The sequence below is a fragment of the Schistocerca piceifrons genome, chromosome 6, assembly GCF_021461385.2.
Source record: "Schistocerca piceifrons isolate TAMUIC-IGC-003096 chromosome 6, iqSchPice1.1, whole genome shotgun sequence".
NCBI lineage: Eukaryota > Metazoa > Arthropoda > Insecta > Orthoptera > Acrididae > Schistocerca > Schistocerca piceifrons.
In genome coordinates this window covers 209837221-209981399 of record NC_060143.1, presented here as the reverse complement: position 1 = coordinate 209981399, position 144179 = coordinate 209837221, and positions in this window count along the sequence as shown.

Below are 144179 nucleotides of genomic sequence, written 5' to 3'. Positions count from 1 at the left end.
TAGTGCATGTACACAGAAGATAAAACAGCTTCCCCTTCTCAAAGAGGTAACTATGAACTGAACTGAGTCACTGAAAAAGAATTGGAAATAGAATCTCGAGTGAAATACCACTGTTCAGTGAAAACCACACACACACACACACACACACACACACACACACACACACACAAGCACTCACTCACGGGATCTTTAATGATACAGTGGATTCGAGACAACTGTATAACATAATTTTCTTTATTATCTTTGTCATTATCTTAAATAATTCACTTTGAAGTTTTTTAATATATAAGTTAGTGTTCTGTAAGCATAAAAAGTAGTGCCAGTGACATGAAGAGCTACTTGTATGAATGCATTTATGTTGTCTGTGCAATGTTATAGTTTTATTTTGTTATTGATATGATACGCAGAAAGATTTAAGTGTTCCTTTTTTCCGCTCGCTGTTCGAGAGTGCTGAGAAATAGCTTGAACGTGGTTCGATGAACTCTCTGCGGGGCACTTACTTGTGAATTGCAGAGTATCATGTAGATGTAGGTCTAGATACGTTTTCTTAAGGCCTACGTAATATACGAACAACAGAATGTGTAATAAAAAGAAATATATCTAAAGCTTTTTGTTAACATTTGAAAAAGAGCCACACTAGTTTTGAGGCCGGCCGAAGTGGCCGAGCGGATCTAGGCGCTACAGTCTGGAACCGCGCGACCGCTACGGTCGCAGGTTCGAATCCTGCTTCGCGCATGGATGTGTGTGATGTCCTGGTTAGCTAGGTTTAAGTAGTTCTAAGTTCTAGGGGACTGATGACCACAGCAGTTAAGTCCCATAGTGCTCAGAGCCATTTTGAACTAGTTTTGAGAGAGACGAGCAGTGGCAGACTATTGATGGCTGTAAGTAAACTTCCTTTGAGTACAGCTGCACGCTCTTGCGATGTAGGGAGGAAAACAAGCGGCTTAGTATGTGTCTGGTGACTGGTATACGTGTGGCGGCAATATACTGAAATGGAAGAAGATTAGAGTTTAATGTTCCGTCGACAGCGCGGAGCACAAGCTCGGGTTGCAAGGGGATGGGGAAAGGAATTCGAAAATGTCAATGTTCCTTTGTCAAAGGAATCGTACCGGAATTTTCCTGGAGTGATTTAGAAAAGTCTCGGAATATCGAAACCTGGATCGACGAACATGGATTTGAATTGTCATCCTCCCGGGTGCGACTCCAGGACGCTAACCAGTGTGCCATCTCCTCGGTGTAATGGCGGATGGAAGATAACTGTCGCCGTCACAACGAAGACACACACACACACACACACACAAAGAGAGAGAGAGAGAGAGAAAGAGAGAGAGAGAGACAAGACAGAGAAAGAGGGACAGAGAAACAGAAAGAGAGAGAGGAGATAAGAGAGAGCGACCAGTGCTCCTCTGATGTCACAAACACACTTCAGATAAATAAACCGATAAAATGGAGAGATAAATTCACTTCAGCAAAGCTATTTTGCCTTAAGGATTATTTCATTCTGCTTCACGAATTCTTCCTGCCAATGATCAATATTTAGAATCTTTTACAGGCTGGTCACAGAACACGTGACACGGATTTTCTTGCGTCATCTGTCTTCTGACTGGTTTGATGCAGTCCGCCACGGATTCCTCAACTGCGCCAACTTCTTCATTTCAGAGTAGCACTTGCAACCTACGCTCTCAATTGTTTGCTGGATGTATTCGAATTTCTGGCTTCCTCTACAGTACTTATCCTCCACGACTCCTTCTAGTACCATGGAAGTTATCCACTAACGTCTCAACAGATGTCCTATCATGCTGTGCCTTCCGCTCTTTAATCAGAGCACCTCGTTCTTAGTCTTGAAGTCCTATTGTTCCCTCTTGGTTCTCCTACAGCGAGGGGCAAATAAAAGTGGACTGGACGTGCAGAGACAATTGGACGTGAACGTATGCATATAACTACACCCGTTGTCTAGAGGTACCAACAGCTGTACCATTTACCCTGAAGTTGGTTGGAACACGATGTGGCGAGCAATACACACGCATTTTCTACCTACGACAGTGCCGTCCTTTTTGTATGTGGTTGTGAAGTTCGCTACTCGTCAGAGGCTACATTCCATTCATCTGACGGACGACCCCTTGTGTCCGACGTGTTCACTCGTTGATTCGGATGCACACCGCCTGACTTGTGCCGCGACCAGCGACTGGTGGCTACTCACGCAGCTGGCATTACTCTTGCGACCATTGCTGGAATCTATCTCCCCTGATGATATATTGCACCTCGACGGCGTATACTTTCCACCAACCAAGACAAACGCCGTTAACTAGCTAAAGGCACGGCCATTTACTCATTTTTCTTGATGTGCACAAAGGCTTCTGGTCCCTACTGATGACAACACATGCAGCTTTCAGCCGCCAGCCGAAATACAGATCACAATGTAATAGTGGTGAAAAGTAGGCCGAAGCTTAAGAAATTAGTCAGGAAGAATCAATACGCAAAGAAGTGGGGTACGGAAGCATTAAGGAATGACGAGATACGCTTGAAGTCCTCTAAGTCTACAGACACAGCAATAAGGAATAGCGCAGCAGACAGTACAGTTGAAGAGAAATGGACACCTTTAGAAAGGACAATCACAGAAACTGGAAAGAAAAACATAGGTATGAACAAGGTAACTGCGAAGGAACCATGGGTAACAGGTGAAATACTTCAGATGATCGATGAAAGAAGGACGTACAAAAATGTTCAGGCAAGTTCAGGAATATAAGTCACTGAAGAATTAAATAATTAGGAACTTCAGGGAATCTAAGGCGGAATGGCTGCATGAAAAATCTGAAGAAATCGGAAAAGAAATTATTGTCGAAAGGACTGACTGACTGTACATGAAGGTCAAACCACCCTTCGATGAAATTAAGGGAAGGGGTGGGAACATTAAGAGTGCAATGGAAATTCCGCTGTTGAATGGAGAGGAGAGATCGGATAGGTAGAAAGAGTACATTGAAGGCCTCAATGAGGGGGAATATTTGTCTGATGTGATACAAGAAGAAACAGGAGTCGATTTAGAAGAGATAGGTGATTCAATATTAGAGTCAGAATTTCAGACAGATTTGAAGAATTTCTAAAATCATTGAAGAAGGAACAACGAAACGACTATTCACGTTAGTGCGTAGAATGTACGAGTCTGGCGACATACCATCTGACTTCCGGAAAAAATCAGTTACACAATTCCGAAGACTGCAAGAACTGACAAGTGCGAGAATTATTGTACAATCACCTTAGCAGCTCATGCATACAAGTTGCTGACAAGAGTAAAACGCAGAAGAATGAAAAAGAAAATTGAGGATGTATTAGATGCCAATCAGTTTGGCTTTAGGAAAGGTAAAGGCACCAGGGAGACAATTCTGAGGCTACGGTTGATAATGGAAGCAAGACTAAAGAAAAGAAAAAACGTTCGACAATGTAAAATGGTGTAAGATGTTCAAAATTCTGAGAAAATTAGGGTTAAGCTATAGGGAGAGACGAGTAATGGGTTCAAATGACTCTTAGCACTATGGGACTTAACTGCTGAGGTCATCAGTTCCCTAGAACTTAGAACTACTTAAACCTAACTAACCTAAAGACATCACACACATCCATGCCCGAGGCAGGATTCGAACCTGCGACCGTAGCGGTCGCGCGGTTCCAGACTGTAGCGCCTAGAGACGAGTAACGTACAATATTTACAAGAGCTAAGAGAGAATAATAAGAGTGAACAACCAAGAACGAAGTTTCGGATTAAAAAGGATGTAATACACGGATGCAGTCTTTAGCCCCTTCTGTTCAGCAAGCCCATCGAAGAAGCAATGATGGAAACAAAAGAAAGGTTCAGGAGTGGGATTAAAATTCACGGTAAAGGAAATCAATGATAGGATTCGCTGATGGCATTCCTATCCTTCACGAAAGTGAAGAAGAATAACAGATCTGTTGAATGGGATGATCTAATGAGTACAGAATTGGATTGAGAATATGTCGAAGAAAGACGAAAGTTATGAGAAGTAGCAGAAATGAGAATAGCGACAAACGTAACAGCAGTATTGAGGGTTACAAAGTAGGTGAACTTAGGGAATTCTGCTACCTAGGCAGGATCATAACCAGTGTCGGACGGAGCAGGTAGGACATCAAAAGCAGGCTACCAATGGCAAAAAGGGCATTCCTGGACTCAATTGGAGAAAGAAATTTCTGAACAAAAAAAAAAAAAAAAAAAAAAGAAACTACGGGAAGCATTCAACGATGAAATTGAAGGGGTGTCATGTGACATCTGCGCGGACCAACAGACGAGAACAATAACGAACAAAATGAGGAGGAGGAAAAAAAAGTAAGCAGGAGTCAAAGGTTCAAATCCCGGTCCGACACACGTTTTCACTCGGCGCCGCTGACTCCGCATAAAGTCCCGATGCAGCAGACGTCATGAGTTCCTTCCCTATCCTTTCGTTTTTCCCCCTCTACCTTCAATTTACATTTGCTATATTACTTACTTTGAAAGAGGGGAACGAAGTAATTGACAGCACAACACAACAATAAATAAATAATGCCTACAATATTGTCGTATCATTATTATTAGCGGCAGTGCTTCGAAACAAAGCGTTAGTGCCTGAAGTCATTTAATTTCTGCCAGTTCAGATGTAAGGAGTCCAACACACAACTGACTTACGAACAGAAAATCTAATGCACGCATTTCAACTTGCTAAATTTTTAATGGAAGTGCAGGGTGCGAGTGAAGCAACAGTCGATGGGGACAGGAGTAGTGCGTAGGAAGAATTTTTTGTAACAAGTGTCTACTGTCACAGTGGCTAGTTAGCTTTTTCTAAGGAGAAGTAATGTGTATTATTGATAATGTAACAGGAATGCTTCATGATTTACTCCAACACACACACACTACTCGATCACAGCAAATGGGAAACAAATGTGGCATTCAAGATTTATGGATGCATACGTTGATTTTTGTCTGCGATGGCAGTGACAAGAAAAACAAGTATCTGAATCGACTTGGAGGATGATTTATGATGCGCAGTCACTCAGGGCAAAGCAAATATTTTGAAAGAGTAAGCTGCATCATTGGCCCCTAACCTATTTATCGTGAAACTCTCGCCCAGCGCAAAGCACCAAGCGACTGGAAAAAAGCGCAGGTGACTCCTATATACAAGACGACCAAAAAAACTTATCGACAAATTGTTGTTGTTGTTGTCGTGGTCTTCAGTCCTGAGACTGGTTTGAAGCAGCTCTCCATGCTACTCTATCCTGTGCAAGCTTCTTCATCTCCCACTACCTACTGCAGCCTACATCCTGCTGAATCTGCTTAGTGTATTCATCTCTTGGTCTCGCTCTACGATTTTTACCCTCCACGCTGCCCTGCATTACCAAATTGGTGATCCCTTGATGCCTCAGAACATGTCCTACCAACCGATCCCTTCTTCTAGTCAAGTTGTGCCACAAACTCCTCTTCTCCCCAATTCTATTCAATACCTCCTCATTAGTTATGTGATATACCGACCTAATCTTCAGCATTCTACTATAGCACCACATTCCGAAAGCTTCTATTCTCTTCTTGTCCAAACTATTTATCGTCCATGTTTCACTGCCATATATGGCTACACTCCATAGAAATACTTTCAGAAACGACTTCCTGACACTTAAATCTATACTCGATGTTAACAAATTTCTCTTCTTCAGAAACGCTTTCCTTGCCATTGCCAGTCTACATTTTAAACCCTCTCTACTACGACCATCATCAGTTATTTTGCTCCCCAAATAGCAAAACTCCTTTACTACTTTAAGTGTCTCATTTCCTAATCTAATTCCCTCAGCATCACCCGACTTAATTCGACTACATTCCATTATCCTCGTTTTGCTTTTGTTGATGTTCATCTTATACCCTCCTTTCAAGACACTGTCCATTCCGTTCAACTGCTCTTCCAAGTCCTTTGCTGTCTCTGACAGAATTACAATGTCATCGGCAAACCTCAAAGTTTTTATTTCTTCTCCATGGATTTTAATACCTACTCCGATCTTTTCCTTTGTTTCCTTTACTGCTTGCTAAATATCCAGATTGAATAACATCTGGGAGAGGCTACAACCCTGTCTCACTCCCTTCTCAATCACTGCTTCCCTTTCATGTCCCTTGATTCTTACAACTGACATCTGGTTTCTGTACAAATTGTAAATAGAATTTCGCTCCCTGTATTTTACCCCTGTCACCTTCAGAATTTGAAAGAGATTATTCCAGTCAACATTGTCAAAAGCTTTCTCCAAGTCTACAAATGCTAGAAACGTAGGTTTGCCTTTCCTTAATCTTTCTTCTAAGATAAGTCGTAGGGTCAGTATTGCCTCACGTGTTCCAGTATTTCTACGGAATCCAAATTGATCTTCCCCGAGGTCGGCTTCTACCAGTTTTTCCATCCGTCTGTAAAGAATTCGCGTTAGTATTTTACAGCTGTGGCTTATTAAACTGATAGTTCGGTAATTTTCACATCTGTCAACACCTGCTTTCTTTGGGATTGGAATTACTATATTCTTCTTGAAGTCTGAGGGAATTTCGCCTGTCCCATACATCTTGCTCACCAGATGGTAGAGTTTTGTTAGGCCTGGCTCTTCCAAGGCTGTCAGTAGTTCAAATGGAATGTTGTCTACTCCCGGGGCCTTGTTTCGATTTAGGTCATTCAATGCTCTGTCAAACTCGTCACGCAGTATCATATCTCCCATTTCATCTTCATCTACCTCCTCTTCCATTTCCATAATATTGTCCTCAAGTACATCGCCCTTGTAAAGACCCTCTATATACTCTTTCCACCTTTCTGCTTTCCCTTCTTTGCTTAGAACTGGGTTTCCATCTGAGCTCTTGATATTCATGCAAGTGGTTCCCCTTTCTCCAAAGGTCTCTTTAAATTTCCTGTAGGCAGTATCTATCTTACCCCTCGTGAGATAAGCATCTACATCCTTACATTTGTCCTCTAGCCATCCCTGCTTAGCCATTTTGGACTTCCTGACGTTTCATTTTTGAGACGTTTGTATTCATTTTTCCCTGCTTCACTTACAGCATTTTTGTATTTTCTCCTTTCATCAATTAAATTCAGTATCTCTTCTGTTACCCAAGGATTTCTACTACCCCTCGTCTTTTTACCTACTTGATCCTCTGCTAATTTCACTATTTCATTCCTCAAAGCTACCCATTCTTCTTCTACTGTATTTATTTCCCCCATTCCTGTCAATTGTTCCCTTATGCTCTCCCTGAAACTCTGTACAACCTCTGGTTCTTTCAGTTTATGCAGGTCCCATCTCCTTACATTCCTACCTTTTTGCAGTTTCTTCAGTTCATAACCAACAGATTGTGGTCAGAGTCCACATCTGCCCCTGGAAATGTCTTACAATTTAAAATCTGGTTCCTTAATCTCTGTCTTACCATTATATAATCTATCTGAAACCTGTCAGTATCTCTAGGCTTCTTCCATGTATACAGCCTTCTTTTATGATTCTTGAACCAAGTGTTAGCTAAGATTAAGTTATGTTGTGTGCAAAATTTTACCAGGCGGCATCCTCTTTCATTACTTAGCCCCAATCCATATTCACCTACCACATTTCCTTCTCTTCCTTTTCCTACTGTCGAATTCCAGTCACCCATGACTGTTAAATTTTCGTCTCCCTTCACTACCTGAATAATTTCTTTTATCTCATCATACATTTCATCAATTTCTTCATCATCTGCAGAGCTAGCTGGCATATAAAATTGTACTACTGTAGTAGGCGTGGGCTTCGTACCTATCTTGGCCACAATAATGCGTTCACTATGCTGTTTGTAGTAGCTTACCCGCACTCCTTTTTTTTATTCATTATTAAACCTACTCCTGCATTACCCCTATTTGATTTTGTATTTATAACCCTGTATTCACCTGACAAAAAGTCTTTTTCCTCCTGCCACCGAACTTCACTAATTCCCACTATATCTAACTTTAACATATCCATTCCCGATTTTAAATTTTCTAACCTACCTGCCCGATTAAGGGATCTGACATTCCACACTCCGATCCGGTAATGTCAGTTTTCTTTATCCTGATAACGATGTCCTCTTGAGTAGTCCCCGCCCGGAGATCCGAATGGCGGACTATTTTACCTCCGGAATGTTTTACCCAAGAGAACGCCATCATCATTTAACCATACAGTAAAGCTGCATGCCCTTGGGAAAAATCACGGCTGTAGTTTCCCCTTGCTTTCAGCCATCCGCAGTACCAAAACAGCAAGGCCGTTTTGGTTAGTGTTACAGGGCCGGATCAGTCAATCATCCAGACTGTTGCCCCTGCAACTACTGAAAAGGCTGCTGCCGCTCTTCAGGCACCACACGTTTGTCTGGCCTCTCAACAGATACCCCACCGTTGCGGTTGCACCTACGGTACGGCTATCTGTATCGTTGAGGCACGCAAGCCTCCCCACCAACGGCAATGTCCATGGTTCATGGGGGGAAGACAAATTACAGGCCAATGTCAATAACATCAGTTCTCTGCAGAATCCTTAAACATATTCTGTGTTCGAATTTAATAAATTTTCTTGACACCGAGAATCTTATGTCCTCGAGTCAACACGGTTTTAGAAAGCATCATTCGTGCGAAACTCAGTTTGTCCTTTCCTCTCATGACATGCTGCGAACTATGGATGAAGGGCAACAGACAGATACATTATTTCTCGATATACGGAAAGCGTTTGACACAGAGCCCTATTGCAAGCTGTTAATGAAGGTACCAGCATGGAATAAGTTCACAGACATGTGTCTGCCTTGAGGTATTATCAGGTTATAGAACCCACTATGTTGTCCACGACAGGGAGTGTTAAACAGAGAGGATCGTATCGCCAGTAGTGCCCCAGGGAAGTGTAATAGGACGACTATTATTCCTTATGTATGTAAATGATTTGGCGGACCGCGTGGACAGCAATTGCCAGTTCTTTGCTGATGATGCTGTGGTGTATGGTAGGGTGTCAAAGTTGAGTGACTGGAAGAGGACACAAGATGACTTAGACAAAATTTGTAGTTGGTGCGCTGAATGGCAGTTAGCTCCAAATGTAGAAAAATGTTATTGATGAGTAGGAAAAACAAACCCGTAATTTTCGGATATACACTACTGGCCATTAAAATTGCTACACCGTGAAGATGACGTGCGACAGACGCGACATTTAACCGACAGGAAGAAGATGCTGTGGTATGGAAATGATTAGTTTTTCAGAGCATTCACACAAGGGTGGCGCCGGTGGCGACACCTACATCATGCTGACATGAGTAAAGTTTCCAACCGATTTCTCATATACAGACAGCAGCTGACCGGCGTTGCCTGGTGAAACGTTGTTGCGATGCCTCGTGTAAGGAGGATAAATGCGTACCATTACGTTTCTGACTTTGATAAAGGTCGGATTGTAGCCAATAGCGATGCGGTTTATCGTATCGCGACATTGCTGCTCACGTTGGTCGAGATCCAATGACCGTTAGCAGAATATGGAATCCGTGGGTTCAGGAGGGTAATACGGAACGCCATGCTGGATCCCAACGGCCTCGTATCACTAGCAGTCGAGATGACAGGCATCTTATCCGCATGGCTGTAACGGATCTTGCAGCCACGCCTCGATCCCTGAGTCAACAGCTGGGGACATTTGCAAGACAACAACCATCTGCACGAACAGTTCAACAACGTTTGCAGCAGCATGGACCATCAGCTCGGAGACCATGGCTGCGGTTACCCTAGACGCTGCATCATAGACAGGAGCGCCTGCGACGGTGTACCCAACGACGAACCTGGGTGCACGAATGGAGAAACGTCATTTTTTCGGATGAATCGTGGTTCTGTTTACAGCATCATGATGGTCGCATCCGTGTTTGGCGACATCGCGGTGAACGCACATTGGAAGCGTGTATTCGTCATCGCCATACTGGCGTACCACCCGGCGTGATGGGGTGTCATTGGTTACACGTCTCGGTCACCTCTTGTTCGCATTGACGGCACTTTGAACAGCGGACGCTAAATTTCAGATGTGTTACGACCCGTGGCTCTACCCTTCATTCGATCCCTGAGGGTAATGCACGACGGCATGTTGCAGGTCCTGCACGGGCGTTTCTGGACATAGAAAATGTTCGACTGCTGCCCTGGCCAGCACATTCTCCAGATCTCTCACAAATTGAAAACGTCTGGTAAATGGTGGCCGAGCAACTGGCTCGTCGCAATACGCCAGTCACTACTCTTGATGAACTGTGGTATCGTGTTGAAGCTGCATGGGCAGCTGCACCTGTACTCGCCATCCAAGCTCTGTTCGACTCAATGCCCAGGCGTATCGAGGTCGTTATTAAGGCCAGAAATGGTTGTTCTGGGTACTGATTTCTCAGGATCTATGCACCCAAATTGCGTGAAAATGTTATCACATGTCAGTCCTAGTATAATATATTTGTCGAATGAATACGCGTTTATCATCTGCATTTCTTCTTGGTGTAGCAATTTTAATGGCTCGTAGTGTAGTATTGCTGGCGTCCGGATTGACACAGTTATGCCTTTAAATATCTGGGCGTAACGCTACAAAGCGATGTGATATGAAACGAGCATGTGAGTACTGTGGTAGAGAAGGCGAACGGTAGACTCAGATTTATTGTGACACTTCTAGGAAAGTGTGGTTCATCTGTAAAGAGGACCGCATTAAGACGCTAGTGCGACCTAATGTTGAGTATTGCTCAAGTGTTTCAGATCCGTTTCAGGATCGATACCAGGTCAGATTGAAGGAAGACGTTGAAGCAATTCAGAGGTAGGCTGCTAGATTTGTTACTGATAGGCTGGAAGAGCATACAAGAGTTACGGGTATGCTTCAGATACTCAAATGGGAATTCCTGGAGGGAAGGCGATGTTCTTTTCGAGGAGCACTATTGAGAAAATTAAGAGAACCGGCATTTGAAGATGACTGCAGAACGATTGTACTACATATTGCACGTATAGACCACGAAGATAAGATACGAGAAATTAGGGCTGATATAGAGACATATAGATAGTCGTTTCTTCCTCGCTCTCCCTGCGAGTGGAACGAAACGTAAATTAGTAGTGATACGGGGTACTCCCCGCCACGGACCGTATGGTGAATTGCGGAGTATCTGTGTAGGCGTAGAAATATAAGAAAGGTTGTTAAAAATGAGCGTGTTCAACTGTAGCACTGACTCGTTAGTTTTTTTATTTAATTAAACACCTACAAAAAGTAAATGACTTTTATATTTTGACATTCTAAAAATAAAAGTTTTCGAAGAATATTCCTTATAATGTATAGTTTAGTTAAGCACTAACGTTGGTGTTACTGCAGGTACGGAGTGTGTGGGGGGCAGAGGGAGGGGAGGAGGGTTTACATAATATCTGATTGTACTCAAGGGTAATGGTCTGACATTCGTTGGGCACCACTGCCCTACTCTACCCTGTCAACGCAGAAGTACTATCGTTACAAGTTTTAGTTAAACGTTTCACTATCAGAAACACCAGGAAAAGTTTATCTCGATCTTAGCGCAAGTACAAGAACAACATTAACATGACTCGCATTTACGTGGTGACAATTATTGAACTATATGAAATAAAATCGTCATAGCTTCTGAAAAGTTTGCTTTAGGACTTTCAAACTGCACTGTTGGCCGCGGGGCGTGAAAGGAATTAGTATTCGCTTGCATGGTTTGGTTTAGGGACGAAACCAACTTTCATCTGAATGGGTTCGTCAATAAGCAAAATTTGGGCATTTGGGGGACAGAAAATCCGCATTTCGCGATCGAGAAGTCTCTTCACCCTCAACGGATGGCGGTGTGGTGTGCAGTGTCCAGTCACGGAATAATCGGTGGGATATTCCTTGATGGAAGACGGAGCTCGACCCCATCGTTGCAGGAGAGTGTTTGATGTCCTGGAGGAGCACTTTGGGGACCGCATTCTGGCTCTGGGGTACCCAGCAGGGCCTCGATTAGCCACCATATTCTCCGGATCTGAAAACATGCGATTCCTTTTTGTGCGGCTGTAAGGTGTACAGCAATAACCTCAAAACCACTGCTCAGCTGAAAACGACCATTCAGGAGGACATCTACAGCCTCGAAGTTCCTGCACTTCTGTGAGTCATGCAGAATTTCGCTATTCTGTGCGCCACATCATCTCCAATGATGGCAGGCATATCGAACATGTCATAACTAAATCCGAATATCTGTAGTGACGTTTACATTTTGAATAAAGTGTGTGCACGCCGTAGTTTGTAACTAATTTACTTTTTTTGAATCTTGTTCAACAATTTTCACCCTGTAGAAGTAAACTCATGTTAATACTGATAAACAAATAAGCTTACGCGTTCTGTCTCAACCTTGTCTGAAGTTATTATCAGCTTCTTAACGCCCACCGAGCGTCCATTAGAAATGTCTGACTAGTATATTCTAACTGTGCCATCTCAAGTCTTATTGGTGTCTCCATTCACTGACACTATGATGGCGGTACTACAGAAAAGCACTTGACAGTTGTAATGACCTTTGGGGGGAAAATTGTACATTAGTTAGTGAACCCCCATATGACCACCGCGCGTCATGTCATACAAAAATGCGCACATCATGGCGAATGTAGATATTACCGGCTGTGTTTCTCGTAAATGAATATTTTTCTTCTTTGTTTAATGGTAAAAGAAAATTGACCTTTTTGTTAATGTGTTTTGTTAACTCCAACTTGAGCAAGTTGATGTCTCATATTTTTTTGCCTTTAATGCACAGTAGGAACACACGTGAACTGATGGTATGTTGGAAGCAGTGCCTCTTCTTGCTTTGTAACAGGCAATAAAGTTCAGCACAAAGAAAAAGCGAGGGGTCCCTATAATTATGCCAGCGGCTGTACATATTCTTTAAAAGAAATTTACTACAGCGAGTGCATGCACCATACCGCCGGAATGGGAGGGTGACACTTAAGAAGAAGCCTTCTGCCGCCGCACCTACGGGCAGTAAAGGCACCACCTGTTTTATGGCCAAAGTTCGCTGGAGCTAGCACAAGCAGCGCGTCTCCTTCCACCCCTGCAGCGTTAATTAAGTCACGCACGACATAAAACAACTTTTTCTCCAGCATCACGATCCTCGGGTCTAGGACGGTAAAAATGTTGAGGAGCCTGTAAGAAGGTAAGACAAATGAGAAAAAGAAAGTGAAAGTAAATATTCCGGATTTCTCACCTGCCAGTACTAGTGCGTTTGACTGTTACTGACAAACTAAATAGTGCGTGTTGAATTCATATCTGCGTACATAAATTTCCATCTGTCCAACCAGGTGCCAATAACAAACAACTGGTGTTATATGCTGACTAAGCAGGAACAGCACTCTTCCAGAAGAGTGAGTTTTGCGTGGTCCACGTCACCTTTAAATAAGGACTCTGGGACATGAGCCATTCTTAGTTTATCTTAAAAAAATTAATCAACGGAGCATATCACCTGTACTGATTCAGTTCAGAGATAAATAATTCAAAAACGAGAAAAGTGTGACGTACTAAATACGGGGCATCTCGAGCACATGTTTGTGATGCTTTGGCCGGAGCGGCCTCCAAGCGGTGACTTTCATGTTGCCCCACAGTTTTCTCTTGAAACAAAGCTTAGCATCACGAAACGCGAAGCGGCGGGCTCCAAATACCACATTACTCTTCCTAAATCAGTCGCCTGCTGTCTATACTCACCTTTGTCATGCTATCAGTGTTAAGCGTTAATTGTAATTTTAGCGACAGTTTAGTTTAGAATCTGCAGTTATGCTGCTATATGAACTGACTGAGATGGAATCTTTATTTCTATTATTTCAGTTGCTATCGTTTACTAGTGGTTACATTAACCAACAAAACTGCCAGCTATGTCAGAGTATGAGGGTGGTTTGGAACGTTCTCGGAATCACAACGAGAGGCCAGCGCTAGCGCAACGAGTTGTTCACATGATATTCATCGGACTGTTGCCTGTAAACACAAGCCACGTCAGTGGCCTTGGAAGAGAACTGTGGCGTGATGTGGCCCTCTTGTTGTTCCCCAGTAGTGATTTGCAAAGATGGAAAAAATCGAGATTCGAACAGTGATTAAGAACTTCGAAAAGAAAGGTGTGAAAGCAAAGGACGTTCATGACAATTTTCAGAATACACTGGGGGACACTGCTGCTTCATATTCAACTGTTGCCAAGTGGACAAATGAATTTAAATGTGGTCGGGAGAGCTTAGATGATGATCCATGCAGTGGTCGGCCAAGGTGTGTCACTACTCGAGAAATCATTGCAAAAGTGCACAAAATGGTCATGGAGGATCGCCGATTGAATGTGCGTGAGATTGCTCATGCTTGCCAGATGTCGTCTGAAAGGGTATATCACATTTTAACTGAAGAATTAGAAATGAAAATATTATCTGCGAGATGGGTGCCCCGAGTCTTGACGCTGGATCAAAAACATGTGCCGTCGCCATGGAAAAACTACACGAGCTAAGGTACGAATTTTTGCCGCACCCGCCTTATTCACCTGATATGGCTCCGTCAGACCCATCTCTTCGAAACACTGAAAATTCACTTCAAACGTAGAATTGACAAGTGGAGTTGACAACAATTTTGCAGACCTGGAGGAAACTCATTTTCGATATAGAATCAATGCACTGGAACATCGCTGGACCAAGTGCATTAATCTACAACGAGACTACATAGAAAAATAAAAAAAGTTTCAATGATGTAATTACTTTTTTCTATTCCGTTCCGAGAACTTTTCAAACCACCCTCCTACGACCTAACGTGTACGAAGTTAAATAGACTGTCTTGATGTAAAGGTTCCATACAGGTAAAACAGTGAGATCATAGAGAGATAATAGTCGTTTCAGTGAATACTTCGCAGTTGAAAATTCTGATCAATTCCGATGGTTGTCCGTGGAACATACAGAAATGCTAAGGTAGGATGCCCCATTTCCCCTCTTCCGATTTCATCATGGCTGCCGCGTGGAGGTCTGCTGTGAATGTCTTCGGCGTAATTTTAGCTGTTACTGTAGAAAAATAGATGGAGGCAGGAGGAGTAAACCCGGCACTGGAAAGTAGTCTCTTACATAGCGCAAGTGGGACTGCCGAACTTAGCATCACTATAAATTGTTCTCTCTTTTTTTTCTTTAACTATGTCACACGTCCACACTTTGGGGAACATTTGAATTTAGCCCTAGACATTTACTGACAATGCGATGGTCATGCCCTTGGCCCATGGCGAAAAATCCTGACGTCTGTTTGCTCTGAACCTAACTCTCGAAGAAACTACCTACAGGTCAAACATCACCACCCTGCTGTCTGCCAATGTTGTGAAAGTCCAGACACAGAGCGTGGAGGAAATGAATCAGGCTCTTTTGTTGCTTGGGTGATTCACCATCGGAGAAAGATGCGCTTCGTCAAGGTCACGCTAGTACTTCTTCGTTTGTGCTCAGACAGCCACTGTCTCTGATTATAGTGTCTATGTCATTAAGGAAGCCACTTGTTTTGGAAGCACTCAGGTTCACGGAACAACAACTCAGATATAAAAACTGAAATTTAAAAAGTTACAAGTAAAAAGCGTTGTTAGAACCAGCAAAGGAAGATCACTGGAAACTTTAACCTGTTACTGAGTTAGGATCTGTATTCAGGTGACTCTTATGATTGGGCGTTGGTCGCTCTGCATGGTAAATGGCTCTCGATTCAGGTTACATATTTTTTTAAAATCCAGAATATGGCCCAATGTTCCCCTTGATGTCACTAAATAGTGGGTTTTCAGAACATTTGCACAAAAGATTTACACTGAAAAGCCAAAGAGCCAAAGAAATTGTTACATCTGCCTAATATCGACTAGTGGCGCAACACGTCGTGGTATGGACTCGACTAATGTCTGAAATAGCGCTGGATGGAATTTACAACATGAATCCTGAAGGGCTGTCGATAAATCCGTATGAGTACGAAGGGGTGGAGATCTCTTCAGAATGGCGGGTTGCAAGGCATCGCAGGTATGCTCAATAATGTTCATGTCTGTGGAATTTGGTGGCCAGTGGAAGTGACGGGCAATGGACATGAATGGATTCAGGTGATCAGACAGGATGCTTACGTACTTGTCACCTGTAAGAGTCGTATCTAGAATTCTCAGGGGTGCCACTCCAACTGCACACGCCCCACACCATTACGAACCTCCAAAAGTTGAAGAGTCCCTTAAGACATGCAGGATTCATGGATTTATGAGGTTGTCGCCATACCCGTACATGTCCATCCACTCGATACAATCTGGAACGCGACTCGTCCGACCAGGCAACATTTTTCCAGTCATCAACAGTCCAATGTCGGTGTTGACGGGCCCAGGTAAGGCGAATAGCTTTGTGTCGTGCAGTCATCAAGGGTACACTAGTGGTTTCGGCTCCAAAACCTCCTATCGATTATGGTTTGTTGAATGGTTCGCACGCTGATACTTCTTCATGGCCAAGCATTGAAGTCTGCAGCAGTTTGCGGAAGGGTTGCACTTCTGTCACGTTGAACGATTCTCTTCAGTTGTCGTTGGTCCCATTCTTGCAGGATCTTTTTCCGGCCTTAGCGACGTCGGAGATTTGATGTTTTACCTGATTACTGTATTCATGGTACATTCGTGAAATTGTCGTACTGGGCCGGCCGGTGTGACCAAGCGGTTAAAGGCGCTTCAGTCTGGAACCGCGCGACCGCTACAGCCGCAGGTTCGAATCCTGCCTTGGGCATGGATGTGTGTGATGTCCTTAGGTTAGTTAGGTTTAAGTCGTTCTAAGTTCTAGGGGACTGATGACCTCAGATGTTAAGTCCCATAGTGCTCAGAGCCCTCTTGTCGTACTGGAAAATCCCAACTTCTTTCCTATCTCGGAGATGTTGTGTCCCATCGCTAGTGCGTCGACTATAACACCACGTCCAATCTCACTTAAGTCTTGATAACCTACCATTGTAGCAGCAGTAACCGATCTGACACCCGCGCCAGACACTTGTTGTCTTACAAAGGCGCTGCCTACCGCAACACCGTACCCTTATTGCTTACGTATCTCTGTATTTGAATATGCATGCCTACACCAATTTCTTTGGCGCTTCACTGTAGAAAACTCCTACGAATGTGAGGGATTTACTTTAGATGAATGGAAAATAGTACGTTTCTCAGAAGAAAGCATATCTAAAATCCATGGCCTCTGAGTAAAAACTATTTTTCCCACGCAATGGTGTTTCCTCACACTGAACGTGCACCGAAACACTATTGTATAGCAAGTGGGTTGGGGCGAATTTCAGCTGCGTCTCGCTATTCCAGCTAGCAAAATGCTGAGGAATGGCCATCAGTTAACATGAAAAGCAAAAACGATTGTGGTATTTAATGAATTATATAAAAAAACTGACTAAATGTTTTTGAGAACTGACACCATGTCAAAACTGAAAGCTGTGTCGAGTACGTAATGATGTGTTTGATTTCAGTTCCGGCGAGTTAGCGCGACGGCTTACTCACCTGAAGAAGGCGTCCAGGTGGACGTCAAAAAATTGTTCAAATGGCTCTGAGCACTATGCGACTTAACTTCTGTCATCAGTCGCCTAGAACTTAGAACTAATTAAACCAAACTAACCTAAGGACATCAGACACATCCATGCCCGAGGCAGGATTCGAACCTGCGACCGTAGCGGTCGCTCGGCTACAGACTGTAGCGCCTAGAACCGCACGGCCCACTCCGGACGGCGGACCTCCAAAATATTGTATCAAGATGACGATATGTTCCGGCTGGAGACCCGACGTGAATATCATCAATTTCTAAGTCGGGAAAGTTTAAGGAGCCGCACCAAGCCAGGGAGATTTTTGAACTTGTAATGAAGTTTCATAAATTTCGTAAGAAGAAGGGAAAGTTGCCCAGCGCACTCGCTTTTCCGCTGAGATAGCGGAATGAAGGTATAATAACTAAATTTGCGGAACTATTCATTACATTGGTGCAGAAGTGGCCAACAACATTGATAAGCGTGCTCGTTTTGTCTTAGTTACTGAGCGCATTCGTTTTACACGTAGACGACTGGATTTCATATACAAGGATTTATTTTATTTGCTTCTCCTTAGTTGAAAGAGCCGCAATTTGGTCCATCAGAGAAGACCAGGATTTAGTAATGCCACCAGCGGAAAAGGGCAATGCAAAGGTTCTTCATTCGCGGGACGATTACGTGGGTAAATTGGATCTTTTGCTTGCAGACTCGGCATACCGAAATTACAGAACGATCCAACGGAACGTTTAAAACGCAAGACGCTTTCACTTTTGAAGAAGAGTTCATTATCTGACGATGTTCTTAAAAGTCTTCAACCTGAAGCTGCAGTCCTGCCGAGATTATACGGTATACCTAAGATACACAAGCAAGGAGTTCCTCTTCGGCGTAGTGTTAAGCAATTTGGGCACTCCTACTTACAACTTAGCCAAGTATTTAGCATCCATTCTCAGTCCCCATGTCGGTAAATGCGAACATCGTATTTCCAATTCTCTGGTTTTTATTCAGCGATCGAAGTCTTTGTGTCTGAGTTCCACGGATTTGCTCGTTAGTTTGATACTGTCTCTCTTTTTACTAGGGTTGAAGATTCTTTGCAATTAATTGGTGAAAAATTAGTCGAAGAAACAACTAAGCCTTGTCGCCGTGTGTTGATGTAGACGTGTATTTTATTTAATGACAAATACTTTGAACAAACTGCCGGAGTGGCTAGGGGGAGTCCTTTATCTCCCATAGTCGCCATTTTGTTTATGGAAGATTTTGAGGACATGGCAATGAAGACAGCGTTGTTGTTTGAGATAGGTGACGATACGTTTATGGCGTGGCCACATGGGAGGGATGCTCTGGAAAGTTTCCTGGGTCATTTTAACTGCCTGCATCCCAATGTTAAGTTGACGATGGAAGTTGAAAAGGATGGAAAACTTTCGTTTATAAATGTTTTGGTCTACAGGAGGGATGACGGGACTTTAGAAAATAGTGTTTATCGTAATCCCAAGCATCGTGAGCCCATAGATCAATATTTTTCTGCATCTCGAAGTGTCCATGTTTCACTTCGTACACTAGCACACTCCAAACAAACGTCTTCATGAGGTTTCTTCAGAGCTGTTTGTTTATGCTGCTGGATGTGAAAAAGTTTCTTCTCTTGTTAAAAAAGCTTTTACCTGGTAGATTCGGCTTACAATATCCTTCCTTGACCTTCCGTGTGATGTAATTTTACTCTTCAGGTAGGCAAAGGATTCGAGGGTCTCCAGTCGCTCGTTGTTAAGTGAGGAGTGAGCAGCGGTGTTCTGTCTGCTCACCACTAACATTTTTGTTTTACCTTTATTAATTTCCAAATTATAGGATGAGCTGATGGTGGTTTCCATCTGGGCCAGCTTATTAAAGTCAGACTTAATTTGCATCCAAGAATCGAACTATTGTCCTGCAACTGATCCTGATTAGGCGGCCATCTAAAACCAAGTAAAACCCCTGCACTCCCTAATTTGTTTCTCTCATTGTGACGATGTTCCACTGAATAGCAGGTATCGATCTTTTGTATTTAAATACTAAATACGAGAGTACTTCGACCTGCAGTTGTGACTGATCATTTACGCGTAGCGCACTGAGCTTGTCAAATACGTGTTGAAGGCAGGTTGTAGAGGGAAGTAGCTGAGATAGGCAGATCAAGTTCTGTTCAATGGTCAAAATTAGTGAAATTTTGTACTAGTGAGGAGTATTTCTTCTTATTTGTTAATTATCATTCTTGTTAATTATCACAGTAAAACTGAATAGAAAACATATAATAGACTTACGAAAACATTTAGGATCAACTATGTTTACTGACAATATTTGACAGCTCTGGCGGCACAGAAACATAAGGTTAACATATTAGCATATGTTCAGTCGGTGGTGATCTACGGAATAATACACTGGGGTAGTTACACTCATAAGGAAGACATATGAACTGTTCATGAATTATTTAACAGAAAGTAATTAGAATTACGTGCAGGGTTCACGTACATCTTGCAGAGATCCCTATAGGCGATTGCCAACGTTAACCACAGCCTCACAGTGCATTTATTCACTGACGAAATTTGTTGAGAATAATCCATTGCTGACGAAGACAGACATTCAAAAATAAAATACCACGGAAAAAGATGTGCGCTTTCCTCGAGTGAATCAAACTGTGGAAAAGCAGGAAGTAAACCTGATAATCTGTCTATGAAAATAAAACCTATGGAAGATGGAACGACTAAGTTACTAACTAATTGTCGTCCTTAGTTCGTTAAGACATGTGCCTGCAGTGCCCAAAAATAAAACTTCTGGTTATATTTAATAAATAAAGTATTAGTAGTCATTTTTTTAGTTACTGATTGCCTCTACATTTAAATCAGCTAAAGTAAATCAACTAAAGTAAAACAGTGACTATAATTTGTGTTTGTCATAGAATTTTGTAAATCTCACAGTATGCCACTCAGCGTTCGTTTGCCGGCATTGTAGGTATGTTATTATTCACAAGTCTACGTATTAATATAAGGTGACAGTTTTGGAATTGTATCCAAGCGTTTCAAAGCACTCTCACCGTGACGCACGGACGAGAAGAAACAATCGGATAAGAAGACCGTCTGGTAAATGTGATATTGTAGACAATTTACGGCATGTCTCATTTCGTGTTGGCAGTAAATAAGAGCAAAAGCGTGCACTGCCAATTCCAGGAACCGACCTTCTTCATTCCCCAAACTCGGACAAAGGACACATACTGCGTTCCTGGCGTGCCTCTCACGCAAAAGCGTGCCTCCTCCCAGGGGCGGACGCAGGTATGTCGAGTATCACACTAAGTCCAGACAGCGGTCCTTGATACTTCCAGAGATGGTGCACTGCAGAGAAAAAGCTTGGAATTCTACCGTAAAATGTAATCTACAGTAATAGAGATGTCATTGACCTAGGTCCAAATACTGGATGGTATTTACTACTGGCATGCTTTGCGGCTGTTTCCCAGTCCTGTAAACACACCGCTGCCGTAGTGGCACATGCGAGCAGTCCAGTATCAACAGCATCTTCATTCACTTTGTGTTCAGCACTGCAGTAACATGCCACGTAAGGGCATACAACACTGATAGAGTCAGGATACTGACTTAATTTTCAGCAGGTCATACATGGCAAGATGTTGCCAGTCGGTGACATGTTACTCAAAGTGGTGTATCTAAGGCGTGGAGAAAGCACAGAGAGACGGGAAATCTGAACGATAGACCTCGCAGTGGTCGTCCTGATATGACAGCACCAAAGCACGATCGTTTCCTCCAGCTGTCGGCTTGCAGAGGCCCAACGTCAACTGCCAGAAATGTTGGAAATGACTTCCTCCGGGCAACAGGAATTCTATTCTCAGGCCAAATAGTGCGCAGAGGACTGCGTCCGGTTTGTCTTCATACCAGAAGACCGATGAGAAGTTTTGCAGTGAACCAATGGCACCAAATCATTCTAAAGATGTGTTCTCTTGCGCTTCAACATTGGACCGTTGCAAAACGGAGTAAATTCATGTTTGCTGACGGAGGCCAGGATTGGTTTGCAGCGGGACACTAGACGTATTAGGGATTGGAGAAGCGCTAAATGACACCAGCAGCGCCGTTATGTTCAGGATATCCATCAGTTTCCAGGTAGAAGTATAATGTTCTGGGCGGAATAATGATGGACGGCGGACCCCTCTAATTCCGAACTACAGCTATTTGACTGGTCTCCGATACCTCCAAGAAGCCCTACATACGATAGTAAGGCCCTACACACGTGAAATTAATGACAGCTTCATCCTACTAGATGACAATGCAAGACCAAACCGTACTCTAGTAGTGACTCGTTATCTTCCAGGATGCAACATCAAACGAATGCGTTGGCCAGCGAAGTCCCCAGTCTCTAATGCAACAGAGCATGCACCGTACCTGTCGGAGGTAGCCATTCGACAGCGTGCGAGTCCATCTGACGGTCTTCAGAACATCACTGAAGCTGCCATTGAGAAGTAGAACCTCATACCACAAGATAAAGTTGATGGTCTTATCCAGAGCATGCCTCGCAGAGTGGAAAAACTCATCGGTGTAGGAGGAGCATGTACTCACTACTAAAGACTGATAATCATCATGAGATAAAACTTTTCACTGTTTTTGTTTTCAAGATTAACACTTAGGAAAGAGCCTCCTATGTTTCGCAGTGATTTTTGGTAACTAACCAAAATCATTCTTGAATGAAACTGTGAGCGTGGGATTGATCTGAGATGTACCATTTACCCTGTGGCTCCTGCAAGATGCAATTTCCACCCCCACACTACTACAAAAGTCAGACAGACGCTCCTAACGTTCTAAAGAGAAATGCCTGACAAACTTTCAGCAATAAATATCTTCTGGAGTCGTCCACTGTAAGGAAATGACACAAAAATTCACAAAATTTCTTACGTAAGTAGTGGGATACTTGGGTACTAGAGTAGTGCTAGTTAGTGTAAGAAAAACATGAAACTATGAAATTATTATTTATTTTTTTGAAAAAATTCTGAGGCATCACAATGGCACTTTTGGTTATAAACTTAACACGTTATTTCCAGGTTCTTTTCGGAATGTGAAGTAACCTCTCAAGGCTACGATTCGCTAATGAAATTTCTATACAAAGTTTAAGATTGTTATTGACTTGGCAGAATGGCTGAGAGCCACGCCTACTCAACTCGAATAATTATCTGTTAGAATTGTCTAGGTACGGTCAAGGCTGTCGCATGTGAAATGCAGTGAAGGGTACTGTTGTGGAGGAAATATGGGGCTTGCAATAGCTGTAGCGCACAATACCGTAAGCTGTGATGACTGCTGTCTGCGCCGCTCGTTGCTGACAAATAAGATAACTCTCGTTCTATCTGGATTGACCTTCGACAATCAAACTCTCCCTACGCCTTGATGAAATCAAGGACTCCTACGCGCCACTAGTCTAACTTTTGGCGTGGTTCACCAGTCAGATAACCAGTCCACCGCGGTGCCACTCAAAATTCGCTTGCAGGCGTTTAACTATAACTCTGTCCATTCACACCGCACAATAAGTGTGGCAGCTAACACAGTGAACAATGCTTAATCGCAAGGACTCAATATAGAGTCGCACTTCGATTCGCTCTCGACAGAGGTGCTCTCCCAGTGAAGTACTGAGGAGAGACTTGTTCCTCTCTCCTTGAGTACATGTATGAGCGCGTATGCTCTCGTTACGTGATCTCGCTCCAACAGCGACAATGGAACGGCCCCTCTCCACGCCAGACGTGAAGGGGTATGTCTTTCGGTCTCTTCCATTACTCCTTCAGCTCAAGGCGTCAGAAATATCGTCTGCCAATCAGCATTGCTGTTATAAAACGGGAGAATGACGTTTCGTTTAAGGCGACCAATCCCGAAATCTGTAGTATCGGCGTTTGGCGTTTGCTGTCTCCCTGTGAAAATCTCTGAAACTGCGTGCAATGTTTAAAGAATGCGTAGGCTGGCCGCTCCCACACAATGTAGCGGAATTTGCTTTTAAGCCGAACACGGGGTCGTCCTTTCACTCGGGCAAATGCTGTCTGCTCTATGGGCGGTCACCAGCCGACGTAGATGGGTTGGGACCAGCCTCCTGGCGTGTGGTTGCCTCTCTCGAACTAAAAGCTCTTGTGACCGTCATGTCTGGAATGTATGTGTGTACGCCAGCCTCGAGTATTTCAACCACGGTGCGCACTTGCGATTTATTAGTTATTTGCATATCGTTTACATGAATTCATACAACATTGACTTTATCTTATCGAGTTTGGGTTCGAATGAAGCATCTTGATGTGCGGAATATGTAAAAGCAATGAAGGTCAGGAGACCACGACGTCTTACAAAACTTTGACTCTACAGCGGAGTGTACGCTGATATGAAACTTCCTGGCAGATTAAAACTGTGTGCCGGACCAAGACTCGAACTCGGTACCTTTGCCTTTTGCGGGCAGATGCTCTACCAACTGAGCTACCTAAGCACGACTCACGCCCCGTGCTCACAGCTTTAATTCCGCCAGTACCTCGTCTCCTACCTTCCAAACTTCACAGAAGCTCTCCTGCGAACGCTGCAGAACTAGCACTCCTGGAAGAAAGGATATTGAGGAAACATGGCTTAGCCACAGCCTGGTTCGCTCTACAGCGCAGTGTGCGCTCATATGAAACTTCCTGGCACATTAAAACTGTGTGCCGCACCGATACTCGAACTCGGTACATTTGCCTTTCGCCAGCAAGTGCTCTACCATTGAGCTACCCAAGCACGACTCACGCCCCATCCTCACAGCTTTAATTCCGCCAGTACCACTTCTCCCACCTTCCTCTCCTGCTAACCTTCCAGAACTACCACTTGCCCGCGAAAGGCAAGGGTACTGAGTTCGATTCTCTGTCCAGCACACAGTTTTAATCTGTCAGGAAGTTTCAAAATGATTCTTGTTTTCAAAAGGAATTATGTTTATTTTGTTGAGACGATATTGTACAAACTTCAGTGGGTATAATATAAAAAGTCATTGTAGTAAACTCTATGATATTCCAAACTTTTGTTGAGATATCTAGATTTGCTCCTTAAATTGCCAAGGTATGAACGTTCAGAAAGTAAACGAACATCAGATAACTGTGAAATTTCCTTTCGCATATGCTGAAAGTTTTATTATAAAAAAATGTAATTATTTTTAGCCTGGTGAAAAGTTTATGTCAAAAAGTTTTATTATAGCAACAGACGTACAAAAAATATGTGGAGCTGTATCTCTGAGAACATTATCGTTATCTATACTTTTGTTCTTAAAATTGCTGGGCTATTTAGCGAAAGTTTATTATCGTTCCCACAAAATCAGACATGAAGACGTATTATGAAAAGCATCATTCCGACACGTCAGTATTCCGACTGAGGACAAAAATCAGAAATTTATTACTCTTCCTGTAAATCATAATACAGAGACAATAGTTGATCTATACAAAGAAACGTAAATTTGTTACAAACTACTGCGAGAACACACATTATTCAACATGTAAACGACACTATAGATATTCACGTGTAGGTTCTGACATGTTCGACATGTCTGTCACCATTGGCGATGATGTGGCGCAGACGAACCACGAGATTCTGCAGGACCCGCTGAAGTGTCGGAACATAGATGCCGACGATGATCTCCTGAATAGCTGTTTTCAGCTCAGCAATGGTTTCGCGGTTATTGCTGTACGCACTGTCTATAATATAGCCCCACATAAAGGCATTGCATGTGTTCATATCCAGAGAATATGGGGGCCAATCGAGGACCACACCAGTGTTCTCTGGGTGCCCCAGAGCCAGAATGCTCCTGTAGGACGTCGAACACTCTCCTGCTTCGATGGGCTAGAGCTCTGTCTCGAATGGACCACATCTTGTCGAAATCAGGGTCGCTTTGGATAATGACGATGAGATAATCTTCCAAAACCTTCACGTACCGTTCGGTAGTCACCGTGACATCAAGGAATATCACACTGATCATTCCGTGGCTGGACATTGCACATAACAGTTACCCGTTGAGGGTCAAGAGACTTCTCGATTGCGAAATGCGGATTCTCAGTCAACCAAATGCGCCAATTTTCCTTATTGATGAACCCATCAGAATAAAAGTGGGCTTCGTCGCTAAACCAAACCATATTCACATAAAATTTCCCATCATACTCCGCGCCCAACCGCGCAGTTTGAACTTCCTAACGCCAACCGTTCAGAAGTTATGACGATTTTACTATAGTTCATATAGTTCAATAATTGCCACCCTGTAAATCAGTTCTCCTGCATCCAGAAACTTGCTAAAATAATTAAAAGGAGATAGTGCGATCCACGCAGATTGCAATGCATGATCGCAATTACAGGTGCAACTACTGCCCTATCCTTTCTTTAACAAGCCTTAACAGATGTAAAAAATGAAAGGAACCACTAAAAACTTTTAATTTACTATATCCTGAAAATTGACGATTCACATACTGACTTTAATCAGATCTTTCTTTTCCTTCGAGAGTACGATTAATAAAAACTTTAATTATTCCGCAACTTGTTTAATCAATAATCACGTATTTGGTCACAACGAATATACGAACGGTACTTTCAATGTACGCATACACAAATCTTAGAAAATCGCTCCAGTGCGCAAGCAAGCAACAACTCCGCGCCGCAAAAAGACAAAGTACCAAAAATCCTCGATTAATACGAAAACCTCTTCTGACGCTATTAGCGCAGTCAGAGCAGGTTGCGACTTCTCCACGCCAGGCTGCGTCCGATTACTCTCAACAACTGTTAGCTCGCTACCACTCGCGATAATAATATCTCAGACTCATAGTTTGTACATACACGCAACAGCAGAATCAATAGGCAACTTTCCACGTAATGCTGTGAAGCGGATGCCACAGTTACGCTTTCATCATATTATTACAGGTCCACTGCGATAAGCTAGGACAGGACATGAATACATTGCCGAAAAACTTAGAAAAGATTCATCTAAAATTGGCTTTTTATTTACTGGAAGTATTGCAATCAAAAATTTTCTTCACAACACTACATAATATATTAAAGTGGAGTGAATAATAAAATAGGTAACGCATCAGAAAGTGGGAAGATATGAAATGTAATCTGCTAAAGTAATCCCGTGAACTAGAAAAAAATTTCGGAGACCCAAGAGAAAGTTTTCACTGTGACGACGCAGAATGATTTTCGCAATGTCCCTAGCGATGAAAAGGTTTGTTGTGTTAAATGCAATCAGATTAAAACTAGAAAACGTGGAAAGTACAAGGCCCATTCAATGTGTTCTTTAACACTGCCAGGATATTATACAAACCAAATTCACGTTTCAAATTAATACAGATTTATCAAAGATTTTGAGTGTTTTCCTCCTATCTGTTGAGTAATTATTATATTAAGCAATTAAGCCTTGTAGTTTGAGTATGATCTGCTTTTTGTGTGCATTTCCTATATAGCACCACATTTATCAAGATAACAATACCTGCATCTCTGGTTTTCCCTAGGGCGCATGTTTCATTCCTACACAATGCTGTAATCTGTGTGCAGAGTTTCAGAAAATCTTCGACAGTACCAATACATGTATTTCGGTGAGATTTTTTGAATGTGCAGTTGAATGAACTACGCTGAGAGACACGCCGGCTTTCTATATTATCTTCAGGATTGAGCAGATTCCATATTAGATTACTCTCTTCTAATGTGTCGTGTTTCTTGATTTTGGTGTTACGAAATAAATATTATCGAATTATATTGCAGATCTAAGGAAGACTGATTTTAGCCAAACGTCAAGAAGTGATGCCCCGGTCGTCAAAAGTCTTGTCATGCTTTCACGTTTAGAGTTCTGGATGATAATATAAGCTCACCCAGATGCTTGACGACCATTGGAGGTGTGGCTCACCACTGATAATTTAAAAACGAAAGATTGCTTGTTCACTTTTGATGAAAAAGATGTCATATTAAGGAAACGTTAGACTAAATGCGTAACTCTCATTTTAGGCTATTAAGTAGGTTCATTGGAATTATACTTGTATACTTTTTTCGAGATGATCTTTACTCACTTTTGCTGACCGCCAGTAAACCCAACACAGATATTTCATTGCTGTCCATTTCCCGGAATTTAAATCCTGCGTGACAAAATGTGCAGTCGGGGTACAGATGTTGGAGATCACTGAGGCTGCAAATTTTGACCCGTGACCTATAGGGTCGTTTTTTTATCACTCACCAAACATGTCGCAAATGCGGCAGATGACTGCATGTTGAAATGCCACCTCGGATGAGAAAATGGCTTTCCAGCAGACTAGAAGCAAGTGAATAATAAATAGTCTGTTCAGTTTTCAAGGTCGTTTTAGGGAAATGGGACTATTCTATCTGATGTTCAGTGTTTACGGATCGCCCGCCGCTGTGCCCGAGCTGTTCTAGGCGCTTCAGTCCGGAACCGCGCTGCTGCTACGGTAGCAGGTTCGAATCCTGCTTCAGGCATGTATGTGTGTGATGTCCTTAGGTTATTTAGGTTTAAGTTGTCCTAAGTCTAGGGGACCTCAGATGTTAAGTCCCATAGTGCTTAGAGCCATTTGAACCATTTGCTTACGGATCTACTGTTCAAATGGCTCTGAGCACTATGGGACTTAACTTCTGAGGTCATCAGTACCCTAGAACTAAGAAATACTTAAACCTAACTAACCTAAGGACAATACACACATCCATGCCCGAGGCAGGATTCGAACCTGCGACCGTAGCAGCAGCGCGGTTCCAGACTGTCTCGCCTAGAACCTCTCGGCCACTCCGGCCGGCGGATCTACTGTCTGCGCCTGTGTATCCACATACTCACCACTGTGTGTGTGTGTGTGTGTGTGTGTGTGTGTGTGTGTGTGTGTGTAGCACATAAAGCGTAAATTAATCGTGCTCACATATATCGTCATGAGGGCTCCTAAAACAAATTATTTCTCATTTGAATGCGAACAGGCCTTTAGGGTCTAAAATGTAATTTTTAATCTAAGACGACGCTATGACAAATTAATCGTTTAGGATATCAGTCAAACGCTAGCATTCTCTACGTTTAATTGCAGCTGTGATAAGCTACTTGAAGCACTTGATTCACTGAACGGCTGTGCTCATCAATCTAATAGCTTCAAACACTTAAAATAAAAGTACTCTCATAAATAGATCGAGCCTCTGGGAAAAGTATCACGATAAACTCCAGAAAATTAAAAGGCAATCTACTTCAATGGCGGCAATAAAGTCAGAAGCTTGGTTGTGATATTAATGGGCTGTCTCAGCTCCAGGCAAACTTAAAGGGGACACTCCAGATACAAGTCACTGGGGAAGACAAACAACGTGATCGGAGTAAAACCATAGAAGTCTCACAACTAAACCATTCACTTGTTACATTGCACCCGAAAAGTACTAAATTTATTTGTTAAACAACAGTTTTATGAAATATATATATAGTAGTGTTTGTACAGGTAAAAAGGCGAAATGAATGTGTATAGGATCTGATTACCGTTCGATACTAAACCCGAATAGCAAGCATGTGAATATAAAAACATAACAGATGCAAAATAATACTTCTGCAAATTTCAAATATTTCCCAGTAGTTTGTCAATATGTTCACTTATACGAGGTGCCCCAGTAAGAATACGTAGGGTTCTGGGAAGAGTTTGACTGCTCAACGGTCATATTAACGATTGAGCGGTCAATTAATAACTAATGTAAGGCTGTATCCTATGTACAGATAATAACTTTTGTTAATATAGGTGACTGATGAGTATGAACAACAGTTATTTCCATTAAACTGATTGACGACGTTAGCCATGTAGTTAGCAGAAACTGTTAATTGTATTCTGCTTAATTTTCGCATGTTGAACGATCTTACATAGCTTTGTGCATCTCCCTTATCTCAGAGTGTGTGAGTATGGTTCAAATGGCTCTGAGCACTATGGGACTTAACATCTGAGGTCATCAGTCCCCTAGAACATATAACTACTTAAACCTAACTAACCTAAGGACATCACACACGTCCCTGCCCGAGGCAGGATTCGAAACTGCGACCATAGCAGGCGCGCGGTTCCGGACTGAAGCGCCTAGAACCGCTCGGCCACAGTGGACGGCTGTGTGAGTATGCATTATTTTGTTGTTACATTGAATTGCGATAAATTATGCTTGACTTGCGATTCACTCAATGTCCCGCAAAGGACAGGAAACAGTCTGATCTTCGACAGTAGGACATTTCACATACTGTGTTGTGAGGAACTGCCATGGTTTCACAAAGTTTCCTACTTTTGATACATCTGAACAAGAAGGTTTAAAGGATGCAATTATGATAGCCCTTAATTCTCCTTCTACATCCACATCTGCGTGATTACTGTGCTATTCATAATTAAGTCCCTGGCAGAGGGTTCAATGAAACACATTGAAGCTGTCTCTTTACCGTTCCACTCTCGAACGGCGCACGGGAAAAACGAGCACTTAAATTTTTTTGTGCGAGCCCTGATTTCTCTTATTTTATCCTGATGATCATTCCTCCCTATGTAGGTGGGTGCCAACAGAAAGTTTTCGCAATCGGAGGAGAAAACTGGTATTGAAATTTCATGACATGTTGTATGAGATTCTCGCCGTACCTTATAATTCGCATTCTGACTATTCAATCCAACGTAAAACTTTTGGGTTTCTCATTGTTCTGCAAAGCTGATTAAGGTGGTGGCTTTCGTAATACATAGCCGATTACCTTCCATATTCATGTCACATACGAAACTGGGCTGTACGCCCAATAACCTCGGTGTCATAAAGATATGATAATCACTGATTTCCCTTCACACCGTATCCGGCTTTCGCTTATGTCAGCGTCGGAGTTATGAAAGTTTTTCCTGTTTCTAACGTTGCCTCAATTACTTCAACCCAACGTAGTATTTTTTGACCATCAAGACCCTCTCAACGTTCCATCTTTTCTTAAGTCCTTTCCGTTCATGTTTTGAGGTGATCCATTGATTGAATTAAATATTTCGATCTAACAATTTTCTTCATATGAAACCTGTTGATTGTCCAGTGCTTTGTTCCATAAAACTGGCCGCTAATGCATAAAGTTATCTGTTGTCTTATGACAAAAACTCTGAAAAAGTATTCAAATGCAAAGAAAAATGGGACGAATGAACTGAATTGCAGGTTGTGGATATGTGTCTGGAATTCGTGCCGTACGTGAAAGATGTCGCGGTCCCAACGCTCACTTAGCCCCACTACGCAACACAGCTCGTTCGAACGGCGCGGTAGCTGTCCATTGCTGTGGGACCACCCGGCAATAAATGAGGAAATACGCAAATAAATGAAATACGATGCGACGTTTCCTTTTCACGGAACCAGAAGGTTGTCGGATTGATGCGAAAATTGCCACAAAGCTTTCCACTCAACGGCCGTGTACGTGAAGCCGTGGCGAACTGAGATATTTATTTTCATGGAAAATACCTCAATTCGCCACGGCTTTACGTACACAATCTATTGGTTATGAACTGTAGATTAAAACTGAAGAAACTGCAAACAGGTGGGAATTTAAGGAGATGGGACCTGGATAAACTGACTAAACCACAGGTTGTACACAGTTTCAGGGAGAGCATAAGGGAACAATCGTCAGGAATGGGGGAAAGAAATACAGTAGAAGAAGAATGGGTAGCTGTGAGGGTTGAAGTAGTGAAGGCAGCAGAGGATCAAGTAGGTAAAAAGACGAGGGCTAGTAGAAATCCTTGGGTAACAGAAGAAATATTGAATTTAATTGATGAAAGGAGAAAATATAAAAATGCAGTAAATGAAGCAGGCAAAATGGAATACAAACATCTCAAAAATGAGATCGACAGGAAACGCAAAATGGCTAAGCAGGGATGGTTAGAGGACAAATGTAAGGATGTAGAGGCTTGTCTCACCAGGGGTAAGATAGATACTGCCTACAGGAAAATTGAAGAGACCTTTGGAGAAAGGAGAACCACTTCTATGAATATCAAGAGCTCAGATGGAAACACAATTCTAAGCAAAGAAGGGAAAGCAGAAATGTGGAAGGAGTATATAGAGGGTCTATACAAGGGCGACGTACTTGAGGACAATATTATGGAAATGGAAAAGGATTTAGATGAAGATGAAATGGGAGATACGATACTGCGTGAAGAGATTGACAGAGCACTGAAATACCAGGGTAGAAAGAAGGCCCCCGGAGTAGACAACATTCCATTAGAACTACTGACGGCCTTGTGAGAGCCAGTCCTAACAAAACTCTACCATCTGGTGAGCAAGATGTATGAGACAGGCGAAATACACCCAGACTTCAAGAATAATATAATAATTCCAATCCCAAAGAAAGCATGTGTTGACAGATGTGAAAATTACCGAACTATCAGTTTAATAAGTCACAGCTGCAAAATACTAACCCGAATTCGTTACAGACGAATGGAAAAACTGGTAGAAGCCAACCTCGGGGAAGATCAGTTTGGATTCTGTAGAAATACTGGAACACGTGATGCAATACTGACCCTATGACTTATCTTAGAAAATAGATTAAGCAAGGCAAACCTATGTTTCTATCATTTGTAGACTTAGAGAAAGCTTTTGACAACGTTGACTGGAATACTCTCTTTCAGATTCTAAAGGTGGCATGGGTAAGACACAGGGAGCGAAAGGCAATTTATAATTTGTACAGAAACTAGATGGCAGTTATAACAGTCGGGGGGAATGAAAGGGAAGCAGTGGTTGGGAAGGGAGTGAGATAAGGTTGTAGCCACTCCCCGATGTTATTCAATCTGTATATTGAGCAAGCAGTAAAGGAAACGAAAGAAAAATTCGGAGTAGGTATTAAAATCCATGGAGAAGAAATAAAAACTTTAAGGTTCGCCGATGACATTGTAATTCTGTCAGAGACAGTAAAGGACCTGGAAGAGTAGCTAAATGGAATGGACAGTGTCTTGAAAGGAAGATATAAGATGAACATCAACAAAAGCAAAACGAGGATAATGGAATGTAATCGAATTAAGTCGAATGATGCTGAGGGAATTAGATTAGGAAATGAGACACTTAAAGTAGTAAAGGAGTTTTGCTATTTGGGGAGCAAAATAACTGATGATGGTCGAAGTAGAGGAGATATAAAACGTAGACTGGCAATGGCAAGGTAAGCGTTTCTGAAGCAGAGAAATTTGTTAACATCGAGAATAGATTTGTCAGGAAGTCGTTTCTGAACGTATTTGTGTGGAGTGTAGCCATGTATGGAAGTGAAACATGGACGATAAATAGTTTGGACAGTAAGAGAATAGAAGCTTTCGAAATGTGGTGCTACTGAAGAATGCTGAAGATTAGTGGGTAGATCACATAACTAATGAGGCCGTATTGAGAAGGATTAGGGAGAAGAGAAGTTTGTGGCACGACTAGAAGAAGGGATCGGTTGGTAGGACATGTTCTGAGGCATCAAGAGATCACCAATTTAGTATTGGAGGGTACCGTGGAGGCAAAAGTCTTAGAGGGAGACCAATAGATGAATACACTAAGCAGATTCAGAAGGATGTAGGTTGTAGTAGGTACTGGGAGATGAAGAAGCTTGCACAGGATAGAGTAGCATGGAGAGTTGCATCAAACCAGTCTCTGGACTGAAGACCACAACTACAACAACATGCGCACTTACGCTGTATTGTTAACAGGCCGATGTGGTGTAAGCAGCCCATGGAGGCTAGCAATACACTGGAAGTAGGAAGATCTCGGTGCCACGGAGGAAAACAAAGTAATCACACGAAAAGCAGAAGGAGGAAATCAAATTTAGGAAGACAACGGATGGCTGAGAAACGCATTACATAGCTCTAAAAATCCATAGTTTATTGTGTAGGTATAAAATGTAAACTGAAAGATAATCTGCTTTACATCAGTACCTCATGGTTACAAAATTACAAAAGGAGTAGTATTTGAGAATTATGCAGCTGCTAAATTAACGTGAAGTTCGTCCTAGAAGCTATCGGCGACAATTCAGATAATCGAAATGCGATGTCTGAATTCAATATGATTATTTAAAGTTGAGCTTGGGCTCGATTTAACGTATTCGCGATGTGTATCTCTTCTAACACATTTCCCCTTCTTTCTTTAAATGTAATACTGTAATTCTTTTCAGTGTTGAAAATAGAGTGACCCGTTTCCTTTACATGAGGTGAAATAGTGGTTTGGGCCTGGTGAGTAAGTATAACCATGGTGGGTTCTTCTTATTGGTTTCTGTTTAGAGCCAAGATTATGGTTCTGTATATCTACCATTTCAAAAATTTCGCACAGTCATTGCTATTCTTGAAACCTAAAGTGCTTGTATACCGCCGTGAAAACGGCAGTGGCGAGTAAAGCATCTTCCTACAGCTGTGCGGCTTTTGAGAACACATCATTCTCGATTTCCTATTGTTATCATTTTTGTCATAAATTGAAATGTGAGTGTTGAGTGTTGTTATTGTTATTCACAACACCTACTCGTGCTTCAACTTCACATCCCCTTCCAATAGTTATACTGAAAGCCTACCTAATGCTCGTTTGCATGAAGTAAGTCTCAGTTAATGTAAGAACTGATTAAAAGTTAAATCAACTACGCTTGCACTAAATTACTGAGATGTTGCCCCTCTGTCTAGTGTAACCTTCAAAGCAACAGTCTCGTATGAACTTCAAATGAAGTGTTTAACATTTATTTCACGAATCAAATAATAGGAAGATCAGATTAGGAACAATACAGAACACTATAGGCCTGCTTGATACCGTATGCGTGTCGATGCAATAACTATTGTATCACTGTTTCTGAACAGCTGGGAAAGCCCTCGGTTTGGTGCAAGGATGGATTCATCTCGTCTACATGCACAGGAACATTCATCCCCCAACACACTTTAAAGGCACATTTGCAGGATGAGCGTCTATAGATTGCAAAAACGTAGATATAAGTTCAGAATATAAATAAAGAATTACTTAAGGCATTAATTAGTATAAGCGGTTGTATCGATTGTGGCGTGCCACCGCTGAAACATTAGAATAATTACGCAGTTCAGTTGTCTTGCCGAGAAGCGCCCAGGAAGGACGCATATCTGCCATCGCTGCAGATAATTATTTGGCCCACCGCCATTATTCTATTTTATTGAGACGCAATCTCACTAGGCGTACTCATAGTTACACGCAGCAACAGAATTAATGTAGTGTCTATGTAATTTAATTTAGTATAATATTTTGTGAATACAATGTTATTGTTTAATCATGTGTTTCATTTATGTTGCAAGCTATTGTTCCACTTAAAAGGCGTCTTGGTAATACTGATGTTTCCGTGTTACAAACGGGAATTATTCAATCCTCGAAGTCCGATAAAGAAATATTTTCAGAAAAATCACTCAAGGTCAAACTTACAATGAACGAAACTTACGCAAAAATCCATTGTCAAGCGCCCAAAGTTTGTATAAACTGATCACATACTATTAGTATTATCTATTATTATTTCTCTCTTGGCTGATATTCACAAACCAGACCGGAAAATCCAAGATATATCAAAACACGCACAGAAAGAAAAGAACATAAATTTGTACACCAGGTGGGAGCACGACGGGCCAGAGAAACACTAGCTTAACTGATCAGTCACGTGTCCGTAGCCTGCGTAGGAACTCTACACATCGGATATACAAAACATACAGAAATATACAGGATGAAACCAAATTCTCATTCGATCCGAAATTCAGTTTAAACACCACATTTGAATCAACAGTAACGTTGAGTGGAAGGCTCTCCACGTGGCGGAAAGGCACGTGGTCAAGTTTAGTTTACCAACACAAAGAAATGTCTAACACATGAACTGAATTTGAAATTAAAACACCAGAAAGAAATTCTAACGTGTGTAACGTTCCCTGGCCGCACACACACTATTAATAAACTAAAATTTAATTGTACTATATACGCCGCTATGAAGCAATTTGTATATACTGTAATTATTTAACAAAAAATATTACACTCCTGGAAATGGATCAAAGAACACATTGACACAGGTGTGTCAGACCCACCATACTTGCTCCGGACACTGCGAGAGGGCTCTACAAGCAATGATCACACGCACGGCACAGCGGACACACCAGGAACCGCGGTGTTGGCCGTCGAATGGCGCTAGCTGCGCAGCATTTGTGCACCGCCGCCGTCAGTGTCAGCCAGTTTGCCGTGGCATACGGAGCTCCATCGCAGTCTTTAACACTGGTAGCATGCCGCGACAGCGTGGACGTGAACCGTATGTGCAGTTGACGGACTTTGAGCGAGGGCGTATAGTGGGCATGCGGGAGGCCGGGTGGACGTACCGCCGAATTGCTCAACACGTGGGGCGTGAGGTCTCCACAGTACATCGATGTTGTCGCCAGTGGTCGGCGGAAGGTGCACGTGCCCGTCGACCTGGGACCGGACCGCAGCGACGCACGGATACACGCTAAGACCGTAGGATCCTACGTAGTGCCGTAGGGGACCGCACCGCCACTTCCCAGCAAATTAGGGACACTATTGCTCCTGGGGTATCGGCGAGGACCATTCGCAACCGTCTCCATGAAGCTGGGCTACGGTCCCGCACACCGTTAGGCCGTCTTCCGCTCACGCCCCAACATCGTGCAGCCCGCCTCCAGTGGCGTCGCGACAGGCGTGAATGGAGGGACGAATGGAGACGTGTCGTCTTCAGCGATGAGAGTCGCTTCTGCCATGGTGCCAATGATGGTCGTATGCGTGTTTGGCGCCGTGCAGGTGAGCGCCACAATCAGGACTGCATACGACCGAGGCACACAGGGCCAACACCCGGCATCATGGTGTGGGGAGCGATCTCCAACACTAGCAGCACACCACTGGTGATCGTCGAGGGGACACTGAATAGTGCACGGTACATCCAAACCGTCATCGAACCCATCGTTCTACCATTCCTAGACCGGCAAGGGAACTTGCTGTTCCAACAGGACAATGCACGTCCGCATGTATCCCGTGCCACCCAACGTGCTCTAGAAGGTGTAAGTCAACTACCCTGGCCAGCAAGATCTCCGGATCTGTCCCCCATTGAGCATGTTTGGGACTGGATGAAGCGTCGTCTCACGCGGTCTGCACGTCCAGCACGAACGCTGGTCCAACTGAGGCGCCAGGTGGAAATGGCATGACAAGCCGTTCCACAGGACTACATCCAGCATCTCTACGATCGTCTCCATGGGAGAATAGCAGCTTGCATTGCTGCGAAAGGTGGATATACACTGTACTAGTGCCGACATTGTGCATGCTCTGTTGCCTGTGTCTATGTGCCTGTGGTTCTGTCAGTGTGATCATGTGATGTATCTGACCCCAGGAATGTGTCAATAAAGTTTCCCCTTCCTGGGACAATGAATTCACGGTGTTCTTATTTCAATTTCCAGGAGTGTATTTAATTTTGTGTAAAGGACATTCGTTATTATTGTAATATTTTCTGTAGTAATATTCTGGATGTATTTATGATTGTAATATTTCTATACTCATAATGTAATTACGAAATGTGTCAATATCTGCGATAAGAAAAATGTAAAATACAGCCGCAGATTGCAAAGAGACATTAACGATTGATAGTCGTATAAATAGGAATACACAGTGTGCATTCTTTGTCTTCTTCCTCGAGAGCTGAGAGAGAGAGGAACCTGTGACGTAGCATTTTATGAATGGGTAGACTTCATTTGTCTGTATCTAGAGTTAGCCGCCATTAGAGGAGAAATTACAAACTAACGTAAGTTGAATTATTGTTGTGGTCTAAATACATTATAATTTATCAAAAGTGTGTATTACTAATGTAAATTAGCTTGCCCATGTCATCTATAATATTGCTTTAAAGAATTTTTAGCATTTTTAGCAGTCATCGTTGGTGTTGCTGGGCTGTGCCGCGACCGAACGATTTGCAGCGGCGACACATTTAAAAAATTGTTCCGCTAAGAAAAATTAACCAAACCCGTAAATCGGGAGCAGATAAAAATTAGCAGTGAATTAAGAAAATGTTTTTCTTTTACAGCGATCCAGAGACTGACGGAATTTATTACTAGTTTCACATTTGTGCATTCATAGGCGGGTAGTTAACGTTGAAATTTAAGAATTTGTTGGTTCTTTCAAATAACTTAAATGTATAGTGAAGTGTGTTTTATCAATGATAATTAAACGTCGGCTTGGCAATATTTAACCATTTTCTGCTAATAGAGACAGTCTTGTGTTCCATAGCTAACGCCGGGAAAGAATTCAGTAAATATTAAAAAAAAACCACTGCATTTAGAAAATGTGTGCCAAGGCCGAATTATGTAAAAGATATAATTCTCAACTAAATATTCTTAATCAGTTAATATGAATTTATCAGCATGAGAGGGTTGACTAAGTTCACGTAATTTTAAATGTACTTAATTCTGTCTAAATGAATTTTTACTACCACACGTAAATAAGAGGTTCTACAACAATGTTCGTACTGACTGAAAGAAAAATAACCAATAACAACAAAAAAAACAATAAAAAAAGGTAAATATTTTTTTTAATGTCATTAAATTGGCGCCCAACGTGGGGCTCGAATATGCAGTGGCCACAAAATACCCATGAGATAACTAGGGAATTATTGTAGTCGAACTTTGTTGGAGAACAATTAATAATTTTTTCATGTATTGTATGTATTGCTTAACCAATATTGTGTGGTAATACCTGTATATGATTTTTTGCATGAGAACACTATATACCCAGAGACAAGCTGAAGAAGAGAGCTCATTATATCAAAAAATTAATTACCTACCACAATACCAGGGGGCAGCTGCACCCAAGATAGATCACCAAAAGGTAAAGCTACAGTGTAGTTGTGCTGTGGGTAGTAAAGTAGCCTCAGTGCAGTGTTCTCGGATCATTAGTGGTGTGCTTGTTGTTAGTGTTCTTTTTTTTTAAATAACAGGACATTTGAGTAGTTAGTCATCGTAGTATACAATAAGTGTGTTTCAACAAATGACCATTTCTTGTGTGATTATGTCAGTGAAACCTGAGTGTTAAGATATTTAGTTCAGATTTTGTTTCTTTTGTTGACTATGGTTAGATTGCGTAGTCAGAAAGATATAAACATGGATAATGAACAACAGTTAGCAAGCAGTGATACCGAGTTAGAAAGTGAGGCACAAAGTAATGTTAGTGGCGTAGTTCAGGAAGTACAATGTGAGAATCTGGGGGCAGAACGACAAGAAATGTTGCCACTGCCAGCCAGTGATTCAGTTGATAGTAGAAATACTGTACCACCCACAAGCACTAGACACGGACCAGAGAGTGGTGCGGTGTCAGAAGTGCAATCATTAAGAGCTATGTTCGAGCGCATGCTCAATTTCCAAGCTGAATTTGCATGTATGCAAGCAGAACGCGATAGAGAACGTGATGCTAAACAAGCAGAGCGTGATCGACGCCAGCATGAGAGAGACTTGCAGTTAATGCAATCTTTGGAAGCTATGCAAATTGAGATTGTTAGTTTGAGACAAAACTATGAAACCGTATCAAAAGCAGTGCAAGAACTGAGTGAAAGAGTGGATAATATCCAAGTGGCTGACACCAGTATCGTGGGTGAAATCAGTGTACTGGCCAACAGGATGGAACAATTAGAAATTGACACAAGTCAAGTAATTGGGCAGAGGGTGTCCGAGCAGGTGCACAAGATTGAAGACCAATTTGTAAAAAAAATGGACGAGAGGGTGCACGCCGCGATTGAGGCCAGGGACGTGGGCTCCAATGCGGGGGTGCAGGACCTGAGAGGTGCGGTGCACACTGACATTCCGCAGCATGAGAGAGACTTGCAGTTAATGCAATCTTTGGAAGCTATGCAAATTGAGATTGTTAGTTTGAGACAAAACTATGAAACCGTATCAAAAGCGGTGCAAGAACTGAGCGAAAGAGTGGATAATATCCAAGTGGCTGACACCAGTATCGTGGGTGAAATCAGTGTACTGGCCAACAGGTGGAACAATTAGAAATTGACACAAGTCAAGTAATTGGGCAGAGGGTGTCCGAGCAGGTGCACAAGATTGAAGACCAATTTGTAAAAAAAATGGACGAGAGGGTGCACGCCGCGATTGTGGCCAGGGACGTGGGCTCCAATGCGGGGGTGCAGGACCTGAGAGGTGCGGTGCACACTGACATTCCGCTGTGGCAGCGGGGTGCCAGACGTCGTCTTGCGGAGCTGTAGGGCAATTTGCTGCGCGGCGACGCACAGGCGTGTGTCACGCCAGCCAGGTCCAACAATGATAGGCATATAAGTACAGCAGTGAAAAATTGCGACTGCGAGACAGAACAGGCAACCAATGGCTGCCATCCTTTATTGTGAATGTTACCGAAACAAACAAATGTCACTCCAAAATAGTGATTGAAGAAAGCCTGATTAAAAACTGACAGTTTCAGATCTTTACAACGGAGAAGAAATCTGTTCACCCTGTAGTATTTATCAAGGGCTTTAGAAATATTTTGCCTAGCGTCTGGAGTCATACACAGAAAATACAGTTCGTTATGTCTTACATACAAGGAGATGCTGCATTATGGGCAACAGAAGCAGCTGACAGTTGCGACACATATGAGCAATTTGAAAAGGCATTCTTCGCCAAATATTGGTCAACATGTATTCAGGAGAGATTACGGAAAGAGGTATATAATCCAGAGCCGTATTCTCCACGATTAGGCAATTTGCGAAAATATTTTGAGAAATACATTAATAAGGCCCGTTACTGGGATGAGCAGATTTCATCCCGGGATTTGATCAGACTTTTGAAATCACACTTGCCGATACACGTAAAGGAAAAACTTATACACGTACCGCAGAAAGACATGCAACATTTCTTGTCTGTTCTGGACTCAATTGACCTGATTCAGGAGGATGTTAAGGCAGCCTCTGAACAGGCTAGAAGTAACGGAAACGGTTACAGAAATGGTCGAAATAACACGCCTCCACCAAATATTGGAAACGGCGAAGGTAACAATAGGAGACAAGATTATGTACAAAACGGGAATAGAGGTAGAGACCGGAACGGCAATAGTCCGCCGGTGAATAATGACCGGAAAAGGACGTCAGAGGACCGATATGAAAAAGGCCCACCAAGCAATAGTAGATGGAAAAATGCGAGGGGGCCGTGGAACACTAATACCTATAATGATGCAAACCGAACTTGGCCACAGAACCAGAGGCCCAGTCCGGACCGGCAAAACAGTGAAGGATATGACAATAACCGACTGCCACCACAAAATGCGCCAATTGCGCAATCGTGGCGGCCGACGCAACACAACTAACACATAGTGGAGGTCAGCGACACAGAGTAGCCACACCCATCCACCTGTAATAATCCAACAAACTAGATTCAGCCGAGATATGCTCTCCATCGTCGACTGAGGTTTGGAGTGAGAGCAGCCCGACACAGAACAAAACATCGAGAATCTGTATCCTCAGGTATAATGACGGGGTACAGATGGGACATGAATTAATAACTGAACCACCCACGTGCATAAAGGAGCACAAAGTACAAGCGATAATAGAGATCAAAATTAACAATATTGATGTGCAAGCAATCGTAGATACAGGTGCTACGGTCAGTGTCATGAGTATGGACTTATTCAGAGTACTGGGGAAAGAAAAGCGTATGCTGACTTTTCCTGTGAACAATTGCAAAGTCACTGTAGCCATCAGTGCACAGCGACAAATAATTAAACTCCAAGTGCGGGTAGAGATGTATATAGGGGGAGAAGCCATAGCGTGCTCATTCCTGGTAGTAAAGGGTTTAAAGGTAGCCTGCATTTTGGGGGTAGATTTTTTGAGAGAAAGGGACGCAGTAATCGACCTTTCTTGGGGAAAATTAAGTTTGATGAACGCGGGTAGGAGGATAGAATTGTTCATGCTCAGATCTGAAGAGGTACCTGTGCCTAATTGTAACGCTATTAACATAAACAGTGGATACTACATTTAGACAATCATTCTCTAGGACAAAATCTCTATTATCCAGACGTACAAAGTGATCAATTAAAAGCAAATGTGGACGCACTTGTGAACAGAGTATCACAGTCCGAAAATCTGAACTCAATGCAACAGCAGGATTTGGTACAGTTATTATCTAACTATGCAGATGTATTTTCAGAACGACCAGGAATTGTTAAGGGATATCAATACAATATCGAGGTGAAGCCTCACAAAACCTACGGGGACTGTATCCGCGTAAGGATGTGAAAATATTCCTACAGTAAATGACTAATAGTCCTATGTGTTATGTGTAAAAAGGTACGCCATTCCTTTGAAAATGAATGAAAATAAATGATGTGTGATCTGTAGGGATAATGTACTAGTATAGAAGTATTTAGTTATAAGAATACGATTGACTTTCTCTTTTGTTTATGAATATTTGTGTTATGTCTTTTTTTAATTATTGTTAGCTTAAACATGCTCTAAATGTCTGGACAGATAACCTGATTAGTGCAATTATTTATAGTGTTAAATTGTGACAGAGATCAGTCAGGAGGAACATTTTAGTAGTGATTAGTTTGTGTACTGCATAATATTCTATATGTGTGTCAAACTTGAAATATTTCTTGGTACAATCTTTTCTATTATATGTATATATGTGTAGCTGTCACATTGACAGATTCGAACCCAGAATAATATCAATAATATGAGACCCTGAGAAATTTATTTTCAAACCAGTGTTATCAAAGAGAACAATGCACCCAGTAGTGACCTGAGGGCACCATGGGAGGCAAACTTATTGCAAATTTAAGTAACGCAAAGTTACGCACAAAGAAGCTTCAATTGAAGCATGTGCAGATCCAATCAGTTAAAAGTGCTAGCCTGATACAGTCCAAGTCAATTTTAGCCTACAGAGACTACACTGTAGTTACGTAGGACCTTGCAAGTAAAGTGAGACATAATTTCAAAGGAGTTATTGAACAATATGCCTGAATCCGGCTGGAATGCACAAATAAAATCTACTCTAACATAAATATAGATGATTTTTGGGCAAACTAATACGAAATTTTAATATTTATTACCATGTACGCAATTATCACACACCTTGGTAAAGAGCGAACAAAGAAGTTACGAATGTGCTGTTACAAAAAATTGCACAACGGACATTGTAACTGAAAAAACTTAAACAAAAGTGTAGTATTGTGTGGCAGAGACAGACAGTGACTGTTAAACCTGCAGCAATACGTCAGGAGGTTGTTATGAACAAGCAAAAAGAAACTATATCATCGCCGTGTGTGCAAGTGGACAAGGAACTAGAACGACACGAACAGCGAGCCCATAACAGACGGTGGACCAAGTTCGTGTCAAACTATAACTCTTTGTGTGTCAAGGGACGTCAGAAAAGCGCATTGACTACAGAGATACATTTTGTCCTAAGGTGAAAACTTGCGTGTGACTAATGACAAGTCATGACATGGTGAAAAAATATTGTGTGCCCATAAAACGTGTTACTGTGACAACGAAACATTGTGCAAACCAGACTAGTGAAGGCCTACTGAATAATAACTGCCTATAACTGTGTGCGTTCTTTCCCACAGCAGGAAAAATGCCCTTAAGGATAGTACACTGTTTGTGAACTTGTTGCATGTTTGCTGGAGCACTGCAAGAAGATGTCACACGGGCGAGCTGATATACAACGCGCATCCGGCTACTTCAACCATGCAGCGGCCGCAGCAGCCCGTAGCAGACAGGACAGCCACACGCCTCTCCGCGCCGTAGCTGTCAACACCGGGGGCGGTGACCTACACGGAGCCGACGCGCCGCGCCGAGCGCCGCTCAACAATCACTCCGCACCGCTCACCAACTACAGCATTATTGACATATTCCAAAATATTTACACAAACTCATAACATGTCAATGAACTCGACTTTTGATAAACAGTGAACATTTATTATGTATACCCGCAAATTGACAAGAGAAAATGAACACCAACAAGATTTGTAACACGTAGGTAGTGGGAACATTACGAAAAGTAACGTTGTGCTATATGATTTCAAAAAACTAAGTGATATATCCTAGGACAAGTGACCTTGCAGTATATCGCAAAAATAATAATTACGAGTTGTAAATTACACACAACAAACTTTCGTTGAACTGTATGTGACTGTGATATTATGTAACCGTTGGTGACAAACTGCTAAATCAACTCAAAAGAATGACTGTTAAAGAGACAAGATTAATCATGAACCAACTGGGATGGCTGGGCTCCGGCACAGTTTTGCCCAGGTTTCCTGTCTGCCTTCGCCCAAATGGGGGAGCCATGAACGTATGTAACCCTGGGACTAATTAAAAGAGCCATTCCATAAAAAAATACAGAATTGTAATGAACGTTACTGGCACCATTGTGTCAAAGTATAGAAACTCTTTGCCAAATGCTGCCAGGGGGCAATGTAACGTTCCCTGGCCGCACACACACTATTAATAAACTAAAATTTAATTGTACTGTATATGCCGCTATGAAGCAATTTGTATATACTGTAATTATTTAACAAAAAATATTATTTAATTTTGTGTAAAGGACATTCGTTATTATTGTAATATTTTCTGTAGTAATATTCTCGGTGTATTTATGATTGTAATATTTCTATACTCATAATGTAATTACGAAATATGCCAATATCTGCGATAAGAAAAATGTAAAATACAGCCGCAGATTGCAAAGAGACATTAACGATTGATAGTCGTATAAATAGGAATACATAGTGTGCATTCTTTGTCTTCTTCCTCGAGAGCTGAGAGAGAGAGGAACCTGTGACGTAGCATTTTAAGAATGGGTAGACTTCATTTGTCTGTATCTAGAGTTAGCCGCCATTAGAGGAGAAATTACAAACTAATGTAAGTTGAATTATTGTTGTGGTCTAAATACTTTATAATTTATCAAAAGTGTGTATTACTAATGTAAATTAGCTTGCCCATGTCATCTATAATATTTCTTTAAAGAATTTTCAGCATTTTTAGCAGTCATCGCTGGTGTTGCTGTGCTGTGCCGCGACCGAACGATTTGCAGCGGCGACACATTTAAAAAATTGTTCCGCTAAGAAAAATTAACCAAACCCCACTGCATTTAGAAAATGTGTGCCAAGGCCGAATTATGTAAAAGATATAATTCTCAACTAAATATTCTTAATCAGTTAATATGAATTTATCAGCATGAGAGGGTTGACTAAGTTCACGTAATTTTAAATGTACTTAATTCTGTCTAAATGGATTTTTATTACCACACGTAAATAAGAGGTTCTACAACAAAGGTCGTACTGACTGAAAAAAAAATAACTAATAACAAAAAAAAACAATAAAAAAAGAGGTAACGCAATTATACTTCTTGAGATTCACACGAACTGAAACAAGGCATAGGTTGTACAAAGCGGTATTCCATCAATAAGCGATCGTTGGATAAAGAATCGAGTTAGTTAAATATTAATAAGCATCGTCGCACTCGCTAACTGAAATAAATGCTCCCGTATAATTTACTGTGAGGCAGGAGCGGAAATGGACAGAGACAATACATTCCAGCTACCTGTACCAACTTATACAATAGCTGTAAACATATCTCTCCTAATCTCTCTTTGGCCCATCAGAAGCTACTTTGTCTCTACATATTAGTTGGCTTAACTGCCACTACCACTCAAACAATCCCTGCCGAAGATCCGTTTCAAGATGTCTATAAGCTGCACATGTATTTGCTCTGAGAATGCTGTGTCGTGATCCCCACCTCAGAAGTTCTAGTAACATTGTACACAGCCAGCAGCCATCATCTACTCACACGAATCACCTGTTGCAATCGTCCGTTATATAATGAAAGTAAACTTGGATAATAATGAGAATTTAGTAAATACACCCCACAGACATGGAACTACTGGGGCATGAGTTCGGTAGCGTTCAGTTAAGGTGTTTATGGTGGAACACTTCCAATTTTCGTCAGTATGTACAAGATAAAATAGCGAGATATATCACATAATTAATGTGATCCAAAATTTAAATATACATTGTTGTTGTTGTTGTGGTCTTCAGTCCTGAGACTGGTTTGATGCAGCTCTCCATGCTACTCTATCCTGTGCAAGCTTTTTCATCTCCCAGTACCTACTGCAACCTACATCCTTCTGAATCTGCTTAGTGTATTCATCTCTTGGTCTCCCTCTACGATTTTTACCCTCCACGCTGCCCTCCAATACTAAATTGGTGATCCCTTGATGCCTCAGAACATGTTCTACCAACCGATCCCTTCTTCTGGTCAAGTTGTGCCACAAACTTCTCTTCTCCCCAATCCTATTCAATACTTCCTCATTAGTTATGTGATCTACCCATCTAATCTTCAGCATTCTTCTGTAGCACCACATTTCGAAAGCTTCTATTCTCTTCTTGTCCGAACTATTTATCGTCCATGTTTCACTTCCATACATGGCTACACTCCATACGAATACTTTCAGAAATGACTTCCTGACACTTAAATCAATACTGGATGTTAACAAATTTCTCTTCTTCAGAAATGCTTTCCTTGCCATTGCCAGCCTACATTTTATATCCTCTCTACTTCGACCATCATCAATTATTTTGCTCCCCAAATAGCAAAACTCCTTTACTACTTTAAGTGCCTCATTTCCTAATCTAATTCCCTCAGCATCACCCGACTTAATTAGACTACATTCCATTATCCTTGTTTTGCTTTTGTTGATGTTCATCTTATATCCTCCTTTCAAGACACTGTCCATTACATTCAACTGCTCTTCCAAGTCCTTTGCTGTCTCTGACAGAATTACAATGTCATCGGCGAACCTCAAAGTTTTTATTTCTTCTCCATGAATTTTAATACCTACTCCGAATTTTTCTTTTGTTTCCTTTACTGCTTGCTCAATATACAGATTGAACAACATCGGGGAGAGGCTACAACCGTGTCTTACTCCCTTCCCAACAACTGCTTCCCTTTCATGTCCCTCGACTCTTATAACTGCCATCTGGTTTCTGTACAAATTGTAAATAGCCTTTCGCTCCCTGTATTTTACCCCTGCCACCTTTAGAATTTGAAAGAGAGTATTCCAGTCAACATTGTCAAAAGCTTTCTCTAAGTCTACAAATGCTAGAAACGTAGGTTTGCCTTTCCTTAATCTTTCTTCTAAGATAAGTCGTAAGGTCAGTATTGCCTCACGTGTTCCAGTGTTTCTACGGAATCCAAACTGATCTTCCCCGAGGTTGGCTTCTACTAGTTTTTCCATTCGTCTGTAAAGAATTCGTGTTAGTATTTTGCAGCTGTGACTTGTTAAGCTGATAGTTCGGTAATTTTCACATCTGTCAACACCTGCTTTCTTTGGGATTGGAATTATTATATTCTTCTTGAAGTCTGAGGGTATTTCGCCTGTTTCATACATCTTGCTCACCAGATGGTAGAGTTTTGTCAGGACTGGCTCTCCCACGGCCGTCAGTAGTTCCAATGGAATATTGTCTACTCCGGGGGCCTTGTTTCGACTCAGGTCTTTCAGTGCTCTGTCAAACTCTTCACGCAGTATCGTATCTCCCATTTCATCTTCATCTACATCCTCTTCCATTTCCATAATATTGTCCTCAAGTACATCGCCCTTGTATAGACCCTCTATATACTCCTTCCACCTTTCTCCTTTCCCTTCTTTGCTTAGAACTGGGTTTCCATCTGAGCTCTTGATATTCATACAAGTGTTTCTCCCTTCTCCAAAGGTCTCTTTAATTTTCCTGTAGGCGGTATCTATCTTACCCCTAGTGAGATAGGCCTCTACATCCTTACATTTGTCCTCTAGCCATCCCTGCTTAGCCATTTTGCACTTCCTGTCGATCTCATTTTTGAGACGTTTGTATTCCTTTTTGCCTGTTTCACTTACTGCATTTTTATATTTTCTCCTTTCATCAATTAAATTCAATATTTCTTCTGTTACCCAAGGATTTCTACTAGCCCTCGTCTTTTTACCTACTTGATCCTCTGCTGCCTTCACTACTTCATCCCTCAAAGCTACCCATTCTTCTTCTACTGTATTTATTTCCCCCATTCCTGTCAATTGCTCCCTTATGCTCTCCCTGAATCTCTGTACAACCTCTGGTTCTTTTAGTTTATCCAGGTCCCATCTCCTTAAAATCCCACCTTTTTGCAGTTTCTTCAGTTTTAATCTACAGGTCATAACCAATAGATTGTGGTCAGAGTCCACATCTGCCCCTGGAAATGTCTTACAATTTAAAACCTGGTTCCTAAATCTCTGTCTTACCATTATATAATCTATCTGATACCTTTTAGTATCTCCAGGGTTCTTCCATGTATACAACCTTCTTTCATGATTCTTAAACCAAGTGTTAGCTATGATTATGTTGTGCTCTGTGCAAAATTCTACCAGGTGGCTTCCTCTTTCATTTCTGTCCCCCAATCCATATTCACCTACTATGTTTCCTTCTCTCCCTTTTCCTACACTCGAATTCCAGTCACCCATGACTATTAAATTTTCGTCTCCCTTCACAATCTGAATAATTTCTTTTATTTCATCATACATTTCTTCAATTTCTTCGTCATCTGCAGAGCTAGTTGGCATATAAACTTGTACTACTGTAGTAGGTGTGGGCTTCGTATGTATCTTGGCCACAATAATGCGTTCACTATGCTGTTTGTAGTAGCTTACCCGCATTCCTATTTTCCTATTCATTATTAAACCTACTCCTGCATTACCCCTATTTGATTTTGTGTTTATAACCCTGTAGTCACCTGACCAGAAGTCTTGTTCCTCCTGCCACCGAACTTCACTAATTCCCACTATATCTAACTTCAACCTATCCATTTCCCTTTTTAAATTTTCTAACCTACCTGCCCGATTAAGGGATCTGACATTCCACGCTCCGATCCGTAGAACGCCAGTTTTCTTTCTCCTGATAACGACATCCTCTTGAGTAGTCCCCGCCCGGAGATCCGAATGGGGGACTATTTTACCTCCGGAATATTTTACCCAAGAGGACGGCATCATCATGTAATCATACAGTAAAGCTGCATGCCCTCGGGAAAAATTACGGCTGTAGTTTCCCCTTGCTTTCAGCCGTTCGCAGTACCAGCACAGCAAGGCCGTTTTGGTTATTGTTACAAGGCCAGATCAGTCAATCATCCAGACTGTTGCCCTTGCAACTACTGAAAAGGCTGCTGCCCCTCTTCAGGAACCACACGTTTGTCTGGCCTCTCAACAGATACCCCTCCGTTGTGGTTGCACCTACGGTACGGCAATCTGTATCGCTGAGGCACGCTAGCCTCCCCACCAACGGCAAGGTCCATGGATCATGGGGGGGGGAAAAAAATATACATTACCTCACAAAAATATGAAACATCTAAAACGGGAGGAGGTTCAAATGGTTCAAATGGCTCTGAGCACTATGGGACTTAACATCTGTGGTCATCAGTCCCCTAGAACTTAGAACTACTTAAACCTAACTAACCTAAGGACATCACACACATCCATGGCCGAGGCAGGATTCGAACCTGCGACCGTAGCAGTCGCGCGGTTCCGGACTGCGCGCCTAGAACCGCTAGACCACCGCGGCCGGCAACGGGAGGAGGAAATGAAACTTTAAGGATAGGGAGGATACGTGATGTTATTTCCCTTGGTTTAATATCGAGTCAAATTTACAAAGCTTGGAAGTATGAGCCCACTTCTAGCACGAATGCATCCCTGACTCAGTTCGGAAGGGTGTCGTACAGACCTACCCTCTCCTGAGGCAAGCTGGCCTACAACTGCTGTATCTGGGCCCTGATATCCTCAATACTGGTACGGGACATCTGAGGCGGTCCCAAACATGTTATATCTGGAAGAGATCTGAAGATCTTGCTGACCACAGTTGTACCTCAAAATCACAAAAACAGTAGATAGAACACGTGCCATTTGTGGACCAGGACCGTCCTGTCGAAAAATGGCACCAGCATACTACTTTTATGCGAGCGTTGAATAAAATAGTTCAAATGGCTCTATGGGGGTTAACATCTGAGGTGATCATTTCCCTAGACTTAGAACTACTTAAACCTAACTAACCTAAGGACATCACACACATCCATGCCCGAAGCAGGATTCGAGCATGCGACAGTAGCAGCAGCGCGGTTCCGGACTGAAGCGCCTAGAACCGCTCGGGCACAACGGTTGGCTATGCGAGCGTTAACACATGAGTGTGCCGCGAGGGCTAGCCGAGCGGTCTAGGACCCACTTGTCACGGATCGCGCCGCTCTTCCCCCCCCCCCCCCCCCTCCCCCAACATCGAAGGTTCGATGAACTCAGCAGAAACTTACAACAAATTAAAAAAAAAAACACTTGAGTATGTAAGATGTCCATGACCTACCATTGTGTCATCAGATTTCCCTAGGTCACTACCGCCCTTGAAGTCATACCTGATGGCTGCCCACATTACGATGCCAAAAGTAATACCACAGTGCCTCCTCGAACATTGGAAGAATGAGAGGTCTTTCCAGGTCGTCATCATACTTGCAGGCGATGGTAATCTGGGCTGTACAGAGCCATGATTCATCGCTTAACACCGTGTAATGCGATTCTTCTGCAGTTGATGGTTCCAAGTCACGGTACGACACCAAACGCAACCGTTCCTGCTGAGTTAATGAACAGTACTTCCCTATTCTAGCTACTACCAATCGTACGTAATGACCCAGAATGTAACACATTTTACTAGGTCTAATTTTAAATAATAGATTAAATAATCCTCTCGTCGCCAGATGTCTTACATTGTGAATAATTAAATCATCTCCTTCGACCTCTGCTAGTGAATCACCATAAACTCTTGGAACTGGTTCAAATCTAATGCTGTATACAGCATCATACTTTCTGCGTACTGGTTTACTAAAACACGAAGTTGCCAGCGTACTCCATGTTTCTGCCATTACTTTGTCTCGTTGCTCTACTTCATCTCCGTCACTACCTTACATCGTCTTTTTCTGCTTTTATAAATACTTTAGACCCATCTCCTTCACCTAGGTATGTCTTATTCTCCTGTCGGAAAAGCTCTCCCAATTTCGCTTGCTGTTTAGAAACAATTTTAAATTTTGTTTCCAGAACAGAGTCGACTTCAACTTCCCTTTTTTAATGCAGCGGGACCAGTTTCCTACGTATGTTACGTCAAGATTGTCTTAAGACTAATCTTTCGTTCAGTTGAATTGAGACTGCAATGTTCAGTCACTAGTGAACCACTTACAACCAAATATCACAATTTATACCACTCCTCACGTGTAGAATATGTTCAACGATACAAGTGTAGTTAGCCATTATGAGTAATACGATATTGTCCATCATTTAATTCATCATATTCGCTTATAATCAGAAAATTATACACATTTTTACTCCATGCTAGTTTACACATTTCGAGGGACGCATTAAAAGTCATGTATGGGTTGTTAACATGACCGCGGATACGAACCTCAAATTACTTTTGTATTGTTTACACAGAATAATTACCTTAACAGCGTCTCCGATTAATTGCTTCGCAATTGTGCTACATATTTTTCATAGATAAAAGTCGACCTTTCCTAATGTTGTTTCATGCAAAAGTATGCTTTTCACAAGCAATGTCATCGAAAATAATAACCGAAGGCTTTAACGCTTCATCAGGCGCTATTACATCGTCATTACTTGAAAATGTGAAATAAAAGTTTTAAAACACTTGTGCTAGAAGTTTATACTTATATGGCTAAAGCGATTTGGAATATACGTAGACATTATTAAATTTGAGGCCATTTTCGTGACGGCGAAGATTAATAACAGCATTCGTTTTTCCACAGGTGGAAAGACCCAGTATAATGCATCCAGTTGTATCTCTGTGTCTGGAAATACAGCGCCATGTTTGCGATTCTGTGGCTGCAACCCACTCTCGTCAGTAACAGGACTGACTGGGAGTTGACGTGCATGCGTTTTGAATCGCATCTCTAAACACACTGAGGACTCTTCTGCAACTATATATAAAGAGCCTTGCGTAGGTACCTCAGACACGAGGTGGAATTCGGACAATGAACAACCAGAAGATCTAAAGTTGGATCTATTCTTAATTATGTTATTAAAAACTTGCCCTTGGAACCATGTTACTCAAACTGTTAGCTGGGAACATAGCTGATGAAAGGCTAAAAGAACTTCTTTTGTGTCTGCTGGTCATTGATTGATGGTTTCTGTGGCTCTGTGTTGTGCTGACTTGTTGGCGTGTCATTATTATATGGCGTAGGATATTTTCCATTGGCCAACTTTTTGTTCATTGAGTATCCGCGCTACGGACATTATGATTTCAACTATGATGTTGGGCCTTGTATATTTTCCATTATTTTGTTTACCAGGTTTTAATTTCTATGTGCACCTGATGACGTGGCTATAAGTCACGAAACCGAAAATTCGTTAATATAGTTCGTTCAAGATACAACTGTTTGCTGAGTTCTTGCTGAAAAATGTAATCGAGCGAGGTGACTCAGTGGTTAGCACACTAGACTCACCACCCTGTGGACGATGGTTCAAACCCGCGTCCGGCCATCCAGATTTAGGTTTTCCGTGGTTTCCCTAAATCGCTCCAGACAAATGCCGGGATGGTTCCTTTCAAAGGACACGGGCAATTTCCTTCCCCATCCTTGCCACAATTCGAACCTGTGCTCCGTCTGTAATAACCTTTATGTGGACCGGATGTTAAATTCTATTTTCCTTCCTTCCTGTTGTAAAATATACTACCACAGCTGCAGATGCTCCAACCACGGAGTCATTTGTAAATAGAGGTGATGTTGGAATCACTACATAAGATGTGGCGCACAAGGAACATGAAATAGCTTATGCAATGCAGCCAAGCAGTTAGTCAGACACATCTGGCAGAAAGATAATGTACGGCAGAGAATGTAACCTAAAGACGCTAAGCTCAGTTAGAAGCTAGCTGCTTTAGCAGTCCTGGTGCACTGAGAGCTCAAGTTACAACAGCCAAAAAGACGAAGAAGAAGAATGCACCGAATGCAATGAACCTCATAACCGAAACAGTCCGAAGGAGTCCAAAGGGTCCCAAGTAAACCAGTAATCAAGTCGCAGCCGCAAAATTAGCTCGTAAAATAGCTTCACAAATTGTTCCCATAGCAAGATCGCTCTTCAGAGAGCGTACAATACCCATTCCCAAGACAGGTGGAGTATTACCTTCATTCCAATGTTTGCCAAATTATCATCATTTGAAGGATTAGTTGGTGGAGCGAGAGGCATTGCTAAGCAGTGAATGTTGCAACAACGGCTCACAAGGAAATGCCTTAATTGCTACGACATAATCATAGAATGGAAGCTACAGCATCTCGTGAAGTGAAGGTCTTGTACTTACGATCATGGATGAAAACTGGACTGTCTCTGTGATGGCTAGAAAAAAATATCCTTAAACTGTCTTCTGACAAGAGCACCCACTAATACTGACTTAGAACATTATGCTAACAAACTGAAAATGCCAAACCTTTCGAGGCGCGTTTATGTGATATCTTTTACCCAAACCCCGTAGAAAACATGACAGGGCGATTGTTAACCTACAGACGAAGTGAGTCAAGTTCACATTGGGTGTCTTACAAGAAGAAGGGTAATGATGAATGCTACTTTAATAGCTTCAGCAGTCAACCACCTCCAGAAACAGAAAGTTATTTCAAAAATTATGCAATAAAGTGTCACTAGAATTTGTTTCAATTGGCTAAAAGTCAAAGGTGTGGTCATCTTTCTTTAATGTTTATGCGCTCTCTTAGCACATACTGTCGGTATTATAATATTACTGGTATTTAAAAAAATAATGTTATAGCTTTTGCTGCGGCAAAGCTTCTGAAATGGTAAAATGGTGCATAGAAAATTTTTACTTGTGGATAATGAAATTACATATTCTGCCAACCAGCATCAGATTCCCATCGGACCGACGAGAACGTTGACCGATGGCATTGTTTAGAGGCCAGTGTTCGATCTCAAAATTACGCAGTTTGCGTAATTACATTTCCCGCATACTGATAGAAACGACCGGTAAAAGAGATCTCAGGGACGCTGGAATAAAAGTTTGATAAAGTAATAGCCGACTGAACACTAGTAGCGTTCGGCTGTGACCACCAAACAATTCGTCGGCAACTCTCCTTCGCTGCAACATGATAAAGTTCTAAAATGCAGCGTAATAGTTTGATATGTGGAATTAATGAAAAAGAAAAGTAGATTGTTCTTTAAACACAACTATTGTAATTAAATTAGCGTAACTATTTAATCAAAAGTTAAAGATACGAGAGCGACTCTTACATGTTGTCGAACAGCCGTTGAAAACAAATGAGAGAGAGCGAGAGCTCACAGCTCCTGCTTTTACATAATCCAAAAACAAATTACGGCGACTGCCTTCAACTTGCTTTACAGTTTCGATAGATAAACTTTTCTCTGGATCATTCTTTAGTGGAACAGCAAAAATAATAATAATAATAATAATTTCCTTACATTACATCGTGACCTTTTCTCCTCACTTTAGAGATTTACTTACACAGAAAAAAATTATTCTTAATGTATTTTAGCGTCAATTAAACGATGGGGGTATATTCTATTTCTTATTTAAAAAAGGAACATTTCAGTGCCCCTTGAACACTTGTTTCTTATTTTGTCCATCGAAATACAAAACAAGATTAGTATGCATTGTGTTACAGAGGAGTATATAAATATCATATTACAACAGAATCATTAACAAAATACATTGTCCATTTGGCAGTTCTTTTAGAGAAAATGTTTGGTACTTACACTTTACTGTCTTTGTGTACCGGTTCTTTAAAGTTTGTTCAAATACATTTGTCCATTACAAAACGTTCATAAACTTTTAGTAAATATACAGAAATACAGTACTAAAGACATAAGTTCTTTCTGAGTTTGTTATCTTTTTCCTTTTTTTACTGATGTGTTCTTTAATAAGACTCTTGATGCACTTGTCTGTAACTACGAAACACGCGCGGCGCGTCTGATTGACACATCACAACACTGCCTCGATTTTGCGCGCTCTGTTGAGGAGCTGGGACCGTCGCCTCGTGCGGTGACCTCTGGCGGCGACTCCAGGTAACCCACTGCCCAGCTAGATGCCCATCGTAGGTGGAAAGCGTGCGGCTGGCCACACCCCCACACCTGCTTGCTGCATACACGAGACGACCGGCTGCGGCTGTTGATACATGCAAATCAAACCAAAGCGTATCAGCTCTACAAATTTAGAACTGTATCGCAGAGATGCCCTCGAGAAAAATTCGATTGGTACAATGGATTTCACTTTAATTATTTTCTTGCGTGTGTATTGTTCTTGCGATCCAGTTCTACCTTTAGCGAACTTTATTTCTCGCTAGTTTGTAGTTGGAACCACTGTTTACAGATCATGGCGAATTTTCAAACTAAGTCAGCCGTGTTCTTGACCGCTGAGATCGTCAACGAGCAGTACTCGTTTATGCTTTTTAGTGTTCACCACAGGCATTTCAAGAACGTCTCTGCAGGGTCACTGCTTATAATTGTTACATAAAAAAGGTTTCACTCAGTGTATAACTGCAAAGTGTGCATGCGGCGACAGTCACCCTTCACATGTCGTTTGTTTAATGACGAGGCGGTTTGTTACATGTCCATTACCTCGACAGTGCAATAATACCTTTTATAGTTTCACTAAGTCACTTTTGTGTGCGGATACATGCGTCAACGTGTGTGTACACATCGAGGACAAGTCACATGCACCCGACTTCTCACTGCGTTGGCTGGCGTGCAGATCACAACGGTGAGTTTGACTTGAACTGTTCACTTCGTGCAGCACTTATTTACTTTATACGTTTTGGATTCCCAATGTCACTAGCTTGAGTGTCCTGTTGCGACTATTGTCCACCAGTTCAAGTCGCAATATTCATTTATAAAAAGGTTCACTAACGAATGAGCCTCTTTTTCTTATCCCCACCAGTCTTTTCGTTCCCTCGATCGAATTTACTTCTTGTACAAATTAACTAACATAGTTTCTTACATTTGTCTTTCTTACAAGTGGCGTGCTTTACAAGAATAATGCGTCGCTCGTGTGTTGTGTTTTTGGTACGTTAAGCAGTATTATTTACAAAGCATTGCTCGGGATCTTGCGTTTACGAAATTCTTTACTTCCCTCTTTTTATATTCCACAGACTACCATTACCTGGATTATCGTCATGCTAACACGTACCCACGAAATAATCTTATTTTAGATACGGATCGGCAAAGAGAAAATCACAAACAAAATCCAAACAACACAGACAGCGATCACGAAATTAACACATGCCTCCGAAATCACATGTGGCAAAATCTAAACTCCTGCTCCACATAAACTCACATAACTCATGGTCTCACATCATTTAACATACACTCCTGGAAATTGAAATAAGAACACCGTGAATTCATTGTCCCAGGAAGGGGAAACTTTATTGACACATTCCTGGGGTCAGATACATCACATGATCACACTGACAGAACCACAGGCACATATACACAGGCAACAGAGCATGCACAATGTCGGCACTAGTACAGAGTATATCCACCTTTCGCAGCAATGCAGGCTGCTATTCTCCCATGGAGACGATCGTAGAGATGCTGGATGTAGTCCTGTGGAACGGCTTGCCATGCCATTTCCACCTGGCGCCTCAGTTGGACCAGCGTTCGTGCTGGACGTGCAGACCGCGTGAGACGACGCTTCATCCAGTCCCAAACATGCTCAATGGGGGACAGATCCGGAGATCTTGCTGGCCACGGTAGTTGACTTACACCTTCTAGAGCACGTTGGGTGGCACGGGATACATGCGGACGTGCATTGTCCTGTTGGAACAGCAAGTTCCCTTGCCGGTCTAGGAATGGTAGAACGATGGGTTCGATGACGGTTTGGATGTACCGTGCACTATTCAGTGTCCCCTCGACGATCACCAGTGGTGTACGGCCAGTGTAGGAGATCGCTCCCCACACCATGATGCCGGGTGTTGGCCCTGTGTGCCTCGGTCGTATGCAGTCCTGATTGTGGCGCTCACCTGCACGGCGCCAAACACGCATACGACCATCATTGGCACCAAGGCAGAAGCGACTCTCATCGCTGAAGACGACACGTCTCCATTCGTTCCTCCATTCACGCCTGTCGCGACACCACTGGAGGCGGGCTGCACGATGTTGGGGCGTGAGCGGAAGACGGCCTAACGGTGTGCGGGACCGTAGCCCAGCTTCATGGAGACGGTTGCGAATGGTCCTCGCCGATACCCCAGGAGCAACAGCGTCCCTAATTTGCTGGGAAGTGGCGGTGCGGTCCCCTACGGCACTGCGTAGGATCCTACGGTCTTGGCGTCGCTGCGGTCCGGTCCCAGGTCGACGGGCACGTGCACCTTCCGCCGACCACTGGCGACAACATCGATGTACTGTGGAGACCTCACGCCCCACGTGTTGAGCAATTCGGCGGTACATCCACCCGGCCTCCCGCATGCCCACTATACGCCCTCGCTCAAAGTCCGTCAACTGCACATACGGTTCACGTCCACGCTGTCGCGGCATGCTACCAGTGTTAAAGACTGCGATGGAGCTCCGTATGCCACGGCAAACTGGCTGACACTGACGGCGGCGGTGCACAAATGCTGCGCAGCTAGCGCCATTTGACGGCCAACACCGCGGTTCCTGGTGTGTCCGCTGTGCCGTGTGTGTGATCATTGCTTGTACAGCCCTCTCGCAGTGTCCGGAGCAAGTATGGTGGGTCTGACACACCGGTGTCAATGTGTTCTTTTTTCCATTTCCAGGAGTGTATAATGGATCATGTTGATGAAATTGTGCCAGTATACCTTTGCATAACAATTACCTAATTCAAAATAGAATTCATATCAACTCACATGAAATACATATGCAAGAGATTAGCATACACAGATGTTCACATACAAAATAAAATATGAACCCAATAGCACCTTGTACTAGCTTTTGATTGACTTATATTCTAGAAATGTTATCTTTCATGTTGCTTACATACTAATATTTACAGTTTGAGTATAGTTATTACATGGCCTGTACATCTTTCTTTCAATAAATGATCAGTTCAGTTTAGTGTCACCCTGTATAGCACAAGTTTGACCAGGGACGCACTCTGTTTATTTACAATTCACTATCACGTTTAACTAATTGTCCTTTACATGGTAGTATTTAATGTATAAGCGCATCACATTTTAACTCTATAGAAATTAAACCTGAGAAAAAATGTTTACTACACTGAATATTACTGTCTCTCGCTCTACATATACTTAGTTGCTTGTATTAGTTCATCTGTTTATATTTATACTAGGCAACAAATTATGAAAACATAACTTTAGTTCTCATTTGGCCCTTTTTCCATAACTTTCCCTTATCCTTTAATTTAAATGGTCTGTACAGAAATATCTTTCATAATAAATTTGTCAAACTTTTAGACTTCATACAACTAATGCTGAAAATAATCTTTTTACTGACAATATACTTAATCGCCATTTCCACATTTCACAGTTTTCGTGCCATAGTGATACTTTCTTATTACATAGAGTCACATTTGACAACATAAACATGCATTCATGAAAACACACAGGAAAACTTCCTAACTACTACTTACATTCAGCAAATACTTAAAACTGAAAGATCATTATTGCTTCTAATGTCAAACATATGTCAGCAGTTTTATTTCTGTCCATTAGTTTTGGTACACTAGTACACGTTCTTCCTTGTGAAATAGACTTTAATAGTATGACAGGTTCCGCATAAAACTTCAAGGAGCGTATATATTCACCATACAGAGTGGTAGATAAAATATAGAACACAAAATACTTTGGAATCTGTGCAAATATCCTTACTGAACAAATTTCTTCAGATCATTTTGGTGATAAAATTTCTGGCCTGGTTCTTACGGGAACAGTTATTTTGCTCATAGATCGTACATCAAGAACAAGGCGCACCCCTTCGTCTGCCCTGCCCACAGCTAATAAAGGGCTGCTGAACGGCGAAAGGGAAGGCTCAATAACGCCCCACTGTATCATCTTCTGGAGCTCCTGTTTGACAGTCTCCCTTTTGGACCACGGGACGGAATGGGTTGCTTGGCAGTAAGTTTTATGCGGTGGGACTCCCATCCGGTAAACATAATTCTTAATCATGCCAGGCTTTACTGAAAATATCTCGGCGTATTACTTGAGTAACATACATAATTCCATTTTCTGTTCGTCCGATAAGGTTTTTGCTTCATCGGATTTACATCGTATGAGTGAAGAATCTATTTTGTTTTGCCCACTGTTCTTCAGTTCAGGTGCAGGCTTCGTATACTGTGAATGGTCTTGCATCCACAGAACTCTATTCTTAACAATTTTAAATTGTATTCCTTGGTACAGTCTGATGTGTTTCACTTTTGTCTTTATCCTGATCGTTTACGGCATTCCCCATGCGGGAGGTCGATCTTTACGTCCCTTTCCCGCATGAATTCCATGCCTACTAGACTGGACACGATTAAATTTTTCACGACGAGTATCTTACATTGATACGCCCCGTTCTCTAAATCTATACTTATCCGTGCGTGCAACTTTTGAACTGGTAAAGTCGGAATCTTTTTTACAGACTGCGCTATTTTCTTAAAGAAATTAGCTTCTATCACGTTTAAGCGTGCACCGGTCAGTAAAACCAATGTCGTGGGAATACCTCTCACAACTGCTTCCACAGCGACTTGTACGTACTCAGAGCGACCTTTAATATTATTGTCTACCTCGTTATATAACTCTTGACGCATGTCAGTCTCATCGTTATATCGGAGCATCTTTATCTGTTCATTCAAACTATTGCCCCAATCCGTCCTTGGACAGGCTTCAGGGAGCTCGATGCAGTCGCGTTTAGTTTGATGCGCCGGACATTTTCGGCGGTGGCGCTTCAACCACCTCGATTATCCGGACGTCCTGACTATAGTTATTCCTATTTTGGTTTACCGGCGTACCCTGCTCTTGATTATTTTCCGACTACTGATTATTTCGGTCTTGATTCCTATTGTTATTTTGTAGGTTAACGATTCGATTATTTTCATAACCGGGATGATACCGACTACTATTTCGTCTCTGGCTTTGAAAGAATACCTGTGCGCTTTGTGGACCACTATTGTTGCCGTTCTGATGTACGTGTATGATTTGCGATGTGCCGTTGTTACTTCGCGAGTCGCCGTTACGGCTGTTACTGTGGCCGTGTCCGTTCTTATTCGCGGACTGTGAGCCACTGTTGCCAGAGTTGCTTTTCGCATCTTCTTGTATTAAGTCCATGGTACCTATCACTGACAAAGAATGTTAGAGGTCAACAATAGGGACTGTGATTAACTTTTCGCTTATGTGGACAGGCAATTTTGCCTTTAAGATGCGTAATACATCTGAAGTGTTATAACATCCACGATATATATATATATATATATATATATATATATATATACTCCTGGAAATGGAAAAAAGAACACATTGACACCGGTGTGTCAGACCCACCATACTTGCTCCGGACACTGCGAGAGGGCTGTACAAGCAATGATCACACGCACGGCACAGCGGACACACCAGGAACCGCGGTGTTGGCCGTCGAATGGCGCTAGCTGCGCAGCATTTGTGCACCGCCGCCGTCAGTGTCAGCCAGTTTGCCGTGGCATACGGAGCTCCATCGCAGTCTTTAACACTGGTAGCATGCCGCGACAGCGTGGACGTGAACCGTATGTGGAGTTGACGGACTTTGAGCGAGGGCGTATAGTGGGCATGCGGGAGGCCGGGTGGACGTACCGCCGAATTGCTCAACACGTGGGGCGTGAAGTCTCCACAGTACATCGATGTTGTCGCCAGTGGTCGGCGGAAGGTGCACGTGCCCGTCGACCTGGGACCGGACCGCAGCGACGCACGGATGCACGCCAAGACCGTAGGATCCTACGCAGTGCCGTAGGGGACCGCACCGCCACTTCCCAGCAAATTAGGGACACTGTTGCTCTTGGGTATCGGCAAGGACCATTCGCAACCGTCTCCATGAAGCTGGGCTACGGTCCCGCACACCGTTAGGCCGTCTTCCGCTCACGCCCCAACATCGTGCAGCCCGCCTCCAGTGGTGTCGCGACAGGCGTCAATGGAGGGACGAATGGAGACGTGTCGTCTTCAGCGATGAGAGTCGCTTCTGCCTTGGTGCCAATGATTGTCGTATGCGTGTTTGGCGCCGTGCAGGTGAGCGCCACAATCAGGACTGCATACGACCGAGGCACACAGGGCCAACACCCGGCATCATGGTGTGGGGAGCGATCTCCTACACTGGCCGTACACCACTGGTGATCGTCGAAGGGACACTGAATAGTGCACGGTACATCCAAACCGTCATCGAACCCATCGTTCTACCATTCCTAGACCGGCAAGGGAACTTGCTGTTCCAACAGGACAATGCACGTCCGCATGTATCCCGTGCCACCCAACGTGCTCTAGAAGGTGTAATTCAACTGCCCTGGCCAGCAAGATCTCCGTATCTGTCCCCTATTGAGCATGTTTGGGACTGGATGAAGCGTCGTCTCACGCGGTCTGCACGTCCAGCACGAACGCTGGTCCAACTGAGGCGCCAGGTGGAAATGGCATGGCAAGCCGTTCCACAGGACTACATCCAGCATCTCTACGATCGTCTCCATGGGAGAATAGCAGCCTGCATTGCTGCGAAAGGTGGATATACACTGTACTAGTGCCGACATTGTGCATGCTCTGTTGCCTGTGTCTATGTGCCTGTGGTTCTGTCAGTGTGATCATGTGATGTATCTGACCCCAGGAATGTGTCAATAAAGTTTCCCCTTCCCGGGACAATGAATTCACGGTGTTCTTATTTCAATTTCCAGGAGTGTATTATTACGAGTGGAATATGAAAGTGTGGAAAATTACATAACTCAATAATATTCATTCAATTATGTAATTATTTCTTAAAAAGATGATAATTATGTAAAACAGAGACAATATTTGTCTCACATTCTTTGTTCATCTATGTCATTCTTTTCTTTTGTTTTGTACTCCATTGTCGTCTTCTTCTGATGTACGTCGCCGACGCAAGACGCGAATCGATTTGAGGTCTGTTGAATGAAAAACATTTAATGTAAAATTATTGTACTTTTATGTTCATTTGCTGGTAAAAAACAAATAGAGCCAAATGTGTTAAAACTGTTTACGATTAATTATTGAAAAATCACTTTCTCTTTTAATTACAGTTTTGTATTAATTGTTTTATCATGGCTGCAAGAAGCGCAGCCATTGTTAGTTGCGATTATATAGCAACTTCATGTGTACTTCTATTTTTTTCTTGGTGGCATCAATTTAAATGATTAATTATTTATTGAGCAAAGGAAAATCGTAATTAAAAAAGAAATCCTCTATCTTTTGTTGGCCGCCATCTTAACTTTTATCACAGCGGCAAATTTAAATTACTTCAAACTCCAAACAATATTCCGATGTGTAAGAAATAAATGTACACCGGTGATACTGAACTCTATTTATAAAAGAAAAAATAAATCGAATCAGACTGCATTTTCTAAGAACAGTGCTGATGGTATTTATTGTTGAACAAGATTTCATTGCTGATGTATGTGGTCAAAATTAAACTACGCACGCCTTACGAAGAAAAATATTTCTGGTTGCATTCGTCAGTGTTGTGTGCGGGTGGTATTCTATGGTTCCTTTTCATGATCAATTTGCTAAGAATAATTAAATCCATCGAAGACAAAAATTATAAAAGCTCTGATGTACGATCTGTAATTTTAGTGATGTGAACACAACTTACAGTCAACATTATTACACTACGTCAGGTGGAATTCTTGAGCAATTTGAACAAAATAATTATCCGGGAGAAGTTGTAGTATGAATAATGCATTATACATGTGTATAATATTGCCAGTATAATTTACAAAATCAAATCAATGCAACTGCTAAAAAAAACAAAAAAACAAAAAAAAAAAAAAAAAACAGAGTGAATTCAACCCGCAGAATACCATAGAGTATCGTATCATCCATATTCATTGCATCTGTCCATGTTAATGAGACACAAAAACTGCCAAAGTATGCACATCGACCTAGCTGTTATCGACCCAGTCTGGCGTAAAGTTTGCCTATATAGCCTGCGCCTGAGGCGAGGCACGAGAAGAGAGACTTAACACGGAGCCGCTAGGAGGCGTGAGTCGCACATGCACTGAGTTTGGAAGCACGCTGGGCGGCGGTATTAGTTGGCAATGCGTAAAACTGAGACTGTTGGTACTGACGCTGGTGATTCTGACGTTCATTGGTTGACGGGTCTCTGAGTGGACAGCCGTGTTTCTGCTCACGACGGCGTTGGAACCATGGACAGTATTTTTTGGGTGAGCAAAATTTCAGCCCACGAAATTTGGTAACATCGTGATTTAATGTATTGCTGCCTCTTGTTGCCTCATTCTAAATTCTCGTCAGCTGCTTCAGTCTGTGCTATGGGTATTGCCAACTGCCAGTCCTGAACTATTTCCTTAGTAGTGAAATGTCCATGTTATTTTATGTCCATGTTATTTTATATCCATGTTATTTTATTTACTGGAACAGTTGGTTCCTTGAAGTTTTCCAGGCCATAGTTTCAGTTGTCATTATTGTCTGGCCTGTATTCCCTGAAGCACTTATGAACATGTTTTTGAGGCTTGTTGAATAAACAACATCTGTTTGTGTGTTTTAAAAATGGTTCAAATGGCTCTGAGCACTATGGGACTTAACATCTGAGGTCATCAGTCCCATAGAACTTAGAACTACTTAAACTTAACTAACCTAAGGACATCACACACATCCGTGCCCGAGACCGTATCGGTCGCGCGGTTCCAGAAAGAAGCGCCTAGAACCGCTCTGCCACCACGGCCGGCTTGTGTGTTTTAGCAGCTTGTCTTGTTACTTTGTGTTCTCTCCCGTGTATACAACGGCCTACCTGAGGAGACGGGCGAGCTGTGCCTGTTGGTTGTTGGAGAGTCAAAGGGCTCGTACCAATTGCGGCAGTTCATGTGTAATGAAAGGAAAGCTGTGTAATCCCGCTTTCAGTATACGCCTCTAATTGTAACCATTATCTCTTGATGCATTTGTAGTTGCTTGAGTGGTGGCTTAATTTTAAAACCACGAGTCTTTTTAATGTTGTTTAATGATCCTGTGTTGAACTATTGCAGAAGTTAACCCAAAAGTCATTTACTTGTCAGCTTGAATTTGTTTTTGAAATTTCAATATTTAATTAGACTAATGTTTTTATGAGAAACTTTGTCTTAAAATTTTATGGCTCTAAGCACTATGAGACTTAACATCTGAGGTCATCAGTCCCCTAGACTTAGAACTACTTAAACCTAACTAACCTAAGGACATCACACATCACCCGATGCAGGATTCGAACCTACGACCGTAGCAGCAGCGCGGTTCCGGACTGAAGCGCCTAGAACCGCTCGGCCACATCGACCGGCTTAAAATTTTATGCTCTTTGCCTTTTTCTTAATATGTACCAAGGAATGAAGCTTGCTCAGAGACTTATAATGCAATAAAGTCTATTATGTTTGAGAATTGTGGCCTAGTCCTTTCATTAACTGAACTTTTCGTGTACTAGCGTGAAGTTGCGCTACAACATCTTTGTGCATGACCGGCTCGTTCCAGTATCTTGTTAAACTAATGTATTTTTCAAAATATATCTTAAGTCCACCCTGCTTTGGGTTTAAATTTATGGGCTGTAGACCTGTTTTCTAAGGCGTTATTGTATGCCCACTGACCAATACTTAGCAACAAAAGCCTTTTCAAATTTTTCACGATGTATACAGTTCCCTGCGGCTTCGGTAGCCCATACAGCACCGTCTCCTTGTATATGTGGGGCAACGAATATTATTCTCTGCCTCTCATTTTATGAACTGGGCAATACATTGCGGAATGAACGTGTAAAAAGTACGCGGTGGACTTGTATTTGTCTGTGATAAAGAAATTGGCTACGTTTTAACAGGCTTTGTTCCTGAAAGATCTTTGTAAACGTTGCGCTGTCCCTATCTCATCACGCGAATGTTCTACAGAGGGGTTTACAGGCTGATACGCATCAAAGTATGTCCGCGAACTCTGTGGACTTGCATTTGCGTATTGATAGTCGGTGCTTCTTGTGACAGTTGTGGTAGTGTTTCCACTGCATGTCGCACTTCTCTTACCTGCGACGAAAGTTCGTCTCGCCACTATGGAAGGTCGTGATGTATCGTGTGCTTCATGTGGTCTATTTCCGAGCGGAGCGTTTGTATTGCCGTGCCGAGTTCGCCCATCGCTTCCCTCCCAGTGCATTGTGTTGCGCCTTTCCGCTCTGAATTTATTTTATCGGTGAGCATTTTGTCATTCTGCTCAAGCCACTTTGCGAATTCGGTGTTTAATTTTTCACTCTGCTCATCTAACACGTTCTTTTAATTCGCGCATCGCATCTTCCATCCTCTTCTGCGCTGATTGTATTGTTTTCACATCTTTTGATAGTTTAAAAACGGTTTCTGGTACATTCTTTTATGCCTCCTTTTGGCTGGTAATTTCGGATGGCATTGTTCCTAAACCAGTGTTTAATTTTTTTTATTTTTTATTAACTCCTCATTTACCTGAGTGATTTGAGATGTCAGCGCTAAATCTCTCTTAGCAAGAGTAGTATTGACTTCCCTAGAGATTTCAGAAAAGGTGTTGCTTATGCGTGAAGCAAGCGCTCCATCGCGTTCATTTAATGTAGTATCTATGCGCAAAGCAAGCACTTCACCGCGTTCATTTAATGTAGTATTTATGCGTGAAGTAAGCGCTTCATCACGTACATTTAGTGTAGTATTTATGCGCGAAGCAAGCGCTTCACCGCGTTCATTTAACGTAGTATTTATGCGTGAAGTAAGCGCTTCATCACGTTCATTTAATGTAGTATTTATGCGCGAAGCAAGCGCTTCACCGCGTTCATTTAATGTAGGATTTATGTGTGAAGCAAGCGCTTCATCACGTTCATTTAAAGTAGTGTTTATGCTCGAAGCAAGCGCTTCACCATGTTCATGTAATGTAGTATTTATGCGTGAAGTAAGCGCTTCATCACCGTCATTTAATGTAGTATTTATGCGCGAAGCAAGCGCTTCACCGCGTTCATTTAATGTAGTATTTATGTGTGAAGCAAGCGCTTCATCACGTTCATTTAATGTAGTATTTATGCGCGAAGCAAGCGCTTCACCGCGTTCATTTAACGTAGTATTTATGCATGAAGCAAGCGCTTCATCGCGTGCGTTAATTGTCGTTACCATTTCTTATCACGAGCATTAATCATCACTACAATTTTACTGATCAACAGAGAAAAGGAATCTATAACTGGGGGAGGTATTTGCTCCACACTTTCAATTGTTTGTGCCTGCGTATTAGCTTCTGCCTCCACATTTTGAGTCGCCGGATTCTGCCACCGTCGGATCGGCAGTATTGTTACCGCCATTGACATTATTTTCAGGAAAACTATCATTTGCGGAATCCATGTTTTCAGGTTTACCTATCTTTGTCGTAAGACAAATTGAAAATATACTTTGAAATAAAATCTCTTGAGAACACACTGTATATTTAGCGTAAATTAACCAGAAACTATTGGTTGTATTACAAAAATGACATTATGGATGCTTCAAACTAAAACAAACCACTATCACTCGTTTTCATTTTGCTTGCATGCTGCGGAAAAGTAGCTATCTCAGTAGAGCGCTTAGCAACAATGCCTACTGCAACTACAAACTACGCAAAATGAAGAAAATCTAAAACTGTCTATGAATTAAATAAGCTACCCGTTGCAGCCTACTAAAGCAGAGACAACTGCTAACATGTTGATAACGATACCTTTTTTATTCCCTGTTGCTGCTTGGAGTCTGCTCCGTGTGACGGAACGTCACATAAATATTGACATTTTTAGCGGTTGTAAATCGTAGTTTACGTATTTTATGAATATAATTAGTGTAAAAGATATAGTTAATGTTCTTGAAACAATTGATATGCAGCGATAGCATCTTTATTTAATGTCTATGAAAATAAAAAAGGATCGAAAGAGACGCGATTGTACGGCCGAGGAGGAAGGTCGTATTTTGTGGGACACACACTGTTTTGTTTCGCTATACGGAAGGCAGCCATTGAGCGGCTACACATATTGTATGTAAGTTATTCGTGTTTATTGATAAAATAAACTTGTTATTATTATTACAAAATGAATTTCTTTGTAATAGTTGTCACCTCAAATGCTCGCAGTGGCTAATTATTTTTAATAAGAATTTTTTCAGTAATTTGCGCTGCGAGAAGCTCATCTTCCGATGCAGCATCTGGTCGGCGATTACGCGCCGAAGTATTAATTTATTTTTCAGTGTTAACAGTAACTGTCAATGTGAGAGATTTCGTTATAACAACCTTTTTAAATTGCAATAGATAATTAATTTACGTTAAAGTTCATGTTTTTAAACTATACAGATTCCACGAGTTCAGTAAGTTTCATCTTGGCCGCTCTACGGCAACAATCGAAATTCTCTCAAGCCTTGCTTTGCAATCAATAAATAGAAATTAACAAAATTACATTCAATTCAGTTAACGGCAACTATATTTTAGTTATCACTTTCAAAATCTAAGGTTGATACATGAATAACTGAGGCCCTTGAAGAACCCGTTTCATAGTTACTTATGCACGTAAGTAAAAGTGATAAGAGAAGACAATATCCCTGAGAGAAAGAATCATGCTGATAAATTAAAAATAAAAATATTTAAAATATATATCTAATAATTTTTTGTATGTGACGTCACGAATCCCAACGGACGTCACATCCGATTCCCGTTACATCAGTTAATTTCAGTTATTTTACGTGTAGCCGTCATCAATTTGTTCTTGACTCCAACAATACAGTTGATTCATGAGAAACAGAACAAATAAGCATCAATTAACATCATACAATTTTTTGTTCGAGCCCCACGTTGGGCGCCAGTGTAATATTACTGGTGTTTAAAAAAAATAATGAAATATTATATTTATCGCTTTTGCTGGTGCCAAAGCTTCTGATGAATAAATAATTTCTGTAAAAAAAGTAGAGAACGGTGGCGCTCATTTGAATGGACAATGACTGGAGAAATTACTGGCAACAGGCCATTTTCTTCGCCTCTCGTGCAAATTCTGTCGGATCGACCTCTTTCTTCACATCAAGGGATTATTTAATGTCACGGCGGAGCTCGTTAAACTGCCTGTTAATCAAGGCTGTCTTATTTAAAATTCATGGGATTCACGACGTTAAATTTGAGTGAAATGAAGTTTTAAACTCCTCAAGTTCTGTAGGCAAAAGATTACCGAAATCTTTCACAATGACTTAAAGAGCATTAATAAACGTGTGGCATAATGAAAGTTTAGATTTCTGCTCATGAACAATATAGACCATAAATCAACAGGTTAAAGCTACAGAAACATAAAGGTTTGTAAAGAGATTATGAAATGTCAATCAGGTCAAGAGCTTTTACGTAAGTTACATTTCCGTTGTGATCGTTTAGTAAATATCATATCTTCTCTCAATACCGGCTCTCAATACGGGCTCCTTCACGATTAATAAACGAGAATGTTACCATCAAGCTTCTGTTGTGTCGGCTTTATGTGATCTCTGGATGACCATATGCAGTGTAACATCATAGTTCCCCTTACAATGATGGATTTCTTTATTTGTTGCTGGGAAGAGGGGGATGTAGATCTGTTTCAATAAGAAAACCTTTGTGATGTAGTGACTCCCTCAGATGCATCGACATGCTCTTACGGTGAATACACTAACGTGCAGAGATCTGTAGTACTGACCTAATCTATCTGCAAATGGACGAACAAGACACATCATCTGTTCCGTCTCTTTTTTCTCACTATTTTTCTCATAGTAAAAATGTTGTTGTTAGTTTGATAAAAGGTGTTTTATGAAAGGTGCGTAAAATAGTTCAGGGTAGTGTAGAAAATGTGTTCGGAGACAAATGGGGGCTATGAGATCTCAACAAGGAAGTTACAAAGCGTAACAACTATAGTAACCAACATGTACCAGTTCACCATCCTAGCAAAACTTATCACAATCTTCTATTTTTATTTAAGGCTTTCTTCGGCTTTCTACCAGTCGTACAATAATGTGGAATGAGGGACATTGCTCAGTCAACCGAGATCGAGATACAAGAATGTTGGTTTTGTCACGTTCCGACGCAGGATCTGACATACTAGTATAGGGGTGTTGTGGCCCGCATGGCACATTCAGTGCGTTGACGGCAGTAAGGCCGTGTCCTACGTGAGCTACAGAACCGATCAACAGCTTCAGGCGAAGAAAGACAACCGCAGGTATAGTTACGGAAGTGTCCTACGTGAGCGACATCTGTGTCGCTGCCTGTCTCGCGCTGCAACTAGCGACGTTTGAATTCAAACCTGTTTGAACTTGGTCGCTGCAGCACGCGCGACAGAAAGCGACAGCCACGTGTCTTCTGGGTAAAGCAGTGGAGCAGACGCGACGGCAGCTATGAATTACTCAACATCCGATTTTATGAAAACTATTCGATGAAAAAATTTGACTCTTCCGCAACCTATAGCTTAATATTCTTAAATGATAAAGGTCGTAATTTATTTTCGTTATTCGTCATAGTTACTGTGCTGCACGAAATTGAGTTCATGGCTCGATGAAATCTTTAAGAATTTACAGAGGTAATATCACATTGTGTAGACTTTCCGTATAAGGCCATATATTGTTGCGTATGAAATGTAACCAATATACCTAAATTTTATTTAAAGTTGAGACCGGAATGATACTTCTTTTCATTCTTGAGATATTGGTTGTTATTCCGCGGACGGGTCGCTTGCGGCGCGTCCGAACCTTTCCTGCGCTTCGGCAATCAAGCGGTTGTAAAAATCGTCGTATCTCATAAAAGGTTCAAGATACCGAAACGCCGAATTTTGGAAATGACAGTGAAGAAAGGATTATTTTGTCATATGATTAACACTCGATACGTTTTTGTAAATGCGTGAGCAGAGCGAAAACAAGACTCCCTGTAACTTACACCATGAAGTTTTGTCCAAATTTTCATAGCCCCAGAAAGGGAGAGAATCAGGTAAACGGGGTATCAAAGTGACCAGCATGATGTCTAGTTCGGCATGAACATATTTAACTTCTTGAAAGTAATCAGGTTAATTAAAGAAAACTTAATTAAGAAGCTGAGTGTAATATTTCACGAAAAGCTGCTGCCAAGCTATGTAATTGAAGAGTCAAAAATGTGACCTGTTCAAGGCTTAGCTATTTTGCACATAAAAAGATACATTGGTGTTGTATTTAAACGTCGAAAAGGCTTCCTTCGAATCAAGTACGTTAGGAAGGCAGACGAGGAGTCAGTAAGACTGAATAAAACTTGAAATTAAAACGATGAAAGAAATCGGTCAAATATTTTATGAAACGATTCGTGTAAAAGAAATAAGTAGATCAGAGAAACGTTCTACGTGCCTCTGAATGAGGCTCCAAAAAAATGGTTCAAATGGCTCTGAGCACTATGCGACTTAACTTCTAAGCTCATCAGCCACCTAGAAGTTAGAACTAATTAAATCTAACTAACCTAAGAACATCACACACGTCAACGCCCGAGGCAGTATTCGAACCTTCGCTCGGCTCCAGACTGTAGTGCCTAGAGCCGCACGGCCACTAAGGCCGGCAGTTATGCTCCAAATCATGAACAGAAAATGAGGTGCACCAAACGTTTCCACAATATTTTTTATTTCATACTTTTAGACAAATCATTACACAGACGTTTGACTTTCTTTTCAAAAGTTTTGTAAGCTTTACTTTTACAGACTATTTAGAGTAATTGAAACGTTTGACCTTAACATTGACTGCTAATGAATTACGTTCGCAACGTCAAATATCTGTAAAATTTCATGGTTCATTGTAATTTATTAGGAATTAAATGTTTGTGATATACTGGATTAGGTGTGAAGTTCAAGTTCTTTGACAAGACCTTAAAAATATACTTACCTATGCAGTGTAAACAGTATACATAAAACTTAGTATACAGAATTGTAACTGACTCAGTAAAAATACGTCGCGGAATCGAACCCCAGACCTTTTCCTAACACGAAATCACGAACTGTACACGCTGCCCCTACACCACAGCTAGCTTTAGTTCGCTGGTACCAACCAGTATACTTATGTTTGTATTTGGCGTAGTTAGTCATGTACCGGTAGTAGTCATTCTTCCGCATTTATTGGCTGTTAGAAGTTCTTGATCACGTAAAAAAAAATTCGTATTAATTTATTGATGAGATAGTCGAATGCTCCTCTGCTCATTCACGTGTATTCGAAGAATTTGTCTGGTGATCTTCGTAGTTGATGATATTTACGAAATTATCTATGGAGATCGCTCCCTTTGCAAATTTCCCACACAGCATTCCTTTCCGCTTTATTTTCTTAAGTAAACCTAATTCTGTAGCCTTGCTCTCCAGCTGTAGTATTCTACAAGGTACGGACTCCGTTTTATAGAAACAGCTGGCTGGCTCTAAGCAGCCGTCCTGTAGTGCGACATGGTCGCTCGCAGACAGGACACCCAAGCTTTTGACCCAATGCTGCTGCTTGTCGCTGGAAAGTCGCATATCCAGAAGTCACTCGCTGTCGCTTGCTCCTGTCCCTCACGTACGACACGGCCTAAGTTTTGTTTGTTTGCCTAATTAACCTTTATAACGGTCTAGAGAGGGACTAGAGCCTCCTATGTTGCTTAAATTCTGGCAAACACAGGAAGACGGGGAATATGACAGGGATGTTGGCCTGTCCACGTCCAAGGCGATATGGAGATTGGTAGTTCTCTTTAAATTAGTTTATTTAACTTTAAACACCTTTATATATGTAAAGTGTCTGACCAATAAGCCCAATGACACACATGTGTATCTACCTACATCAGCCAGAGTCCTTTCCACTTTTATGCTCTTCTATTTAGGTATAACCTCGTTAGCGCGAACTCGCGTAAGACGAACTTACGGTTAGCGCGAAAAAAAAAAAAAATATTGGCCCTGGCTGGAATATCTTAGTTCTTATGGAAAGGTTATCGGTTAACACGAATTTCGGTTAAGGCGAATTATGAACTCTTTTTCAGTCCGTAGCTAAATGAAATTTCAGAAATTTCATTGTTAGACAAACTTCCTATGTTACAATATTTGTAACTAATAATTTTTTTCTGAAATGAAAACAGGAAACTTAACTACAAAGCTAACTACCCACTATTGACTCGTTCGGCAGCCACGATTATCACTTCAACAGTGCGTTAAAATTTAGAGACGTATTCGATGTATGTTCTTTTAGTTGTAGCCAAATCGAGTTAGAGTTCTGAATAAAAACCTACAAACGTTAGCGAGCAAAACATGGCAAAGAAGAGACAAACAGCTCTAAATGTACAGGTGTATCTTAAGATTCCAGATGAATTGGACCATGGTACAAAGGGAACAGCACTTGCAGAGCACTTTGGAATTCTGAGATTTACTCTACCTACGATACTTAAGAAACGAGAAAAAATCTTGCTGCTGAATTGGTTCCGGAAAAAATCTATACGACTTTGTGGCACTAAGTACGAAGACACTACCGGTAGATGGTTCAATCATATGTGTGCATATAACGTACCATTAAGTGGCCCTATGATTCAGTCAAAAGCAAATGAGATTTCAAAAAATATAAGCATCCTAGTCCTTACTTGTTCTGCTGGTTGACTGTATCGGTTCCAAAAGCGACATGCAATGTTATCAGTACAAATTTCTGATGAAGCAGATAAAGTTTATGAAAGAAGTGCAAAAAGTTGGTTGCATGAATTCGATCGAGTGAAGGAATAGTATGCCTCTTGTGATGTGTTCATAATGGACAAAAGTGGACTGTTGTAGAAAGGATTTCCTAATCGCACCATGGGGATAAAAGGTGAAAAGTATCACAGTGAAGCACGCAAGACACAACGCGTAGCTCTTGTCCTTGTATGTAATTCGGACAGTAGTGAAAAGTTTCGTCGCTGGGTTATCGACAAGTGCTAGAAACCGACTCCTTTGAAAATTATAAATATGAACACTTTCCCTTGCATCCACTCCCACCGTAAGAAAGCTTGCATCGACGGCACATCATTTCGCAAGCGGCTTCTTCGTTTCAATAGTCAAATGGTTCAAATGGCTCTGAGCACTATTGGACTTAACATCTGAGGTCATTGGTCCCCTAGAACTTAGAACTACTTAAACCTAATTAACGTAAGGACATCACACACATCCACGCCCGAGCGGTCGCGCGGTTCCAGACTGAAGGGCCTAGAACCGCTTGGCCACTCCGGCCGGCGTTTCAATAGTCGAATGGCTGCTCAAAACAGAGATTTTATTCTTATAGTGGAGAGCTGTACAGCCCATAATGTACAGGATCTAAACCTAACCAACATACAGGTTATGTTTTCTACACCAAACATGGCAGGCCACCTTCAGTCTTGGACCGAGGCATCATTTCTCTCATGAAGAGTGCTTATCACGATCGACTTGAAAGAGCTGCAATTCGTGCTGCTCAAAACAATACTGCAACCCCAAATTGGAATCTGCTTGACGCAATAAAAGCTATCGCAGCAACCTGGAACTTCGTGTCGCTACATCATATACAGAACTGCTGTACCAGAGCCTGCCGACATAGCAGTATTGAGGATATGATAAAGAAGACACTTTACAGCATATTTATCGTGCTAAGTCACCTTATAAACTAGGTTTTCGCCTCACACTGGATTTTACATGCATATTTTAAGAGTACAAGTTGAGTAACTGTGAACCTATGTATCTCGGGAACAGGTAGATATACCACGAAAATGTTCAAGATTTCTCAAGACCGGGACATGACGTAATCTTCACACGTCTCCTGTGATTACCTTCAGGTGGCATATGTTCAAAGTTTCAAAGTCACACAGAAAAAGATCCATAGATTTTCCATCGCCTATACAGCGAGACTGATCGTGGACAATAACTTCTGGAGATTAAGGTATGGTTAAAACGATGATTCCAAATGTCTGCCAGATATTAAATTTACAATTACAGGAAAATACTGCAAAGAAACCGAATATTAATTTCCCATTTGAACAAAACCTTAAAACGAGATCCCTACTCAAGGAGCCCTGCTCTGGCCGGTCACAACTCCCCGATCACAGGCAGTTAACGTTCCATCACAGCAATTATAAAAAAAAGTTGGGATATTCATCGGTATCTATCTTTTAGCCGCAGGCTCCATCCCAAAAACACACTGTACGGCGTTTTTCAGATAACTTACGGTGTGCGTCAGCAGCTGAAATTCGACTTGTGCATTTCTAGTGACATTAAGTAATGGTGGCGAAGAACTTGCGGCAGGGTTCCACAAGATATACTGACGGTTCCCCTGTTAGCTGCGTCTAGCGCTCCCTCAGCCTGACACGACACTTCATTATAAAAACATGACCTTCCGCGTAAGACAGCCGTTAGTTTCACGGTCAGAACAGAACAAGCATTAGTTCGACATATTGTAATTTATCTGGGACTACTAATCGGTTTTTAAAAGATTTAAACGCCATTGAGTTCGCCCCCTTTAGAAACACACTGAGGAGCCAAAGAAACTGGTACACCTGCCTAATATCGTACAGGGACCCCGCGAGCATGCGGAAGTGCCTCAACACCACGTGGCATGGACTCGACTAATGTCTGAAGTTATGCTGGAGGGAAATGACACCATGGCTCTGAGCACTATGGGACTAAACTTCAGAGGTCATCAGTCCCCTCCACAATGCAGCGCTCCAGGTTGCGCTCACCACGGTACCGCCGGACATGTATGCGGCCATCACTGGAGGACAAAAAATGGTTCAAATGGCTCTGAGCACTATGGGACTTAACTGCTGAGGTCATCAGTCTCCTAGAACTTAGAACTACTTAAACCTAACTAACCTAAGGACATCACACATATCCATGCCCGAGGCAGGATTCGAACCTGCGACCGTAGTGGTCGCGCGGTTCCAGACTGTAGCGCCTAGAACCGCTCGGCCACTCCGGCCAGCGGCTGTCCAAAAACCCGTAATAGTACGAACAGAAGATTGCAAGGCATCCCGGGGAGTTTGGTGGCCAGCGGAATTGTTTAAACTCAGAAGAGTGTTCCTGGAGCCATTCTGGACGTGTGGGGTGTCGCGTTGTCCTGCTGGCATTTAACTAGGTACGGTAAGCTGTCTAAAGCCGGAAATAAGTTCATGCGAAATTTTTACAAGGAAACTAACCATGTTCAGAAAGGATAGATTAGGTATAGTTGGTGGTACAGTGTTTATTGCTGTCGAAAGTAGTTTACCTTGTAGTGAAACTAAAATAAGTAGTGTCTGTGACTTAGTGTGGGTAGATGTTGTACTTGACAACCTGAATGAATAAATAATTGGTTCTTTTTACCGACCCCCCACTCAGATGATATAGTTGCGAATATCATGTTTGATTAATGGATTAGAGACAGCAAGTTTTCTGTCACGAGACTGAACAGTGTAACATCCAAACCCACCGAAAATAAACGCAAAATATTTCTGTTTAGAAAAGTAGATAAAAATTCGCCGGATACTTTCCTAAGAAACAGTCTCCACTCCTTCCAATCTGACTATGTAAGCGTAGACCAAATGTGGTTTAAATTCAGAGAAATAGTATCAATGGTAATTAAAAGATATATACCACACAAATTAATAAAAGATGGTACCGATCTACAGTGGTACACAATAAAGGTCAGAACATTATTTCACTAGCAACGAAAAAAGCATACCAAATTTAAAGAACGCAAAATCCCCAGCATTGGCGAAGTTCTACAGAAGTTCGAAATTTAGCGCGAACTTCGGTAAGAGATGTTGGTGATAGTTTCCAGAACGAAATAGTGTCTCGGAATCTGGCAGAAAACCTAAAGTGATTCAGGTCGAGTGCTACCGAGAGGGGACTAAAAATTGATTCCATATTTTCAGATTTCCACAAGGCGTTTGACACTGTTACTCACAAGTGACTGTGTGCCCATGGAGGCTCATTTGTGATTTCCTGTCAAAGAGGTCACAGTTTGCAATAACTGACGGAAAGTCATCGACTAAAACATAAGTAATACCGGGCGTTTTCCAAGGAAATGTTATAGGACCTCTGTTGTTTCTGATATACATAAACGATTTAAGAGACAATCTGAGACGCACCATCAGACTCTCTTAGATGAGACTGTCATTTACCGTCATGTAAGGTCATCAGATGATAGAAACGAATTGCAAAATGATGGTAGTTGACTGTAAATCATGAAAAGTGTGAACTCACCCACATGAGCATTATAACGAATCCGCTAAATTTCAGGTAGACGATAAATCACACAAATCTAATGGCTGTCAACTAAATACTAAGAAATCACAATTACGAATAATTGAAATTGGAACCATCACATAGATCATGTTGTGGAGAAAGCAAAGCAAAGGCTGCGATATATTGGCACAACACTTAGGGAATGTAACAGATCTACTAAAGAAACTGCCTACACCACGCTTGTCCGTCCGTTTCAGGCGTATTATTCTACGCTGTGGGATCCGCATCAGATAGGATTGACGAAGTACAATGAAAAATTTCAATGTAGGGCAGCTCGTTTTGTATTATCGTGAATTAAATGAGAGACTGCTACGGATGCGATGCACGATTAGGGGTAGCAGTAACTAAAACAAAGGTGGTTTTCTCATGATGTTTCAATCAACATCTTTCTCATTTTGTTGGCGCTCACCTACATCGGGATAAATGATAATCATAATACATGATAAAATTAGAGAAATTAGAGCTCGCAGGAAAGATTGAAGAGTACTCTTCTTTTTTTTCTGTTCGAGAAGTTGCTTAAAAATGGTTCGATGAACCCTCTGCCAGGCATTTAGTTGTGAATTGCAGAGTAATCACGTAGATGAAGGCATAGGTCCCACGTCATTTTCCCTCTAACAGTAAGCTGGCACCGAATTGCACAATATTAGGAAATATTAGGTAACGGAACAAATTATTTGATATAAATGTTACACACTGCCTTTGATCCCGTATTCTCTTACTTGGCATCCGCTACCACTTTATTCTTTCCTAGAAAGATGAGACCATCGCGTGGCAGGCATTTCCAGATGTGGTGATATTACGATTGGGTCGTTTCCTAAACGGAGAAAATAAATATTCCTGCAGGAAAAGCACCCGTCAAATCAGAGTTCGTTGTCAAAATTGTGGCGCACCATGGGGTGGATATATAGAAAATGATATATACAGTTAGCGAAAATAATGATTCCTTTATTGTTTCGACGTCATAATTAAAACATCATGAGTACCCTTAATACACTGATAAAGATTTAAAGATCGATTATTCGCCCAATATAATTCTTGTTATCTGAAGCCTTCGTCACCATGATATATCCCCCAATTCGGTTGCGTGATTTGATCCACTGATCTACAAGAATTAGCTGGTATCTGCCTCGCGTCGTTGTGTTTCGAATGACGGCTTTCATAAGCTGTCTATATTATATACGCTTGCGGACATCTTACGTAGACACTCAGATCGTTTACGCAAGCTAATAAATGCTATAAATTAATTAATGATCAGCCTTGTTGAGACAATATTAAAGCTTTCAAGAAAACATAGTAACTGAACTAATGTGTTACTAATGTCGTTTGACACCAACAATGGTGGATACTTGCAGTCAATGTGTGGGATAAATTAATAAACTGTAAAGCAAGAGAAAAATGTTGAACACTAATTATTTACACCAGATATATCGCTACAACGCCATTTGTTGAAATTTTTCAATACTCGCTAGTGATGGGCAATTACAATGTAAGAATAGAAAAAGTCAACTGTTAAATAACTTTTGTTCATGGTTTTTTAAACATAAAGTGTACTGCCATACAAACAGCTTTAGTCCATGACAATCCCTATAACATTTATACATATATCTTTAGCTAAAATAAAGAGAATTTACTCTTGCTAATACCCCAGATCATGTTCATATAGCAACAGAAATATGTCAACAGTTAACCTGAAGGTTTGTTATTAATTTAAATATACTCACACAGACAGCTGCATCTCCCTGCAGAGACAATAACTCTGTATCACTGATTCCTGGGTTTTCATGTTAATGCCAATCATGAGAATCAAAAAAATGCTATAAACTGCCTGTAATATACGTAATATACAAGTAGTAATAAGATATCAGATCACCTAAAGTTGGTTCTTGTAGTAATTTATTTATTTATTTTAATTTGTGCTCTCATGTTATCGCTAGTCTGATTAAAATATTTGCCCTTATATCGACATTAATACATGTAAAGAACAACAAATTACATCTCTGCGAAAAGTAGGCCTATGCCACATCTTTCTGTCAAGATCTTTGTTACAAGCTACAGTTGTAAAGCGCATGCTGGATCCTGGAAAAGTCTCGATGTCAGAGTTTAAATTAATATAGTTTGTGTCGAAGGGTGTGTAGAGCTTTAACAACTGGACATCAAAATGGAAGCAGACAGATGGACACTAACCGAAAAAAGCCGCCTATACTGTCGCAGTAAGTAAAAAGCTAAATTTACATTCATATCGACAGATGAGCTATAGTCACGGCGATATATTAAAGTATGTTCCATCTTTTTGTCATAGAGACAGCACCCAGAATTATGCTACCAATAATGATATAACTTCCTGAAACCATCTGAAGATGAACCTGAAAAGGTTCGAAAACCGGTTCATGAAATAAAACATAATTATTCAAAAAAGTGGTTGGTTGCAGTTTTGTATAACTTATTTACATTCAATATATAGTCACGGTTCTAAAATATCCGTAATGTATAAACCTAATCAGATGCATTACATTCCTAAGAAATGTAGATGTCATTTGAACCACAATGTAATAATAATTATCATCATTTATATTTCCATTCCTTTTAATATTTCGTTTTTAAACATTTTTGTTACTCGAAAATTGGCTCTTCGCTGTCATTTACACACATTTTCCAAAACATACTTTGGACAGCTGATGTAGAGTAACAGCACTATCGTTGTTTGTTTGCTTTTTGGAAAAAGTTAAGAATAACTGCGATCTATCTAACAGGATGTTAAAATTTGATTAATTTCGTTAAGTTCATGAAAAAGTTAGGTTAGTGTACAGCATGTGTATATGTTAAAATTAAAATTGGGTCATTAAACGTGTTATTATGCAGAATACTATGGAAAATATGTATTGCTCTAAAGAATTTATGTGTAGAATCAAATGGATCAAATGGCTCTGAGCACTATGGGACATAACATTTGAGGTCATCAGTCCCTTAGAACTCAGAACTATTTGCACCTAACTGACCTAAGGACATCACAAACATCCATGTCCGAGGCAGGATTCGGACCTGCGACCGTAGCGGTCGCGCGGTTCCATACTGAAGCGCCTAGAACCGCTCGGACTGTAAAGTATCAAAAACATGTAAAAATTTTGGTATGTGTGCAGAAAAATATGTGTAAAAATACTCGTACTTTCGTATTATTATTAAAATTGAATGTGAATAACTAAAGCTGTGATTATACAGAAAATTAGGAAAAAATTTCTGTTAGCAATTTATATGTACGAGGGGTGTTAAATAAGTAATGCAACACTTTTTTTTCGCAACCAGTTTAGGCTGAAAAAATGCGGAATTTTTTGTTGGACATCGTGCAATATTACCGCTTCAGCCACTATAGTTCCAGATAGGTGGCAGCGCTATATGTAGCCTTCAGAATGGCGGATAGTAATAGGCGGTTGCAGAATGTCTGCAGAAATCTGGTAGCGAACAAAAGCATGGTGAGTCGTTGCGCGAGTCAACTGTCATCACATCAATAAGGAATAAGGTCGCGCAAATCTTTCCTATCTCCTGCGTGCCGACCGGCTGCACACACCTTCAGGAAAGTGAAGAAACGACTTCTGCGTTTTGTTCGTCAAGAAAATTCAAACGAACTTCTGATTTTCCGTGACGACGCAATGCCTCACACAAGTCTACGCACACAAGATGAGCTCACAGCCGACCAGGGTGGCCGAGCGGTTCTAGGCGCTACAGTCTGGAACCGGGCGACCGCTACGGTCGCAGGTTCGAATCCTGCTGTAACGTTCCCTGGCAAACTCACGCTATTAATGAACAAGAGTTTATTTGTACCATATACGCCGCTCTGAGCAAGTTGTATATACCGTAATTATTGAACAAAAAATATTATTGAATTTTGTGTAAAAGACATTTGTTATTATCGTAATATTTTTTGTAGTAATATTCTCTCTGTATTTAGGATAGTAATTTTTCTATATTTATTATGTGATTGTGAAATGTGTCAGTATCTGCGATAACAGAGATGTGAAATTTAGCCAGAGGAGAATAATACTGTCAAATTACAAAGAAATGTTATTAGTCAGCAGTAGTATGAAAGAACCATGTACAGCGTATTCTTTGGTCTTCCCTGTGTAGAGCTGAATGTGAGAGGAAGCTGTGTCGAAGCGATTTATGAATGGGTAGACTTCTTTTGTCTCTGTCTAGATTTAGCCGCCATTAGAGGAGGCGTTACAAATTAATGTGAGTTCAATTATTGTTTGATCTAAATATATCAGAATTTATCAAAAGTGTGTATTATTAATGTAAATTAGCTTGCCCATGTCATCTATAAAATTTCTTTAAAGAATTTTCAGCATTTATAGCGGTGTTGCTGGGCTGTGCCGCGACCGATCGATTTGCAGCGGCGGCACATTTAAAAAATTGTTCCGCTAAAGGAAAAATCAACCAAACCCGTAAATCGGGAACAGATAGATAAAAATTAACAGTGAATTAAGAAATTGTTCTTCTTTTACAGTGATCCTGAGACTGATGAATTTTAAACTAATTATACGTTTGTGCATTCGTAGGCGGATAGTTAATGTTAGTTAACATTGAAATTTAACATTTTTGGTTCTTTCAAATAACTGAAATGTATAGCGAAGTAGGTTTGATCAGTGATAATTAAATGTCGGCTTGGCAATAATTAACCATTTTCTGCTAATAGAGATAATCTTGTGTTCCATAGCTAACACCGGGATAGAATTCAGTAAATATTTAACAAAAAAAAAAAAAAACCACTGCATTTAGAAAATGTGTGCCAAGGCCGAATTATGTAAAGGATTTAATTCTCAACTAAATATTCCTAATCAGTTAATATGAGTTCACGTAATTCTTAAATGTACGTACTTCTTTTGAAAGTGAATTTCTTTTTATTACCACACGTAAATAAGAGAGAGGTTCTACAACAAAGTTCGTACTTACAGAAGACAGTTAAAGAGAGGCAAATTAATTAACTAAAAGCAATAATTATTATACTATCTTTAACGAAAATAAAAGCAATTTCAAAAGAATTCCACAATTAGGGAACTTGTTTAACAACTCCACAGCATCAAATCTAGACCGTGAAGCTGCAGTCAGATCCCCACAACGTGAGCGATAAAACGTAAAACTGAAGCGTATGAGCACAGCAAGAAATCACATCACAGTAATATATTGATATAGAAAGGAACAATTGTCTTCGCTTTTAATGAAACCACCCGCGACGAGACTTTAAAATCTTCCTTCCACCTTTCGAGAAAAAATTATAACTCTTGTATCCACGTAATACGCTACTTTGATAGGTTTCACTATAGCTAATAAAAGTGTGAGTAAAAAACGGTGGATCAACATAAGAGCGCAATGTATTATTTTTTCCGTATTATTTCTTGGTAGGTGCAACAAGGTCAAAGTTTCAATAGAACCATCATTTTAAATATGAAATAGATTGTAGAAGGCAAACGCGTTTGCTAAGGTCGCTAATAATAACCTTTACTCCCGATAACCGGTTTCGGTAATCAGTGTTACCATCTTCAGATCTGGAAAGCAATAATATAGTGTAACACTATACAAAGCAATTGTAATATACAGTACCAGGCACAATACAAAAGAAAAACCAGAAATGCTACGTACCTCGACAGATTATTACATATTTCTTAAAGTAGCAGTAAGAGTACTTTCTCATGAATTGGCAGATACCTAACATCGGCATGTCACAATAAAACAACTATATACACAGTTATGCACTTGCATACATCTGCCTCACGCCACTCAAATGGTTCAAATGGCTCTAAGCACTATGGGACTTAACATCTGAGGTCATCAGTCCCCCAGACTTAGAACTACTTAAACCTAACTAACCTAAGGACATCACACACATCCATGCCCGAGGTAGGATTCGAACCTGCGACCTTAGCAGCAGCGCGGTTCCGGACTGAAGGGCCTAGAACCGTTCTGCCACAGCGGCCGGCTCACGCCACTCACAACACAGCCACGTCACTGCAGCCAGGCCGCACTTTAACTGCAGGCGTGACCGTTAAAGGATAGACGTTGACGACTGACCGACAAGTGTCACTGCGTGACATGTATATTCATTCGTAAAATAAATTATGTAATTACTTTACATTGTGCTAGCCAAAACGGGAACGAAAATAAATCCAAACACATGTTTACAAAATCACTGGCAATAATTAATTAAGGCAGGCCCTAAAAAATTATTCTTACGGAGTGAATTACGCAATGTACCTATGTAAAGTTACCACAGACTAATATGCAATAGATTACCTAACACAGGATTCCATAGTTTAAAAAGCCACAGATAAATGTAAAACGTCATTAAAATATTAAAAGGGGGCAAAAATTACAATCTGGGTTTCTAGACCGTCTTGAAATAAGCGGTGTAAGCTGTGGTTACATACCAATTGACGCCAATCTACTCAAATGATAACATAGTAAAATATTTTACTATAAACTGCAGAAATGTAATTATCGGCGAGGCTTTCACAAAATTATTTGGGTAATCTGAGCTTCTCCAATGTCGTTTAAGTAGCAGTGCAAGTTATTGTTATGTCCAAAGTAACAACACTCAGCATCGTAATAAAATGTGAATAAAAAATTATAAATTCTTAAACTTGGGCAGACATAGTTAACAGTAGGGCTTACGCATGTCTTTTGAGTAACCAAGCATGTGAGCCAAAAAATAGTAATTACAGCAACAATGGTAACACAATTAGATGAACGCTATATTAAAAGCTTTTAGAATTAAAGCTAGGGACGGTAAAAGGCGTCACACTACAATTTATCCCAGTTCTTTTCGTCATGATTTGGCACTCTACAAATCAGCGCTGGCTTATTCGTTGAGAAGAGCATAGGTTCCATTGAAATGATTCATCAGTGGTACCGATATGCTCCTGTTTGGTTTCTTCTACCTTTTCAGTACGAGGTTAGTCATAAGGTTTTAATTATCTATATGTGGTGATTTTGATCCAGCGGCCATTATAAATTAGTACAGAGAGGAATTACAGACACTGGTGGCGAGCTGGCCTTGATTAAAGTGATAGAGAACAGACACCACAGATATAAAATTCAGGTGAGGATGGACTTTGACTTCTTCAGTGCGGATCAACACCAATGTCGAACTCTTACAGGAATCGGTAACATGTCGCTACTAATGTGGCTAATGGGCAAGGGGTACTAAAGTGTTGGTATGTGGATGAGTTGCGTATTTGTCTCTGACAGGAGGCGTGCTAGGGTAATCTGTGCAGTTGCCCCGACCATTGTGTCCGGATGACTTAGTGGTTGTCAACCTGGTACGTAATGGGGAACAAAAAGCAGATAACTCGATAGACTCTATAGAATCCACATCTTGCCGATTTACCTTTATGTGAAGACTGCAACGTTCAGGATACACATGTACACCAGCTACGGTGTGGTTCGGTAGAAGAGTTCTGGTATTTTGTGCGTCGAATTTTGGCTCTCTTATTACGGATGTCGCCCTCTTGTGTCGATACACGCACTCTTCTATACCCTTTATAATATAATAAAAAATATAACAGAAATATATGTTTAGATATATGGAATTAATGAGATTAATTTTTCGGCGCTCGGATAAGCACAGTAAGCTGAGCTATGCCTGTAAATGAGCTCATATGAGTTCATATTAGTTCTGCATGGATGAAATACCCTTTCTCTTGCTGTAGATTTATGCTTACCAATTAATAACACTACGTCCGATCGCCGTATCCTCCTACAAAATCTTGACCGTGTCCATGATATGGTAATCGGAGTTTCGTGATAACTCCGAAGTACACAGGTGGGCTTCAGTTCTTCTTATTACAGTACTTCTTGGAATAATAACTGAATTTTTCACTAACGAAATACGAATGTATTACTTCTTGACACACTTAAAAAATACAGACTTTTCACTTCTTCCCATAATCAAAATGGCTACCGCCGATTACGCCCTAAAATAGCTTGCATCTACCCTCGTTCATTAGCAGAGAGTGAGACCTTCCTCATACCGAGGCACGGGAAAAAATCTTATGTTTCTTAACATTTGAAAATAAAAAATACATGACGTAAGGCGCAGTCTCTACGCTGGGCTACTGCTTCACCATTTCTGTTTGCCTCTAAGGAAAACGAAAACATAAACGCAAGAAATGCAAAAGGTACATCACAAATGACCCCTACTGTATACTGTCGGAAATAAGTCTCTTTATTTAGGGAGACAGTAGACAATAGTCTTATTTACATTGGGGCTCATAGTTTGGTTATTTGGTGCAAGTCAATGAAGTTTTAATTCCCTTTTACTACTGCAAGATTATTTACAAAGCTTCATTTCTTTGTCCATTGCAAATTCATATAAATAAATACATTCACATATACCTATATTAATAACAGCACGTCCATGTTGTAGTCTGTTATTTATCCTAACATTTGTTAAGCCGTATGGTGTGAACGTGGGAAAATTTTATATTTCCTAAATCGTCCTTCCACCCTGTTTTAAAAATTGTTTTTCTCACTTACTTTCGGTTCATTGGCTATTCTGAGAAGGTGTCCTTTCGACACACGCTATCTTATTGTTCGCTGTGCTTACGGCCAGCAGCAGCTCACTGTTTAACGCACTCCCGCGCCCGGGTTCCCGGGTTCGACTCCCGGCGGGGTCAGTGATTTTCTCTGCCTCGTGATGACTCGGTGTTGTGTGATGTCCTTAGGTTAGTTAGGTTTAAGTAGTTCTAAGTTCTAGGGGACTGATGACCATAGATGTTAAGTCCCATAGTGCTCAGAGCCATTTCAACCATTTTTGTTTAACGCGCCCGTCGCAGTGACCCAAGCGCCACATGAGCACCAGCACTGCCCGTGCATTCACTGTAATGTCGCTCCAGGCTTATGAAGTCAGTGTTGTATATGCCTACCAGTCCCGAAACTGGATACCACGGATTCAGCTCCAACGCTCAACCCGAAGAACACCAATACCTCATCTCGCACCTGGACGGAGTTTTCGGCCAGTGAAATTGAAGGTAAGGGCCGTACTGCAGGACTTAGCGTTATCTTCAGTTGAGCAGTGTTGTCCGGCGGTCCTCACACATCAATTAGTGGTTATATGGATTTCCTCTGATTTCCCCGTCGCACACGCATCACACTCACTGTATACACTTCGCTAGACTGTAGCGTTTAGTCTTATCACAGTCCAGCCATTATTTTCACTATTATCAGGCCTTACTATTTTTGTATCACTTTACACTTGCGAGTATTTTACTCCTCCATTGCGTTGCATTTCACATACATACATACATAAATGGTTCTCCTTTAAGAATAAAATTTCACATAAAGTTCGCAACAGTACATACAGTTTACATAAACATAGACATTGACAATAATAAAGTGGACAAGTAAATGTACAATTCACAATTCATATATGGACTCCATGTTACGTACCATCTTACACACAATAAGTAAATTAGAAGGAATCTTGCATTTATTCTGAATATTTGCATTTTCTTTTCTTGTCTTGCAGGACCGACCTCCTGCTCATTTATACCTTCACAACTACACGTGGAAAATACTTTCCAGCACTACTCACTACATGGAAAAAAGAGGATTTGCTACGGTCTGCTTCAGAGATCAAGCTACTTCTGGTATTGCTACTTGTAGTGCATTGTCAGTGTACTTATTCTGTCGTTGTCATTTGATAAATATTCATATATTTACAATATTTATAAGCGCTCGTTTGTGAGTGAGTATGTGGAATGTTTTATCCCTTGACAATCTTGACTTCATCACTGCTTGTTAATCGTAATATTTCATATTCATGTACACATATTATTTCAAGCCGTATATCTGCCTTATTGATGCGACGACATATACATGTTTACCTTCGCAACGTGTGACCGGTAATTTTACTGTATTTTTGTCTTGTGTAATTCCACTCATAATTAATTCCCGCTGAAGAAGAAGGTGCTTAAGCTAAATGTACTTCTCTCGCTTCTGCGTGTGTCAAGAACTCAGTGTAGAAAATAATGTTTCATTGCATTTTGTGTTCATCCCTCGTACGAATTGTATACCATATTATAATTTATACTCACGTTATAGTTGCTCAAGCTGTAATAGCTAGTCGCTAAGGAAATATTTTTCACACTAAATTGTTTTACATTCTGATGTATGTGTAGCAAATTACTGTGCTGTGGTGTACGTTAAATGTACCTTGTACCTTTGTTACTATTGACTTCACTGCCTCTTCTTCACTCTTAACTGCATCTTCAAGATGTTCGTTTTCACAATAACTTACCGCACATGCATCATCATATTTCCCTTTCCACGCTCATACAATCATTCATTCTGAGACTGAAAACTATATAATCTATTCTTTCTTACATCGCCTTCGTGGCCCTTCCCTAGACACCCGTGATATATGCATCTTCATATTCATCGCCATATACCCAGATAATTATTCATTAAAAATCTTCCACATAAATCTCCACCTATACCCATTTATTACCTGTGGGGGTTTCACACTAGCACCACCGCCCTATTTATTTCTTCCCACAAATGTAAATAGATTCATATTACTCTAATACACTTTCATTCTCTTCTTAGTTTCACTACATGTATGATATGGCAGTACAAAGGTATATTAACCAATCTGTTGAATCGAAAATCTTTCACACTCTGTATTTCCTAGTATTGTCCAGCAGTGAAATTCATTTATTTCTCCATACTGCTTTTTAAACATGCAGTACTTACCTCAGTTATTTTGTTTAAGTTCATGTAATTACTTTGTGTGCGTTACTTAGCTTATCTCCCACGATTCGTGCTCGCGGTTTTATTTTGCTGCTTATGCTTTTCCTATAAGGTACCATGTAATTAATAGCAACTAACATAATTGAGTTCTGTAATAGCAAATTTCTGGGTATGTATTCTTCCTGTACGTTAAGCTCACTACTTCTAATATTGTGTATAAAGAAGTGTAGTTCTATAAGTGCACAACTGCTCTTCTCGCTAAATCTTGTACGATATGTTATTTTATAGTTTACATCTCAGTCACACGCATTTTTCTGTGTGTATATTTCATTCTCTCTTTCTCATCGTCGCTTACTTGCGTATGCAAGTCGCTTAGTTCTGTGCTAATCGCGTTCTTTTAAGTGTACATGTTATTTCTTCTCTTTCAGACTTGTCTTAATACTGTTATATATAGTCGGATGGTCATTTCCGGTGTATATTCTCTTCTACTATTAATCCGTATACTTATTTGTAACTATGGACATTCAGTAGCCTATATTAAGTTCTCAAATTTAGCGTATTCTACGCTGCTTACAGTTTACTTGCGCTGTGCGCTACTTTTCTTAAAACTAAGTATGCTTAAAGTTAATGATATACTCTTAAAATTAGTGCTCTTTACAGTATAGTCTCCGATTTGGGAAAAAATGTCTGTATTCGATACGTTCTCCATTTCGTATTGCTTCTGTTTCGTACAGTTGGCTGCTTGCCGTGGATGCCGATTAGCTTAAATTGGAAAATGTTTTTAGTCGTGTTGCGCCCTGTGTCTTTGTGCATCTTAAAGGGGACTCTGAACTTGACATTTTGCATAATCTGCCCCTACGATCAGATGTTATCCGCTTCGCATATACTTGTTAATGTACGCTCCGCTTTAAGGGCGGATGCGCGTCTCAGTACATTTCACCGCTCGTGACCCTCGCTTAAGGAAGGATCGCGCGCTGTGAATTCCTTTCTTTTCCATCACTCTTATTCAAGTTTTTGCACCTGATGTAGTATAACTAGGTCATCCAGTTGTTTTCATTCATTCAGTACTATGTAAAGTTGTTTTAGTTTCTGTTGTATATTAAGTGTTTCCTTTGCTAATATCAAAAGGATCCTTTCTTTCTATAGATATTTAAGTCTTAGGAAAGTACAATATCAAAATACAAGGAAAATTTCTATTCATTATGTTGCATCGCATTCCTTGCATGTTACATAGTAGAAGAAAATCGGACATTCCTTATTGACTAAACAGGATAGTAGAAGAGGGAGAATGTACTGGAAATACTCGTATGAGAATTTTACCCCATAGCTGGGAGGAACCGAGCGCCAGTCGGTTTATTCGTCAAAGGGCGACAAACCTCCTACCTTCATGTATTTTATTGATATAACAGATAGGGAAAGAACGAGACTTGAATTTTAATTTCATAAATTTTCATTTAATAATTAACCTTTATGTGGATACATGCCTTTTATTCTACCATTTTTTATATGTCCAACCAAGTAGCACCCATGATGTGGCTTGTCAACAATGATATATGAACCAACATGTAACAATTGCAATTTTTCATTCAATGCTTTTAACATTGATGATTTTGGATGAGTTCTTAGTAGTACCTCCTGTCCAATCTGGAATTCTGTGACGTTTTTCAATTTCCTATCGTAAATTTCTTTCCTTATTTGAGCTTGCTCTTCCAATATAATTAGCTCTCGTCGTAAAGGCTACGTCTTTGTGCTCTAATTTAGGTATCGGTTCCACCTTTTCAAACATAAGTTCGGCCGGTGTGTACCCTGTTGATGAGATTTACTATATGCTGAAACGTACCAAGGTATTCTATTCATTTCCTTTGATCACGTGATAAACCTATTAAATTCACGAAAGCATCATTCGACGGGACTTGCTTCCGGGTGTAACTTGGATACTAAAACATGCCGTATGTTTTTTTATTTCAAAAATGATTTGCATTGGTTATTTGTAAAATTTGATGCGTTATCAGTTAGTACTGCGTGGGGTTTCCCAACGCGTGATATGTAGCCTTCCAGAAGTCGCCTTATAATCGGTCCAGACCTAGCTGTCTTGACTGCGTATAGTTGGAGGTACTTACTAAAAACGTCATACAGAGCTACGATCTGTTTGATCCCGCCGCGGTCTTGGCGATAAGGTCCGGCAGTGTCAAGAGATACAAGATTCCTTGTTGCTTTGGTATTATTGGGTGTAGTACGTTAAGACATGTCCTATTCTGATACTTGTCCTTTTGACAAACCGCACAGCGTCTGATAACTTGATCTATGCGTCGCCTCATATTAGATACGTAGAAATTTTGGCGCCACACTTTAGCGCTCCATAGTATCCCCATGTGCGGTGCGTGTTTTGAATTAAGTTGTCGGATATTCCTGAGGTCTGCACACACATCACTTATCCCTTCGTCGATCACTTCTATGAAAAAAGATGCCATTATGTACAATGTAATACTGCTCTAAATGTTCGTGTGTTCTAGACAGTAAATTTTTTATTACCTTGCTCCATCTCGGGTCTTCTTCCTGCAAGCGTTGCATGGTTTAAAAGTTCAGTTATTTATTAAAAGTACCATGAAATATGATCTTTGCTCTTCTAACTCGTGGGAATCGGTGAGGCCTTGGGTAACCGTGATAGTGCATCTGCCAAAACATTCTGTTCCACTTTTATGTACATTATTTCAAAATCAAACTCTTGAACATACATGCACCACCTTGGTATTCTCTTATGTAACAGCTTACACGTAAGAAGAAAGAACAAAGCTTGACGATCACAGTAAACTTTAGTATGTTTTATACATAGGTAATATTGAAATTTGCGAAACGCCCAACTACTGCTAACGCCTCTAGCTCAGTTACAGAATATTTCACATTCCGTGAGGGTTCTACTAGCAAAACCGATTATATTTACTTCTTCTTTACCAGCCTTTGTTATTATTTGAAACAGACACGCACCTAGCCACTGATAACAAGCATCGGTGCTTAAACAGAAGTCCAACTCCACATCTGGCTGTTTAAGGATAAGTAGAATTCTTACTGATGAAATGTAAATGTAAATGCCGTGTGGCCAGGGCCTCCCGTCGGGTAGACCGTCGCCTGGTGCAAATCTTTCGAGCTGACACCACGTCGGCGACTTGCGTGTCGATGAGGATGAAATGATGATGATAAGGACAACACAACACCCAATTCCTGAGCGTAGAAAATCTCCGACCCAGCCGAGAATCGAACCCGGGCCGTGAGGTATGACATTCCGTTTCGCTGACCACTCAGCTACCAGGGGCGGACACTAATGATATGCCCTAAGAATTTTATGTTATCTTTTCCGAATTCAGACCTTTTATAGTTAACTGTGACATCGTATTCATCAAATTTTTGAAAAACCTTTTCCAAAGTACTTACATGTTCATCCTATGTTTGGGTCGCAATTAATAGGTCATCAACCTAGAGTGTGACTTGGCTAAGCAGTTCTGGTCCAGGTACTCTATCCAGGGCTGCAATAAATACACCAGTGCTCACGTTTAATCCGGAAGGTAGCACCCTGAAGTAGTATCTTCTTCCGGCATTTATGAAAGCTGTATACTTCCTACTCTCTTCATGTAATAAAATTTTTCAGTATGGAGCCATCAAATCGAGGGATGTTAGGTACATAACGCCATGAAACTTTAATAGCTGCTCTTCTAAATTCTCTGGCCTTGTTTTTATAGGAACGATGGTTTTGTTTATTTCTCTCGCGTCTAACACCAACCTCACCGTTTCGTCAGTTTTACCAACTGCGAGAATAGTACTGCAGTAAGCTGAGTACGATGTTCCAATAACCTTCCATCTAATCATACGCTCTATTTTTTGTATTACTGCCTCTTTCTTTGCCCAAGGAATGCCATATGAAGTTCTATAATAGGTTTCACGCCGGTACACTTGCATATTATATTTATATCCCTTAATAACACTGGGTTGTTTTCGAAAAGTGCAATGATATTTAAAGAGTAATTTTGTCAATTCACTTCGCTGTTCATTGTTAAGACAAGTGGATTTACTTATTTTGCTGTCTACTGCTTGCTCATCGAGGATCTCCCCGCCAGCATCATAAAGTTCCATTTCATTTGCCATTAAGATATGAGGGTAGATAAGTTTAATATTAATGTCAGCTATCTGCCTAGTCTGATGTGTCATTGCAGTTCTTATTAAGTCCACTGTCAGTGTGCGCTCTCCTACATGAAATTGACATTTCCCGCTGCCGATGTCTGTTTTTACCCCGTATCTTCTGAACACCTCCATACCAAGCACACAGTGCACTATAAGTTTTTCTACCACCAAGAAAGAACACTTCAAAAGTACACCACATATGCCAATGGGTATGCTGCCCTGTAATTTTATAACTTTACATTTACTTCCCATCGCCGTTACTATAATACAGTTCTCTATAGGTAGCGTGGGTACATTTACTTCCCGCGCTATCTCTTTAAACAAGCTGCTTAACATCAGGCTTTTTGACGCACTAGTATCCAAAAAAACTCGTATATCTATGTTTCCCACCTTTACCTTTATTGTTCCTTGAATAATTTCACTTACCTTGCGTGTTGTTTCTCCCTTCAGTGAAGAAATCTTCTTTCATCTCTGCTTCCTTATCATACCTTAAAAATACACTCCTGGAAATTGAAATAAGAACACCGTGAATTCATTGTCCCAGGAAGGGGAAACTTTATTGACACATTCCTGGGGTCAGATACATCACATGATCACACTGACAGAACCACAGGCACATAGACACAGGCAACAGGGCATGCACAATGTCGGCACTAGTACAGTGTATATCCACCTTTCGCAGCAATGCAGGCTGCTATTCTCCCATGGAGACGATCGTAGAGATGCTGGATATAGTCCTGTGGAACGGCTTGCCATGCCATTTCCACCTGGCGCCTCAGTTGGACCAGCGTTCGTGCTGGACGTGCAGACCGCGTGAGACGACGCTTCATCCAGTCCCAAACATGTTCAATGGGGGACAGATCCGGAGATCTTGCTGGACAGGGTAGTTGACTTACACCTTCTAGAGCACGTTGGGTGGCACGGGATACATGCGGACGTGCATTGTCCTGTTGGAACACCAAGTTCCCTTGCCGGTCTAGGAATGGTAGAACGATGGGTTCGATGACGGTTTGGATGTACCGTGCACTATTCAGTGTCCCCTCGACGATCACCAGTGGTGTACGGCCAGTGTAGGAGATCGCTCCCCACACCATGATGCCGGGTGTTGGCCCTGTGTGCCTCGGTCGTGTGCAGTCCTGATTGTGGCGCTCACCTGCACGGCACCAAACACGCATACGACCATCATTGGCACCAAGGCAGAAGCGACTCTCATCGCTGAAGACGACACGTCTCCATTCGTCCCTCCATTCACGCTTGTCGCGACACCACTGGAGGCGGGCTGCACGATGTTGGGGCGTGAGCGGAAGACGGCCTAACAGTGTGCGGGACCGTAGCCCAGCTTCATGGAGACGGTTGCGAATGGTCCTCGCCGATACCCCAGGAGCAACAGTGTCCCTAATTTGCTGGGAAGTGGCGGTGCGGTCCCCTACGGCACTGCGTAGGATCCTACGGTCTTGGCGTGCATCCGTGCGTCGCTGCGGTCCGGTCCCAGGTCGACGGGCACGTGCACCTTCCGCCGACCACTGGCGACAACATCGATGTACTGTGGAGACCTCACGCCCCACGTGTTGAGCAATTTGGCGGTACGTCCACCCGGCCTCCCGCATGCCCACTATACGCCCTTGCTCAAAGTCCGTCAACTGCACATACGGTTCACGTCCACGCTGTCGCGGCATGCTACCAGTGTTAAAGACTGCGATGGAGCTCCGTATGCCACGGCAAACTGGCTGACACTGACGGCGGCGGTGCACAAATGCTGCGCAGCTAGCGCCATTCGACGGCCAACACAGCGGTTTCTGGTGTGTCCGCTGTGCCGTGCGTGTGATCATTGCTTGTACAGCCCTCTCGCAGTGTCCGGAGCAAGTATGGTAGGTCTGACACACCGGTGTCAATGTGTTCTTTTTTCCATTTCCAGGAGTGTAGATTATCGATATGCTGTACGTGTCAGTTTGTTTCATTGTCTACTTCCTCTTTTCTGTTTCTGTTCGTGTTAGTATTTATGTCGTTAATATTATTACTGTGGCACACTGACCGTTCATTACCTTCTTCCTCTAGTCATGATTATTGTTATTTCCTGGGGGCGGTAAAAGTATTGTTTCATTTTCTGCCGTCACTTCTACTGTTGTTGTTGTTGTTGTTGTTGATGTGGTCTTCAGTCCTGAGACTGGTTTGATGCAGCTCTCCATGCTACTCTATCCTGTGCAAGCTTCTTCATCTCCCAGTACTTACTGCAACCTACATCCTTCTGAATCTGCTTAATCTATTCATCTCTTGGTCTCCCTATACGGTTTTTACCCTCCACGCTAAACTGGAGATCCCTTTATGCCTCAGAACATGCCCTAGCAACCGGTCCCTTCTTCTTGTCAAGTTGTGCCACAAACTCCTCTTCTCTCCTATTCTATGCAATACCTCCTCATTAGTTACGTGATCTACCCATCTAATCTTCAGCATTCTTCAGTAGCACCACATTTCGAAAGCTTCTATTCACTTTTTGTACAAACTAGTTATCGTCCACGTTTCACTTCCATACATGGCTATACTCCATACAAGTACTTTCACAAACGACTTCCTGACACCTAATTCTACACTCGATGTTAACAAATGCCTCTTCTTCAAAAACGCTTTCCTTGCCATTGCCAGTATACATTTTATATCCACTCTACTTCGACCATCATCAGTTATTTTTCTCCCCAAATAGCAAAACTCATTTACTACTTTAAGCGTCTCATTTCCTAATCTAATTCCCTCAGCATCACCCTACTTAATTAGACTACATTCCATGATCCTCGTTTTGCTTTTGTTCATGTCCATCTTATATCCTCCTTTCAAGACAGTGTCCATTCCGTTCAACTGCTCTTCCAAGTCCTTTGCTGCCTCTGACAGAATTACAATGTCATCGGCGAACCTCAAAGTTTTTATTTCTTCTCCATGGATTTTAATACCTACTCCGAAATTTTCTTTTGTTTCCTTTACTGCTCCCTCAATATACAGATTGAATAACATCGGGGAGAGGCTACAACCCTGTCTCACTCCCTTCCCAACCACTGCTTCCCTTTCATGCCCCTCGACTCTTATAACTGTCATCTGGTTTCTGTAAAAATTGTAAATAGCCTTTCGCTCTCTGTATTTTACCCCTGCCACCTTTAGAATTTGAAAGAGAGTATTCCAGTCAACATTGTCAAAAGCTTTCTCTAAGTCTACAAATGCTAGAAACGTAGGTTTTCCTTTCCTTAATCTATTTTCTAAGATAAGCTGTAGGATCAGTATTGCCTCACGTGTTCCAACATTTCTACGGAATCCAAACTGATCTTCCCCAAGGTCGACTTCTACCAGTTTTTCCATTCGTCTGTAAAGCTGTGACTTATTAAATCAATAGTACGGTAATTTTCACATCTGTCAACACCTACTATCTTTGGGATTGGAATTATTATATTCTTCTTGAAGTCTGAGGGTATTTCGCCTGTCTCGTACATCTAGCTCACCAGATGGTAGAGTTTTGTCATGACTGGCTCTCCCAAGGCCATCAGTAGTTCTAATGAAATGTTGTCTACTTCCGGGGCCTTGTTTCGACTCACGTCTTTCAGTGCTCTGTCAAACTCTTCACGCAGTATCGTATCTCCCATTTCATCTTCATCTACATCCTCTTCCATTTCCACAATATTGTCCTCAAGTACATCGCCCTTGTAAAGACCCTCTATATACTCCTTCCACATTTCTGCTTTCTCTTCTTTTCTTAGAACTGGGTTTCTATCTGAGCTTTTGATAATTATACAAGTGGTTCTCTTTTCTCCAAAAGTCTCTTTAACTGTCCTGTAGGCAGTATCTATCTTACCCCTAGTGAGATAAGCCTCTACATCCTCACATTTGTCCTCTAGCCATCCCTGCTTAGCAGTTTTGCACTTCCTGTCGATCTCATTTTTGAGACGTTTGTGTTCCTTTTTGCCTGCTTCATTTACTGCATTTTTATGTTTTCTCCTTTCATCAGTTAAATTCAATATTGCTTCTGTTACCCAAGGATTTCTGCCAGCCCTCGTCTTTTTACCTACTTCATCCTCTGCTGCTTTCACTACTTCATCCCTCAGAGCAACCCATTCTTCTTCTACTGTATTTCTTTCCCCAATTCCTGTTAATTGTTCCCTTATGCTCTCCCTGAAACTCTCTACAACGTCTGGTTCTTTCAGTTCATCCAGGTCCCATCTCCTTAAATTCCCACCTTTTTGCAGTTTCTTCAGTTTTAATCTACAGTTCATAACCAATAGATTGTGGTCAGAGTCCACATCTGCCCCTGGAAATGTCTTACAATTTAAAATCTGGTTCCTAAATCTCTGTCTTATCATTATATAATCTATCTGATACCTTTTAGTATCTCCAGGGTTCTTCCACTTCTACTATGTTCATCGTATGTTCGCGTGCTCGCCAGTTCGTGTCCCAGTTGTTTTGGTTTGACTGTACTCTCTCTGGTCCCTCTGTTTCATATTCCGATCTTGGCAATTTGCATTTCCTTGTTGCCGAGTATCGAAGTTTCCTCTCGAATTTCTCGTATCTCGGCCATTGCCGTACCAATGGGCCTGATATTTATTTTCGTACCTTCGGTACGGTCTGTGCCTTACAGGTAAACCGATTATACGGATTTCCGTTCTGGCGCGGCAGTGCGTAAGGATGACATTCATTCATATGCACACGACCATTATAGTTTCCAAAACCGTTGCCGTTACCGTTGTTGTTCTTCCCATTTGGGTTGCGTTCATTACCGTTACCATAACTATGCATGGCTTGCCCATCCTCATGAATTAGATCTATTGAGTCGAGCACTGAGAGAAAATACTCGAGATCATATTCGGGAATGGTTACTAACTTTTCCCTAACGTTTGCAGGCAACCTGTTCTTTAAATTTTCCAATAGATGGACACGAGGTATCGAATTATTCCAGTAGCAGGTCTTGTTTAGATAAAATTCAAAATAGTTTCTTAGCCCCAGAATTTTGGATGATGGGTTAAATACCTCTCTTCTTAATCTCTCCTGGATAGCTGTTGAACACTATTTATACAAAAATGCGTTCTTAGATTGATCATACGTCTCGCAAAGTTCCGACATCTCTGTAGCCCATAAAAGGACGTCACTCTGTGTGTCCTACCACATATTTTATCTTTTGAGCTTCTGTCCAAGACCTAGGCAGTACATTCGTACAGGCTCGGACAAACACTACCGGGTGCGTTCGCTTTGTTTCATCTGAAAATACAGGAAACTGTCGGTGTTTTATTAAACTCTCGTCCATTAACAACGCTGTCCAGCAGGACGGAACAGCATTTACATGCGGTGATGACATATTTGTCTCATAAAAGTTTTGCCCGTTCCTCGCGTCGCGCTTCGGCATGCGCTCGCACGGCGTGGGTTGGGCTTTGTTGTCCGCGCCACGAATTTCTCTCACCGGCGGACGGCTGTTTGTAGTTCCGCTTACCGCACCCGGAGATGATATTACCGTAGTTTGTTTGTTAACTATTTCGTCCATTAATCTTTGTTCTCACTGCTTTATATCATGTTCTACGCGTTTTAAAATTTCTTCTTCCTTGTTCCCCATTACATACTTTACCGCTTTCACTTCAGTACGCTGTTCGCGTACGCAGTTTTGCGCGAACGTTGTGTTTTCATCTTTAGTATTACCCTTTACCGTTTCGTAAAGTTGCACAATGTCTGAGTTCATTCTTTAATGTTCTAACAAGTAATCCTATCTCCACTGTGATTTTCTCTACATTTTCCGGTAAGCCGTCACAGAAAGAATGCAGCTTCGCTACTTCTGATTGTACAGTCGTGCTCAAAATTATCCGAACGACCTGAATGCATTTCGCTGATTCGCATGCAACCCACATAACGCAGCTGTCAGTAGGTCCTCTATGTGCTCCTCGGTACAGTCGTTTGACTATTGAAAATGGTTCCAAGATTCACCACTCTCATTATTACGTCAGATAGGTAATGCACGTATTAAGTTCGTCGTATCCAAAATATCCTCTACAAAGTAACATACCGTACATACTGTTTAACACAAAATGATATTAAAATGTTAAGTTATTTACGAGCAGCTAGTTGAGAATATGTATGAACTTCAAATGACACGGCGAACCGTCTCGATCTGCATGTGGATTCAAACCCAGGACATGTAGACTAAGCAAAGACTTCGTGACTGACGGAAACTAACAGTCATTCCTGACAAGGCATACAGAGAGTGATATACTTCGATTCTAGACAGTATCAGTTAGCAAATATCAACTTTAAATTACATAACGTAAACATTTTCAACGGACGCGAATTCCTACCCGGCATCTATTGTCCTTGTTAACGAACTACGAGAGGTGTTAAATATTGCTTCTTCACAAGTAACTTACTTGAAATGCCGTGAGGTACAGCTTTGTATTGGACAGGGATTCGAACCCCGAACCTAATCGGATTGTTTTCGAAGCACAATCAACTGTGACATATCGGATTTTCTCGGCAGTAGCTAGATGTTTTAACTGAAATGACGAGACAAAACATTAATTTTTTCCTTCTCAGAACTCCAACCTGGCACCTATCGCTGTTATATTTTAGAGAAAACGAACGTGTAATATGGGTTTATTACACCAGAAGAGACATGTGTGCATGATTGAACTAGAAATAATATGATGAAGAGTTCAGTGCTGACTGGGAATCGAACCCCACACATATCGTTGTTGGCTGCACACAAAGAAACGTCAGCTGCCGAATTTTTCTCCACCAGCAGCTCGGAATAATATCCTTGAACTTACAGTGATCTCGCAAGTAGTTCTGCGTCTCACTGGGCATCAAAAACGTCAGATATCGTTAGTGTTGACATCGAATGAAAATACATTAGAAATCTAAATTATTATCCACCAGCAGATAGGTGTTCTCATGTTAGAGCTTGATAATACATAATGAAAAATTTAGTGCCGGGCCAGGATTCGAACCTATTCACGCGAAGTATGTGGAGATGTTGCGGAATCTTCAGTTTTGAACAAACAACAAATTGTAGTCGAACTGTATTGTCACGAAGGGATCGAATTCCGCGTTAAGGGCGGTCTGAGTTGCATTCTCAGTTCAGAACCAATTTTATCGACATACAGAAGCTCAAATAAAAGATGGAATAAGTGTCTTGTGACCCTACACAGCGTTTGTTTCGCTTCTAGAAATAAATAACTAGTAAAAGAAAGACTACTGCTGATAGAGTTTCAACGTGACGCGACTCCTAACTTTATTGTGGTTCAACCTAACGTCTACTTGCTGGAGAAAGAATATCATGTTTCCATGAATTTCAGACCACAATGCCATTATACCCACTTCACTTGGTGTAGCCAGAAGACAGTAGAATTTGTCTCTCGGTATCGAAAATCATAAGCAGAAGTTGGAATCGAACTCAGACCATAAGTATATGAACCTATCTTCAAGCCAATAGACCACCAAATCCTCTTCTCTGTGACTCATCTTTCTATCAAAACAACGTTGCGCAAGGCTGGATGAGAATCCTGACACACAGGCTCCCTGTAGTGGTTTGCAGCATGTTCAATACATTCATTTACTTGGCTGACCGAATCTCCATGAACTAGCTGCCTCGGCTACCCAGTGCATACATTCGATTCTATTTTGTAATCACCGAAATAAAATCACGTAACTGCCACCTACACAGAACTGCCAACAGTGTAGGATGCAGAAATTTAAATAGGAAGTGTTCCTTTCCATTTGAGCTACTCTATTGTGCTATCTGTTTGTTGGAAACGTCGTGCAGTGCAAAAGAAAAGCTGTAACTGTCTGTCTATCAGAAGTTATCAGTCTAATGGACCTTTGAACATGATTCCCTTCACTTGTCACCCCAAAACGTTCCCATGTGGAAAAAGGGATAACTTCTGCGACATTTTGTTATTTTCAGGTTTAATAGACGGCCAGGCAGTAGATGCATCTCGAAACTTTTGTTTTATGTATGGAGAGGGAGCATCGTGCCAAAATAGGTCAGAAAGGTATTTTCTACACTAACTATCGTGTGGTAGTGGCACTTTATTCTTCATCAAAACCTTGTTTGACAGCTTTAATTCAGAACAAGTTCTCTATATGCACGTAATCAATTAACCGCATGTGCATTGTCAAACTGTTATTGATATGATCAGAGAATTCGCACATATCGTTGATGATTAATTTCTCTCTCATGTTTACTATTGTTTTAACAACACTAAAAGAAACCTTACGAAAATTATGCACTGTATTATAAAAAACCAAATGAAACTGCCCACGATAACCATACGACGAAACTCTGTTTCAATAAAACTGAGAATCTGTACACAAGCGTGCCTCTATCGGCACGAATTAGTAAAATGCTATTCTCTTGGATTTCGATTGGGTCTGTGTTTGATTCGTATGCTGTGTCATACTCAAGTGGTATGCAAATGTGGCATTTCATAGATAAAGTTATGTATCCCTAGAAACCAAAATTTGCTTGTTAGCAGCTGAAAGTGGCGTTACCTGTTGGGCAGTATTGCAAGTTTTTCACCATTGCACTATGAGCCGAAAATATTTTCTTGCGATTTTCTTATCGATGTTTGATCTGACTGCTTGCATCTCTTTCACAGAAGGGATAAAAACGTTACAGTCAGCAAGACTGGAACAGCAAACCACAACAGACGCTTTTTCACAGGTCAGCAGGTTACCACATAGCTAGGGAAGATGCATGTGTCTTCACATCCTTTTACGAGGCCAACAGAGGCTAGAACTCATAAACCACTATTTAAAGGACGAGGTTAGTTGCGATTTTCACGTGCAACGAGTTTCCTGGGCTGAAAACCGTAAATTTACAATCTTTTGTTACACCTCAAGCGATAATAACTCAGATTATTGAATGGAAATGACAGGAAAAATCAAGTGAACTTTGAGACTTAATTCCGTGCACACCAGGAAGTAACTCGTCGATCACAGAGTTGCCAAACATACCTTGCCTTGTTGCTAAATCTCAGTTGCATTACCAGCAGGAAGCAGACGAACCGATGTGATCCTACAGCGGGCTGGGAATTACCATAGCTGGATTCTCAAAGACGCGGCTGCTACGGCCTGGAAAACGTAAACCGTCTGATTCACTTTTCTGTAACTAGTTTTAGGGACTGTAGCGTAGTTACTAATAATACTCAGCACTGACTGAAAATTAAGCTTCATAAATCAGTAACTCTCATAGTTGTTTTCCTATTTCGTAAGTGTACTCAGAACCAAGAAACTCATTGGTGGACGGTTTCGTCCCTCGCCGATAGTCGAGCACAACAAACAAATAAAAATACAAATAGAATGTGTGTGAGTGTGTGTGTGTGTGTGTGTGTGTGTGTGAGGGAGAGAGAGAGAGAGAGAGAGAGAGAGAGAGAGAGAGAAAGAGAGAAATGTCGTATTCACAATCTGTGGAACAAGTACTAATCTAATCAAATCTAATCATATCATATTGCTGACTAGCTACGAAGAGGCATGAACTACCGAAATTTTCGCCAATATCAGTAACGAAATCTGAACTTGAAAATAAAAGACGACAGTTTTTGTAATAAACCGGGACTCTATCAAGACCCTTTCGTCCCTGTTAACTGACCTCGAAAGATGTCTGATATACCTCCATTCACAAATAATAAAGTGTGCATTCATTTAAAGATGAACTGCATGATGTGAAGTTCTGTGACGGAGATACGAACCCAACACAATCGGATTGTTATCTAAGTAAAATCAAATGTTACATATCGGTTTCTCTTACCATCTGCTAGGTGTTTCAGTCTAAAACAAGGATACAAATTTTTGTGCCTGAGCGACAATCGAACTGCACACATGCCGTCCTTCTTTATCATCCACGAATACAGCTTAAGTATCAATTGCTTACTCACCAACAGTAAGATGTGTGTGTGTATGACCAGAAATATCGACACCTATTGCGATTGTTGGCAACGCATGAACAGACATTAAAAATGCACGTTAATTTTCACTAGCAGGCAGCTAGTTCATGGCGATTCGGTCAACCAAGTAAATGAATGTACTGAACATGCTGCAAACCACTACAGGAGGCCTGTGTGTCAGAATTATCATCCAGTCTGGCGCACCGTTGTTATGATAGAAAGATGAGTCACAGAGAAGAGGATTTGGTGGTCTATTGCCTTGAAGATAGGTTCATATACTTATGGTCTGGGTTCGATTCCAAATCCTGCTGATGAATTTTGATAAGGAGAGACAAATTCTACTCTCTTCTTGCTACGCCAAGTGAAGAAAGTATAATGGCATTGTGGTTTGAAATTCACGTTAAACATGATATTCTTTCGCCAGCAAGTAGACGATAGCTTGAACGACAATGAAGTCAGGAGTCGCGTCCCGTTGAAACTCTATCAGCAGTAATCTTCCTTATACTAGTTATATATTTCTAGAAACGAAACAAACGCTATGTAGGGTCACAGGACACTTACTCCATCTTTTATTTGAGCTTCCGTATATCGATAAAATTGGGTCTGAACTGGGAATGGAACTCAGACCGCCCTTAACGCGGAATCCAATCCCTTCGTGACAATACAGCTCGACTAAAATTTGTTGTTTGTTCAAAACTGTAGATTCCGCAACATCTCCACATACTGCGCGTGAATGGGATCGAATCCTGGCCCGGTACTAAATTTTTCATTATGTATTATCAAGCTCTAGCATGAGAACACCTATCTGCTGGTGGATAATAATTTAGATTTTTGATGTGTTTTCATTCGTTGTCAACACTAACGATATCAGACGTTTTTGATGCCCAGTGAGACACAGAACTACTTGCGAGATCACTGTAAGTTCAAGTATGTTATTCCGAGCTGCTGGTGGAGAAAAATTCGATAGCTGACGTCTCTTTGTGTGCAGCCAATATCGATATGTGTGGGGTTCGATTCCCAGTCAGCACTGAACTCTTCATCATATTATTTCTAGTTCAAACATGCTCACGTGTCTCTGCTTGTGAAACAGCCCATATTTCGCTTTCGTTTCCTCTAGAATATAGCAGCGATAGGTGCCAGGTGGAGTTCTGGGAAGGAAAAAATTAATGTTTCGTCTTGTCATTTCAGTTAAAACATCCAGTTACTGCCGAGAAAATCCGATATGTCACAGTTGATTGTGCTTCGAAAACAATCCGATTAGATTCGGGGTTCGAATCCCTGTCCAACACAAAGCTGTACCTCACGGCATTTCAAGTAAGTTACTTGTGAAGAAGCAATATTTAACATTTCTCGTAGTTCGATAACAAGGACAATAGATGCTGGGTAGGAATTCGCGTCCGTTAAAAATGTTTACGTTATGTAATTTAAAGTTGATATTTGCTAACTGATACTGTCTAAAATCGAAGTATATCACTCTCTGTATGCCTTGTCAGGAATGACTGTTAGTTTCCGTCAGTCACGAAGTCTTTGCTTAGTCTACATGTCCTGGGTTTGAATCCACATGCAGATCGAGACGGTTCGCCGTGTCATTTGAAGTTCATACACATTCTCAACTAGCTGCTCGTGAATAACTTAAAATTTTAATATCATTTTGTGTTAAACAGTAAGAACGGTATGTTACTTTGAAGAGGAAATCATGAATACGACGAACTTAATACGTGCATTACCTATCTGACGTAATAATGAGAGTGGTAACATTTCAGGTATGTCATTTATTGTAATAAAGGTGAGCTTACAAGCCTTAAGGACAATCTTATCTGTGATAAGGGGTTCTCTGATATTTGTAGCACCTTGGTATTACTTTACATCTTGAGTTATTGCGATACAGACCAGTGTTTTCTAGTGGTGACTTGTTGGAACCATTTTCAGTAGTCAAACGACAGTACCGAGGAGCCCATAGAGGACCTACTAGACAGTTGCGTTATGTGGGTTGCATGCGAATCAGGCGAAATGCAATTCAAGTCGTTCAGATACTTTTGAGCACGACTGTACATAATTAGATGACAATTCTGCTGGAACTGGCAGCGCTTGTGGCAAACTACAGTGGCTATCAAGTTGTCAGTATAGCAACCATGGGTCTTAATGTTAGCCACGGCGTGATATAGCTCTTCTTGGGATCGTAAATTTAACCAAACGTGGTAAACAATGAAACCATGGTCGATAGACCACTTTACGTTCCATCCGAGGCTAATTTACATGCTCGCAAGCTCTTCGTACCTCAATTTATGCCATAATAGCTGACCAAGACTGTCTCTGACCACTCAGTAACACAGTCAGAACTCGACTAACGCCACAAAGGTATCAAAGCCTTGCTCGTCAAGTCCACCTTTTCCAGTCTCGTCAAACTACTTCCGTAGCGGCGGTGCTTTGCTACAGGTTTTATATTTAGCTTCCCTACTTACGGACCAGTAAAATATACAGAGTTTTCACAAACTATTACATTCACAGACTATTACACGTAAAATCAGATGTGCAATTGCAACATAATATCTTAAAACGCCAAAATAATTATCATGATTATTACATTCATTGAAGCGCCAAAGAAACTGATATAGACATGCGTATTCAAATACAGAGATATGAAACAGGCAGAATACGGCGTTGCGGTCGGCAACGCCTATATAAGACAGCAAGTGACTGGCGCAGTTGTTGGATCGGTTTCTGCTGTTACAGTGGCAGGTTATCGAGATGTAAATGAGTTTGAACGTGGTGCTATAGTCGGAGCACGAGCAATGTAACACAGAATCAACGAGGTAGTGATGAAGTGGGGATTTTTCCGTACGACCATTTCACGAGTGTATCTTGAAAATTAGAAATCCGGTAAAACATCAAATCTCTGACATCGCTCCGGTAGGAAAAAGATCCTGCAAGTACGGGATCAACGACGACTGCAAAGAAGCGTTCAACGTGACAGAAGTGTAAGCCTTCCGCAAGTCGCTGCAGAGTTCAATGCTGGGCCATCAACAAGGGTCAGCGCGCATACCTTTCAACGAAACACCATCGATATGGGCTTCCAGGCCCGAATGACCAGTCATGTACCCTTGATGACTTCACAACACAAAGCTTTAAACCTCGCCTGGGCCCGTGAACACCGACATTTGACTGTTTATGACTGGAAACACGTTGCCTGGTCGGACGAGTCTCGTTTCAAATTGTATCAAGCCGATGGACGTGTATGGGTATTGTAACCACCCCACAAAAATTTAAAAGAAATAAATGACAATACTTAATACAAATGGGAGCCGAGTGTAACCTTCCCACCGAAATTTTAAAGTAATGACAATATTATTTAAGAATGCTAATGGACATTGCGCTAAACATAACCTGCCCACAATGAAATGTACTGACAATAGCAACAAAAATGTGAAATTCGCGATCTGACTCAAATATAAATTCTTCACCAAAAATTAAAGTCTATTCAGTGATAAGAAAATTCAATTAAACCGAAATATCGGTCTTTGGCCCTGTGCAAAACAATCAGAATTAAAGTCTTACCTCAGAATAAATGGATGTCAAATTTCTGCTCTTATCTTTCTGCACGGCTTGGAGGAACTGCATTGCAAATGATAATATTCCTTTTTTCTGTGATCTTACTGAAAATTTTCTTTAAAAGAAGTGGAATGAAATGGGAAGTGCAACGAAATCTTTAGTTCCATAAAAAATAAAATTTTTTGGAAAAATGCTTTTGAAATAAAAATTATTATTGGGGCACTTGTTAGAGAATAATTACAATAAATACATTTTTACATTATCTAATGATTATATTAATTAACAGTATACCTCATTCAGCATCTTGACCAGTGTTGCCGACCGCCTACATCACACAACCGCACTGGGCTGCTACTACTGACTGACCGCTCTGCATGACGACTATTAGCGTACTGCACTACATGACGACTAGTAGCGAACTGCACTGCACGACTACTACTGACCGACTGCTCGTAACTAAATCGAGCTTCCGACTGCCACGACTACAGACAGAGTACTGCTCTGCATAGCGACAACTAGCGAACTGCTCGCAACACTCGCGCGGTCAAGCGCATACTCTCTGGTCAGAGATGCAGCAATGCCTCGCCATCGCTGCTGCGTTACATACGTGTTTCATAACCCTCCACTGGGGGGGCAAAAATTTGGCAGCGATGGTGAGTCATTTGGACTTGCCAATCGCGGCAAAATTTTTCCTAATTAATAAACTTCTACAATTTACAGAATATTTAGATGTAGTACATAAAGTAAATGTTGTGCACACGCACTAAGTACAAAATATATCAGACAAAGACAAAATGTGAGTACAAAACATAGTAGCAAATCAGAAAAAATGTATATACAAATTATTTGACAGAAAACAAAGTGCACACGCACTGAAAAGATTCTTTAGCAAAAACAGAACGGCAAAAAAAATCATGTTGACAAGTGACATGAGTGCACATGCACTGCAGTTGAGAACATATCAGTAAATGATGAAATGTATATACAATGAGTAACAAATGACATAAGTGCATACGCACTGTAGTATTGAACATACAGAATGAGTACAATTCATATTGAAAAATGAGAAAAGTGCACAGGCACTGAAGTTCAGTAGAAAACATATTAACACCTAACATAAGTGCACATGCACTGTAGTTCAGAACATATCCTTACAATATAAAAGACAAGAGTGTACATAGACTGTACTTCAGATCAAATCGAAAAAAATGTCTTTAGCATTTTCGCAATAAATAAACATAATGGCAAAAAAAATCATGTCCAAAGTGCACACGCACTGAAGAAATTCTTTAGCATATTCAGAACAAATAAACAGACTGGCAAAAAATATTATGTTGACAAGTGACATAAGTGTACTCGCACTGGAGTTCAACAAATCGAAAAATGTATAACCTATGAACATAAATGATGTTACCAAAAAAAAAATTTTTTTTTTCTTTATGTGACAAGAATCAGGATAGGAAAGGGAAGGATTGCATCATAGTTGTAGCACTTTAGATTGCACACAGCTGTTCTGAAAGTCCATATCTTTCCACAGAAGTACAACACCAAGTGACACAACTTGAAGTTCTTTTCCCATCAGAATTTATCAGTGTAGCCAAGACACTGAACTGTCGTAGTAATGTTCCATGTTTTCATTTTGGCAGTACATTAGGTACACCAAACAGTGGGACCATAATAATGTCTTCATCGCTCACGGTGGTGGACAGCATGTCGTGTCAACACCACGCTCTTACAAGGCACACCCACGTAGAATTAGTGCAAAACCAAAGATAGTGCTCCATGATCACTAGTATAGACAGGACAAATGGACATTGCAGTAATTCAGGGTAGTTAGCTCATGAGGTGAAGGACATCAAGTCACATAATATTGACAATTACAGACTTAATTAGCAGTTTGTGGCATTCATAGCCCAGTTATTGAACATTTCAGTACCAAGTATGTAGTATTACGGAAAAATGTTCATTAATTGTTTTACATAGAATCAGTAGTCTTCTTTTCCTAGTTACAAAGTATAGCATGGTTAATTAATCATTTGTCATTCCAATAGTATTAATCATTAGCCTTTTCCTAATTATAAAGCATTATTAAACAGTCACATTCCTTTTCAGTTACAAAGTATAATTAAGAATCATTAACCTTCTCCTAATTACAATTAATTAATCATTTGTCATTCCAATATAGTAAGAATCATTAGCCTTCTTCTAATTACAAAGCATTATTAAACAGTAATTAAGAATCATTATCCTTCTTCTAATTACAGTTAATTAATCATTTGTCGTTAATTAATCATTTGTCATTCCAATAGTAAGAATCATTAGTCTTCTCCTAATTACAAAGCATTATTAAACAGTCACATTCATTTCCAATAACAAAGTATGGCATCATTAATTAATCATTTGTCATTTCAATAGTAATAATCATTAGCCTTCTCCTAATTACAGTTAATTAATCATTTGTCATTTTAATAGTAATAATCATTAGCTTTTTTCTAATTACAGTTAATTAATCATTTGTCGTTAATTAATCATTTGTCATTCCAGTAGTAAGAATCATTAGTCTTCTCCTAATTACAAAGCATTATTAAACAGTCACATTCATTTCCAATTACAAAGTATGAACATTGAAAACAAGAGTTAATTAATGGCATAATTAATAACAATTCATCAACTGACATTAATTATTGGCACTCAGTGGCCAGCAAGTATTGAACAGAATAAAACATAGTTCATCATTCAGTATTATTCAGATCATTACAAAATCAATATTAAAATCAGTTAATTACAGTCATACCAATAATAATCATGGGCATTATAAGTAGTCTCATTACAATAAACAGTGTTCCTCATTCAGTAGTATTCAGATCATTACAAAGTCATTATTAAAAATCAGCTAATTACAATCAAAGCATTAATAATCACAGGCATTATAAGTAGTCTCATTACAATAAACAGTGGCAGTTATTAGCTAGTGACAAAGCATTATTAAATATATTTTTTTTTGTCTCATTAAGAAGTCATTACTCAAGTGACATACTATTCAGAGCTAATCAGTATTATTTGCTTTTGACCTATTGCTGCAAATGAGGATAGGTAATGTCATTCATCATGAGTCAGCTGTAGCAAGATTATGGAACAAGGCATTATATGTGATCACATTTATAAGTGATAAACACAAATGGGTAAAAAAATAAAAATGCAAGTACTAGAACAGGTATAATAACTAACAGGTTTAGTAAGTATCATGAAAAGCTTCTCCTGGAAAAAATACAAAAATGGATTATTGACCTGAAAGAAGAAACGCACACTATGCTGAAAAGTAGTAAACTTCGAATTAACAGGTAGTGAAATGTGTATAAAATGTGTTCCATAGCTGTCCTTTCCAAAACTTTCTGTCATCCTACTATGCAATATAACACCTGCTGTCAAAACAAACTGCAACAAATACTTAAATAACTACGTAGCATAAATATACAACTTCAACACTATCCTCATCTGTAAAGAAAAAACTTCATTATCAATCACTTCAGTATCCACATTACTATAACTTCATTATTATCATCACCTACAAAGAAAAACTTCATTATTCATAATAGCATATTCTTCATCTTATTCATCAGTATTCATTATCATCTGCAAAAAATCACTTCATTACTCATTATACAACTATTCCTTATCTCTAGCATATTTCATCACTAAAACTAAGATGTGTAGTTCAGTCTGACAGCCTGCATCAATCACCTTGTATTCTGAAAGAAAAAATTAGTTAAGACTGCTATTCTATGATGAGTATAGTATATTCTTGTTAATGTTTGTTAATCCTGATCCATTTACTCTTCCTCATAAAGTTATTGCACCTTCTTTCGTTTATTCCGTAGGTGAAATTCCCATTTCTGTTGAATTTATCTCTTACATACATCATTTCTTTCTGAAATTGATGAACAAAGATTAACGTCTTGCATTTAAATCATATACCCACTAAATAATGACTGGTTTATGGTGACACAATTAAGCATACAGCATAACATGACAGAAAACGTAATATGTCAAAGACATTGACAGTGTTCAAAGCTAAAAATGTACAGAGAATATCACAATGCAGCAGCAAAAAATGTAAAACAGTCACGACGTTGAGATATCATAGGGCAAAAAAAAAAAATGTCAAAGTCGACTGGTGTGTGTTATATCTTAACTATTTCACAGTGCATATAAACAAAACATGAAAACAATCGTACATAAAAAGACAAAATGTGACGTTCGTTGTGTTCAGCTTGTATAGAGTGTAGTTAATAGAGACGAGAATTAAAGCCTTTAATAAAAAAAATGTAATGAAATTAACATGTCATTAGCTAACATTGCGTAATTAGTCATAAAATACGTAAGTTCGTCTGGAAAAGTATACACGGTCTGATGTGTAACGACAAGAAAAGCGACCTGCTAACCTTACCTTGCCGGGCACTTGCCAAGAAAAATACGATAATCATCAGTAATTAGCCAGGTGAAATAATTGCATTAGTAAATGGCATCATAGTGTGTTGAATCATACAGTGGTTTCACTCAATAAACGGTTTAATGTTTGAGATATGGTGGTTGCCTTTCGATTTTCTGGTTCTCAAAGTTTCGACGTGTACAACATTGGGGTGAGGGATGCTGCGAATCCGATATGGACCTGCGTATAGAAGTTCAAATTTACTGCACTTACCTTTCAATTTACTGGATAAATAGTGTGTACGTACTAGTATCTTCTGTCCAACGTGAAAGTCGCGGCGTGTACAAACCTGTTTTTGCTGTCTTCTCCGGCGCTCTGCGGCACGTTTGATGTTCTTCAGCGCAATGTCAATTATTTCGTGGTGTCTTAGTCGCCTACATTTGGGTAATTTTACTAATTCTTTAATTTTGTTCGGTGGTTCAACGTTTTTCAGTATAACAGACGGAGATAGCATAGTGGATTCATTTGGTATGGAATTAATTACATCTTGGAATGAGAGTATGTGTGTATCCCAATCAATATGTCTTTTGTGGCAGTATATTCGGCACAGCTTACCAATTTCTTTCATTAATCTTTCACAGGGGTTCGAAGAAGCGTGGTACTTGGATATATAGATCGGAGAAATGTTTCTGGCTCGTAACATGCGTGTCCATACGGTACTACGATATTGAGATCCATTGTCAGAAATTACTTTCATTACATGCCCTACATGAAATAGAAAATGTTTTACAAATGCTTTCGAAACAATTTTGGCAGTAGCTTTGCGTAACGGAGTGAAAGTAACAAATTTTGAAGTGAGCTCAACAGCGACAAATATGTAGCAAAAACCTCTGTTAGTTCTCGGAATCGGACCAAAAATATCTACTGCGGCCATGTGTCTTAATTTAACAGGTATAATGGGATATAATGGAGGAATATGTGAAGTGGTGTCTGATTTAGCTTTCTGGCAAATTTTACAAGACGCTAAAACTCGTCGTATACGTTTCTCCATGTTGGTAAAATAACAGTTCTGTCTCAGTATAAGAAAACATTTTCGTGCTCCGTAATGTGCGTAACTTAAATGAGTGTACCAAATTAATTTGTTGACCAGTTCGTCAGGAATGCATAATAACCAATTGTTGCTGTCAGGATGAGAGCGGCGAAACAGAATGTCATTGCGCACAGTGTAGTGGTTCCTAATCGTAACATTATTCCTATCTTGCCAAAGGTGTTTAATTTCTTTCCACACGTTGTCTTTATTTTGCTCTTGTGCTATGTCCTGTAATGACGATGAGATAAAGTTTTCAAATGCAACTTGCTGAATGTACATGACACTGAAATTTGTTTTGCAGAAGGTGGTTGCAACGTCTTGCTGATTGTTGCTGAGGGAACGCGATAGTGCGTCTGCTATAACATTTTGTGTGCCGGGAATGTGAACAATCGTAAAATTAAATTCCTGTAAATAAAGTTTCCATCTACTTAATCTGTCGTGAGTAAATTTAGCTGAAAGCAAAAATTGTATCGCTCTGTGGTCTGTGTAAACGGTGGTATGTCTGCCATAAAGAAAATGCCTAAATCTCGTAAAAGCCCATACAACACATAATGTTTCAAGTTCTGTAACAGAATAATTTCGTTCAGCGGGTGACAAAATGCGACTTGCAAATGCGATGTTTTTAATTACTGTAGAGCCATCTGCTTCAATTTCCTGGAAAATGTGTACGCCTAAAGCGGTATTAGAACTGTCGGTGGCTATGGAAAAATTTCTAGTAAGGTCTGGGTGCGATAAAAGTGGTGCATTCAACAGAGCATGTTTCAGGTTCATGAATTCAGAATGTGCTTGCTTATCCCAAGACCAAATAGTGTTTTTACCTGTTAATTGGCATAATCTGGGTGTGTCTAAAGCAGAATGATGAATAAATTTACGAAAAAAGTTAATTAAGCCCAAAAAACTGCGTAATTGTTTTTTTGTTGTAGGAACAGTGATGTCACGTAGAGCTTGAAGTTTTTCTGGATCAGGCGCAATGCCTTCTGCTGAAATTACGTGTCCAAGAAATTTTATAGAAGTTTTGCCAAAGTGCGATTTACTGAGGTTAACTGTGAGTCCTTGTGCATGAAAAGTTTGTAACAGTTGTTCAAGAATCAGATTGTGTTCAGACCAGTTAGCTTCTGCGATAAGAATATCGTCTACATACGTCGTAATTCTGTCCTTAATGCAAACGTGTGTCGGATGGCGTCAAAATTAATAACATTTTCGTGAAGAAGATTCTGCGTGTCAAAATTATTGCTTACGTTACTGGAATATGAAACCTGTACTGTGTCTGGTCAAATTCTGTCGTACGTGCTATTATTGACGGGAGAATGTTGTGGCATATCCAGTATATGAACTGCTCTGTTATTTCTTACTGACGTGTTACGCTATAGATGACACCTATTGTTTGGATCATTCATGATAATGTGTTGTTGCTGATGTTGTTGATGCTAATAAGATCGACAGTTATTAACTGTACGCTGAAAATTGTGCTCGTTATTTTTACGTCTGTCATGATAGTAATATCTATACGGCGCATTGCGATACGAGTTGAAATACTGTCTTCTTTGTACGTAGTTGTTTCTTTGCCGCCATGCGTTACTATTTGTTGGGGCTGGGACTATACGTGCACGCGGCGAAACATTAAAGTTTTGTTGACCTTGTAGACTGCATTGTTGGTTAGGTATGCTAAGCGGTTGACTTTCATGCTATTGTGGTGAAAAGGTCTATTGTTACCAAAAAATGCGTTTGCTGTTAATTTTACACATACTGATGATTACGATTTTATCCGTTATTAAAATTACGGCGGTAGTTGTCATTACGGGAGTGCCTACTGAAAATTGTCACATTCGGTAAAAAATTTGTCATGTCCGGTTTTCATTACATATGTTTCTTAATTCTAGAAAGAGCAATAGTTAAAGAGCAGTTTTGATAGATGTAAAGGATAGTAAAAGAAAAGGCAGCAGTGCAGAAAACTAAAGATGAAACAGCACTACTACAGCTCGGGGTCCTATGCTCGCTACGGCACATATTCATTAAAGTGTAATGAATCCCCTGAGGTCAATTACGCACTGAGAATAAATTTTAGTTTTTGCGTTACAGGCAATAGCGGTAAAATTCCAAAAGTAAATCGCTGTATTCTTGCTAATTCCAGTTTCTGCATAATACGTAATGCTGATGAAAATACAATAGCAAATTGTCGCATCTGGTTCAAAGCTAGCTTCTGCATTACAGGCAATAGCGGTGAAAGTACAAAAACAAATTGTCGTATACAGCTCAAAGCGTGTACCTGGGTTTTGTCATTATTAACTTCCTTACATTTTCTTACAAATGCAAATTGCTTATAATCTACGTTCTCGTCACTCAGTTTGATAACACGTTCAGGTTTGTGTGTGAATCTGTTCGTCTGTGTCATTTCGGATTTCAAGTTGCGTAGCTTTTCAGATTTTATGTCGCGTGGCTTTTCGGATTTTAAGTCGCGTAGTTGCTGTAAATTGCTCACATTATACGCGCTGCGTAAGTCTGACAAATCTTCGCAACGTGGCGGGTTCTGTGACGTATTGGTGACTGAAATAGTTTTCAACTCTGTTACTGTAACACTTTCGTCAATTTGGTTGATCTGTCGTGCAAATTTCTCGTCAGCTTCCGTATTCGGAGTGTGTGAAACTTCCACTGACTCTAAATTAACTTCGTCGCGAATCTGTACTGCGTTTTTAGGGCATTGTTCAGTGATTGCATTAATTTCGTGTATCTGTGTTTCGTTTGCTGAACATTGTTCGGTGACTGCAATAATCCCGTCTTTATGTGATTCTGTTGTGTCTACATGTGTGCTACTTAATTCTTGTGCAACAGTGCCAACTTCTTCATTACTGTTATTAGCACAAGTCTTAGTATCTACACGTAATTGTACTTTATTGTCCCGACATTGCACGGTAACAGCTGTAATCTGCTCACTAACTTGTTTGTTCTGTTCTTTAAGATCGTCTTGTTTTTCGTTTGTGAGTTCGAAACTTTTATCAATTGTTTCGCTAAGTTGTTTGTAATGGTTGTCGAAACTTTCACTCTGTTGTCTGATCTGTTCAATAAGTTTGTCTAGTTTTTTGTTCTTATTGTCAAGTTTCTCGTTCTGTTGTTTGACCTGTTCACTGAGTTGTTTAAAATCTTCACTTTGTTTGTCTAATTTTTTATTCTGTTCACTAAATTGTTGTTTGAGATTTTCGTCATTTTTATTAAATTTTTCATTAAACTGTTTGAAATTTTGCCGCAAAAATGCCATAATTAGATCCGATTCAAGATTAGCATTTCTATTCTCTGTGCTGTTCAATAGTGGATCTGGAACTTTCTCGCTTACTGTAACCATTTGGTTATTCTGAGATTTAGAAAAAAGTTTGTCAGTCGGATGTACACTGTCAGACATTATTTCGGAATTAAATAAATCCGTCCTACTTTCAGTACACTGTTCATTTTCACTAGACAAATTTGTCTGTACGTTACTTGAATTTTCCAAATCGGGTGTGTTAAGCTCGGCAGCGCTCATTACAATAGAGCGTTCTGCATCATCAATTGTCGTCCAATTAACAGACGAGACAATTGAGTTCGTTTGTTCATTATCAGGGTAAAAGTCATCACTAGTGGTTGGAATGCACTGATTGTTAGTGAACGCAGGATTGTCATCATTACACTGCGTGTCACATGTCCTATCGGTAAAGTTGTTTGAGTCGGTCATTTCATTCATAATACCTCGCGATACACTATTCACAGTCTTTCGCGGCATTTTTACAATAGTCAAAATTTTTCACAAAACAAATAAACACAATGCAAAAGCAACACACAAATACAACAAAGCAACAAATTGCCGTCGACCTGTAGAAGGAAAGTCGCAAGATTAGTAAAAGCGTTGCGCCAAATCCTAATTATATCTAAGCAAATAAGAACAGATATCTGACTGTTGCTCAAAAGACTCTCAATGAAATACGATCCTGGCAGGGTCGCCAAGTGTAACCACCCCACAAAAATTTAAAAGAAATAAATGACAATACTTAATACAAATGGGAGCCGAGTGTAACCTTCCCACCGAAATTTTAAAGTAATGACAATATTATTTAAGAATGCTAATGGACATTGCGCTAAACATAACCTGCCCACAATGAAATGTACTGACAATGGCAACAAAAATGTGAAATTCGCGATCTGACTCAAATATAAATTCTTCACCAAAAATTAAAGTCTATTCAGTGATAAGAAAATTCAATTAAACCGAAATATCGGTCTTTGGCCCTGTGCAAAACAATCAGAATTAAAGTCTTACCTCAGAATAAATGGATGTCAAATTTCTGCTCTTATCTTTCTGCACGGCTTGGAGGAACTGCATTGCAAATGATAATATTCCTTTTTTCTGTGATCTTACTGAAAATTTTCTTTAAAAGAAGTGGAATGAAATGGGAAGTGCAACGAAATCTTTAGTTCCATAAAAAATAAAATTTTTTGGAAAAATGCTTTTGAAATAAAAATTATTATTGGGGCACTTGTTAGAGAATAATTACAATAAATACATTTTTACATTATCTAATGATTATATTAATTAACAGTATACCTCATTCAGCATCTTGACCAGTGTTGCCGACCGCCTACATCACACAACCGCACTGGGCTGCTACTACTGACTGACCACTCTGCATGACGACTATTAGCGTACTGCACTACATGACGACTAGTAGCGAACTGCACTGCACGACTACTACTGACCGACTGTTCGTAACTAAATCGAGCTTCCGACTTCCACGACTACAGACAGAGTACTGCTCTGCATAGCGACAACTAGCGAACTGCTCGCAACACTCGCGCGGTCAAGCGCATACTCTCTGGTCAGAGATGCAGCAATGCCTCGCCATCGCTGCTGCGTTACATACGTGTTTCAGTATGGAGACAACTTCATGAATCTATGGACCCCGCATGTCATCACGGGCCGTTCAAGCGGGTGGAGGCTCTGTAATGATATGGGGCGGGTGCAGTTTGTAGTGATATTGGACCCCTGGTACGTCTAGATACGACTCTGACAGGTGACACGTACGTAAGCATCCTGTCTGATCACCTGCATCCATTCATGTCCGTTGTGCATTCCGATGGACTTGGGCAACTTCAGCAGGACACTGTGACACTCCACACATCCAGAATTGCTACAGAGTGGCTCCAGGGGCACTCTTCCGACTTTAAACACTTCCGCTGGTCACCAAACTCGCCAAACATGAACGCTGTTGAGCATATCTGGGATGCCTTGCAACGTGCTGTTCAGAAGAGATCTCCACCCCTTCGTAACTTTACGGATTTATGGACAGCTCTGCAGGATTCATGGTGTCAATTCCCTCCAGCGCTACTTTAAACCTTAGTCGAGTCCATGCCACTTCGTGTTGCGGCTTTTTTGAGTGGCCTTACACAATGTTAGGCAGGTGTACCAGTTTGTTTGGCTCTTCAGTGTATTTACACAACCAATGATCTTGACTATGCCGATACACTAGAGTACAATGTCAGCAGAGACCTTGCACGGATTATACATAAACCTATCGATTATTGGTGTTACACCATCACCCCTACTGATCTCGGCCTCAGTGTGAAACCGTGTTTCTTGGATGGTATACGGCGGTGGAGTTTTGATTTTGTGATAGTGGTTCATCAGTGATAGACTTCCGACCAAACAATAATTTCAAAGTTATTGCTTAGCGTTAGCGAAAGACAACCTCAGAGATTTACAATTTCTTTTGTATCAAAAAAATCAGGTAGATTAAAAATTGTGCGTTCACACCGTATGGAGTTGCGTCCCCGAAGACATTGTTTGCGAATGAGTTCATTTTCTACTTTTTGTAATAAAGTATTATTTGTGTGTACTACATAGGAATCTTTCTTGCGTGTGTGGATTCACTCTTGTCGTTACAATAGTGACAGTGTGAGAAGAGAACCAGGGAAGTGTTATTCGACTGATATGGTTTTTACCGAAATACTCGTTATTTCGGATAGCATGTAAAATGAATTAATGCCTTACGGTGAAGCCGTGTCACTAGATAAGTGATCCTCTCATTCAGCTCTTATCACTTCTCTTTTGAACGACCATACACGAACCTGAAGTGACTTTCAGACTAATTTGCAGCACTCGCGTTACGAATCACTCCGCGTCTTACAGGAGGAGGTGCAATACCGGTCAAGGGGTAGATCTTTGGGACTGGAGTTGGTGATAGGCATTCCGTAACCAAGCGGTCTGACTCGATTAAGACCACATCCACATGCCTGGTGTGGACTGATGCTCTCTAAACTAAACAAAAAAACAGAATCTCAATGCAGTTGACCGGAGAAGACGGGGATTTGGTCCCCTCGTAAATGAGGGAACCGCCGAAATTGATGTAAACTGGTGATGTCTGAGCCGTAGACAAATCCAGAAGAAAGTAGCTTACGGTAATACGATGTATCAAAGTTATTTTAAAATTATTATTACAACAGATACTTAACGGGCAAACTGAAACTGACCGGGATGTTGCGCTAAAAATACTAATCTCAACAATATGCAGCGGTTTATCAAAGTCTTCACGAGGATTTGCATGGAGGAATGTATTCGGTGAGTTCACATACCCGAACGCACTGAACCGATCCTTATCTAAAGAAATGAAAACATGGGGGTCGAGATGCCTCGATAGCTTTCCATTCAGAAACCACGGTGAGAACTAAACACGCACTGTTGGTCTGGAACATTTAACTCATGTGCAGCCTGAAACATGTGGGAGTAAATGCCCAGATCCTATTTTATAACGTTCTGACATGACGATCCTTCAATTCCCACTTGCTCTGTAAACCGTGGATGCGATTTTGCTGGAATTTTTTGCAAAACTATCTCACACCTGAATAATATTTTCTGGTGTTCGTAGTCGTATCGGAAAGATTTATAATAACGTCTTTTATAATAATGTCTTTTATGATAACGTCATTGTCATGAACTGTCTAAAACTTTTTCGGCGAAATATTATTTGGTAAAGCTGTAGAGCCGAGTTGAGTAAGGAAATCAGAAATAATCATGAAATGAAAACTATTTATTGCTTTTCTTACATGATTTTGTGATAAGGAAACTACGGATAGGTAACTCTGAGGACAACTACACTGGCGCAGATGTAAAGACACTGACCAGTCCATGTCCTGTGCAAGCTGGTGCTTCTTCAACAAAGCCGTTAAATCCTAATGCTGGTTACTGTCAATGAATTGTCGTGACAGTAAAAATAAAAAGTTAATAAGAAAGCAAAGGAAACTACCTTACCTGCCATCTGAATAGATACCTTTCCTAAGAGATGTGACTATCTATAAATGTTTGTCAAGCCTGTTCTTGTTAAAATTAGAACAATTGTCGAGACGTATAAGCCGTAAAGTCAGTGAGGTGAAAACGGTAATTGACCTTCCTTTGTAATCCGTTAATTACAGTGACGGGACCTGTCTCGCGACGTTATGAAATATGCCTACATTTCAGAGCACTGTTACAGAACTTGCTTACGGATTGAAACTATGTGCTGGTCCAGATCTCCAAACGGAACCTTCCCTTTCGTGGCCAGTTTTCTTCCTAAATTAGCTATCCTGGTACGTTTCACAACAAGCACCAGAGCTTCATTTCTGCCAGTACTTCTCGACTACTTTTCGGACTTATTCAGAATACGGTTACGGTTATTCTGTCCTTGTGGGTGACTATCGGAAGGCTGGCCTAACTTCAAGTACTTGCTGTAAATAGACAAACTCTTTACGGTGTTTTACCAGTATGTTATCAGGTACCCAGTGTATGTTGCCCTACCTCTGGTGTTCAAAACAACTACAAGCCGTTTGGCATAGCCTTTAGAATCTTGTGGCCTCCTAGACGTATTGGATTCTGTAGACGCTCCTCAAATTCGGAAACAAAAATAATCACAGTAGTTTCTGGAAAATGCAGCGCCCTGGGGGAACGACATAATTCATTAATGGATTCAAAAGATTAGAGACAATATTACTTCTGTCTATGTCTTCTATGCTGCATTCTGATAGTATCACATTTCAGTGTTTCCCATAGGGCAACACTGCAGCCATCGGAGTTTGCCCCAAGATACATTTCTCGAATAGGCAACGTCATAGATGCCGTGGTATTCCGACACGGCCAGTTACTGGTGTAACAGATTCCATGATTCACTATCCAAAACCGAATTTTCTGCCTCTAGAATTGTAACTCTCTATCAGTTCAGCCTCAAATTGCTACATGTTCTGCATCACACAACGGTAACAACTACGACTCCATTTTCATCGATGTGTTGTGGACATGTAACACCTTTTCGACATTAGTTATTTCACAGATATTCCACCACTTTCGTAAGGCGCTACTGGAAACAGCTGATAATATCAGAACTCCCTCGCGGTTTCTACGGTACTCCTAAGAGCCATCACAACATCAAGTCCTAAGACAAAAGTTACGAAGAATAACATCTTCTACCACTCTCTGCTCATGTAATCTGTCCAATAATTGGTTTGTAGCTTCGGCGTTGTTGTATTCTTGTTGTACCCAATCACATTCCCTGTACATTGTCTACAGGAATTCGTTTTTGTGGTAGAGCGTTGGACTCCATGTTCTGACGTGTTACACAGTCATCGTCTCACACACCGAAATGTGTAGAAAGGTTCCCGAAGATTAGACGGAAATACGTGTTTATATTGGCTTTGTGTTCGCCATGTAACTATTGGTGAATTTCTAAGTGCCTAAAAAGTATTCATTTTTTCGTGTGTAACGAAATGAAAGCAGGTGCAAACATTATTAATTAAGATGGGGTATTTTACTTCAAAAAGATTGCAGATCGAATGATGTATTTCTTTTTCATTCAAAATATCCAAATAATAAGGATTTTTTTAGAGACAGAGGAAGTATATGAGGACATTGAAAGGATAATGCAGGACGTAAAGGGAGATGAAAATCTAGTAGTCATGGGAGACCAGAATGTAGTTGTAAGGAAAGGAGTGGAAGAAAAGGTTACAGGAGAATGTGGAACTGGGACAAGGAATGAGAGAGGAGAAAGACTGATTGAGTTCTGTAATAAATTTCAGCTAGTAATACCGAATACTCTGTTCAAGAATCACAAGAGGAGGAGGTATACTTGGAAAAGACCAGGTGATTCGGGAAGATGTCAGTTAGATTACATCAGGTCAAACAGAAATTCCGAAATCAGATACTGGATTGTAAGGCGTACCCGGGAGCAGATATAGACTCAGATCACTATATAGTGGTGATGAAGAGTAGGCTGAAGTTCAAGACATTAGTCAGGAAAAATCAATACGCAAAGAAGTGGGATAGAGAAATACTAAGGGATGACGATACACGCATAAAGTTCGCTAATGCCATAGTAGAGTGATAAGGAGTAACTCGGTAGGCAGTACATTTGAAGAGCAATGGACGTCTCTAAAAAGAGCAGTCACAGAAATTGGAAAGAAAAACATCGGTACAAAGAAGGTAACTGCGAAGAAACCATGGGTAACAGAAGAAATACGTTTGCCGATCGATGAGAGAAGGAAGTACAAAAATTTTCAGGGAAATTCAGTACTGCAGAAATATAAATTGCTGAGCAATGAAATAAACAGGAAGTGTAGAGAGGCTAAGACGAAGTGGCTGCATGAAAAATGTGAAAAAATCGAAATAGAAATGATTGTCGGAAGGACTAACTCAGCATATAGTAGAGTCAAAACAACCTTCGGTGACATTAAAAGCCAGGGAGGTAACATTAAAGACTGCAACGGGAGTTCCACTATTAAACACAGAGCAGAGAGCGGATAGGTGGAAAGAGTACATTGAAGCAGCAACAAAACGATTATTCACGTTGTTGTGTAGAATGTATGAGTTTGGTGACATACTATCTGACTTTCGGAAAAAAATATCATCCACACAAATTGAAGGCTGCAAGAACTGACAAGTGCGAGAATTATAGCGAGAATTAACAAGCTCCTGCATCCAGGTTGCTGTCAATAATAATATACAGGATAATGGAAAAGAAAATTGAGGATGAGCTAGATGACGATTAGTTTGAATTTAGAAAAGGTAAGGGCACTAGAGACGGAATTCTGACGTTGTGGTTGATAATGGAAGAACCACTAAAGAAAAATCAAGACACGTCCATAGCACTTGTCGACCTGGAAAAAGCATTCGGAAATGTGAAATGGCGCAAGATGTTTGAAATTCTGAGAAAAATAGGGGTAAGCTATAGGGAGAGAGGGGTAACATACAATACGTGCAAGAGCCAAGATGGAATAATAAGAGTGGACGACCAAGAGGAGGAGATCAGTGTTTAACGTCCCGTCGACATGGTGGTTATTACATACAGAGCACAAGCTCGAATTAGGGAAGGAACCATCCCGGTACTTGCTTGAAGCGTTTTACGGAAATCACGGAAAACCTAAATCTGGATGGTCGGAAGCCGGTTTGAACCATCGTCCTCCCGAAAGCGAGTGCAGTGTGCTAACCACTGCCCCACCTCGCTCTGTGACGACCAAGAGCTAGGTGTTCGCATTAAAAAGTGTGTAAGACACCAACATTGTTCAACCTGTACATCGAAGAAGCAATGATGGAAATAAAAGAAAGTTTCAGGATTGGAATTAAAACTCAAGAGGAAAGCTCTCAGTGATACAATTCGTTGATGACACTGGTATCCTGAATGAAAGTGAAGAAGAATCACTTGATATGCTGAAGGGAATGAACAATCTAATGAGTACAGAATAAGGACTGAGAGTAAATCGAAGAAAGACGAAAGTAATGAGAAGTAGCGAAAATGAGAACAGAAAGAAACTTTACATTAGGATTGATGGCTACAAAGTAGATGAAGTTAAGGAATTCTACTACCTATGCAGCAAAGTAACCAATGACGGACGGAGCAAGAAGGGCACAAAAAACAGACTAGCACTGGCAAAAAGTGCATTCCTTGCCAAGAGAAGTCTACTAGTATCAAACATAGGTCTTAATTTGAGGAAGAAATTTCTGAGAATGTATGTTTGGGGCAGAGCATTGTATGGTAGTGAAACATGGACTGTGGGAAAATCGGAATTGAAGAGAATCGAAGCATTTGAGATGCGGTGCTAGTGGCGAATGTTGAAAATTAGGTGGACTGATAAGGTGAGGTATGAGGAGGTTCTGCGCAGAATCGCACAGGATAGGATTATGTGGGAAACACTGACAAGGAGAAGGGGGCAAGATGATAAGATCATCTGTTAAGACATCAGCGAATAACTTCCATGGCACTAGCGGGAGCTGTAGAGGGCTAAAACTGTAGAAGAAGACAGAGACTGGTATACGTCCAGCAAATAATTGAGGACGTGTGTTGCAAGTGCTACTCTGAGATGAAGAGGTTGGCACAGGAGAGGAATTCGTGGGAGATCGCATGAAACCACTCAGAAAAAAAAAGTGCTGCGTAGCCGTCCGGAGCCCGGTCATCCCGCGACTATACGTTCCCGTGACTACCGCTGCTAGCAGTCATGTACAGTGGCTAAGTCTTTCTGCAATATCGCAGAAGGAACATCCAGCTTCTTATATTATACGACCTTATTATACGACTTCGTTCAAACCCACTGAGGTGCAGACAATGGCGTCTTTATCGGAGAAGAAAGGAATATGTGGAAGACACTGAGAAGGAGAAGGGGCTGTACGCAGCTGTAAAAGACAAAAACTCTAGAGGAAGACAGAGATCGGAATACATTCAACAAATAAATGAGGACGTAGGTTACAAGTACTACTATGAGATGAAGAACTTGGCACAGGATAGGAATTCGTAGCAGGCCGCGTCAAACCAGTCAGAAGACCGATGACCTAAAAAAAGAAGCTCGGACAGAAGTCTGCTGTTTTCAGAGTGAAAATCCTAACGGATGACGCAAAATGTTGCTGGAGATCGAGATTAGAAAACACGTTTCTTCAATTGCTTAGAGGTTCCAAATCGGAACCAGTAATAATATACGCCAGAACTGCTAAAAGCAACATTCTCGGAAAGATCTGGATTACTGTGTCTTAATAGGTATTATAAGAAGTATACACGTGAAATATGCTACCGATTGTTGTAACATTAGAACCAGGGCGGCGAGGCAACAACATCGCTACGGGTTTCCTCGGAAACAGCAGCTCAACAGAGCCGCGATGGCTATATAAGGAGGCTCCCTGTGCATGAAAGTCAGTCCAGTTCAGCAGCAGGTGAGGGCAACACGGGATGACGGCAGCTGCGAGTTTTCACCTGAGTGTATCCAAGTCTGTGACCCGACAGGTTGTTCGGCGACTACGCGTCTACAGGTCTTGGCGTATGCGACTCTTCACATCTGCGAGTTACACGCCTGCACGATACGCGCTGGCGACTGTACGCCTCTGTGGTCCACCATATCTGTGCGGGGACTACTCTTCTGTGACACCTACATGTGTGTGAAAGTACGTCTGGGACTCTTCCACCATTTGTGCGTACAGGACTGTGACTCGGACGAGTTTGGGACTCCACATCTAGGACTGCTGCGTTTTTGTACGTTGCTCGTCTGTGAACGAAGCCGTCCACGACTCCACGCTGCGCGTCTGAGAATCTTTCCAGTAGTACGCGGTCTGCGAGTCTGTGCTGTGCCTCCACAAGTCTACGCATCGCTACTCTTAAGTAGTTACGCGCCCGTGAATCTACGCTATGCATGTACACTAAAAGTCCACGAGCCTACACTGTGTGTCCTCGAGCTTCGCGATGCTTCGGTCAGGAGAAGAACACTGCAAGGGCAATGGCAAACGCCTTATTGCCGCGATGCCAGTCCTGTTGCTACCACGTGTAATACCCAGAAGACCTTGCGCTGGATCTTCTAGGCCATGCGTTGCCTTGCTGGACCGTTCGTCGGTCTTTCGCAGAAGGGTCTTTACAGTTAGTGCTCCAGACTGTCGGGGCTGACCGTTGGCGAGTGAGCACAAAGTGTAGTCTCGTGTACGTGTAGCGCAGGCTGCTTAGCGTAGATTCTTGGCCGTGAAATGTAGAGTCGCTGACGCTTAGACTCTTGGATGCCTAGTATAGACTCGCAGAGCGCGGACTCATTGCGAAGATTCTCAGATGCGCAGCTTAGCGTCCCCGACAACTCGATTCGCAGATGTAACAGTACAGACACGTAGGAGGGTCAGGTATGTAGTCCTAAATACGTGAGTCACGACCCTGCGTACAAAAATTGTGTCCCAGATGTACTGCCCCATACATGAAGAGTAGTTCCAGACGTGCTGAACCACAGAAGCGTATAGCTGCCAATTTGTAGTCGAGCAGGCGTGTGATTCACAGATGTAAGAGCCGCAGACGTGAGTCGCAGAGGCATATTCGTCGGCAGGTCTGTGGTGTCACGAACTTATCAGCTCTCACGTGAAAAATTCTTGCTGTGTAAAGCTGCCGTCGCTTCGTGCTGCCCTCTCCTCCTGGAACGAACCGGACTGTTTTCCATGGACACTACGCTGCGGGCCGGTGATGGTCTGCTACGTGTCGGCCACCCTGCGCAGAGAGGGACTCTACCGACCCTTCGCGCCTGTGTCACGCATGACGCCTCTGTATGACAGATGCTTAGCGTCGCCGCCCCATCCAGTGCGTCCAGCTGACTACGGACTCTCAGTTCCGACCAGGGTTTTCGGGAGGTTTTCCTTGGTTGTAAGGCAAATGCCGGAACTGCTTACCCCCTCCCATCGATACAGAGATACATGTACAGAAGAAATTGCAAAATAAATACTATAACCTTACTGTGCCTTGTTTTTTTTTTTTTACTGAATTTTGACATGACAGTCCCATTACTGCGCCTGTGATTACGGTAATTGGCTATCGGACAGCACTGCATGAACCTGTGGTACACGAAGAGAGATCCGTCGACGCCACAATAGGGGAGCAAACAGCTTTCGAAAGACACACACATACAAATCGCACGAGAGCGCGAGAGAGAAAAATGCAGCAAACTTACTACGCACGAGAGCGACAGAGAGAAAAATTCAGCAAAATTACTATGTCTTAGATTTCTTTTGTTGTTGTTGTTGTGGTCTTCAGTCCTGAGACTGGTTTGATGCAGCTCTCCATGCTACTCTATCCTGTGCAAGCTTTTTCATCTCCCAGTACCTACTGCAACCTACATCCTTCTGAATCTGCTTAGTGTATTCATCTCTTGGTCTCCCTCTACGATTTTTACCCTCCACGCTGCCCTCCAGTACTAAATTGGTGATCCCTTGATGCCTCAGAACATGTCCTACCAACCGATCCCTTCTTCTGATCAAGTTGTGCCACAAACTTCTCTTCTCCCCAATCCTATTCAATACTTCCTCATTAGTTATGTGATCTACCCATCTAATCTTCAGCATTCTTCTGTAGCACCACATTTCGAAAGCTTCTATTCTCTTCTTGTCCAAACTATTTATCGTCCATGTTTCACTTCCATACATGGCTACACTCCATACGAATACTTTCAGAAATGACTTCCTGACACTTAAATCAATACTGGATGTTAACAAATTTCTCTTCTTCAGAAACGCTTTCCTTGCCATTGCCAGCCTACATTTTATATCCTCTCTACTCCGACCATCATCAGTTATTTTGCTCCCCAAATAGCAAAACTCCTTTACTACTTTAAGTGCCGCATTTCCTAATCTAATTCCCTCAGCATCACCCGACTTAATTAGACTACATTCCATTATCCTTGTTTTGCTTTTGTTGATGTTCATCTTATATCCTCCTTTCAAGACACTGTCCATTCCATTCAACTGCTCTTCCAAGTCCTTTGCAGTCTCTGACAGAATTACAATGTCATCGGCGAACCTCAAAGTTTTTATTTCTTCTCCATGAATTTTAATACCTACTCCGAATTTTTCTTTTGTTTCCTTTACTGCTTGCTCAATATACAGATTGAACAACATCGGGGAGAGGCTACAACCCTGTCTTACTCCCTTCCCAACCACTGCTTCCCTTTCATGTCCGTCGACTCTTATAACTGCCATCTGGTTTCTGTACAAATTGTAAATAGCTTTTCGCTCCCTGTATTTTACCCCTGCCACCTTTAGAATTTGAAAGAGAGTATTCCAGTCAACATTGTCAAAAGCTTTCTCTAAGTCTACAAATGCTAGAAACGTAGGTTTGCCTTTCCTTAATCTTTCTTCTAAGATAAGTCGTAAGGTCAGTATTGCCTCACGTGTTCCAGTGTTTCTACGGAATCCAAACTGATCTTCCCCGAGGTTGGCTTCTACTAGTTTTTCCATTCGTCTGTAAAGAATTCGTGTTAGTATTTTGCAGCTGTGACTTATTAAGCTGATAGTTCGGTAATTTTCACATCTGTCAACACCTGCTTTCTTTGGGATTGGAATTATTATATTCTTCTTGAAGTCTGAGGGTATTTCGCCTGTTTCATACATCTTGCTCACCAGATGGTAGAGTTTTGTCAGGACTGGCTCTCCCACGGCCGTCAGTAGTTCCAATGGAATATTGTCTACTCCGGGGGCCTTGTTTCGACTCAGGTCTTTCAGTGCTCTGTCAAACTCTTCACGCAGTATCATATCTCCCATTTCATCTTCATCTACATCCTCTTCCATTTCCATAATATTGTCCTCAAGTACATCGCCCTTGTATAGACCCTCTATATACTCCTTCCACCTTTCTGCTTTCCCTTCTTTGCTTAGAACTGGGTTTCCATCTGAGCTCTTGATATTCATACAAGTCGTTCTCTTATCTCCAAAGGTCTCTTTAATTTTCCTGTAGGCGGTATCTATCTTACCCCTAGTGAGATAGGCCTCTACATCCTTACATTTGTCCTCTAGCCATCCCTGCTTAGCCATTTTGCACTTCCTGACGATCTCATTTTTGAGACGTTTGTATTCCTTTTTGCCTGTTTCACTTACTGCATTTTTATATTTTCTCCTTTCATCAATTAAATTCAATATTTCTTCTGTTACCCAAGGATTTCTACTAGCCCTCGTCTTTTTACCTATGTAATCATAAAATTGATTGCCACTTACTATCTTCCTCGCCAACGTAACGTCAGCGTAGCATTGAGAGACATACGACTCTGCTTTCTTAACGATCAGTGATAAACAGTTTCGTAATACTCCACTGTTCATAGCGTATAGATGCTTCAAGTGTAACCTATTTATAAAAATCTCTGACAGTCCGGTTTTTACTGGTGACGAGATGCCGCACCAGGAAAAACTTTGCCTTGTGTCTTAATGTACAGACGACAGCAAGCGTTTTCTGTATCAGAACGTGTTATGCTGACGGTACGTGCAGATTCCCACTGGAGCTAAGAAAACGTGTGTCTCCATTGTGAACATAATAAACTATGTTCCCGGTGGAGCCGGTAAGCCTTATTCAGTCTTCGTAAACCAGTTAATTTGGATGCTTCGAAAAACCGCAATCTGTCCATCTAGCTTAGTGTTCACCGCAACAGAGATTGCTAACGCATGTTTCTGTGATGGCGCTCGACTCGGGCCAAGCTGTTATGTTAGAATCTTGTTAGAATATTTTCACAGCTAATATTTGGCCGGCGGAGAGGAGAGGTGGCGGCGTAAAGTTCCCGAATCACCAGTCTTTGCGCCAGTGTCCTGGATTAAATTCCAAAACACTCCGCAGTGTCTGATGAAGTGAGGGCATGTGGCACTGTTGTGATCAGTCCGTCGTAGGGGACATAAAGAGTCGGAGGCCCCCTTCATACTCTTAGGGAGGAGTAGGCTACGTGACGGCGTGGAGTTTGACCCTCTCTCCCTTCCCTTCGTCGTTAACAACACAAACCCAACACCGCACTGTATAACTACCCATCACAGTCATCAACGCTGTAGAGTTCCACACTTGACACTTCATAACAGGTCAGAGGAAGGCATTGGCAAACCACCACCATTAGAAGCTTGTCCAGGACGGCGATGCTACATCTACTCCCCTACATTCATTGTCTCAGTACAATACTCTATGTTATGTATTATGTATGCATCTTACATTTACTTATAACAGCTAAAAGAAAAAAAAAACACTTACTCCGACATGTGTAACATAGTCAGAGGCCAGCTACACTGTGCAGTACCAAGACGACAAAATGAGCTCACTATCGTGAGCCACTGCTGTTCAGTTACAGAATCCGTTGCTCGTATAGAGTAAAAAATTTGCCATGCGAAACAAGAAAATGACACTATCTTGAACCGAATAAGAGCGTAGTATTGTTGACCGTTGCATTTCAACTAAGCCGCGTACCGAACCTGGAAGTATCTCAACCAGTTTAGAAGAATATTATGCTGGTTCGCGATCAGCACGATATAAAACTAACACGAAAGCTTGTTCAACAGTCTACATATCCACCCACGTCGACATACCACATTACGTCTTGCGGTACATGGTACTTTTTGCACCACTGCCACTGCCTCTTCCCTCTCCATTTTTTTGTTCCATTGACAAAACGTACGTGAAAGAAATGATCGTCGGTAAAGCTCCGTATGGGATCTGTATCAGTTAAGAAGTTTGAACGGTTTTGACAAGGGTGAGTTTGGAATCGTTTTGAATATATCGAAGTGCGTGTTCGGTAGGGCAGAAATTACATTCTTGGGATACTTTATTTCCTCTGAGAGCTCACGCTCGCTGCCAGAAAAGATAGAGGCTATCCCCAGCATAGCTCGATCAGAAATGGCCATGGAATTGCGCCGGTTCTTAGGGGTCCTCAACTTTTATCGTTGCCACTTGCCCCATGCAGCAGGAATCTAAAAACTGTAACGGCGAAGCGAAGCATCTACATCTACATCATATTCCGCAAGCCACCTAATGGTCTGTGGCGGAGGGTACTTTTTGTACCACTGACTGAGCCCTCCAACCCTGTTCCACTCGCGAATAGCGTGTGGGAAGAATGACAGTCGGTAAGCCTCAGTATTGGCTCTAATTTTCCTAATTTTCTCCTTTTGCGAGACGTGTATAGGGGAAAGTAATATGTTATCTGACTCTTCCCGGAAAGTCCTCTCTCGAAATTTCAATAGTAAGTCCCTCTGTGATGTACAACGCCTCTCTTGTAACGTCTGCCAATGGAGTTCGTTAAGCATCTCCGTAACGCTCTAGTACCGACTAAACGGTCCTGTGACGAAACCTGCCGCTCTTCGTTGGATCTTCTCTATCCGTTCTATCAGTCCCATCTGACAGGTAACACAGACACATGAACAATACTCAAGAATGTGTCGAACAAGCGCCTTATAAGCCACTTCTTTCGTGGATGAGTTACATTTCCTTAAGATTCATCCTATGAATCTGATATGAATCTGAGTATGGCATCTGCTTGTCCCACTATTTGTTTTATGTGGTCATAGTTGAGGCGGTACTACTAGCACTTCCTGCTTTGGACGCTCCTCTCGCGCTTGTTGTTGACGCGAGCCACTGTCGTTGACACGAGCCAATCAATAAACGGCGCCCTACTATAATAATATGTAAAAGATGCTTGGCAGCCTTTCGCCCTTTTCTCCTTGAAGCTGATGCCAAGGCAGCAACAATACAGGCGTTTGCTTCGGAATTGTTAGCCCTCCACGCCTATATAAAATACAGGGTTTACCACTCAAACCTCCTTGATTTCAAAGACCCAGGAAAAAAAATCACAGTAGATACGACAATGAAAAATGTACCACATTGTAGAGCATCGCAAAGAATTTATTTATTTATCATCAATACACCTCTACATGTAAACCATCTGTAGCGCAAAGAATATCGAGTCTATATTCAATTTCTTACCAAGTTCTTTGTAACATTATTTCCTCTGTTATTGTTGCAATACCATTAGTGATACGATGCCGCATACAGTCGGTTCTTCACGAACGTGGTGGCCAGACAATGGGTCCACCGCGTCAGATCCAACGACTGGGAAATTTCCTATCCAGGAACTTGCGAACAGCTATTGACCAATGTGACGGAGTTCCATCTTGTTGAAAAATAATGTTGTGTTGGAAGTCTTGTATCTGAGGGCAAACAAACTGCTCCAACATGTACAGATACACTGACCCATTCAATGTTTGTTCCGCAAAGAGTCCAAAACTCCTGTCATGCAATAGCCCACACCACACATTTAGTTTAGGGCTATCACGAACATGTTCAATGACAATGTGGGGATTTTGCGAACCCCAAATCCGAACATTATGCCTATTAACCCTTCCTGATAGATGAAAGGTTGCCTCATCTGAGAATAAACATCTTACCATGAAGCTGGCATCCTCATCAATACACTGCAGCTTATCCGCAGCAAATTTTTGTCGGCGTGGTTTATCGGTCAGCGTCAGATGTAGCATAATTTGCACTTTGTCAGCACACATACGAAGACGCTGGTGAACTACACAATGCAGTGTTGATCGAGGTACAGTCGTGCTCAGAAGTATCCGAACGACCTGACTTGCATTTCGCCTGATTAGCATACAACCCTCATAACGCAGCTGTCTAGCAGGTTCTCTAATCGCTCCTCGGTACTGTCGTTAGACTATTGAAAATGGTTCCAACAAATAACCAATAGAAAACACTGCTCTGTATCGCAATAACTCAAGATGTAAAGTAGTAACACGATACTACAAATATTATGGAACACCTTATCACAGATAAGACTGTCCTTAAGGCTTGTAAGCTCACATTTATTACAATAAATAGCGTACCTGAAATGTTACCACTGTCATTATTATATCAAATAGGTAACGCACGTAATACGTTCGTCATATTCATGATTTCCTCTTCAAAGTAACATACCGTACTTATTATTTAAAACAAAATGACATTAAAAATTTAAGTTTTTCACGAGCTGCTAGTTGAGAATATGTACGAACTTCAAATGACACGACAAACCGTCTCGTTCTGCATATGGACTCAAACCCAGGTCATGCAGACTAAGCAAAGATTTCGTGACTGACGGAAACTAACAGTCATTCCTGACTAGGCATACAGAAAGTGATATACCGCGATTTTAGACAGTATCAGTTAGCAAATATCAACTTTAAATTACATAACGTAAACCTTTTCAACGGACGCGAATTCCTACCCAGCATCGGATGTCCCTGTTAACGAACTACGAGAGATGTTAAATACTGCTTATTCACAAGTAACTTACTTGAAATGCCGTGAGGTAAAGCTCTGTGTTGGACAGGGATTCGAACCCAGAACCTAATCGGATTGTTATCGATGGACAATCAACTGTGACATGTCGGATTTTCTCGGCAGTAGCTAGATGTTTTAACTGAAATGACGAGACGAAACATTAATTTTTTCCTTCCCAGGACTCCAACCCGGCACCTATCGCTGTTATATTCTAGAGAAAACGAACGTTAAATATGGGTTTGTTGCATCAGCAGCGACATGTGAGCACGTTTGAACTAGAAATAATATGACGAAGAGTTCAGTGCTGACTGGTAATCGAACCCCACACATATCGTTGTTGACTACACACAAAGAGATGTCAGCTGCCGAATTTTTCTCCACCAGCAGCTCGGAATAACATCCTTGAACTTACAGTGATCTCGCAAATAGTTCTGTGTTTCACTGCGAGTCAAAAACATCAGATACCGTTAGTGTAGACAACGAATGAAAATACGTTAAAAATCAAAATTATTATCCACCAGCAGATAAGTGTTCTCATGCCACACCTTGATAATACATAATGAAAACTTCAGTGCCGGGCCACGATTCGAACCCATTCAGGCGCAATATGTGGAGAAGTAGAGGAATCTGCAGTTTTGAACAAATAACAAATTGTAGTCGAGCTGTATTGTAACGAAGGGAGCAAATTAAGTGTTAAGGGCGGTCTGAGTTGCATTCCGAGTTCAGAACCAATTTTATCGACATACAGAAGCTCAAAATAGTGGAATAAGTGTCCTGTGACCCTACAAAGCATTTGTTTCGTCACTAGAAATAAATAACTAGTATAAGAAAGGTTACTGGTGATAGAGTATCTACATGTCGCCTTCCTGACTTTATTGTGGTTCAACCTAACGTCTACTTTGTAGAGAAGGAACATCATGTTTAATGTGAATTTCAGACCACAATGCCATTATACCTTCTTCACTTGGCGTAGCCAGAAGAGAATAGAATCTGCCTCGCCCTATCAAAAATCATTAGGAGAAGTTCGAATCGAACCCACACCATGAGTATATTAACCTCTCAGCAACCCAACAGTCTACCAGACACGCAACTCTATGGCTCATTTTTCTATTGTAACGACGTTGCGCCACACTGGATGAGAAATCTGACACACAGGCTCCCTGTAGTAAATTGCAGCATGTTCAGTAAATTCATTTACTTGGTTGACCGAATCGCCATGAACTAGCTGCCTAGGCTACCCAGTGCATACATTCGACTCTATTTTGAAATCACCGAAATAAAATCACGCAACTGCCACCTACACAGAACTGCCAACAGTGTAAGATGCAGAAATTTAAATAGGAAGTGTTCCTTTCCATTTGTGCTACTCTATTGTGCTATCTGTTTGTTGAAAACGTCGTGCAGTGCAAAAGAAAAGCAGTAACTGTCTGTCTCTCAGAAGTTATCAGTGTAATGGAAGTTTGAACATAATTCCCTTCACTTCTCACCCCAAAATAGTCTCATGTGGAAAAAGGGCTAACTTCTGCGACATTTTGTTATTTTCAGGTTTAATAGACGGCCAGGCAGTAGATGCATCTCGAAACTTTTGTTTTATGTATGGAGAGGGCTCATCGTGCCAAAATAGGTCAGAAAGGTATTTTCTGCACTAACTGTCGTGTGGTAGTGGCACTTTAATCTTCATCAAACCTTGTTTGACAGCTTTAATTCAGAATAAGTTCTCTACATGCACGTAATCAATTAACCGCATGTGCATTGTCAAACTGTTATAGATAACATCAGAGAATTCGCACATATCGTTGATGATTAATTTCTCTTTCATGTTTACTATTGTTTTAACAACACTAAAAGAAACCTTACGAAAATTATGCACTGTATTAAAAAAAATGAAATAAAACTGCCCACGACAACCTTACGGCGAAACTCTGTTTCAATAAAACTGAGAATTCGTACACAAACGTGCCTCTATCGGCAAGAATTAGTAAAATACTATTCACTTGGATTTCGATTGGGTCTGTGTTTGATTGGTATGCTGTGTCATACTCAAGTGGTATGCAAATGTGGCATTTCATAGATAAAGTTATGTATCCCTAGAAACCAAAATTTGCTTGTTAGCAGCTGAAAGTGGCGTTACCTGTTGGGCAGTATTGCAAGTTTTTCACCATTGCACTATGAGCCGAAAGTATTTTCTTACGATTTTGTTATCGATGTATGATCTGACTGCTTGTAGCTCTTTTAAAAAAGGGGTACATACGCTGAAGTTACTGAGATTGGTACTGCGAACCATAACAGACGCTTTTTCACAGGTCTGCGTGTTACCACAGAGCTGGCGAACAAGTATGTGTGTGAGCTCCCTCTTACAAGGCCAATAGTGGCTAGAACTCATAAACCGCTATTTAAAGGACGAGATTAGTTGCGATTTCCACCTGCAACGACATTCCTGGGCTGAAAACCGTAAGTTTACAATCTTTTGTTACACTTCAAGCGATAATAACTGAGATTATTCAATGGAATTGACAGGTGAAATCAAGGGAAGTGACCGTAGCTGGTGTCTCCAAGTCGCAGCTGCTATGGCCTGGAATACGTAATGCGACTCATTCGCATTTCTGTAACTAGGTTTAGGGACTGGAGTGTAGTTACTAAAAATATTCAGAATTGACTGCAAACTAAGCATCATAAATCAGTAACTCTAATAGTTGTTTTTATATTTCTTTCGCAAGTGTACTCAAAACAAAAAAACTCATTCACAGGCGACAGTCGAGCACAACAAACAATTAAAAATAAACGAAATGTGTGTTTGTCTGTGTGTGTGTGTGTGTGTGTGTGTGTGTGTGTGTGTGTGTGTGTGTGTGTGACAGAGGGAGAGAGAGAGAGAGAGAGAGAGAGAGAGAGAGAGGGAGAGAGAGAGAGAGAGAGAGAGAGAGAGAGAGAGAGAGAGAGAGAGAGAGAGAGAGAGAGTGGGAGAGAGAGAGAGAGAGAGAGAGAGAGAGAGAGAGAGAGAGGGAGAGAGACAGAAATAAAAATGAATGAGAGAGAGAGAGAGAGTGCGTAAAAAATTGTTGTAAAGAAATTGAATCATGATATGTAAAGAAATCTTTCATTTAAAATGACACGTTCCGCATCATTACGAAATGTCGTATTCATGATCTATGGAACAAGAATTAATCTAATCTAATATAATCACATCATATTGATGACTACCCATGAAGAGTCATGAATTACCGTAATTTTTGCCAATACCAGTAACTAAATCTAAACTTGAAAATAAAAGACGACAATTTTTGTAATAAACTGGGACCCCTATCAAGACCCTTTCGTCCCTGTTAGGTAACCACGAAAGATGTCTGATATACCTCCATTCTGAAGTAACAAAGTGTGCATGCATTTAAAGATGAAGTGCAAGATGTGCAGTTCTGTGACGGAGATACGAACCCAACACGTAATCTGATTGTTAACTAAGAAAAATCAAATGTTACGTATCGGTTTTTCTTACGAGCTGCTAGGTGTTTGATCTAAAATAGGGATACAAAGTTTTGTGCCTAAGCGACAATCGAACTGCACACCTACGATGCACCCACGAATATAGCTTAAGTATCCATTGCTTACTCACCAATAGTAAGATGTGTGTGTGTTTGACCAGAAATAACGACACCTATTGCGATTGTTGGCAACACATGAACAGACATTAAGAATGCACGTTAATTTTCACTAGCAGGTGGGTGTGTACTTGATAGGGCTTGAAATGAAATTATAAATATTTTTGTACTGGATCCTTTGGAGGAGACCTAAAGAAGATTGCAGACTTGGGAAAAGGAACGAAATGATTGAACTATACTGTTCTTAGAGATTCAGATCCTCGAAAGAGGAGATACGAATTCGAATCACAGTCCAGCACCAAATTTTTCATGGTCTCTAGTTCAATCAAGTGCAAGTAAAATAAGAGACCTGTTCCTTTAAATGGCTATCGGTTCACCAAATAAAATAAAATTTTGTAATGTAAGTGAGTTTACTGGCGACTGTATTTCTGTTTGCTATGACTTCCGCTTTGTCATTTCCCAACGTAAACCGGCTCTGCCCAGTTGGTAATGAAGGATCGTGGTGTTTAATGCGGATTATTGATTAAAACGTCTTTCTCTTGAGGTTACCAGAGGTAAAATAAATCTGTTTCTGCCTCTTAAAAGTAAATTCCTGAACCCACGCAGTGCACCTGTGATAATTCGTTCCACCAGACCATTGTTGTCACATTTCCCAACCTCAAGAGTGTGCTGAAACGAATGATGTGCTTAGCTTACATAATTAGTCACGGTGGAAAAAATGCGAGTCTATTAAATGGTCAAGTAGAAGTAAGCTTCTGACGCGGAGATTATGCTATTCTCATGTCAGCGGGATATAAAGACTCTTCAAGGCATCATAGGCTGGAAGTATAGCCATTTTGAATTTGTCACAAATTGAGCAAATTTCTTAGTTCGAGAAAATCCACTGTGAAGTGTGAAGTTACCGGATAATTCGATTATTACCGTCATAATTACTAAAATCATCTTCATACCGCTGCTGGAACACATGTGCTTGAAGATTATTTAATGCCTTTTTGTCATTGTAGAATCAGTTGCCCAAGAAGCGGTTCTTTCCCTGTCTACAGAATCCTTTTCATGTTAATATAAAAAATCAGCAATTGCTCGTAGATTACATTAAAACTAAAGTAATTGATGAAGACGTCACTTGATAACAAAAACGCGCTGACTTTCTTCGTTTACTTGCGCCTATAAATGGCTGGCGAATACTGACAAACCAAAAGCCAACTGATCTTACTGCCTTCCGATATACGTCGCTGTCAGTTCTTCCATACGATTTGATCGACATGACCTGTTTCATGTTGTGTATGACAGACAATGTTTTAGAAAATCAATTTTATTCCTTGGAAATAATAAGAAAAATTTTCATTCAAGTACAAAATTTTCGCAGTATTAGTTCAAATTTAATATTCGCTTCCATTATACGGCAAAGTATTTCACAGTTGCAAAACTCGCATCCGACTCATTCACCGTACACTTAGTCGCTGACCATAAGTTCTAGCTCAGAGTGACACCAGTTTACGTTTTCAACCAATGATTCCCACAGCTACAGGAACACTACTTGTAGTGCCTCTTGGACAAAATACTTCCGCAGTGTTATCAGACGAAAAGATCAACCTGACACGAATGGTCAGCGATTAAGTGTAAGGTCACCTAGCAGCTCGTAAGAAAAACCGATACGTAACATTTGATTTTTCGTAGTTAACAATCAGATTACGTGTTGGGTTCGTATCTCCGTCACAGAACTTCACATCTTGCACTTCATCTTTAAATGCATGCACACTTTGTTACTTCAGAATGGAGGTATATCAGACATCTTTCGTGGTTACCTAACAGGGACGAAAGGGTCTTGATAGGGGTCCCAGTTTATTACAAAAACTGTCGTCTTTTATTTTCAAGTTTAGATTTGGTTACTGGTATTGGCAAAAATTTCGGTAATTCATGACTCTTCATGGCTGGTCATCAATATGATGTGATTATATTAGATTAGATTAATTCTTGTTCCACAGATCATGAATACGACATTTCGTAATGATGCTGAACGTGTCATTTTAAATGAAAGATTTCTTTACATATCATGATTCAATTTCTTTACAACTATTAGAGTTACTGATTTATGATGCTTAGTTTGCAGTCAATTCTGAGTATTTTTAGTAACTACGCTTCAGTCCCTAAACCTAGTTACAGAAATGCGAATCAGTCGCATTACGTATTCCAGGCCGTAGCCGCTGCGACTTGGAGACACCAGCTACGGTCACTTCCAAGGCCGCTGTAGGATCACATCGGTTCGTCTTCTTCCTGCTGGTAATGTAACTGAGATTTGGCAACAAGGCAACGTACAGTATGTTTGGCAACTCTGTGATCGACGAGTTACTTCCTTGTGTGCACGGAATTAAGCCTCAAAGTTCACTTGATTTTACCTGTCATTCCCATTGAATAATCTCAGTTATTATCGCTTGAGGTGTAACAAAAGATTGTAAACTTACGGTTTTCAGCCCAGGAATGTCGTTGCAGGTGGATATCGCAACTAATCTCGTCCTATAAATAACTGTTTATGAGTTGTAGCCTCCATTGCCGTCGTGAGAGGAAGCTCATACACGTACCTGTTCGCCAGCACTCTGGTAACGTGCTGACCTGTGAAAAAGCGTCTGTTATGGTTCGCAGTTCCAGACTCACTGACTCAAACGTTTTTACCCCCTCTGTAAAACAGCTACAAGCAGTCAGATCAAACATCAAAAAGGATATTGCAAGAAAATACTTTCGGCTCATAATGCAATGGTGAAAAACTTACAATGCTGCACAACAGGTAACGCCTCTTTCCGCTGCTGAAAAGCAAATTTTGGGTTTCTAGAAATACATAACTATATTTATGAAATGCCACATTTGCATACCTCTTGAGTATGACACAGCGTGCCAATTAAACACAGACCCAATCAAAATCTAAGTGAGTAGTATTTTACTAATTCGTGCCGATAGAGGCATGCTTGTGTACAGATACTCAGTCTTATTAAAACAGACTTTCGTCGTAGGGTTATCGTGGGTAGCTTCATTTCATTTCTTATAGTACAGTGCACAGTTTTCGTAAGGTTTCAAAGATGAGAGCGAAATTAATCATCAACCATATATGCGAATTCTCTGATGTTATCTATAAGAGTCTGACGATGCACATGCAGTTTATTGATTACATGCATGTAGAGAACTTATTCTGAATTAAAGCTGTCAAACAATGTTTGAAGAAGAATAAAATGCCACTACCACACGACAGCAAATGTCGAAAATGCTTTTCTGACGTATTTGGGCACGATGCGCTCTCCCCATACATAATACAAATCTTCGAGATGCATCTGCTGCCTGGCTGTCTATTAAACCTGCAAAAGAAATGCATTCGAACTCGCGACATTTTATCTATGGTGCATGACCTACTAGCTGACACATAGCTCCAATAGCTCCAGAGCTGGACAACAAATCCTCCAGAACTTCTGCATACCACAGCGCTGCGAGATAATGCAAATGGCCGGGTCTAGACTTCTGACAATGAGAGAAACAGTTACAGCTTTTCTTTTGCGCTGCACAACGTTTTTTACAAACAGATAGCGCAATAGAATAACTCAAGTGGAAAGGAACACTTCCTATTTAAATTTCTGCATCGTACACTGTTGGCAGTTCTGTGTAGGTGGCAGTTACGTGATTTTATTTCGGTGATTACAAAATAGAGTCGAATGTATGCACTGGGTAGACGAGGCAGCTAGTTCATGGTGATTTGGTCAACCAAGCAAATGAATTTACTGAACATGCTGCAATTTACTACAGGGAACCTGTGTGTCAGAATTCTCATCCAGTGTGGCGCAACGGCGTTACAATAGAAAAATGAGCGACGGACAAGCGGGGTTGGTGGTCTATTGGACTGATGATACGTTCTTATACCTATGGTCTCGGTTCTATTCCTACTTTTGCCAATGATTTTAGATAGGGAGCGAAAGATTCCATTCTCTTCTGACTACACCAAGTGAAGAAGATATAATGGCAGTGTGGTCTGAAATTCACATTGAAGATCTCTGCCAAGTAGGCGTTAGGTTGAACCACCATAAAGTCTGGAGTGGCGACATGTAGAACCTCTATCACCAGTAACCTTTCTTTTACTAGTTATTTATTTCTAGTGACGAAACAAACGCTATGTAGAGTCACAGGACTCTTATTCCATCTTCTATCTGAGCTTCTGTACGTCGATAAAATAGTTTCTGAACTGAGAATGCAACTCAGACCGCCCTTAACGTGGAATTTGTTCCCTTCGTAGCAATAGAGCTCGGCTACAATTTGTTGTTTGTTCAAAACTGCAGATTCCTCAACATCTCCACATATTACGTGTGAATGGTTTCGAATCCTGGCCCGGCACTAAAGATTTCATTATGTACTATCAAGCTCTAGCACGAGAACACCTATCTGCTGGTGGATGATAATTTTGATTTGTAATGTTTTTTCATTCGTTGTCAACACTAACGATATCTTACGTTTTTGACTCACAGTGGGACACAGAACTATTTGAGAGATCACTGTAAGTTCGAGATGTTATTCCGAGTTGCTGGTGGAGAAAAATTCGGTAGCTGACGTCTCTTTGTGTGTAGTCAACAACGAAATGTGTGGGGCTCTATTCCCAGTGAGCACTGAACTCTTCGTCATATTATTTCTAGTTCAAACATGCTCACATGTCGCTGCTGATGCAACAAACCCATATTTATCGTTCGTTTTCTCTAGAATATAAAAGCGATAGGTGCCCAGTTGGAGTCCTAGGAAGGAAAAAATTAATGTTTCTTCTCGTCTTTTCAGTTAAAACATCTATCTACTGGCAAGGAAATCCGATATGTCACAGTTGGTTGTGTTTCGATATCAATCCGATTGGTTTCTGGGTTCGAATCCCTATCCAACACAAAGCTTTATCTCACGGCATTTCATGTAAGTTACTTGTGAAGAAGCAATATTTAACATCTCTCGTAGTTCGTTAACAGGGACAAGAGATGCTGGGGAGGAATTCGCGTCCGATAGAAGTATTTGTGTTATGTAATTTAAAGTTGATATTTGCTAATTGATACTGTCCAAAATCGAGGTATATCACTCTTGTAAGCCCAATCAGGAATAACTGTTAGTTTGCGTCAGTCACGAAATCTTAGCTTAGTGTGCCTGACCTGGTTTTGAATCCATATGCAGAACGAGACGGTTCGTCGTGTCATTTGAAATTCATACATATTCTCAACTAGCTGCTGGTGAATAACTTAAATTTTTAATATCATTTTGTGTTAAATAATAAGTACTGTATGTTACTTAGAAGAGGAAATCATGAATACGACGAACTTACTACGTGCATTACCTATCTGACGTAATAATGAGAGTGGCAACATTTCAGGTATGTCATTTATCGTAATAAATGTGAGCTTACAAGCCTTAAGGACAGTCTTATCTGTGATAAGGTGTTCACTGATATTTGTAGCATCGTGGTATTACTTTACATCATGAGTTACTGCGATACAGAGCAGTGTTTTCTAGTGGTGACTTGTTGGAACCATTTTCAATAGTCAAACGAATGTACCAAGGAGCGATTAGAGGACCTGCTAGACAGCTGCGTTATGAGGGTTGTATGCGAATCAGGCGAAATGCAATTCAGGTCGTTCGGATACTTTTGAGTGTGACTGTACGTTTCATTTTCTTTTAACATTGGACTCTATGCAGCTTTATTATGAATTCAGTTTATTAATATACAAAGGATATTCAATTCTAGTTATCAATCTATTCATAGATGGGATGTAAAATCAGAGTTCATTCTATATGACTCTCCTCTGGAAATAAATAGAATTTAGTAAAAGAAGGATTTTTTTCCAACTAAAACACATGCGACGATGCATCTGCCCATACCCTTATAGAAACGTATGAACACTTCATATACATATCTCGTGACATGAAAAGGAATTTCTTTAGCAATGCAACGTTTTTCTTCTCTAAGCTGAGTTGAAAAAGTAGTTAATTAACGAGAAACTCCAGTAATTTAGAGGTTTTTAACTTTTTTCAGTTGCCGCAGAAGCTTAACTCCGGTGCGCGTCCCATTTTGTGCTGTTTCATTATTTTCTTCTCTCCTTCTGCCCAACTGTCTCTCTCCTCCGCCCATCTGTCGCTGCAAATACCGTTAATTGAACCTATTTTACAGAAACGTAGGGTAACTGGAAGTGCACACGACGTTGGACAAATGAAAGGAGCGCTATCATCCCGGTCAGTAACAGGTAAATGGGGACACAGCTGCATCAGGAAACGATTTAATTAAAAGCTGCAGTCCCAGGGACTGCACAAATTAGGGGCCTTTATTTGCGTCTTTCCGGCTCGTTACGAAGTTTTGACATATAATAATTTCATTTTAAAAGAGACAGGAAAGTCCTGTGAAATCACGTGGTGATTCTCTACATGGTAATCATAGAGCAGCGTTTTCCCAATTACATCGTTCTAATGAATAACTGATGTTTACCATGAAAATGTTGCCCACAAAAAGCAATCGTCTCAGCCGTAAGTGGAAGGAGAAAGTACAAACACACACACACACACACACACACACACACACTGTCTTCGCTGACAGTGGCAATTTTTTTTGTCTTTGCTAAGTTACTCAAACCACACGCTTGATCCTAAGTACTGATCCTTGTTCACCTCAACATTAACTGTTTTAAATTATATATACTCATATTTTTACACAAGACAGAATTCTTATAATATCTGCTATACAGGCCTGATATATTGCTACCACACTGGCATGATTAATCGAGTGCGACTTTTAATGCGCAAATATTTAGACACGACAACAAAAACGTAATCTCGGAGACTGAATAATAATATCTTTCTAGACCCTATCTAAAAAGGTTCGTTTTGTATCTCTGTAACGATTTACTAGAATATAATGGAAAGTTTCTCAATTTCACAAGAACTGGGGTGGGATGTAGTCATCAAGTGTTACAAGTTATAAAGGAATTAAGACTAACATAAATTTTCTGAACAGCATACTTCCTGTGTAGACATTCACGGCTACAATGACAGTCCTTATATTTCTTTCTTTCTGTGGTATCTGGGAGAAAAGTTCGGGAAACGTAATGCTCTATTTTTCACATATGCATACAAACTAGGTTTTAATATTTATAGTGCCTCAAACAGTATGGAAGGTACTTACACGTTATTAATCAAATATCTTTTTGTGAATCACATGTTTTACTACCTCTCTCAAAAGGGATGAAAGTAAAGAAAAGAACATGAACTTGAAATAACTTTGTACTGGTTTACTTTAAAGTCATGAAGAGTCTAACATGCCAGATAGATAATCTCACTTAAAGTTCTTTGCACAAAAATTGTAACTACATTCAAAGGCGTAAAAAACAATGAACAATTCGGAGTGCTTGTAGTCAGTAACTTTCGTTCTTGACAATAGTATACCTAGCGGCGTAAAATTCTTTCCTATGCTTTGGATAATGCAGTGGTTATACAGCTTGCTGGAGAATGTAGTTGAATGTTCATCGACGAAGCTGAAATTTTTCAGCGAAAGCTGAAATCTCATGCGAAGTCATCACTCTGTCGCTATAGATCGACCGGAATCCATCGATGTCCTATGACAGTATATTTAATAAAAATTGATGGAAGGACCATAAATAGGATCCATTAATTACTTTAGGAAAGAACATGGTGCATTTCTTTCCCAATCTGCATTTTGACTACAAGGAATTGCCATCTTCTTGCGTTATGCAGATCGTAGGGCTCCACAGAGATCTCTTAAGCAGCACCCATATTTAGCATTGTGTAGCAAACTTACTCTAGGCAACTGAGGCCATGGGCACTGTTGTCCATGCAGCAGCATGTGGAGAAGGGGCTGCGTAGAGTTCTTTAGTCTGGTTTTTGTTACTATTTTTTATATACGTGCCGGCCGCGGTGGTCTCGCGGTTCTAGGCGCTCAGTCCGAAACCGCGCGACTGCTACGGTCGCAGGTCCGAATCCTGCCTCGGGCATGGATGTGTGTGATGTCCTTAGGTTAGTTAGGTTTAAGTAGTTCTAAGTTCTAGGGGACTGATGACCACAGATGTTAAGTCCCATAGTGCTCAGAGCCATTTGAGCCATTTTTTTTATATACTTACGGCAACTAAACTTACTTTTCAAAGAAAATTATTTGAATTTGCAAATAGGAAATCATAAATTTATCTGATAAATTAAGAAGAGAATAAAAGGAAGACAGGAGAGAATAGATATAGATGTCCCTCACAACGCCAAATGGGGAGGAGGATTTGGTATTTAACTTCACTCCAGTGCCCCCGTGTGATGCTACCCATATTAGTATTATCTGCATAAACATCACTCCTCGGGAAAACTCAGTTTGTTGACTCCATACTGATCTTATACAGGGTGAGTCACCTAACGTTACCGCTGGATATATTTCGTAAACCACATCAAATACTGACGAACCCATTCCACAGACCGAACGTGAGGAGAGGGGCTAGTGTAATTGTTTAATACAAACCATACAAAAATGCACGGAAGTATGTTTTTTAACACAAACATACGTTAGTTTTGTTAGCACATCTGAACATATAAACAAATATGTAATCAGTGCCGTTTGTTGCACTATAAAATGTTAATTACATCCGGAGATATTGTAACCTAAAGTTGACGCTTGAAACCTCCGACGTTCAGTTGCGTGTTGTAACAAACACGGGCCACGGTTGGCGAGCAACATCTGCAGGGACATGTTTACGATGACGACCGTGTTTACGAGTGTGGCTGTAGTGCACTGTTGTGGTTTGGTCTAGCTGTTGCAGTGTCCGCATGTAGCGTTTGCTGCTATTGTTATGCTGCATTCGTCTCCGCACGCAGACCAAATGTAGTACACCGTGTTACCAGACGTCTGTGATAGTGGAGTGTTGTAGGTACTGTGACCATGGTGTATTCGAACTCTGAAAAGGCAGAGATGATACTCATCTATGGCGAGTGTCGACGAAATGCAGCTGAAGCCTGCAGGGTGTATGCAGAACGGTACCCGGACAGAGAGCATCCAACGTGCCGCACATTGCAAAACATCTACCGCCAACTGTATGCAACAGGTATGGTCGTAGCACGCAAACGGGTCCGTAACAGGCCCGTCACAGGAGAAGCAGTTGCAGTTGGTGTGTTAGCTGCTGTTGCCATGAATCCACACGTGAGTACACGGGACATTGCGAGAGCCGGTGGACTGAGTCAAAGTAGTGTCATGCGCATACTGCATCGTCACCGCTTTCACCCGTTTCATGTGTCGCTACATCAGCAATTACATGGTGATAACTTTAATCATCGAGTGCAATTCTGTCAATGGGCATTAACAGAGAATGCGTTGCAGTTCTACCTGTTTACCGATGAAGCGGGTTTCACAAACCACGGGGCAGTGAATCTACGGAACATGCATTACTGGTCCGTGGACAATCCTCGCTGGCTCAGACAGGTAGAGCGACAGCGACCGTGGACTGTAAATGTATGGTGCGGAATCATTGGCGACCACCTCATTGGTCCTCACTTCATTGCAGGGGCCCAAACAGCTGTAACATACATCGCGTTTCTACAGAATGATCTGCCAACGTTGCTCGAAAATGTCCCACTGGAATCGCGTCGACGGATGTGGTATCAGCATGATGGTGCACCTGCACATTCCGCAATTAACACTAGGCTGACCCTTGACAGGATGTTCGACGGGCGTTTCATAGGACGTGGAGGACGCATAAATTGGCCAGCCCGTTCTCCTGATCTTACACCTCTGCACTTCTTTCTGTGGGGTACTTTAAAGGAGAATGTGTACCGTGATGTGCCTACAATCCCAGAGGATATGAAACAACATATTGTGGCAGCCTGCGGCGACATTACACCAGATGTACTGCGGCGTGTACGACATTCATTACGCCAGAGATTGCAATTGTGTGCAGGAAATGATGGCCATCACATTAAACATCTATTGGCCTGACATGTCGGGACACACTCTATTCCACTCCGTAATTTAAAACGGAAACCACGTGTGTACGTGTACCTCACCCCTCATGGTAATGTACATGTGCGTCAGTGAAAAAGACCAATAAAAAGGTGTTAGCATGTGGACGTAATGTGCTGTTCCAGTCTCTTCTGTACCTAAGGTCCATCACCGTTCCCTTTGGATCCCTACCTAATTCGGTGCTCTCCGATACACACGATCGAACAGCGGAGGAGTGGTAATCAAGCGTCAACTTTAGGTTACAATATCTCCGGATGTAATTAAAATTTTACAATGCAACAAACGGCTCTGATTACGTATTTGTTTATATGTTCAGATGTGCTAACAAAACTAACGGGGTTCCATTTTAAAAAAACGTAGGTTTGTGTTAAAAAACATACTTCCGTGCATTTTTTTATGGTTTGTATTAACCAATTACACTAGTCCCTCTCCTCACTTTCGGTCTGTGGAATCGATTCGTCAGTATTTGATGTGGTTTACGAAATATATCCAGCGGTAATGTTAGGTGACTCACCCTGTATATGGCAGTGCGCTCTGTGAGTTAATGCTTGTGAAGTTACGTAACTACTACTACTACTACTGCTGCTGCTGCTGGTGCTGCTGCTACTACTAGATTGGTTAGTAAGCAAATTTTGCGTGGATGTGTAACAATGTCCTGACTCGATGCAATCTAATTAATCTGTATACAGATCTAATGTGGCTGTAAAAAGAAATAACAAGTCACAGCTAAGCTAATTATTAAACACGTAGAATCAAATTTTTATAATAAAACTAGTTCCTTTAAGTGGGGTAGGGGTGGTACGAGAACATTTCATATCAAATTGATACGCTAATTAATTAAATTGATATCAAAAGTGTCCTCGTACTCACCTTACCAGATTA